This window comes from Eumetopias jubatus, unplaced genomic scaffold (genome assembly GCF_037043125.1).
Source record: "Eumetopias jubatus isolate StellerSeaLion01/CBP00866 unplaced genomic scaffold, mEumJub1_p1.0 scaffold_2, whole genome shotgun sequence".
Taxonomy (NCBI): domain Eukaryota; kingdom Metazoa; phylum Chordata; class Mammalia; order Carnivora; family Otariidae; genus Eumetopias; species Eumetopias jubatus.
Genome location: NW_028274808.1, coordinates 96661322 through 96781079, shown reverse-complemented (window position 1 = coordinate 96781079; position 119758 = coordinate 96661322). Strand labels below are relative to the sequence as shown.

Below are 119758 nucleotides of genomic sequence, written 5' to 3'. Positions count from 1 at the left end.
ACTAATTAGTGCTGGGACCATGAGCAAGTTTTTGTACCTCTCTGAGTTCAGAATTTTCATTACAAATGAGATGACTGTATTGAGACTTCTAAAGTCCCTCTTAAGTAAAATGTGCAGCTTTTTTTCTTCTTGCCTACTGCTTACTACCTAAATTTGTAATGTCCAAGTACTGATTCCCTATTAGATCAAATTCTTTTCTTTAGTTTAACTGTTTTAATAGATACCTCACCATGGGGTAGAAGAACTGAGGAATGAAAATTAAACTTATTTTTCTATTTATTTGATTTTCTTTACTCTTTTAGGTCAGCTCGGTTTTGACTAGGATATAGTTTTTAAACTATTTGTACATAAACTTTTATTATTTTTCTTTTTATTGAAATATATTCAGGTACGCACACCATCTTATATAGTTCATGAATTTCAAGACAGCTGTATGTAAATCTTTTTTAAACCTAATCATGTTAAAAACACTGAAAAAGTTGGGTTAAAGAAATCCTGTGGTGACTTCTTCTGTTAAATACTAATTTTTGCCTTATAATTATGGTTTGTTATGTATTGGGTTTTCACAAAGGAAGGTATCTTAATGAACAATAGTTTACTTGACCTTTAGTAGAGAATGAGAACTAATGGGATAATAATTTTCTTTGGCTGTGAGAATTTGGTGGATTGAGAAAAAAGGAAAATATAACAAAATACTGAATTTTTAATTAACATTTACCCAATGGATCCTCCTGAATTCTCACATGCCCCCAAGACTACAATCCTGGGTTTTTTCTTCTTCAGGACTTAAGCTTTGGAAGGGAAATTTTGCCAACACATCTAAAGTCTGTCTCTATTGCCCTCTCCTCAAACACCTGGAACATGAGCCCTCCAGGTTAGACCTAACTGGAAAACACAGTTGGGGTGCACCATTTGAAACATTTGGTCTTAGAAGAAACACTGTTACCTCTTTATAAATCAGCTTAAGAGATTTTCACCCAGGTATTTAAAATGCAAACCACTGTATTTGTCCTGTTACTGATTTGTGGGCCTTAAATTTAGCATTTAAATCAGAGCAAGAAACTTCCATTCTTGAAATGTACAAAATGGCTTGACATATCCTCCCCTTAAGATCACAATACTGGTCAGAATGGTAGACTCTTAACCACTGCCTTAGCCCTGCTTGTAGACATATATGAGTAATAAGGCACTTTGTTTAAAAGTATTTATTCAATGTCTTAAATTTCTTACTATGTCCCCCAAAACACCATGAACTATTTTCAGTACTGAAATTTATTAAAAATTGTAGCTATTAGTCACCTCAGATTTTCAAACAGACTGAACTAAAACCTGGGGTTTTATTAAGCGACTTTTTTGTTTCATTTAATGAAATTTTGGTCTTTTGAACTACTTTCCTGGTATCAAAGCATCTTCAGACCACCATTTGATAACAAAAATAAAAAGACAAAATAGACTACTTATCTTAATAAGAGGAAAATCATTTGCTGTATTATAGATGTATACTATAATGTCCATGTTGCAGAGACATTGCATTTTTTTGAGACATTGCATTTTTAAGAAATAAAACCAGATATCGTGGTTGTCATCTCTAAATGGATACTGAAGCATTGTAACTAAACCTAGCTGCCCATTTTTTGAAATATGTTCAGATACACATCTGAAAGATCAAGTTAATTATTGGCCAATGAGTGCCTATCTGCCACTTGATTAAATAAAAGGGGACAAAGTGACAGTGCAGATACCCCAGAGGTATGCTTTGGCTGATACACAAACATTCTTAAGTTGAATTGTATGTTCCCTTTCAGACTATTAATGCAAAAGATTATAGAATATCATTTTTTGAAATATCGAGTACTGTTTTATCACCATCATATATCTTTTAGCCCCCCAAAATTACATTTTAGATTCTACACCTTCCTCCTTTCTCCCTCTCCTTTCTTTACTGTTCTTTTGTTTGTTCTTTTTGTCAGGTTAGAGAACTGTACTTAGCAAGGGAGTTTCTTATTTGTGCCAAGGAACTGTTGATGATGATACATACTGGCAAGGTAGTAAATTTGCAGTGCCTGCTTTTTTATATTTCTGACACAAATGGGGAAAGTCATGAAACCAATTTACTAGGTTTGCTTTAAACATTCTTGAAAATAATATTGTGAATAATTTTTTTTGTCTGTGTAAGTTCCCTCTAAATAGTGCCTGGCACATATCACGTGTGCTATAAAAGCGTTAGCTATTCCTACTACCACCATTTATTATTATGAAATATCCATTGGTTAAAAAACCAAGGTGTCAGCTAAATCATACCTGCTACTGTACAAAATGTTGGAAAGAAGCTGAGAAAAAAATATTCAGCACTAAACACTTCTGAGAACAAGGATGTATACTTTGGATATTTTAAAATATACTATTAGATGTTACTAAAACTTTATACACTAAACTGTGTGAAAATAATTTTGTAGAGTTATAGTTCTATATTCTATATAATTGAAGCTATTTTTATATTGATAGTCTTTAATAAAGATGGTTTGGAGGTTTATTTGCACTTTTGTTGTCTTTTCATGCATTCACCCAACAAATAATTGACTTTCTGCTCTGTGCCAAGCACTGTTCTGGATGCCGGGGATAAAGCAGTGAACAAAACAGCTAAAAATTCCTGCCTTCATGGACCTGATGTTCCCATGGGGGAGGCAGGCCACAAATAAGACAATAAGTAAAATATATTGATAAAAGCTAAGAGGAAAAAAAAAAACTGAAGGAAGAAAATGGGATATGAAGTGTGAGAAATGGGGCGACCAGGGAAAGGGTTGCTGAGATGATCCTAGACCTGAACTAAGAGAGAAAACTAACCATGCTGATTTCTAAGGAAAGCAGAGTGCACAACTCAAAGGCCCTGAGACACTATACTTTTAATATCAACATATCAATCACCAGAACTTTTTTTGTTCCCTAAATCAGTAAATAAAATGCAATGCAGCTAAACATTTTTAGCTCAGTGTATTGAAAAGAGCTGATTCATAGCTCTTAAGGTAAAAAAAGAAAAAAAGCTACATTTCTAAGTACTTTCACTTTTGCTGTCTTCTATGAATGAGTGTATGTCAGAAATACACTTGAGGATATCATAAAGCAATATGCTATAAACACTGTCAACTATAGAGTCAGAAGGGGTTGAGGGGCAGGAGGAGGGGGGCAAGGAAGGAAGAGAAACTCCCTGGAGAGCAACAGAACACTTGATTTTTCTGAGATGTGTATGATCCCTGTGACCAGAGAAGTGCCTTTGACCTCTCTTGTCACCTTAAAAAGAGTCTTGCCAGGAGTGTGACTCAAGTATTCCCCCTGCCCGCTTAAATTTCTCCCTGTATGCTTGTTAATACTCCAAATTCCCTTAAAGGAGACCGAAAACTTTCATTATTCACATTTTTGCAGATGAAACATTAATCACTTCTTGAATTTGCAATGGATCTCACAAAGGATTTTGAAGTTCGTGCAATGAGAAGACTAAATCTTTTAAGTCTAGGAATAATGATTAATGCAATTATTTCAGAAAGATTAATCTGGCAGCAGCATGTAAAATGGAGAGAGATTTGGCTGAAAAACCAGTTAAGAGTCAAGCTGCTATGGAAATGAAGATAGCACTAAACATGGTACCAGTAGGACTTGCCAACTGGTTTTATACGAGGTAATCAAAATATAAACAAAATTCCTGCTCTGGAATCCTGGCCTAAATGTGTGGTTTTGTACTAGTGACAAGTAGTATTAAAAGTAAAAACACACTTAGATAATAAAAAACTGGAATCTCAAGTTCAAAAAAGTAACTCATTCATGTTTTTGTAGATGTGTTTCAGACTGAGGTCCTACAGAGTAAGAGATGATAAAATAGAATCTCTACTTATTAGAAACCATCAAACAAGCTATAAAAAGAAATCAGGAATGTATTATATGCTATCACAGAAGGATCTCCAGGATGTATAAAGTGAAAAAAAGCAAGGTGAAAGAAAATAGAGCAAGAGACATTATGTGCAAGATAGATGTACATCTACTGTGTATTCTTGCCCAAAGTCAGACCTGAATCTGATAAGCTTCCAGATGAATTCTCAAAGTGTACTATGAGTATAGATGTCACCAAGCCCTCTTCTGAGACACCATGAGTTAAAAACTTTTCTTATTAACACTGAGACGCTATTTGCCTGTTGCACTCTCATTCTCTCAGTGCAGCGGAATTTTCCAGCAACTACAGGATGTGTGGTATTGCAGTAGAGTGGGGACAAAAGTCAAGCATTAAAGAGATTTTCAAAAATATAAAACAAGGCTATTCTCTTTTTGTTTCGAAAAATAGTTACTTTTTATTTAAAATGTTTATTTATATCATGGGTTATTTTAAGTTAATATTTTTAAATTTCCGTTTCAGTTTCTGAAACGGTATCAATATGTGTAACACAAAAACAAGCATCCTTGTGGTCCTAATTTTTTAAGTGTAAAGGGGTCGTAAAATAAAAAGGCTGTGAAACACTGTTCTAGAACAGGTCAGTGGTTCTGAGCCTTGCACATTAGAATCCCTAAGCCCAAGTATTAGTTAAAACAGCTCAGCCCGCTCTCCTTCGGTCAGTATGGATTGGGACCACAGCTCCAGATAAAATTACCAATTTAAATAAAATACAGAAGAAAGAGGAACATGTTAAATTAAGCCACTGGGGTGCTATCAACAAAGGCAGACTGAAAACGTGACTAGATAAACAATCCCTGCCAAATTAAAGGAGCAGAAATTGAAGCGATTTGTAAGAGAAAATGGAAGGATAACCCTGGTAACTAAAACTAAACTTGGCTTAACCCACACGGTTAGTTTACTACTCTGTTCTAGTTCTGGCTCCTAAATACCCTTATACTGGACTAGCTCTCCCGGCTCCCTTCCTGCACCTCTGCGATTCAGTACCCACGGCCTGCTGACCCTGCGGGCAGCAAGGAAAGCCCACAGGGAGAATTATCAGGGCCCCACTCGGCACAAAGGCGCCACGTGTCGGGAGTCACGTGGCCGGTGCCAGAAGGCGGGAGGCGGTTGGAGGCGCCTGCGCAGCTCCGGGGAACCCGGGCCCGGCACACTGATATCCCGACATCCTGAGCGCTGCATTCCCAGCAGGACGACGCCGAAGCGGTTTTCTGCATCGTTCTGTCGTCTTTCTCAGCCTTGTTTCCCACCGCTGCTGCTTGTTTTTACCTCCATTGTCCCACCATGCAGCGTGAACCGCCGAAGAAGAAGCAAGAGAAGTCGGAAAAGCGGCTCTTTGACCCCACATCCTTCGGGAAGGACCTGCTGGCAGGCGGGGTCGCAGCGGCTGTGTCCAAGACCGCGGTGGCCCCCATCGAGCGGGTGAAGCTGCTGCTGCAGGTGCAGGCATCGTCCAAGCAGATCAGTGCCGAGGCGCAGTACAAAGGCATGGTGGACTGCCTGGTGCGGATTCCCCACGAGCAAGGTGCGTACCAGAGGCCACCGTGCCAGCCTTTCCCATTCTAGGTCAGCTTCCCAGAAAAGGGGTGGAGCGAGAGGGGATGGACTGCACCACAGCCGCATCGGTCGGTGATGAGTTTATTTCTTCACTGTTGAGAATTCAGTTTCTTAACCACTCTTAAGAGACTAGGCTTCCTGGAGCCCAGAAGACCTATAACGTGACCAGTCCTGGGTAGGAGAGGCCACCACATTCTCTTTCTCTTAAGTTTCTCCTCAACATCAGGATTTATGCCTTGGTGCAGTTGTGCCTGACTCAGAAGGAAAGTGGTTCACCTCCCAGGATTGAGGGAGATGCCATTAGGTACTTGGCTGTATGTTAACAGGTGCTTTAAGGTGCTTAAATATTTGTTGAAATAGTACTTTTAAGAGAAGTACTCCAGATACGGAAGTGTCGGAGCCTCCCAGTACTCTGGTTCCTATTCAGTGAAAAGAAGTTCTGTTTATTCTTGAGAACTACTGAAGACCAAGGCGGAAACTGAAGAGGCATTCACCCCTACACAAATTTGTGGAGGGCTCCCAAAATTCAAAAAGACAAATGATATAAATCAAAATGCGAAAAATCCAAGATGAGCAAAATATCAAAATTTTAAATAAAGACAGTAATATTTTGCATCAGCCCTGCCTTAATTAAAATTTTGATCTTTTTTCATTGTGGAGGTTTTTTTCCCAGGATTATTGAAATGATTTCAAGGACTAAATAATGAAAGTGCTTTGTTAACCATTAAATATCCTCCAGTTGCAGAATTGCTTCTAAGTTAGCTAAGTGGATAAGAGGATAAATTTATCAACAATTTTCTATAATTCACCCACATAGTTGATTTCAACTGAAAACTCTATATGAACTTTAAAAAGGAAATGGGCTTATTTATTGTGTATTCTGAACAAGAAGTGAACTGGCTTCAACTCCAGTGCCATCCTTTCTTCCACTCCTAAGTCTATGGTTACTCTTCCATGAAAAAAGCCTTCTCTCCCTAGGGATGTAGTTACAACTCCTCTTGAGTTGTTGAGTGTAGTATTTATGGTGGAATGTAACTCATTTTTTTTTTTTAAGATTTTATTTGACAGAGAGAGAGAGAGCACAAGCAGGGGGAACGGCAGGCAGAGGGAGAAGCAGAATTCCTGCTGAGCAAGGAACCCAACTCGCCAGGCTCGATTCCAGGACCCTGAGATCATAACCTGAGCCGAAGGCAGATGCTTAACTGACTGAGCCACCCAGCTCAACCTACTGATGCCCCTGAGTGTAACTTTTAAGGCATCATCTAAGTTGTAAATTTAGAATGCCCGTCTAGGGAGCTGAGGTCAGATCTTTCATAGTGCTTCACATTTCTCCACTCCCATTTATCACCGTAAGCTTCCCATTTCCACCAGGGTTTTTAAAGGAAAAGTGGGAACCTATCTCTTCTTGGGTGATATTCTAAGACCTCTTCAGAGAAGTAAGGGACTCTTTAAAGCTAATCTGCTTTAAATATTTAGTCAGGTAAAGTTAAATATCCTGGTCAGATTGTGCTGATCAGTGCTAATTTATTTTATATTTTAAGTGTTTTAAATGATATTTAAACCTAAACATATTCAATATGGCTCTTGTAAATTGAGAGCATTCTGAATAGTATTCCAGTCCCTGTTTTCTTTACCTTCCAATGAGATGATCATAAGCAGAACTTTAAGATGTTTTCTATTCTTATATACAAGGCTTTGTTATGAATACACACACCATGGTATACTGTGCTAAGAGATTAGAATTCACAACAGAGATAATATTGCCACCTAGGGGCATTTTTTTTTTTACAAACTTCTAGGGAATTTTTTGTTTAGCACAAAGATAGAAGGGTATAATCCTTAATTGCAATGATGTCAAAGGCAAAAGCCAGGGATGAGAAACATCCTGCTGCTGTACACGGCCAGTCCTACACAACAAACACTTATTCTGCAACCTGAATGACTCAGTTCTCCCACTGGGCATTCTTGTAGCAGTAAAACCTGTTTATGATTTTCTAAGCCTAGAACCTAACTCTGATTTACTTATAAACACAAACTATCTGGGACAGTTTCCATATACACTGATTCCAGAAATGCAACTACCATGTGAGTAGAGGGAATGTTGTACTGTTTTGTTAAGAATTGTACTAAGAGGCGCCTGGGTGTCTCAGTAGGTTAAGTGTCCGAATCTTGATTTTGACTCAGGTCATGAATTCAGGGTTGTGAGTTGCATCCCCGCCTCAGGCTCTGTGTGGGGCTCTGCACCAGATGGGCGCGGAGCCTGCTTAAGATTCTCTCTGTCTCTCCCTCTTCCTCTGTCCTTGCCCCGCTAAAAAAATTGTACTGAGAACTGTTCACCATTGGGAAAACTCACCAATTCTTCTTGTGATATTTGGTCACCACTTAACTATTGAATTCATGATGATTGCACATTTATATACACAAATATATTTATTAAGCCCTTTTAAAAGAAATGTTAATGGTATCTTAAGTATAACATTCATTATTAAGTAGAGGCAGGTATCTATTTTGTCTGTGGTGTATTCATGCCTCACCAATTTACTAATTACAGTACCTATTTTATTCAAAATGTCTTTATTTTATCTTCCTGTAGAGAGGGCATTATATGGATTTGTAAAAAATTGTTGAAGAGGTCACAGTCTTTGAATCCTATTTCTAGATAGTAAAGGAAGTATTGTAAAATATTTGTTCTGTATAGAGGACTTGAGTCTGGTAAGTTTGAGAATCACTGTGGTAGATCATTCTGGAATTTACCGAGGCAATCAAGTTCTGAAATTGTTATTTTCTGGAATTTACCTTCTGTCGTTTTTTTGAAAATCAAGACACATCCCCATCTCAAATGTTCTGAAGTTTCATTTGTGTTTCATGTTTGCTCTAATTTTACTGATAACTTTTCTTTAGGCAACATGAAATGAGCCTGAGAAAATGAACTCCTTAGGCACAAGTAGATGCTCTCACACTATCTTACCTTATCTCTGCTTTCTTTCTACCCCAAAGATAGATCTCTTCATTTTAAAGCTCTGAACTTAGCTTTAAACATCTCTTTAGGTACCTTTCATACTTCTTATAAACTTTCCTTGGCTTATGAAAGCTTCTGGATTTATCTTGGCTGATGCTATTCTTAAAGATTTATTCTATTCTTGGGGCGCCTGGGTGGCTCAGTCATTAAGTGTCTGCCTTCAGCTCAGGTCCTGGGATCAAGCCCCGCATCAGGCTCCCTCTTCAGCAGGAAGCCTGCTTCTCCCTCTCCCACTCCCCCTGCTTGTGTTCCCTCTCTCGCTGTGTCTCTCTCTGTCAAATAAATAAATAAAAATCTTTAAAAAAAAAAAGATTTATTCTATTCTTTAGTTGGTTGTAGGACCTTCCAACTTTGTGTGCATTAATTTAATGCTGTTTAAACCTTTATTATACAAATAATCCATGTTTATTATAGAAAGTTAGAAAATATAAAGAAACAGAAAGTAAAATCACTACTAAAATCACCACAGTTAACATTTTGGTGTCTATGCAATAATTTTTCACTGGGCACAATATACATATATGTAAGAATATTTTAAATTAAAATAATTGTTTTATTTAATACATTGTAAACCTAATCTTTTAAAGATCTGATCTATGCAGCTCATTTTTAAGCACCTACCAGAACTCTTTTTTATTTTTTAGGAGTTTCTGACCATGAGGTTTTTTATATCTTCAAAACAGTGTTTTGGGGTATGGAAAGAAAATATTAGGCATTCACTTTAAATAAAATGGGAAAATAAACTTTATGATATTTGGTATATGAGTTGGCACTGGCACCTACGCTTGGGTCAAATGTGAATTATATATCACAGGACACTAAGGCATTCTGAAAAAAAGTATGAATTTACACACTAAAGAGGGGATGACATGCACCCTTCCTCAATTATTATATAATAAACATAGTTTATGTTTGCTCAATTGGATTTATAGAGACAAGAAGGCTATTTGAATATTTGAAATGATCAAGAAGACTATTTGAAACATAGATTCATGTATACTGTTCTTAAGAATGAACGTTACCCTAAGAGTGCCTTGAGATATATAGCAAATGATGGTATGAAAACATCATGATTAGTAAGATATCTAAAAATACTGTTTAATTGTTCAAATGAATACTAAATTATGCTCTAATATCTCCTAGCTGTAAGTTTTTCCCAGCCACCCTATCTAAATAGCCCTTTCTCATTCCTCCATCTCCATATACTATTTTTGTTCTTATAGCCACTTGACATATTTATTTGTTCATTGTCTGTCTCCCTGGTCCCTCTCTCTCAGAATACAAGCTCTATAAGACCAAGAAATTTATTCTTAATGCTATCCCCAGCAAGTCTGCTATGTACTAGGTACCAAATAAGAGGTTTTTAAATGAAAAAATCTTTATTTCATCCTTTTAATTTCTATTTTGGGTATATTTTACAAATGTGCATAATAGAGTAGTATAGTGGAAAGGTATATAATTTTTTTGGTATATATACATTTGAAAGTCATGCTTACATATTTTTTACTGATAGGCATATTGTCAAAACATGTGGTAGCCCACCAGTCTAGAATATTTATACCCAAACATGCCTAGCATTCTCATTCTTGGCAAATAAGTTCATCAGTAAATGGCCCTGTAACTTTTTTCATTTTCCCATCAGCTCTATTTTAATTATTATTTTTTTTTAGTTTCAGGTTTTTATTTAAATGCCAGTTAGTTAACATACAGTGTAATGTTAGTTTCAGGTGTAGAATTACATACAACACCCAGTGCTCATCACTACAAGTACCCTCCTATCACCCATTTAACCTGTGTCCCCACCTGCCTCCCCTTCAGGAACCCTCAGTTTGTTCTCTGTAGTTAAGAGTCTGTTTTATGGTTTGCCTCATTCTCTCTTTTTTCCCCCCCATATTCATTTGTTTGTTCTATTTTAATTCTTAATTATTTTCTCAGAATTAAGTTTATAATAGTTTTTCTCAGCCTTAGATTTTGAAGAGATTATTTTTTTCTTAGCAATTAAGTAAAAAACTTAGATATTTTGTTATTAACAGAGAAAGATACCACAATTACTATGTTTTTCTCTACCAATTTTGACAGTTTCTTAAGAAACTGTCCTTTTATTCTATATGACTTGAGAGAGTCAAAGTATTCCTACATTTGCATCACTCTTTTCCCTTGTTTTATTCTGACCAAAAATACTACTGTTTTTATCCAGAATGGATTATTCTTTTTTTTTAAATGGGCTTCCAGGCACCCCCAGGATGGATTATACTGACTAAAAAATACTACTGTTTTTACCCAGAGTGGATTTTTATAGAGAGGCAGTAGAGATTCAATAGCTCTAGGTCTGGAGTCAGATTCTGGAATCAGGTCCCAGCCTTTTCCTCACCTTGTGACCTTCAGCAATTTTTATTTAACTTCTGTCAGCCTCAAACACCTCAGTTGTATACTGGGTATAGTAATAGTACCTCCCCAATATGCTGGTTGTGAAGGTTAAACAAAGTGTTAAACCATGTGTCTGTTGCAATTAGTACTTAATAAATTTTATTTTATTTTTTTTAAGATTTTATTTATTTATTTGACAGAGAGACACAGCAAGAGAGGGAACACAAGCAGGGGGAGTGGGAGAGGGAGAAGCAGGCTTCCCGCCGAGCAGGGAGCCCAATGCGGGGCTCGATCCCAGGACCCTGGGATCATGACCTGAGCCAAAGGCAGATGCTTAACTGACTGAGCCACCCAGGTGTCCCAGTACTTAATAAATTTTAACTCTTTAATCAGTATGTATTATTTCTTAAATTTACAGACATATATTCCTGATACTCATTTGTAAATGAATGTATTTGCATTATACAAAAAGTAGGTTTTTGTAGTCTGTCTGAGGCAACCTACTTAGATACATAGTGTACCTAAAGTATAGTTGAATAAAACCCTGAAACCTGGCCCCCAGAAATAATATTCCTACAGAAAATACATTCACAATTTCACTTTGAGGTTCCTTTTCCTTTGCACTCTTAGCAGGGACCTTGAAGCTCCTAAAAGCATGGTATAGCAGTGAGATGCAAGGAAAGGAATAAGAATAAATTTGTTAAGGGTGATCTATGAAAAAAAGATTAAAATGGGTTTTTTTTAAGATTTTATTTATCTGAGAGAGAGGGCACAAGTGGCGGGGGGCAGGGGAAAGGGCAAAGAGAGAGGGAGAAGCGGGCTACCTACTGAGCAGGAAGCCCATCATGGGGCTTGATACCAGGACCCCAGCATCACAACCTGAGCAGAAGGCAGAGGCTTAACCAACTGAGCCACCCAGGCGCCCCCAGAGAGGAGTTCTTGACCTGGCACTGTAGCTTCAGGGAATCCGTGAATTCTGTGAAATATATGCAAAAGTATTTTATGTATGTGAGATTATATTTTTTTAGATATAAGCCATTAAGAGCTGCCAGTTTTCCTGTTATACTTCTAGGGATTTATTTGTTTCTAGATTTTTTTGTTTGTTTAAGATTTTCATTGAGACATTGACATTTGTTTTGATGAATTTTTTAGGTTTCTTTCATGCAAAATGCATTTTTGCTAAAAAGAATAGGTTCTTCGGCCAACTCTACCAAACCCCTTGACTCATAAATCCAGTACTCTTTCATGGTCTTGTGTTAATTTTCAGATGACTTTGTCTTCAAGATCTTCCCTTATGTTTAATTCATTAGCCAAAGTTACAAACCTTTTTACTGCTCTTATATATGACACTCTTTTTTTTAAAGATTTATTTATTTATTTGAGAGAAAGAGAGAGAAAGCTAGCATGCTTGGTGGGGAGGGGCAGAGTGAGAGAGAAAATCTCAAGCAGACTCCCTGTGGACTTGGAGCCTGAGGTGGGGCTGGATCTCACAACCCTAAGATTATGACCTGAGCTGAAATCAAAAAGAGTCAGATGCTTAACTGACCGAGCCACCCCCACACCCGTCTATGACATTCTTTTGTGAAATAAATATCAATTCAGACTATAATCATAATTACAGAATTATTACTAATAACTTATAATCTAAAGCCCATAGTAACTCAGTACCATTCAGCTGAGTGAGCCATTTCCAAAATGACTATTAATGTTTAAAAGCCATGTATAAAATGGAAATTCTAATATCTTTTGATATATGGCACTTTTTCTAAACTTTACTTTTTTAAAACAAATTATTTTTTTTCAACTTAAATCCCATTTGATCATATTGACAATTTTCCAGCCAATATGTTCTTTTTCATCCTTTTAAAATCGACTTTGTCTTCTGCCAATAAACTGTCATTGTGTTACTATAAACCATGGTCTAGAAAATCAAATCATATTCTTCAGTATCATTTACACAGTCATATTTCATTCTCTGTATTTCTCTTCTGGAGATCTAACCTCTAAGAAAATACAAATGCTTTCTTAAATGTTTTCATTAACAACGAAGAACTTAAAAATCACTAAAAATACCTCCAAAAATTAGATTCACCAATCTCCCTCAATAATTCAATGTGGCCATAACTAGCAAGAAATATTCCTGTATAATTTGCTTAACATTTCTTATGTTTTAAGATTTTTACTTTGCTTCCATTAAAGAAAAACAGTTGACCTTTCTTAGTATAGAAAATATTCACTTGATTAAAGTATATATGGAAAAGTATTGTAGATAAGGGACTAAATTATTGAGCCAGATTTCTTGGGTTTGAATCCCAGAGCTACAGTTTTTTAAGTGACCTTGGGCGACTTACTTAACTTCCCTCTGCCTTAGAAGTTCTTTTTTAATTTGTTCCCTCATCTTTAAAATGCAGAGACTAATAGCATCCTCATGGGTGATTATGAGGATTGAATAAAAAGAAGTTCCTAGAATTTAGTACTGTTGTTTTTGTTAAACTGCCTCAAAAGTTTTTTATAATAATCAGTTTCTTTTTTTTAAAAAGAGGTTTATTTACCACACTTTAATAATCTTAGGACTTTTTAAGATTTATTTCTCCAGAAACCCAAACCTGGAATAGAGTTTTGTTGTCAGACACAAGACCTGACTAAATCCTGGTTGGCTATTTATTAACCGTGTCTGTAGACAGTTTTTTAAACTTCTAAAGTTTCAGTTTGTGCATGTATAATATGGGTACTATAGGAGAACCTACATCATAAGCATAATGGGGTGATTAAATGAAATATACCGCCTTTGGCCAGTGCCTGGCACATATTAAATACTCAGGAAATGGTAGCATTTAGCACTACATGGTCCATGTCCTAGTAAAAACAGAATCAGTTGTGAGTACTGAGATTATTTCTTGGCTATTAAATATGCTTCTTAATTATCTTTGTGCAATTGCTTTACTTGCAGTTTGGGATTCACCAAAATTCTGTGTTGTTTTTTTTCCCCCCACAAATCAGACTTTCTTATTTAACAAGTAAATATAACTTTCAGTTTTTGAGCATCAGCCCAGTCAACTGAGATTATTTTCATTTGAATTTTTATCTGTAGAAGATTGATTCTGGGTATTCTCCAAGCTGAGACTAGAGGTATCCTATTCAGAGTAGCCAGATCAAACCATTGGACAATTTGCAATCCATTAGAAACAACTATGGCTGCTGAAGAGATAGCCTATTGTATTCTAGGGCAGCTCAATTATAAAGATTATAAAGGTAGCTCTGAATTGTAGGGGTAACATAATGACTGCATTTTAAGAATTGGTCAGTCCATGGAGATTTGAAGTGGGAAGATTATGGGCATGGAAAGTTTTCTCCAGTCTCTCCATCAGGCCTCTGGAGAATGCCTTGAATTGTAAATTGATCCCTTTTCTGGCTAGGTTCCAGAAGGTAAAAATAAGTTTACTTTAGACTCTTTTTTTTTTTTTGAGAGGGAGTCGTGGTAAGGGGCAGAGGGAGAGAGAGAGAGTTTTAAGCAGGCTCTACACCCAGCACAGAGCCCCATGCGCAGCTCAATCTCACAACCCTAAGTTCGTGACCTGAGCCAAAATCAAGAGTCAGACGCTGAACAGACTGAGCCACCCAGGGGCCCCCACTTTAGACTCTTAATGCTTTCTCATTTTCGTATGTATATATACAAACCAATTTGTTCTAACCATAGGAATTGCATATCCTGATTTGGAAATGAGGTTAAGGATTACTAGCTTCTCTGACAAATATTAGAGAGCTCTGTTTTTCTACTAGTAAAAAGCATTATATTCAAATGATGATACTTTCCATAGATTTTAAGGTATTTAAGGCTTTTTATTGGAAATTAACAAAATTGGAATGGGGTACATGGAGTTAACACTGCCTTTTTTCTCCAGTGGATTCACATGTAGACTTAATTTTTTTCATGAGAAAGGGTGTAAGTTTTAGATAGTTCAAATAACTAAGTTTGTTAAAACTATGGGAATTTTTTAATAATACAAGTTTATATTTAATATGTTTTCTTTTGTAGGTTTCTTCAGTTATTGGCGTGGTAATTTGGCAAATGTTATCCGATATTTTCCAACACAGGCTCTAAATTTTGCTTTTAAAGACAAATACAAACAACTTTTCATGTCTGGAGTAAATAAAGAAAAACAGGTAAGTACATTTTAATATCTATTATTTTCTAAGAAATAGTTGGATTTGCCTTAACCTATGATGTTTTATTTGGGGAGGAGGTGCTGAATGGTAGAAGAAATATTAAAACATATACATGTTATAATCACTATTCTACTGCAGTAAGAAAGTTCAAAAAAAGCAATCAACAGATCTGTATTCCTACATATCTGAGGAATTAATTTCCTAAAGAAGTACATTGTTTCATTTTTATGACTAAGGCTCTACTTAGCTGATATTAAAGTGCATAGGAAGATCAAATCAAACAAAACAGAAAAGCAATAAATTGAAGTTGGAGGATTCTTTTTTTATCAAAAAAGTACTTTCTCTTTTCAAGGTAATCACTCCCTTGATTGCAGAATTTCAATTTCAGAATTTCCTATTTGTATGAACTATATGTCATTTGTTTTTGTTTCTATTTGTTTTGTTGCCTCCATATACACTATACCACCTATGTTACTCTTAAGGCCTTCCCTTTACCCTTACAAAGTCTCTCTTCCCCTTTATCCTTTCTCTTTTTCTCTTTCCCCCAACCAGCCAACCAATCAATTGAGCTGTCCTAGGAGGTTCTTTATAAAAACAGCTGTTTTTATAACATTTATTTGTTGCTGCCTTTTTAAATTTCTTTTCATATCCTTTATTCCCATTTTTTCACAATTTATATCTCTCCTTTTTTAAGATTTATTTATTTATTTGAGAGAGATAGATAGTGAGAGCAGGGGGAATGGGAGAGGGAGAAGCAGGCTCCCCGCTAAGCCGGGAACCCGATGTGGGACTTGATCCCAGGACCCTGGGATCATGACCTGAGCCAAAGGCAGACACTTAACTGACTGAGCCACCCAGGCACCCCTCACAATTTATATTTCATTAACAAATGTTTAATGAGTAATTTGCACTATTTTGTCATAGGAGATATAAAGGTAATGAAGAAAATTCTTTAGACTTAGAAGATCTGGATTTGGATCCTGGTGCTCTGTTATTTAGCTGTGTGAATTTTTAAAGTCACCTCTGTGATCCTTAGTTTTCTCATGTGAAGAAAGCTTATGACATTTAGATGAGATTACTTGTAAAGTGTTTATCATAGTACTTTGCTTTATGGTAGGCACTTGGAAAAATATTCCTGTCTTTTTTAGCTGACAGCTGTAATAATTGGAACTTTTCTTGACTCAGAACCTGCATCAGAGGTCCCCAAGATCACCTTCATGTTCAGTGATTCACTAGGACTCAAAGAACTCAGAAAAGCTACTACACTCATGGTTTTTTACAGCAAAAAACTATAGGTTAAAATCAGCAAAGGGAAAAAGCACAGAGGGACAGAGTCCAGGAGAAACTAGATGCAAGCTTCTAGTTATCTTCTCCTAGTAGAGTCACATGGGCAGTACTTAATTCTCCCAGCAATGATGTGTGAGAATACATATGGTGTGTTGCCAAACAGGGTTGCTCACTTGAACATTGGTGTCCAGGATTCTTTTAGGAGTTGTGTAGACATGGAATGTGACTGTCCTTAGCTACTCAGTCTCCAGCCACCGCCAGTAACCCAGGAGATCAAACTGATATAAGTTAGCCCAGTGTCCCAAGCATACAAAAACAGGTGTTTACCATAAATTCTCATGTTAGCATAAACTGTCTGGTGTGGCCCAAAGCCTCCAGCATACAAAGAGACTCTTACCAGGTAGGATATTCTGAGGGCTTAGACATTCTCATGAAGGAACTGGTCAGGGGCTGGTCCTGAAGATCTCAGTATATGAAGGGTTTGGGCAATGCAGGCTTGCTGATTTAACTCTACTGAACACTTCCCACCCCACCTTCCCAAAAAGATAATTTCTAGAAGACTAAGCCAAATGGAGAATTAACTCCTGAGTTAACCACAATATTTATATTACTGGCATCTATTCCTAACATATAAATAACATTGCTCTAAAAGTTTTAAAGTTAACTTTGATCCTTGGTAAGTATCTGTAATAAATTTCAAATTACTAGAGCCTGAGGTAAAAACATCTTTAGTATTCCTATGAAAACATGCTATGTTATTTAGAATATAAAGGTATTCAGTTACAATTAAGTAATGTAATATTTAAATATACTATTTACTAAATTTGGATATTGATGACCCTTTTATTTCTGACTTTGGGCATCAAAATTTTATCTCATCTTTACCTCCCTAAAGTGAAGAAAAAGAACTAAAAACAGAAAATTGTTATTTTTGGTTTCTTATCTGGTCTTGAAAGAAGCAAGGAAGAAAAAACAAATATAGTATGTGAGTTTAAAAGTGATTGATCTCCAGATAGCCAACAGACACATGAAAAAGTGCTCAACATCACTCAGCATCAGGGAAATCCAAATCAAAACCTCAATGAGATACCACCTCACACCAGTCAGAATGGCTAAAATTAGCAAGTCAGGAAATGATAGATGTTGGCGGGGATGCGGAGAAAGGGGAACTCTCCTACACTGTTGGTGGGAATACAAACTGGTGCAGCCACTCTGGAAAACAGTATGGAGGTTCCTCAAAAAGTTGAAAATAGAGCTACCCTATGACCCAGCAATTGCACTACTGGGTATTTACCCCAAAGATACAAATGTAGTGATCTGAAGGGGCATGTGCACCCCAATGTTTATAGCAGCAATGTCCACAATAGCCAAACTATGGAAAGAGCCAAGATGTCCATTGACAGATGAATGGATAAAGAAGATGTGGTATATATATACAATGGAATATCATGCATCCATCAAAAACCAAAAAACGAAATCTTGCCATTTGCAGTGACGTGGATAGAACTAGAGGGTATTATGCTAAGCGAAATAAGTCAATCAGAGAAAGACATGTATCATATGAACTCACTGATAGGAGGAATTCTTAATCTCAGGAAACAAACTGAGGGTTGCTAGAGTGGTGGGTGGGAGGGATGGGGTGGCTGGGTGATGGACATTGGGGAGGGTATGGGCTCCAGTGAGTGCTGTGAATTGTGTAAGACTGTTCAATCACAGACCTGTACCTCTGAAACAAATAATACATTATATGTAAAAAAAAAAAAAAAAAGATAGTAGGAAGGGAAAAATGAAGGGGGGGACCTGGAGGGGGAGACGAACCATGAGAGACTATGGACTCTGAGAAACAAACTGAGGGTTCTAGACGGGAGGGAGTAGGGGAATGGGTTAGCCTGGTGATGGGTATTAAAGAGGGCACGTACTGCATGGAGCACTGGGTGTTATACGCAAACAATGAATCATGGAACAGTACATCAAAAACTAATGATGTAATGTATGGTGATTAACATAGCATAATAAAATAAAATTAAAAAAAAAGAAAAAAAGTGATTGATCTACCACCATGAGATATCACTGCCCATCTGTCAGAAAGGCTAAAATAGTGACAACACCAAATGTTGGTGAGGATGTAGAGAAGCTAGATTATTCTTATATTGCTGGTGGGAATGTAAAATGTTAACTGCCACTCTAGAAAAGAGGACAACAGTTTCTTATAAACTAAACGTGAACTTACTATACAGCCCAATAGTTACACTTTTAGGCATTATCCCAGAGAATGAAAACTTAAATGCACACAAAAACCAGTGTGCACAATGTTCATAGAAGCTTGTTTCATAATAGACCAAAATCTGGAAATAACCCAGATGTCTTTCAACAGGTGAATGGTTAAACTATGGTGCATCACACCATAAATTACTATTCAGCAATAAAGAGGAACAAACTTTTGATAAAACAAATATTGTATGATCCCACTTAGGTATCTAGAACAGGCAAATTCCTAGAGACAAAAAAGAGAATAAGGGGCTAAGAAAGGAAGACTGAGAGTTTTATCTAATGGGTACAGAGTTTCTACTTGGGATGATGAAGTTTTGGAAGTAGAGAGTAGTGTTGTGTTGGGTGTTTTTAAGTGATTTTCTTTATTTGAGCGAGAGCACAAATGGGAGGAGAAGCAGAGGGACAAACAGACTTCCTGCTGAGTGGGTAGCCTGACTTGGGACTCCATCCCAGGACCCCAAGATCATAACCTGAGCCGAAGTCAGACGCTTAACTGACTGAGCCACCCAGGTGCCCCAAGAAGAGTGAGGTTTTTATGTTATTGTGAATGTACTTAGTGCCACTGAATTATAAACTTAAAAATGGCTAAAATGGGGGGCACCTGGGTGGCTCAGTTGGTTAAGCAGCTGCCTTCGGCTCAGGTCATGATCCTGGCATCCTGGGATCGAGCCCCACGTCCAGCTCCTTGCTCAGCGGAGAGCCTGCTTCTCCCTCTCCTTCTGCCTGCCACTCTGCCTACTTGTGCTCTCTCTCTATCTCTCTGTCAAATAAATAAATAAAATCTTTTTTTAAAAAATGGCTAAATGGGGGGCACCTGGGTGACGGGTGACTCAGTGGGTTAAGTGCCTGACTTCTGGTTTCAGATCAGGTCATGATCTCAGGGTCCTAAGATAGAGCCCCATGTTGGGCTTCATGCTCAGTGGGGAGTCTGCTTGAGATTCTCTCTCTCCCTCTCCCCTTGTCCCTCCCCCCACATGCTCTTTCTCTCAAATCTTTCTTTTAAAGACTAAAATGATAAATTTTATGTTTTGTATATTTTATAATTTTTTAAAGAAACTTGACATATGCAGCAACTTTGAATGCTAAGTGAAAAAAACTCAATCTCAAAAGTTACTTGCTTTCTGATTTCATTTATATAACAGCCTTGAAAAGTCAAAATCATTGAGATAGAAACATAGTGGTGGTTGCTAGAAGAGAGGGAGGTGGCTATGGCTGTAAAAGGGTAGCATCGAGGGATCTTTATCATGGAACTGTTGACTGTGGCGGTGGTCACGTGAATCTGCATATGTGATAAAACTGCATATATCTAAATACACACACAAATGCACGTAAAATTGGTGAAATCTGAATAAGATAATCTTTATCAATGTTGATTTCCTCTACTATAGTTATGCTAGATATTGAGGGAAATTAGTTGGGAGGGTTTATAGACTCTCTCTGTATCCTTTCTTAGGATGCATGTGATTCTGCAATTTTTTCAAAGTAAGAAGCTTTTTAAAAATAACCATGGTGGGGGGGGGAGCGCCTGGCTGGCTCAGTCAGTTAAGCATCAGACTCTTGATCTTGGCTCAGGTCTTGATCTCAGGGTCATGAGTTCAAGCCCCATGTTGGGCTCCACACTGGACTTAGAGCCTTCTTTAAAAAAAATTAATAATAATAACCATGATGGGGAGCTATATGCCTACTGTATATGTTGTTTCATTGAATTTTCACCTTACCCTTTGAGGTAGTTATTTTTAATCCTAAATGTAAAGGTAAGGAAAGCAAGACTTGGAGGTGAGAGCACTTGACCAAATCATTTGTTCAGGTCTTTCTAACTCCCAAACTCAGATCCTTCAACTGCACTCTTATTTCTCTGTCAACTGAGGTAACTAAACTGAGTGAACCTTAGCTGAGCCTAGGCACAAAATGTTTCTCTGCCACGTTTTAGTAGCTTCCAGTACAGCCCTGACAAGGAAGACTAGAACTTCTCCCAGCTCTTTCATGCCCAGACAAACTTTGTTAGAAACAACTTCAGTTCTAGGGCATTTGTTCTTCAGTGCATCATTGAGTCTGTTAATGCGATATCTATTTGTCTAAAGTTGAAAATAAACAAGATTATTTTCCTCCAAAACCCTCAGATTCTTTCATCCTCCTCTCCCTCCCTGATTTCTCTCCTTTTACAATATAGTAATATCTGAAATTACTGACTTAAAATAACTGAAACTCTGATTTATACTGATACACCACCTCCTCTCGGTCTGTTTTATTTTCATGTTTAATTGTGGAAGGATAGATTTTTTTGTTATATGAACACTTGCAAGATTATAATTCAACATAGATACTTCTTTTCTCCCTCTCCTTGCTCCTTTCATTCTTTCCTCCTTCCCCCTTCCTTTCTTCCATCAGAAGGTTGGCCATACTACTTACACATGTTCTGCCTGCCTGTGTCATTTTTTCCAAAGCCCCACTTCCACTGTCAGAAGTGTCATGGTTTGAATAATAAATTATGTGATAATCTACCCAGAAAGTCATTGATCTGCCTTCCTGGAATCCATGAATGTTTGAGGAATACCTTAAACCACTAAAAGTGTGTTTATACATATGTGATTTTTATTGGAAGAGGTTCTATTGCTTGCAACAATCTCAAAGAGATCTGAGACCTAAAATAGTTATTTAATATCTTTTCCATTTCTGTCCTTCCTGTTAATTGGCATAGGATTTTAGAGTCAAATTCCCAAGAAATAGACTCTGGTCCAGCTCATCTTTTTCTACCAGGTTACAGATTATCTACTAGATTATGGATTAGCTACCTTTGGGTCAGATGCCTCTGGGTGATTATGAAACATGGGTACCCATACAAAACCTAGGAGTTTCACTGAAAAGGAGCCATGAGAGTCTGAGGACAGTATGTGGGATTACTAGTACCTCATTAAACAGATATTTATTGAATGCATTACTGTTATTCTGGGCAAGGCCCATGACTTGTTTTGTGAAATAAACAGATGAATTAAGAATCTTGGCCTCAAAAAAGTGCAAACAACCAAAATGGCCATGAACTGATGAATGGGTAAATAACATGTGGTAAATCCATATAATGGAATATTATTTGGCAATAAAAAAGAATGAAACGTTAATCCTGCTACCACATGGATGAGCCTTGAAAACATTATGTTAAATGAAAGAAGCCAGTCACAAAAGATACATACTGTGTTATTCCATGTGTAGGAAATGTCCATAATAGGCAGATCTCTAGGGACAGAAAGTGGCTTAACGGTTACTTAGGACTCGGGGATGGGGAGGATGTTGTGTGACTTCTGGGCTTTTTTGGGGGGAGTGATGAAAATGTTCTGAAGCACAGTCTGAATATACTAACAATCCGTTGACTTGTATGGTGAATTTACATTGGTATATTGTATGGTGTATAAATATATCTCAGTAAAACCCTTAAATAAATAACAATAATCCTGACTTTAAGAAATTTATAGTCCTTATGAGGTAAGATAAAACATGTATACAAATACTTATAAATTGAAAGTAGAAAGTGATTGTAAATACTATTTAAATGAGAATCTGGAACATGTTGACATATTTTACATATTGGTCACAGGATTCACCTTTAATTCTCTGAGATCTGAAGTATTTATGGAGAGAAATGATTACACACAGTTTTGGATAGGTTTAGAAATCAGAGGTGTCATGGAAGAAGTTGAATTTGAATTAGAGTATAAATCAGTAACTTTTTGTTTAAAGAAGATAGGAAAGTCCTTCTAGGCCAACAGAAAATTGAGAGTTCCAAAGCTGTCTGAGACTTACAGAATAAAGTAAGAAACTGAACTTGACTAGAATATACAGTGGCCTTGTACCCTAGATTTTCTATAACCACTCCAATTCAAATATTCCTTTCTTCTCCAGTAAGCTCTAGATACTGAAAAGCAGTTTACTGGACCTAAGCAGGGCACACTTTAAATATTTATCAATAGTCCATGTGAACCAGTAGTAGATTAGTAAGGCCTAAGTTACATGCTGCTCAAATATATTATAATTGATTTCTGCCAATTTTCATGTCAGCAGTTGAAAGTAATGTATTTTTTGAGCTGTTAAATTTTGAGCTGTTTAAATATCTACTAAAATTGCAAAGTGAAAATATGACATTATGAAGTCTTATTGCCCCCCGTACCAAAAAAGGGTACAACTAAAGCCTCCATAGATGCCTAACGTTTTAGCCATAACTAACATGAGTATTAACAAAAAATTTATATAGTCTAAAGAGATGATTATCTTATGTGGCCTCATTTGCTAATTTGGGCTACTTTTGCTGGAGGCAATTAAAATATCTTAGAATTTCTGTGTATCAGCATTTAAACTGTATCTCCCAGACTGCCTGGAAAGAAACAAAGCTTCATGGACATGAAGGGAAATATTTTGGATAATATGATATACATTATTATAAATGTTTACTTTATAAAAGCAAGTTTGTAAATCTGGCTTCTTAACCTTTATAAAAATAAGAATTTTAAACAGATTCTATAGTAACCACTTTTTAATTAATATGTTTCAGTTCTGGAGGTGGTTTTTGGCAAACCTAGCTTCTGGTGGAGCTGCTGGAGCAACATCCTTATGTGTCGTTTATCCGCTAGACTTTGCCCGAACCCGATTAGGTGCTGATATTGGAAAAGGTATAGAATTTTCAAAAATACTAACTCTCCCTTCTTTGTGTTTTGAGTGAAGCATTATTTATTGTAGTTATGCTATAATGACAGCTTGAAATACATTCTAAAATCTTACCCTAAACCAAATGGTAGAGTCTTGGGCCTAAAGATTACTATGTTTTTCTTTTCCCTCAAAAGAAGGAAGGGGAAGGCCAGCACTGCAGTAACAAAAGAGCAAATACAAAGACTTCTTGTAACTTACTTCTAGTTTTTTCCTAGAGAGCCACCTCTTCTATCCCTCCATGAACTTATTCCTGTTATTCCTTATTCAACTATGGTACTCTCCAGGTTACATATACAGCTCTCATGCTAGAGATTCCCTTTTCCTCTCTCCTTCCTTATTTTATTTATCACATCTTCCTGTGTTTTTGTTATACTCTTGTTTTGGTAGATTATGTTCTTTAATAGCTTTCTGAGCTTCTTGAGAAGAGTGGATAGGAGACAGATTGAGATCTTACATGTCTAAAAATGTCTCTGTTTGACCCTTTTACTTACTATTTGGCCATATGTAAAATTCTACTTTAAAGTTACTTTGTTTCACAATTTTGAAAGCATTTCTCTGGATTCTTGTTTCTAATATTGCTCTTAAGAAACTGATCTCCTAACTGCTAATCCTTTTGTGTATGACTTTTTTTCTTTTTCATTACTTTATGTTCCTGATGGTCTTGACATTTCACAATGATATATCTTGTGAGACTTTTTTCAGCAATTGTGCAAGTAACTCAATTGGCCCCCTTCAGTCTGGAGGCTTGTGTTCAGTTCTGAGGATGGCAGAGGAGCAAGTCACTTTGCTGCTCAAGGATGAGGTTTTGAGCATCCAGATGCTACTTTGCTTTCACCATAAGAACAATACTTACTTCCTCTAATTTCTAAGTCTTTCTGAGGTTATTGGGGTAAAATGGCTTGCTTTTTCTTCTGTAAGAACGTAGGCTTCAGCTTTTTTCTGCTCTGACTTACCACTCCTCCATCTGCTTTCCATCTTGCTAAAATTTGTGGATTTCATTCTCTGCCATGTACTGTTCTTGCCTATATGGCTTTAAACCTGTTTTGTTCTTTTATTACCATTTTAGTGGAATTTCTTAAGAAAGCAGAGATTTATTCAACAAATACTTATTGAGTGCTTGCTGGGACCCAGGCCCTGCCTCAGATATAAGATGAGAGACATACAAATAGACACCCCATATAAAACATGGAGCTCATGGCTCATGTACTTTATGGTTTAGGGGAAGACACAAATAATAAAAGAAATGAATGACCAAAATATACTATCATTTCGCAATAAATGACATGCAAAGATATTTAGGAGCAGGGAGTGACATCAATTTTAGATGAGTGATTAGAGAAAATGCCTCAGAAAGGGTAGCAGTTTGAACAAAGATGAAAATAATGAGTTCCATCTAACATGTTTAACTGGCAGTTCAAATATTCTTGTTATTGTTAAGAAAGTGACAAAAATTCCTGTATCTTGTTTTTAGTTCAGTTCTATAATTTTCTATTCTCTCAGAATTGAGAGAATTTAGTTTATTTTGAAAACTATATTCTACATACAATATTTTTAAAATATTGTCAAAGAGTTCTAGGTGAAGGGAAAATAAAATCAAAACCAGTAAACACTAGAAAAATATGATAACTCATCTAAAATGTTAATGATCCTTAAAGTTGCTGGTTTTTAACTGTCTTTTTACTGTATCTGGCTTTCTGCCTTTCAACTGAAGCAAGTCATAGAATTTTTCATTCCCATTTTCTGAACTCCAATTAGTAGCTTCTGGTAATTTTATGTTTTAAGCCAGTCAAATTGCTTGAATTCGATTGTTTTTATAAGATTAATATTTTCAGTTAAAATCTTTTAAGATACTATTTGAAACCTTAATTCTCTTTAAAGAAATTGGAGGATTTTGATTTGTGCTCTTTTTTATTAGAAAAATTTCTAAATGGCAGTTTCAGAATTTTTAAATCTGTAAGATTAATTTACTTTGATTAAAGTGTTTGTCTGATATATAATGTTGCTAATACATTTTAAATGGCTTTATTTTAGGTCCTGAAGAGCGACAATTCAAGGGTTTAGGTGACTGTATTATAAAAATAGCAAAATCAGATGGAATTGTTGGTTTGTACCAAGGATTTGGTGTTTCAGTTCAGGGTATCATTGTGTACCGAGCCTCCTATTTTGGAGCATATGACACAGTTAAGGTAATTTGGGGCTTTAACTGATATATATTAAATACATAGTTTGTTTCTTTTTATTGTTTTAATTAGTAGTTTGTTCAGCAGATACAAACTTTTGCTTTTAATTATAGAAATCAAAATAAATGCTGAAATAAGAGACATTATAGAATCCTGTTTAATCGTGACTTTGCCATAACCTTATTGAATTATAACTCTATTATGGATCTGACTTTAGATATAAAGCATAAATCCAAACATTAAGTTTTTGTGCTGTTTGCAACTGAAAAACTCACTATACATCATGTTGCAAATAGAAAACATGCTAATTAGGCTTACATCATAATCAAATCAAATCTTTAGCATATAGAAAGGCATCTTCTAAGAGTTTTTCTGATTTTACATTCATTTTATTATCACTTTCTGACATGCAGATAATCAGCTTACTATCTCATCATTTTAGAAAGTAGGCAAGGCATAACTAGTTAAATGTAATAAATGCTACTAAAGCTCAGTTATCTATTGGGTACTGTTAGATTCTGTATTGTATTCTCCAGGTTATTCTGCAATTTGTCTTTTCATTTCAGATTTTAACAGCATTTCCATGAAGTAGGAAAGAGGAAGATTGTAATAATGGCTACCATATTTTGAGTTACTACTTAGTTCTAGGAACTTTGTTAAGTACTTCCCTGCGGTATCCTAGGATAGCTTTTAATATCTCCCTTTTTTAAAGATAAACAACCTAGGAATAGTTAAGTAATTTGTGTTAAGTAGCAAACAAAAATCCCATGCTCTCAGTCACTTCCAAAAGGAAGGAGTGAAGTTAATATTAGTGTTGTTTATAAATAAGATTAAAACTTGAGGGAAATTTTTTTATATGTTTTACATACTGTCTTGGCCTTCCCTCATTAGTATAAATGTAATTGAAGGTCATTTTTATTGTGGTCTAGACATGTTACTTTCAGTTTCTTGTGTATTTTTTAGACAGATTAAGTTAATGGAAATTAACAAGTTCTTATGTATGTTTATTTAGTCATGGAAAATTTTATGTATGCTCTCCCTCTGTTTTTCTCTATTATCACCTGTAGTAGTTACAAAATTTAGGAGTGTTTCTTCACTAGCTTAGAGCTTTAAAGATGCTTATCAAATACCTATTGATGATAATGTCAGGCATTATTTAATTTTTTTTCAACTCTGTGAAGAAAGCTAAGAACTTTTTTGGTCACTGGCAGCTATCTCCCCTAGTGTTTGCCATTAATAACAAATCTCTGGTAATAGCAAGTATGCTTTCTTTTTTCAGGTATGCTTTTAAAGTAAAGCCATGTGTGGCATATTTCTTTCTTATTCATCTCCTGATACTGTTTTAATCTTTTCACATTAAATCCAACTGTGTTTTATTGCATTTTAAGTATAATTGAACCCTCTTTCATTATAGGAAGTTATACTTTGACTTAAGAATTTAAGATATTTGGGAAATTTAGATGGTTACTTGACATGTTTTTCTTTTCTAGGGCTTATTACCAAAACCAAAGGAAACCCCATTTCTTGTCTCCTTTTTCATTGCTCAAGTTGTGACCACATGCTCTGGAATTCTCTCTTATCCCTTTGACACAGTTAGAAGACGCATGATGATGCAGGTATTTTATATTATTATTTGTGAGTTTAATTGAATTTTCCAATATCTTTGATATTCAAATATAATTTATTCAAATTTTAGAGAAATTTTGGCTGAAAGGCAGGTCATCTGTTTTACTTACTAAAATAAATGCATGATGTGCTCTGTCTTATATCCTTTCCTATTCCAAAACAGCCATCGTCCAGCAAAAGTTTCTTCCTTTTCTGTTATTAGAATAGAAATGCCTTCCACTCCTGTAACATATTGTTTGAAAGGTGGAGAGGGGTGGCAGTGATTGGATGAGTATGTCTATCCTAAATGAATATTAGGTTAAGTAGAATAAACCCTGTCACAAGCTACTGACATATGTCATTATTTGTTGTAATACATTTTAGTAAAAATAAATAATTTTTAACTCCAAGGATGAAAACTTGTTTATTTTTTTTATTTTTTTTTAAGATTTTATTTTTATTTACTTGACAGAGAGAGACACAGCAAGAGAGGGAACACAGGCAGGTGGAGTGGGAGAGGGAGAAGGAAGAGGCAGGCTCCCCGCCGAGCAGAGAGCCCGACGCGGGGCCTGATCCCAGGACCCTGGGATCGTGACCCAAGCCGAAGGCAGACGCCCAACGACCAAGCCACCCAGGCGCCCCGGATGAAAACTTGTTTAAAATGATGTGTGCTCTAAGTATAAATCTCTGGGGCCCCTGGGTGGCACAGTCGGTTAAGCGTCTGACTCTTCATTTCTGCTCAGGTCATGGTCTCAGGGTTGTGAGCTTGAGCTCTGTGTTGGGCTTAAAACTCTCTCTCCCTCCTCCTCTGCCCCTCCTCCATGCTTTTTCTCTCTCTCTCAAATAAATAAAATCCCTAAAAATAAATACATGAATAAATATAAATCTCCAAATCAAAATTTTGGTACAGTCTTCATTGATGTTACTTGTTACATTCATTTATTCAGCAAATATTTGAGTGCCTAATCTATGCTAAGTTGCAGCAACACAAATAAAATAAGGTAGAACCTGCTTCCAAATTCATAGCATAGCACTGAATGCATACAGTTAATGGTTTAAATAGAAATGTGCGTAGATTCCGGGAATGCAATAGAAGAAGGATACCTAAATGCTTAAAGTGATCAGATGTAGCCCCTTGGAGAGCTAAATCTCTGTAAATAGATTTTTTTCCTCCAGATAGAGAACATTCTAAGCAGAGGGGAAAAAACATACATGGAGGTACGGCTTGAGTAGTAGTAGTAAGTAGTTCAGTATACGTAGATGATAAGGTTCATGAGGGCAATTGAAAATAAAATAATGAGGCCAGAAAGCTAGGATAGTTATATAATGCTTATTGTGTTCCAGATATTGTCGTAAGCATTTTGCAATTTAACTCATTTAATTCTCAAAACAATGCTATGATGTGTAGTTACTATCATTATCCTCATCCTCATTTTATGTCTATAATTGGTCCTGGGAGAACCCTGTAGGCCACCTGAAAAGGTAAAACGTAACTATTATTATTCACTAATAGACTATTTTTAAAGTTACTCCTTTTACATGTGTGTTTCCTCTTGATCTATATGTAGCTCTAGTTTAATACATTGAAAAACCTTTTTAAATGGAAAATCAATTTGTATACAGGCTGTGGATTAGGTAAATGATACTGTTTTGATGTACTTTGGGTTTGCAAGAAAATATTCTTATTTTTAGAAAATTCACACGGAAGTGTTTAAAGGTAAGGAACATGATAATCTGCAACTTATTATCAAAATAATTAAAAAAAAATTGTGAGTGTATGGGGTTTTAGGTATATGTGTGTGTTACTAGGACTGCCATAACAAAGCACCAGAGACTGGGTGGCATCAGTAACAGAAATTTTTTCTCACAGTTCTGGAGGCTAGAAGTCTGAGTCAAGGTGTCCAGCAGGGTTGGTTTCTTCTGGTGGCTTCTCTCCTTGGCTTGTAGAGAGCTTTCTCCTTGTGTCTTCCCATGGTCTTTTTTCTGTTTCTCTTCTTATAAAGATAGCCAAATTGGGTTAGGGCCTACCCTAGCCAGCTCATTTAATCTTAATTACCTTTATAAAGACCCTGTCTGATGAATGGATAAAGAAGATGTGGTATATATATATACAATGGAATATTACGCAGCCATCAAAAAAATGGAATCTTGCCATTTACAATGACGTGGATGGAACTAGAGGGTATTATGCTAAGTAAAATAAGTCAATCAGAGAAAGACAATTATCAGATGGTCTCACTGATATTTATGAAAATTTAAGAAACAAGGCAGAGGATCATAGGGGAAGAGAGGAAAAAACAAAACAAGACAAAACCAGAAAGGGAGACAAACCATAAGAGACTCTTTTTTTTTTTAAGATTTTATTTATTTATTTGAGAGAGAGAGAGAATGAGAGATAGAGAGCACGAGAGGGAAGAGGGTCAGAGGGAGAAGCAGACTCCCCGCTGAGCAGGGAGCCCGATGTGGGACTCGATCCTGGGACTCCAGGATCATGACCTGAGCCGAAGGCAGTTGCTTAACCAACTGAGCCACCCAGGCGCCCACCATAAGAGACTCTTAATCATAGGAAACAAACTGGAGGGTTGGAGGAGAATGGGGTGGTAACTGGGTGATGGACATCGGGGAGGGTATGTGTTGTAATGAGCCCTAGGTATTATGTAAGACTGATGAATCACAGACCTGTACCCCTGAAACAAATAATACATTATAAATACATACATACATACATACATACCCTGTCTCCAAATATAGTAATATTCTGAGGTACTGGGGATTGGGACTTCAATATATGAATTCTGGGGGGACACAATGCAAACCCATAATAGTACTTTAATTTTTGTATTTTCATTTTATATCCAACAACTTTGTTAAACCCTATTACAAATGCTAATCTATATATACACTCTTAGGTTGTGTGGGGTTTTTTTGTTGTTTTACACACACAGATATATAATCTGTGATTAATGCGAGGTTTCTTCCCCTTTCTTATCAATTCTTGTACCTTTTATTTCCTTTTCTTGCCTTTCTGCACTGACTGAGACCTCTGATTCAGTGTTATTAAAGAAGTAATAATTAGGGGCTCCTGGGTAGGTCAGTCGGTTAAGCGTCTGCCTTCAGCTCAGGTCATGATCCCAGGGTCCTGGGATCAAGCCCCGCATCAGGCTCCCTGCTCAGCAGAGAGCCTGCTTCTCCCTTTCCCTCTGCCTGCTGCTCTGCCTACTTGTGCTCTCTCTCTATCAAATAAATAAATTAAAAAAAAAAGAAGTAATAATTACCAACATGTCTTTTTTGCTAATCTTATAGGAATGCCTTCAAAGTTACATAAATTAATGTTAGCTGTGGGGTTTTTGTAGTTATCCTTCATCATATTATGGCTGTTCCTTTCTGTTTTGGGTTACAACAGTTTTTAAACATGAATGGTGATTCTATATCTGTTGAGATGATTTTCTATATCTGTTGAGATAATTTCATTTTTCTATATCTGTTGAGATGATTTCATTTTTCTTTTTTCATATGTTAATATATTACATTAACCTGTTTTCCAGAGCTAAACCAACTGTATATGTCTAGTAAACCCAGCTTGTTCATTATATATTGTATTTTATATTTTTAGCTGGGTTTGATTTGCTAGTTTTTGTTCAGAAGTTTTACATTATTTCAGTGACTTTGGTTTGTAATTTTTCCTTCCTGTATTGTCCTAGTCTAATTTTGGTATCAAGGTTATGCAAACCTTATAAAATATATGGGGGAGTCTTCCACTTTTTCTCTTCTCTAGAATAACTTCTGTAAGATTGAAATTAAATATTCATTGAATATTTAGTAAGGCTCAGATATAAAGCCATCTGGACCTGTAGTTTTCTATAAGAGGATTTTCAACAACTGATTAGATTACTTTAGTGAATTTCATATATTATTCTAATGTTTTATTTTTTATTCTGTTGGTAAATTATACTTTTTGAGGAATTTGTCCATTTCTTCTGAGTTTTCAAAATAGGTTTCATGAAGTTGTTTGTAATATCATCTTGCTTTTTCTTAATCTCTGGATCATCTGCAGTGATGATACCTTTGATGTTTCTAATAACTTTGGAGACTTTTCTCGTTTTTCCTCAAACAGTGTTTCTAGAAATTTGTCAGTAAACTGTATTTCAAATAACTAACTTTGACTTTGTATGCTTTCTGTTGTATTTATTTCCTATTTCCTTAATTCCATAATTTCTGCTGGCTACTTTCTTATTTCTACTTTCTTTAGGTTTTTAAAAATGTTTGGGTAGCTCATTAATTTTCAGCTTTTCCTTTCTAATATTTCAACGTCATTAATTTCCTTATAAGTTACCACTCAAGCTTCATCTTACAAATTTAGTTAAGGAGTTTCATGGTTATTATTAGGTTTTATATATCTTCTAAGATGTGTTTTTCTTAGTATCCAAACAGTTGATAGTTTTCTAGTTGTCTTTTTTGCTGTCAGTTTCTCACTTAATTGCAATGTAGTGAGAAGGTAAATCATAGTATGTGATGACCATCTTTTGAAATTTGTTAAGCCTCATATATGGTCAGTTTTCAAGTGGGCCAGAGAAGTATGAGTATTCTCCAACCACTGGGTGCAATATTCAATATATGCCTATTAATGCAACATACTTATTCAACAGAGTGTTAATTTTATCTGTCCTTAGTGCTGAAAAAAATCTCTTAGGATGAAAGATATTAAAACAATGGCAAACTATTTGTCTTCCTTTGTATAGAGTGGTGAGGCTGAACGGCAATATAAAGGAACATTAGACTGCTTTGTGAAGATACACCAACATGAGGGAATCAACGCATTTTTTCGTGGTGCCTTCTCCAATATCCTTCGTGGTACAGGGGGTGCTTTGGTGTTGGTACTATATGATAAAATTAAAGAATTCCTTAATATTGATATTGGAGGTAGTTCATCAGGAGATTAAGAAATACATGTATTTAACTTGTTAAACATACAAATTATATAGCTGCCATTTGTATACAATTTAATAGAGTGTTATTACTGTCAATATTTTTTAGAATCCTAATTCTGCAATAAAGCATATGCTTTTTCAAGGATTTTAAATACTAAAAATCAGATAAATGTGGGTTTCCTTCCTACTTAGACTCAAACTTTAATGAGACATATGACTTATAAGTAGTATGTGTTATATCTATTAGTTTAAAATCATTTTCTTTTCTGATGAAAAATTAAAATGTATAACACTAAAATCTAAGAAATGAAAGCATATTCTTTTTAAATGCTCTTCTCTTAATATAACTGTCTTCTCATCTTTTAAAATCATATGATATGACAAATATTTCTTAAAAGCTTATCAGGAGATGGCATCATATTTATGGGCAGAAGTAAACTTTCTTCTACAACATCTCTATTAAGACAGCTCAGGTATTACTATGTATAGTTTATTTTATCATATACCTGTTATAAGCACAGATTCTAGATCTGATCATAAAAAATTGATGACTTTATGATAGTATAAACATGTGGATGGAAAAGATATAAAATGGTGTGCCTACTTTTATCTTTAAAATAAAATTTGGCTAATGTGAATATATCTTGGAACAAAAAATATACCTTTGAGAATGTTTGTGTCTCTGTATTGATAATAAAGTTTAAAACTGTTATATATGAGCTTTTTTCCTTGATTCTAACTTCATTAATAAGCAGAGAGTAACAAATTTTTTGTCAGAATTTGGAACTGACTTAAAGACAGAAAACAGGGTTTCCAAGGTTTTATACAAGAGTCTCTTGTTTTTCAGAAATGTTGTAGAAGATAGTACATTTGAAATCCCCAAGATTTTAACATTTTAGTGGGTAAAGGAATGTTAAGCTAGAGGGGATAAACTCGTGGAGGCTGTGAATGTGCAGAAATAGAGTAGGTGAACTTCCTGGTGCACAGCGGCAAAAGTATAACTATACATCTGTTTTGGTGAATTTTACATGATTTTCTCACAGCAAGGTTTGCTAGGGAAAAAAACAAAAAAACAAAGACAAAAAAGCAACAACAAAATAATATATATCCAATAATTATAATGTGGTATGAAAATATCTGATTTCTGTTAGTGGGAAAAAATCACATACTATTAATACTACTGTGATTTGTGGGGTGCCTGGGTGGCTCAGTCAGTTAAGTGTCCAACTCTTGATTTTGGCTCAGGTCATGATCTCAACGGTTGTGGGAGGGAGCCCAGTGTCGGGCTTCACACTCAGAGTTTGCTTGAGCTTCTCTCTCTCTCCCTATGCCCCTCCCTCCACTCACACTGTGTATGTTTGTGTGTGTGTCTCTCAGAATAAATAAATAAAATCATTTAAAAAATATTACTGTGATTTGTGTCTATATTCATAATTGAAAGAAATGTTAAATTTTAGTTAAAGGTTAGTTCAAGACAACTCCCCTTAATTCTCTCTATGGATCCTTAGGGACATGGGGACCCCCTGGGTAAAGAACCCTTGTCCTAGAACATTGTACTCATTTGCATAGTCAAAGTTGGGTCTCTGGCTAATCTGTGTTCCCACTGACAGGAAAAGGGAAAAATAAATCACAGCAGGTGGAAGGGATTTTAACCAGGCAAGGTAGAAGTTGCACATGTTGAATATACACGTTGGTGAGACTTTAGTCACATGGACATACTTAGTTATAAAGAGGATGGGAAATACAGTCTGCCTTTGAGCAGCCATGTATACAAGACAAAATAATAGATTTTGAAAGACAGCTAGTAGTCTGCCACAGTCTCCTAAGTGACCCTTTTGTATCCATTCTCACCTTGCTCTAATCCATTCTTAACACTGCCACCAAAGTATTTTTTAAACTCTCAATCTGATCGTGTGAGTCTCCATCTATTTCAGTGTTTCTAAATATAGTAGTACTTCCTGACTTGTAGGTCATCAGGATTGGGCGAGGTTGAGAGGCAGTTTTTGCAAGTAATTTAGGAGTCCATATGCCAATTAAAAATGAAAATTGAATTTTAAAGTAAGATTTTTATGTATATGTAGCAATTTTGTTCATATATGTACAAGCTTAGGGGATTAGCAAAATACAGGATTGTATTGAAATGTTCTTGAACTCATGGTAGTACATGGACATCCTATTTCAATAAAAGCTTAGAAGAAGTTACTTGGGGGGCACCTGGGTGGCTCAGTTGGTTAAGCGTCTGCCTTCAGCTCAGGTCATGGTCCCAGGGTCCTGGGATTGAGCCCCACACCCGGCTCCCTGCTCTGTGGGAAGCCTGCTTCTCCCTCTCCCACTCCCCCTGCTTGTGTTCCCTCTCTCACTGTGTCTCTCTCTGTCAAATAAATACAATCTTAAAAAAAAGAAAAAAGTTACTTTGGGAGGCATAGTTTTTTGTACATTAAAAATGTGTCTTCATTCTTGAAAAGGTAAATGGCTGGCCTGCAGGTTAAATGAAAGACTTCTTATTCTTACTGTGGCATACAGTATCCTTTGTGCTCTAGCTCTAGACTTCAGCTGTACATCATATCTGTCCTTCTAGGCATTGTAGGCTTACCAGTAACTTCTGATCCCCCAAATACAATATGCTTTTTGATGCCATTGGACCTTCTTTTTCAATGTCATTTATCTTTTCATTACTTTTTTTCTTTCTGCCCATTAGCTCCTTCCTTTTCATTATCTACCTTGAAAGTTATTCATTTTTTAAAGCATAATTCTAAAGTTGCCTCCTCTGAGCTCTTCCTGCCTCATAGGATCCCTCCCTTCAGACAGGTGTCCCATTTCTAGCCCTTCAAACACAGAAGCTTCTAGACTTCAATGCAAATCTCTACCATAGCATTTATTATTAGGGTGAATTTCCTACTTATTTCACAACTATTTATTATATACTCTTTAGTTCAACGCCTTGACTAATTTTGAAGTATACAAAAACATACATTCCATATGTATTTGGAGGATTACGAGGGTAATCTTGCAAAGGTCATAATCTAGAGCTTATAATCTAGTAAAATGGACAAAACAAATAATGGGTGGAGAACAGAAAGTGAAAAATATCATAAGAAAGAAAGGTACAAAGTGTTAGCAAAGGAAAGAAACAAAGTCAACTTGAGGCAGTCTTGGGAGGCCTCATGATATCTTCAAACAATATTGAAGATTTTAATAAGCATGTAAAATTTGAGTTATATCCCAGAGAAAGACAGTGGCACAAGAACTTGGTGGAGAAACCTGTCATATTTGAACAACAGTAAGTGGTCAAGCTGGCTAGGATAAAACAGTTGATGTAGAAAAGTGATAGGAAATAGAGTTGGAAAAGTAAATTGTGGGTCAAAACTGTGAAAGGCTTTGAATGCCAGAGTGAAGAATTTACACAGTAAAGAACCATCACTAATTTTTTGAACAGGTGAATAACAAAGTCATAGCAAAGCTTTAAGAAGACAGCTTGGCACTGTTAATAGGGAAAGAATGTGAGACCAGGAAGCAAATTACAGCAATATTCCAGTGGAAGTAGAGATTCTGGATCAAATATTTATTGCAAGTATATGAGCTAAATATCTGGCAATATGGCAGATAGAATTTACACAGATACCCTTTCCCACAAACATAATGAACATATTGGATAAAATATATCCAAAAGTGTTTGTTGGTTTTTTTTTTTTTTTTTTTTTTTTAATAAAAAGGGAAATACCAGATGTCTGCAACAAAGATACTCAAGGCTAGGAACGTTGCTGGGAGCTAATAATGTAGAGCATCTCAGAAGATTCAGAAACATATACAGACCTTAAGGGTGCTTTCAACACCCTCATGTAGATAGGAATTATGAGCTTGGGCCCTAGTAAGGTAAGGGGACTGAAACTGAACACGTCATGTGTACTGAAAGCTTGGAAGGAGTGTTTTTCTTTTCTTTTCTTTTCTTTTTTTTGAAGAGTTAAGCATATGGCTATTCCCATATGCTTTCTTTTTTGTTTCAATTTTTAAATTCTAGTTAGTTAAAATATCATGTAATATTAGTTTCAAGAGTAGAATTTAGAGATTCATCACTTATATATAACACCCACTTCTTATCACAAGTGCCCTCCTTAATACCCATCACCCATTTAACCCATCCACCTGCCCACCTCCCCTCCAGCAATCCTGTTTGTTCTCTATATTTAAAGAGTCTTTTTTATGGTTTGCCTCTCTGTTTTTCCCCCCTATGTTCATCTGTTTTGTTTCTTAAATTCCACATATGAGTGAGAGAGTCCTATTTTTAAGAAGAGAGACTAGGAAAAGAGTCACCAAACCATATAGACAAGAGGATTGACAACCATCTCAAAGCAGTGAGTAGGAAAAAAGTCATCTCTGAGAAATCAAACACCTAGGCTTGTGCCAGAACAAAGTACAGTTGACCCCTGAACAAACATGGGAGCTAGTGGTGGCAACCCCCTGCATAGTTGAAAATCCATGTATAATTTTTGATTTCCCAAAAAACTTAATAGCCTACTGTTGACTAGAATCCTTACCAATAACATAAACAACACATATTTTTCATGTTATATGCTGTATTCTTACAATAAAGCTAGAGAAAAAAAATCTTACTGAGAAAATCATAAGGAAGAGTACATTTATAGTACTGTACTGTAGTTAACAAAAAAAAAAATCCAGATATAAATGGACCTGTGCAGTTCAAATCCATATTGTTCAAGGGTCAACTGTATATATATGTAAACACTATATGAATGGTATGTGAACTCCAAACTGAAAAATTAAAACTGTTCTAGGACCAGTGAGACTCCTCAGGGTTCTGACAAATATAAAACATCTCTGGGACACTTCTATGACCCAGGGTACACAAAGATCCCACAGTAAAAGTAGCCTTAGTGAAGATGAATTTATGGTCAAAATATTTAAATTTTATGAGGAAGTAAGAAAGTACGTTGTGGCAGAGTTGGTAGATAAAACAATTAGAATTAGCCCTCAAGAACTAAAAATATGATAAAATACTCTAAAAGATCGACTACAAAATTAGAACGTTTAAAATGATTAATAGATTTTTTAAAGGAGAAATAATGAAAATAGTACAGTATGAAAGAACAAACAAGTTTGAAAATGAACATCTAAAATTGGTAGAATGCTGGGGCGCCTGGGTGGCTCAGTCGTTAAGCGTCTACCTTCGGCTCAGGTCATGATCCCAGGGTCCTGGAATCGAGCCCTGCATTGGGCTCCCTGCTCTGTGGGAGGCCTGCTTCTCCCTCCTCTACTCCCCCTGCTTGTGTTCCCTCTCTCACTGTGTCTCTCTCTGTCAAATGAATAAATAAAATCTTTAAAAAATAAAATAAAATTGGTAGAGTGCTTGAGATTAAAAACATGACAAAAAGAGGCTAAGAGTCATAGAGGTTAGAATAAAGAGATCTACACATTCTAATAGGAGATCCAAAAGAAACTGGAAAGAAGGGGTGAGAAGCAATAATCAAGGGAATGTCTGAGACTTCTCCAGAACCAAAAGAACACACACAAAAAAAAACAAACCAAAAAAAACCCAAAACCATTCATCCTCAGGTTAACAAAAGTCTCTGAATAAATTTTTAGAAATCCACACCTAGACACATCATAATTAAGCTACCAATATCAAAAGAAAAAAAAAGACAAACATGATTTTTAAAGGAACAGTATATAGTAATGGATGCCCAAAGATAAGGGAAGGTTACTATCAAGAATTCTACACACAGCTAAATTATTCAAAAATTAAGGTAAGAAAAAATTTTTCAAAGAACAAAAAACCAGTTCACCATTCAGAGACCTTTATTTAAAGAATTACTGAGGGGCGCCTGGGTGGATCAACTGGTTGAGGGTCTGCCTTCAGCTTGGGTCATGATCCCAGAGTCCCGGGATCAAACCCCGCATCGGGCACCCTGCTCAGCGGGGAGCCTGCTTCTCCCTCTCCCTGTGCTCTCTCTCACTCTCTCTCTCAAATAAGTAAAATCTTTTTTTTTAAAAGATTTTATTTATTTATTTGAGAGAGGGAGAGAAACAGCATGAGAGGGGAAAGGGTCAGAGGGAGAAGCAGGCTCCCCGCTGAGCCAGGAGCCCAATGTGGGACTCGATCTCGGGACTCCGGGATCATGACCCGAGCTGAAGGCAGTCGCTTAACCAACTGAGCCACCCAGGCGCCCTCAAATAAGTAAAATCTTAAAAAAAAAAAATTACTGAAAGAAAACTGAACCCAGAAGGAAGGAGTGGGATGCAATAAGCAACAAATTGGTAAACCTAAATAAGCACTGGCTAAAAGACTTTTTGGTGGGGAAAGTGACTTAACTTGGTGAATTTGGGGATAATTTAGCCTTGTTCTCACTTATCTTGGGAGCCTACACACATTCTGATCCATTCTTTCTTGGATTTTTACAGGGACAGGCCTCAATGTGGAACTAGGTGTTTTATTATGACTAGATAAGTCTGCTTAATTCTGTGTTGCAATAATTACAAGCCTATAAGACACATGCATTTCTATAATACCAGTTTTATCAGTAATAATGCTGATATTTTTATCTTCATTGCCTACTCTTCTCAGTTGTTCAAAAATTGAGCTAGAGATTCAGCTAAAATGGTTTCTAGAAGGAAATTTGTAGCTAAAATATACATATTAGAAAACAAGAAAGACTGAAAACTAATGATCTAAGTGTTAAACTCAGGAGATTAGGAAAATAAAGTAAACATAAAAATATAGAAGGAAATATTAAAGAGCAGATGAAATAGAAAACAAAGACATAATAAAGAAGGCAAGAAAACCAAAAGCTGGTTCTTCTAACAAAGCAGTAATAATAACCAAGAAAAAAAAGATTGAAATAAACAATATTAAGAATGAAAAAGTGGATATGTAACTACGGAAGAGAGTTTCAAAACTCACAAGTGAATAATCAACTTGATGCCGACACATGTGAAAACTTAGATGAAATGGTAAATTGTCAATAAAAATATACATCAATATTGATTCAAGAAATAATAGAAAACATAGAATATAACCACTAACGAAACTTAACCAGTGGTCATCAATCTCCTAAATTCCAGGTCAAGATGTTTACAGGCTTATTTTACCAAAACTTTGTCAGAGAAAAGAAAAAAGAGAGGAAACCTCTCACCTTCTATGAGGCTAGTATAATCCTGATATCAACAAGATGAGTAAAGAAAGGAAAATTTAATCTTACATATAAATGCAAACATTCTAAATAAAATAATCACAAGCCAAATCCAATATAACTAAAAATAATTAGAATGTCATGGCCTCACTGGCTTATCCCAGGGACACAAGGATATTAGAAAAATCTATTATATTCACCTCATTAATAGATTAAGGGAGAAGAAAAAGGTCATACCAATAGATAACATTTGTTAAGTTTCAATGTCCACTTACGAGAAAAATTTAGCAAGCTAGGAAAGGAGGATAATTTTAGTTTCTTACATTATAAACACAGAAGTATTTAACGATAGGCACAAGACAAAGATGCTCATCCTTACTGCTCATATTCAACATCAGAGAGTTTAGGCAACAAAAAGCAAGAAGTAGAAGGATTAAAAATGAAGAAAAAATTAGCTATTTCTCAGACCATATTGTTCTATACACAGAAAATTCAAGAAACTCTACAAATACTAGAATTTATGAGAGTACAGCACAGTTGCTGTATACATGGATCAATGCGAATAAATCAATATAATTCCTATATTCTAGCAACAGGCATTTTCCGGCCTTTTCAGTGCCTGCAAGACACTGTTGTTACACTTAGATTATTTATTCATAAAAAGAGCATAGTAGGTATATCTGTCATTTTAACAGATTTTGAACCTGGGACTTGGTGAATTAAGTAATTTGGCGAAGGTCCTACTGCTGTTAAGTGAGCCCGGGACTACAACCCAAGTCTATGTGACCCCAAAGCTTTTAGCCACTAGATTCTATGATTTCCTCCCCGTAATTATGCAAAGAATGTGGTGGTAACCCCTTGCTCCTGACCTCAACTGTTTCTTTTTACTCTAATATTTTAAGTGTTCTTCAATGGAAGAATCATTCTCACACCTTCAAATTCTAGACAGAAAGCATGGATAAATAAATGGTCCTAGGAGAGTTTCAGGATAATTCTGGAAAAAATCTAGATGCTGCCACCATCTCAAAAGGATGATGGCTAAAGAGGCACCTGAGGAGGAAAGCTGGAGGCCATGAGACGCCCAGTAGGATTGGGGGCCCAGGGTTCTGCTGGGGGCGGCAGTACCCAATCCCTGCCTGCTGGGAGGCCCCTCCACCCAGGCTAGCCACATCCAAGAGAACCACAGCGTCAGCCAGGAGCTACCCGGCTTCCTGTGTGCTCGTGACATGGGAGAGAGATGGGATTCTTTAATATAGAAATGCTGGAGTCAAAACAACACCATACCTTCCAGTTTCCTTAGCATTACCCTTGAAAATGGATTTCATGTTACTCCTAGCAACAGCAGCAGGGGCTGTAGTCACACTTGCTGCTGCAGCTGTTGCAGCATTGATAGTAGTAAAAAGTCTAAGTTCTCTTAAGAAGAGAACAAGTAGGGACAACGAGAGGAGTAAAAAAATCTATTTCAAGACGGAAACAAATAGGAAACAGGAAACACACAAACAATTGGGTGAGAAGGAACAGGAAACACAAGAAGAATTGGGAGAGAAGGAACAGGAAACCCACGAAGAAGTGAACGAGGAGAAACAAGACAGCCAAATTTTGTAAGTGTAAATTATAATTTGCTTCCATTTCAGCTAGACAACAGATGCCGATCAAACGAAGGCAGACATCTGGACCACACTAGGCTCCTTTTCTGCGGATCAAAGGGCCGAGTCTGGAAGCAATGCACTGACTTGCCTGGTGTCATAGTGACAGAAAGACTTAAGATCAGTTTTCTGTAAAACTGGCTTTCAGAGGTAAGGGTTAGTGGAGGAGACTGCATCTTTATAACGGTGTAAAGGAAGTTACGTGAAGGGAAAGTTATCAGTGTGCTCTTGTTTCCTTGTTTGTTTTTTGGCATTTCAGGCCCTGGTAAGGAAAAACAAAACCCTAAAATTTGTTCCGTTGGCTTTCACACAAGACATTGCCGCGAGTGAAATGACAAGGACTCCTTTCCCCGGGAGCGGCGGCGCCCCTGCTGGCAGGCGAGGCTGCCGCCATGCGGCACAATGGGCGCCACCTCACAGAGCCCGGCGCGGCGGGCGGGCGGCAGGACCGCGCGGTCAGACTGCGAGCGCGCCCGCTGGCGGCACATGGGCCCCTCGGGGCGGCGAGGCCGGCGGGTGGGTACTCTGGCTGCGGGTGGCGCTAAGTCGGGAAAGAATGAGGAGGCGGTGCAGGCCAACGCTTGCCGGCCTGCGCGTCCCACTTCGGGCAAGCCTCGGCGGTATCCAGCCGCTGTGATAGGCGTGCCTCTGGTTGCCACAAACAACCCAAAAGGGATGCTTCAAAACACGTTGGCCAAGCCCGGGGCCGGCCGGCTGCCTCTCACCTAAGCCAGTCGCTGTTCTCCCAGCTGCCGCGCGATGGCGGGCAAACTACCTTCGCTTTGCGTCCTCTCCTCCCTGATCCTCCCCGCTCCGCCTTCTCCCTCCCACCCTCAGCTGGCTCAGCCGCCTCCATTTTCCAGATCTTTCTCGAACCCTCAGCTTCTCGGGCAGCCGTTGCCCGAGTACTGACGGAAGCAGCCGAAGTCGAGGCGTGGAGCAGCCTCGGGCGCAGAGCGGCAGCTCGCGCACCTCCCCGGCGGCCGAGCGCGCAGGCGCAGACCTCTGTAACTGCCGGTTGGAGGCGGTCGAACCGCAGTGGCGAGAGACCGAGGCGGCGGAGCCAGCGGTGCGGGAGGCCTCCATCTCCTTCTCTGGTCCCGGACGCGCTGCCCTAGATTTAATGCGTAGCGACTTCGGGTCATCTTTCCTTTGCTTCTCGTAGGAGCCCCAATTACTCGAGCAACAGCTCAAAAAAGGACGCGGTTCCCGCACAGAAGGCTTCAGCACCAGCACCCCGACCATTGGGCGGCGGGATGTCTGTGGTTGGCATTGACCTCGGCTTCCTCAACTGCTACATCGCTGTAGCAAGGAGTGGCGGCATCGAGACCATCGCCAATGAGTACAGCGACAGGTGTACCCCGTAAGTGCCTTGGCTTGATCATAACCCCGACCCTAACAAACGTCTTCTCCCGACCCTGCGTTGGTCCTGCCGGCTGGTGTCTTCTGCGCGCCGAACCTTGTGATGACAGGTGCAGTCCATCAACTGCAATCTCTGGAGACCGCTGGTTGGCGGGCCCAGGTGGGAGTCGGACTTCGTCGCGCTGCAAAGCTGCTTTTCCTTAAGGGACGAGGGACTTAACTCTAATAGTTGGCTCATCTCCTTTCTGTACCCACTCACGCCCACATCACCACCCCGGCCTCTGTTCCCCAGCGGGCCTGCTTTAGTTTTCGGGGGGTGGTGCAGAACCACCTCGATATCCCGAACAAATCTCTGAAAAGATGTCTGGTTACCTCTAGCAGGGCTTGCGTGGGATTATCGGCCGCGGGCTGGTATCTCCCATAAGCTGAGTAAAGAATTCTTCATTCTGCCCTTCCTTCTTTCCCCCATCTGTCTCTGAATGACGGCTTTTCAGAAAAGTAAGAGATGAAAGCTTAGACTGCACACATGAGAAGATGAGTTGCAGGTTCATCTGGCCCAGAAAGCCTTTTTTTTTTTTTTGGTAAGTTGTTGAGGTATTCGAGGATTTACCCCAGTGCCCTTGAAAATTCGAGGTAATCGGACTGGTTTCTAGTGGCGTATATTAATGATGCATTAATGGGGAGGGAATCGGGGATGGGAGTTGTTGGCCTCCTGTATTGTATTGGTAATGTATGTCCATTAATGGAAAGCGGTGCAGCCAGAACCTATCAAAAGCGAATGTCTACAGAATGAATAGAAGAATCAGAGGCAGCTGTCCTGTATAAACAGGATTGTGGAATGATTCCTTTATGAACACTTAATGAAAGACTTAGGAGTGGCATTATGTCACGGAAACATGTTTCCACACGTTCCATTGTTTCTCTGGTCTGCGAAGTTTGTTGGCAAAGAATAATTAGACAATAATTAAGACAGGTCTATGAAAAACTAGGCTTTTATTGTCAGCTCCTGTTACTGGTAATTTTGTGAACAAACCAACTGTTCCTGTCTTACTTTCTGTGGAAAAGTAACTAAACATCTTGATTTGACGCTTTAAGATGACCCAAAATATAATTATATAAATATGAGACTAATTTTAAGATCAGTGTTAAGCTAAGCCTTTAAATGATAAAATTACTATGATTTTATGAATAATTTAAAAATATGTCGAGGAGATGTTGAAGAGTAGCTTACTTGAAGCAGTCTGTGCTTTGGTTTCTTTCAAAGAATATTCTGGAAGGTTTTATACCACATTTTTCTAGATATATACATTATATTCTATTGAAGTTCTGCATGTTTAAATTCTCAAATATGACCATAAATCAGTTAATCTTCATAGTACTGTTACAAGTTTTGCTTCCTTTTACGGCTTTTTCCAGCCTTTATGCACAATGAGAGGCTGAAGCAGTAATTGTGAACTGTTTTATGACTTTATGTCTGCAAGATCTTGTTTTAAGCCACAACAGATATGGGCTGCCAGAAAAGAACCAGTAATTCCATTGTCCTCTTTCAGCAGAGTAGAGGTTAATGGGGGCAGTCTCTGGCTTCAGGGACTTAGCCCATGGAGAAAAAGTGAGGGATATAGGATGGACCTTCCTCTAATCCTTAAAGCCTTATCCTAAAAGATCAGAAACCAGAACTCTAAGACAGATACTGCATTTCCGGCTCAGAAGTCTTAGTAGTGCCATGACTCTTTAAAGAACCTGGCCGGACTTACAGAGAGTTCTTTAAAAATTAGGCTGCTTATTTTCATGTTCTATAAGTCTCTTTGCTACTGTTCTTAGGCACATTGGCTAATTCTACATGGCTGAGATTTAATATGATATTTCTGATCAGTGGGTAAGAGTCACTAATACCTAGATTTAATGAACCTAATCCAAACTAGAAAATTGCTAAGGTGGAAGTATTCTTAGCTTGCATCAGCAACTCTGCCCTTCTTTTCATGGCTGTGTACTGTTACCTCAGGATCTTTTATTGTTACTGAACTAATACTTGACTGTAGTCTGTTCTTAACACTATATTTACTCTGTGGAGCTTAAATTATTGAGTGAAAACCTAGCTTTTCTAGATCCCTGGACCTTTGTTTATTAAATACGTATCTTGCAAAAAGCATAACTATTAGAGAACCTGTAAATTTTCAAATACACCACAGTATTTAATGATATAGATAAACTAGTTTTCAAAAACTTTTTCCCTGTTCCAAGTCACTGACACTAAGGTAGTAAGACATAGGTGTTTACAAATACATTGCAAAAGGACCTTGTGGAAAGAGGAAGGAAATGTTCCATTTAGTTGGTTTTGGCATTTATGCTTTTTAACATTTGTTTCATTCTTTAACATACTTGATTATGTATACATGGGAAGGTCCGGTGTATAAACCAAAGACAGTTTAATGGAAAAGATAATTGCTTAAGTTTTGGCCCCACGGTTAAGGGACCAAGAACAAGTAATTTAACTTAATCTTCAGATTTCCCTTCTGTAAAGTTGGAGGGCTTGTACTAGCTGCTCTTCTCTCATGGATAAATTGAAGAGGGAGAAGGAAATTAACATGCATAAGCTGAAGAGGAAAAAATTAATTTCAGAACATTTTCTTATTTAAAACAATTGTCACACAAATAGTACATGTTCACTGTAGAGATGTAGGCACATTAAAAAGTGAAAGTAAAAATTTAATTCCTCCACCCAGAAATAAAACTTCCAGATGGTTTTCTCTGTGTTTCAAGGATAGATTACACTTTATAGTCTGTTTGGTAACCTCTATGTAATACATACTTCTCTATACCATTAGTTTCAGTGTTGGTATAATCTTTTCTTTAATCCATCCCTTTTTGGACAGTGAGATGGTTTATATTTTTTTATAAGCCATACTGCAATAACTGTCTTTGTAACTAAATGTTTAACCCTTATAATTTTTTTGACCCTTATAATTTTTTCAAATAAATTCTTAGAATAACTGAGTATGCACATTTTTGGATAAGTTTGTATTGTTCAATTAAGCATAGATGTGGGGATTGGAATTTCCATCCCAGGCATAATTATATCAAAGTGATTAGTTTCATACATGGGAAAAGAAAACTGTAGCCAAGGACCTTCATTCAATATTAGACTAAAGCATGTGATCGGCTAAAACATGCTGCTTTTGTTGATAATAGTGATTGCTATGTGACAGGCATTGTGCTTCTATTGTCATACATATTACATCAATTCTGTGAGTTTGGTAGTACTAGCTTTTTTCATAAGCCTAAAGCAAACTTACCTGTTTTGGCCAAGAACTTAAAGCAATGAAACTGATTCAGTTTCAGGCCTCTTTTACCCCCAGAACCTCAGTGTCCTTCCATTATCCATTAGCATAAGGATGGTATATACATATTAGGTTAATGAGGATATAACAAAGGAACAAATTATCTGGCTTAGAAGCATCTTTGCTCTAATATCAATAAATTCATCTATTTTTGACTAGTTTCTAAGAACTGTTTTAAAATGTTTTAATATGGTTTTAAGTTATTTTAAGAACATGTAAAAAATCTTACTTTGTTTGAAAAATTCATTAAAATGCATACCAACACAAAATAGATTAGTATATGGAGGAAAGCAATGTGGAAGACTGTAAACTACAAACTGCATATTTCTTGTGGGTAGAATTATGGAGGGTATGCTTTTAATACGTAGTCTGTAATGGTTTGAATTTTTCTGAACATATTTTACAATAAGGAAAACTGATTTTTTTTTTAAGCGAAAGTATTTCAAGAGATTTTTGTTAGGTGTATTTTATCAAAATTCTGTATGATCAGACTTAGTATTCAGTTCTCTGGTGTTCTGTCTTCCTTTTTCCCTATTTCTTTACCAGTGTATGAATAATCTGGAAATATGGGAATACATTATTTATACATTTGAGAAGTCCTCTTCCGTGCACACAGGTAGAAATCACCTACTTTGGGTTATTAAAAATAAACATTTTTATACATAGGAAATGCCAAACTCCAGAGATTAATAGTAGCTATAGTTGGGTAGGAGGAGGACTTTTCATGGTGATAGCAGTTGGGGAGGTGAGGGGAGTCTTTTACATTTTATTTAAATATTCTTTGTACCATATGAAGTGGTTTTGTATATCTTACTCTGAGCTTATGTTAACTTTGATTTAAAATATTTTAAATACAAACGAGAAAGTAAATCTCCAACCCTTCCCAACCACCCAGTAAACTTTAATATGTATGTTTTTAGTTTTATGCAAGTGTATGTGTACATAACTGGGATGTTTTTCTGTTTGCTTTTTAACGAAAGTAGAATTACATGGTATGTATTTTGCAACTTTGTCTCAACATATATTGTGAACATCTCAAACTTGTGTGTATAGTTCTAATTTACCTCATTTTTAAATTTATTTTTTTTTTAAGATTTTATTTATTTATTTGATAGAGGGAGACACAGCGAGAGAGGAAACACAAGCAGAGGGAGTGAGAGAGGGAGAAGCAAGCTTCCTGCAGAGCAGGGAGTCCTATGCAAGGGCTCGATCCCAGGACCCTGGGATCATGACCCGAGCTGAAGGCAGACAGTTAATGACTGAGCCACCCAGGCACCCCACATTTTTTATTTTTTTTAAGTTTTTAATTTCAGTTAACACACAGTGTAATAGTTTCAGGTGTACAATTTAGTGATTCGACCTTCCATACAACACCCAGTGCTCATCACAACTTCATTCCTTAGTCCCCATCACCTATTTCATCCATCCCCCACCCACCTCCCCTCTGGTAACCATTAGTTCTCTGTAGTTCAGAATCTGTTTCTTGGTTTGCCTCTCTCTTTTTTACCCTATGCTCGCTTGTTTTGTTTCTTAAATTCCACGAGTGAAATCATACAGTACTTGTCTTTCTCTGACTCATTTTGCTTAGCATAATACTGTCTAGATCCTTTGGGTAAATACCTTGTAGTGCAATTGCTGGATCACAGGGTAGTTCTATTTTTGGTTTTTTGAGGAGCCTCCATACTGTTTTTCAGAGTGGCTGCACCAGTTTGCATTCCCACCAACAGTGCAAGAGGGTTCCCCTTTCCACATCCTTGCCAACACCTGTTTCTTGTGTTGTTGATTTTAGCCATTCTGACCTAATTTACCTTGTTTATTTAAATGGGCTGTACAGTATTCCATTGATAGATGCTCTACTATTAGTGGATGTTTCAAATTATTATTTTGCTATTGACAAAAACAAAAATTCAATGAGTACTTTTTTTTTTTTTTTTTTTTACTAATTGTGCTAAGTGGAATGGAAAGGCACATGGCTCACACATTAGCATGGCCAAAGCAAGACTATAAAATCTTTTACTATGAATATTTTCTATGATAAAACAAAATGAATCTTTAGTTATTGCCTTGAATTTGTTGGTGAGAAATTCTGAAAAGTTTCTAGAAGGCAAGGAAGGATAAGTACAAATTACATACTATCCTATTTTGAGTTTAAGGTGTTTAACATGCTATGGTAGTCTTTCGTATGTGGTTACTACAATACAAATTAATCAGCATAGCTGTGTTCTGATGAAGTTTTATTTACAAAAATAGATGGCAGGGGCGCCTGGGTGGCTCATTCCGTTAAGTGGCTGCCTTCGGCTCAGGTCATGATCCTGGGGTCTTGGGATCGAGCCGCACATCTGACTCCCTGCTCAGCAGAGAGCCTGTTTCTCCCTCTCCATCTGCCGGCCACTCTGCCTACTTGTGCTCTCTCTCTCTCTCTCTCTCTCAAATAAATAAATAAAATCTTTAAAAAAAAAAAATAGGTGGCAAATGGTAATTTGCAAACCCCTTGTCTAATCAGTCATAATCAAAAGAACTTTAAGGGGTGCCTGGGTGGCTCAGTTGGTTGGGCGACTGCCTTCGGCTCAGGTCATGATCCTGGAGTCCCAGGATCGAGTCCCACATCGGGCTCCCTGCTCAGCAGGGAGTCTGCCTCTCCCTCTGACCTCCTTCCCTCTCATGCTCTCTCTACCATTCTCTCTCTCTCAAATAAATAAAAAATCTTAAAAAAAAAAAATAAAAGAACTTTAAGATTATGGTGCATTGCTATTGGAATTTGACCTGTCGATTTTTAAGGTAAACAGCTTTTCAAATAATGTATCTAACAGTTAAATACATCTAATTTAATATAACTAATCAGCTCTTTAAATATATCTACCTAAGTACAGTTGACCCTTGAACAACATGGGTTTGAACTGTGCAGGTCCACTGATATGTGGACTTTTTTTTTTTTTGATAAATACAATACACTACTGTGAATGTATTTTCTCTTATAATTTTCTTAACATTTCTTCTCTAGCTTAATACAAGAACACAGTGTATAATATATATAACAAAATATGTGTTAACTGTTATCAGTAAGGCTTCTGGTCAGCAGTACGCCATTAGTAGTTATGTGGGAAGTTAAAAATTATACATGGAGGGCACCTGGGTGGCTCAGTCGTTAAGCGTCTGCCTTCCGCTCAGGTCATGATCCTGGAGTTCCAGGATTGAGTCCCACATCGGGCTTCCTTCTCAGCCAGGAGCCTGCTTCTCCCTCTCCCACTCCCCCTGCTTGGGTTCCCTCTCTTGCTGTGTCTCTCTCTGTCAAATATATAAATAAAATCTTTAAAAAAAAGCATTTAGAAACTCTTAAATTTTTATTTTTTATATGTTAAAAAGTTTTATCCATTGTCCATACTGAAAGACTGGAAAGTTTTTGTTATTACTAAATCATATACGCCTAAAAGAAATCTTATTTTTGGGGACACCTGGGTGGCTCAGTTGGTTAAGCGGCCGACTCGATTTCGGCTCAGGTCATGATCTCAGGGTCCTGGGATGGAGCCCCCTGTCGGACTCCACTCTCAGCTGGGAGTCCGCTTGAGGATTCTATCTCTGCTCCCCCCACCTCCATGCATGTACGCATGCTCTCACTCTCTCTCTGATCTTTAAAAAAAAAAAAGTCATCTTATTTTTCTAAGTAGCAAGCTAGAAAGCAAATGGTGGCCATAGGTCTTTTTTTTTTTTTAAGATTTTTTTTTATTTATTCATTTGCAACAGAGAGATACAGAGAGAGAGCATGAGCAGGGGGAGGTGCAGAGGGAGAGGGAGAAGCAGGCTCTCTGCTGAGCCGGGAGCCCAATGTGGGACTGGATCCCAGGACCCTGGTATCATGACCTGAGCCAAAGGCAGAGGCTTAACCATCTGAGCCACCCAGGCACCCCAACCATAAGTCTTTTTGAGAACATTCCTCCCCCACTTCCTTCTAGGGCAATTTTTTTCCAGATAGTTAACCTTGAGAAATAATAACCATATTATTTTCTTTACTGCAGAACTTTCATATCTGTTAATTTGTTTATAGGCATTGAAACTCCCAGGAAAGAATGTTTTCCCCAACTTATTTGAACCTCCAAGGGAATTATATTCCACAGAACAGTATTTGGAAAATGGTGCTATAAGGCGGTGGTTCTCAGTTGGAAATTTTGCCCATTAGGGCACATCTGACAATTATCTGAAGATACATTTTTGGTTGACACTCTTGGTGTGAGGTGTTGGGGGGGAGTGCTTCTGGCATCTCAGGAGTTGACCCCCTGATTTAAACCAATTGATGGCCCTTTTATATCATCATTCATTCAGTTATTGTTTTCTTAATATGTAGTTGATAACAGAAGAGGCTATAAGTAGTAATTGTGATCTTATGGAAACTGGCAAGGGAAAGCTGACAATTTTTAAAATAGGGTTATTTTTAAAATGAAAGTGGTAAAATCAAGAGTCTTTGGATCCTTAGTGGAGACTGACAAAGTGAGCAAATTAAAGAGTACTGACCTCTTAGGTGAGGAATCTCATAGTCTTTTGGCAGTATGTGTTTTCTCCAGCCTGGTCGTGCTTGGCCTTAATAGGCATTATAAGAGAGAAAGAAAATTAATCTTAAGTTTTAAGGGAAAATACAAATACAGCTTTTTTTTTTTAAGATTTATCTATCTGAGATAGAGTGCATGTGGGGGTGGGGGTCAGAGGGAGAGGGAGAGAGAGAATCTCAAGCAGACTCTCCACTGAGGGTGGAGCCCAACATGGTGCTTGATTTCACAACCCTGAGATTACGACCTGAGTTGGATGCTTAACAGACTGAGCCACCCAGATGCCCCAAAATACAGCTTTCTTAAATTAACACCTGACATTTGATTTTCATACCCCTCCTCTACCAAAAGTGACATAGGACATTTAGAAGTTTTGTTTAGAATTTAGTGGCATTCTCTGAGAATCTGGGATTACCACTGTGGTGGCAATATCAGATTGGAAATTATAGATTTAAGCTGCATTGTAAACCCTTTGTTTGTTTTTAGGTATAAGATGGAATTTCTAAATAGCAGCTGAAATAAAGTGTAGAAAGCATAATATCAATGGATTATGCAATATACATTTGGGTAAACTACTGAATATCCTTTCTATAAAAACTTTTGTGTCAGCCTCTAAAGTATGGTATAATGTGTTTATTTCCCTTGGTGTTAGTAAAGTCAGGTAAAAGTTTTGAGAGATGCTGGGTATTTTGATTTTTCTGAAAATACTTAGCAAGTATTCATTTAATGGTTGCATTCCAGAATCTTTTTGAAAGAAAATTAAAGGAAGGAGTTTGAAGCACTTTTTTAGCCATGTGAGGAAGGTTTTCTGTGTATTGAAACTGGGTATTTCCAAGCTCTAACACTAAATTGTTTAAACGTTAAAAGTTGCCTACTTTTAACTTTAGAGAATTATCTAATAATGCTAACTGTTTAGCTTTCTCTGTGAAGTGATATATGTGTGCAGCATGTTTCAAAGAATCTAGTACTTAATAATTGATACTTGAATCAATATTATTTGGCCCCAGTGTTCTAAGAGAAGTGAACTTCTTGAGAATCAACCTAAGAATAAGATTATCTATGTACTGAAGTGATGGTAGCCTAGTATGAAAAAATTAAAAGTATTCTTATGTGTGTCCAAATAATGGAGTTGAGAAAAGGACAGATTATAATAAAGTAGGCTAAGAGATGGCAAATCTATATTTTCTCTGATGAACTTTAGGATGGAATGCCAACCATCCACATAGATAACCATATTAGGTATGCAAATACTCTACTCTGGCAGGGACTATGTTGCATCAAGGAGTTATTTGGAAGAGATCATCTGCTTGGATGTCTCAAACATACCTCAGTCTCAGCATGTCCAGATTAGCACTGCGATGGTCCATCCTCAAACCTGTCCCTCTTACAGTGTTTTCTGTCTCATTAAATGACACCACTCTACCCTCTTATGTAAATGGAAAACCTAGACATTAGTCGTGATACTTGCCTCTTCCTTTTATCTATTCCAGCCCTATTCAGTAAAAATATGTTAGCAACATGCATAAACGTTCTAGTAGTTACACCAAAAAGATAAGAAACAGGTGAAATTAATTTTATATATTTGATTTAACTCAACATATCCAAAATCTTATTTCCATATTTTAAAATCAATGAGATATTTTATATTCCTTTTTAAATATTAAATTTTCAAAGTCCAGAGTATGTTTCACACTTAAAATGAATACATCTCAATTCATACTAGCCACATTTCATGTGCTTGATCATCACATATGGCTGGTGGCTACCATATTAGACAGTGAAGATCCAGTCTGTCACTAAGTGCTTTGAGTCATACCTCCTAAATATCTCTTAATTCCTTCTTCCCTTCTCAGCTGCCATCATCCTGATATAGATTACTGATAAGTTCTAGCCTTCCTCCCATCAGTTCACACTGGTCAAAATGATCTCTGCCAAATCTCCTTTAATTCCACCCCCATCATCGTTTACTCTTCCTTAAAATCTCATCACTTCCTCAGGTGAGCCTTTCCTGATCCTCCTCTAGGTCAGTTCTGTTATTTACTCATCTAGCATCAGGTATACTCTCTATTGTAGCACCTAGTTTACTTTCATTTGTGTGAGCACTGTAAGTTCCAAGAGAGCCAAAACCATGTCTTTTTCCCCTCACTGTATCTCTAGTAACTAACAGAGTGCCAGACATAAATTACTCAACCAAAATCTGTTAACTAAATGAATTTAACTGCTTGCCCTTCCTGAAAATGCTGTGGCCCCCAGTATAAAAGTGTCTTGTTCAACCCTTAAAAAGCACTGTTCTGGGGACAGCAGGGGGTGGGGGGGGAGGCACCTGGATTGGTTCAGTCAGCTAAGCGTCAGACTCTTGATCTCAGCTCAGGTCTTGATCTTCAGGTTTTGAGTTCAGACCCCATGTTGGGCTCCATGCTGGGTATGGAGCCTACTAAAAAAAGCGGGGGTGGGGGCATTGTTCTGGGATCTTTCCTCTTCAGTTCATCTATATAAGCATCGAATGTTCTCTTCTTTATCCAAAAGCCTTTAATGAGTTCCCTTTACCTACTGAAATAAATGTTAAATTTATAACCTGTCATTTGAGGCTCTGTATAATCTGACCCCAGTACTATCAAAATGTCAAATGAAACTAGCCAAGTTGTATTCTTCCTACTCTCCAAATAAGCATTACCCTTAGGAGCCATCTTTCTATGCATTCAATAAGTACTTTTACTATATTACCAGATAATGATCTAGGCCAGTACTGTCCAGTAGAACTTTCTATTCTGTATATCTCTTCTGTGTATATATTTTTTTAAGATTTTATTTATTTATTTGACACAGAGAGAGACAGCGAGAGAGGGAACACAAGCAAGGGGAGTGGGAGAGGGAGAAGCAGGCTTCCTGCTGAGCAGGGAGCCCGATGCGGGGCTCAATCCCAGGACCTTGGGATCATGACCTGAGCCAAAGGCAGACACTTAACAGAGACTGAGCCACCCAGGTGCCCCTGTTCTGTGTATATTCTGTCCTCTGTATACTCACTGGCCACATACAGCTGTTAAGCCCTTGAAAGTTGGCTCTTGAGCACTTAAAATGTCAATAATTCTGAGGAACTGAATTTCTTAATTTGGCTAAATTTTATTAGCCACGTGTGGCTAGTGGCTACCATATTGGATAGTGCAGATCAAGGGAATGGAGCACACGTTATCTGCCCTCATGGAGTACATGCCCTGGTGTGGAGATACAGTCAGTAAATAAATTGTATCAGATGGTGATACATTATGTAGGAGAATGAAATTAGGTAAACAGTAGGAGATGTATATGTTGGGAAGGAGCAGAAAATGTTTATGTAAGATAGAAAAGGTGTTGATGATAAACTGACATTTGAGCAGAGACATGAAAAAAAATGAGAGAGGTGTGTAAGCCATGTGGATGGATATATTTAGTAGTGTTCCAGAGATAGAGAATAGCATGTACAAAGGCCCTAAGAAGTGTGCTTGCATTATTCTAGAAATAGCAAGGAGACCAGTGTGCCTAGATTGAAGTTACAGGGTAGAGCAGCCAAGCACCAGACCACGAAGGGTTTTATTGGCTGTTGGGGAGACTTAAGCTTTTGCTTTGTGAGACAAGACACCATTGGAGGGGGAATTTCATGACCTTAGTCTTGAAGAGGTTCACTCTGGTTATCATATTGTGAATAGATATATCCCTACATACTGGGAATGTCCTTTTGAACAAAACAGACGTGTGTTAAAATTTTTTCTCTTCTTTCAGATCTTAATTCAGAAATCACCTCTTCCACTTGCTTTTCCTAAGTGATTATTCTTTTTCACTAGTATTATAGTCCATATGGTCATAGTCCTATATGTTGATTTTTTTCTGTAGACTATAAATTCCCCAACAACAGTGATTGTAGCTAGTATACACACATTGTTCATAGTTAGGGGTTGATATGAATGGTACCTGTAGTTACAACTAAAATCATGGAAACACTTTCTTAAATTATAACATGAAATGATATTTTGATGAAAATGTTGCTCCACACTTGCTTTTATAAGCAGAATTACATCTAAATGCACTAATAAAAAAGAGCAATCATAGTGTTCAAAAGCATTTACCCATATTCACTCATTTAATCCTCACACAAACCTGTGAGTAGGTATTATTATCAGCACTATCTTCTGGATGGGAAACTGAGACAAATAATGGTTAGGTAATTTCTACAAGATTACAGAGCCTGGATTTAGATCCATGCAACCTGGCCTTACTGAACACAGTCAATTTTTTTAGTAGGTCATAGACCAATAGAATTTGAAAAACAATTTTGGGGGCCAGCAGAACATTGTCAGCTATTAGCAACATTTATTCTAAAAATTCTAACATTCTCACCACTATTCCATTACTTATGAAACCAAAATATGCAAAGTTCTGATGTCCATTAACCTATTTTTAGAATATACCTGATTATGTTAATCCATTTAATTCATTTTTTTCATAAGGAGAGGCAGAATGATGGCATATCAATTTAAACATACCATGGGAACAAACTTTGTGTTTTTCGCTTGTTTAGGGCCTGTATATCTTTGGGATCAAGAACTCGAGCCATTGGAAATGCAGCTAAGAGCCAGGTAAATTGTTAATGTAGATGTTTTGACTTACAGGAAGAATTTAATGGAATCTTGGTAACTAAGCTCCCACTTTACATAGTTAAGAGTGAGAAAAGAGAAGGAGGGAGATTTGATAGACCCATATATCTTTGTATTTTAATAGATATATTTTGCTTTGGGGGTTGCAAAATATTTCTTATGTTTTAGTTTTTAAAAAGTCCTTTTAGTTGTGAAGTTAGGGTGTTGCTACCATATGACACCACTTTTTCCCCTGTATGGTCACTTTTCTAAGAGGTATCCTATCTAGAGTATACACTTCAACAAGTAAGCAATGTCTTTGTAAAAGAAGGTGGGAAAGATGGAAGAACTAATTTCCAGAGTAACCCAATGTAGCTACTTTACATGGAATCTGTTTAAGTATTCATATTTCTAGGCTTCTGAAGTGCTTATAAGTAGGACGTTTACTTTTAACATTGTTAGAGGTTCATTTTCCTCAGACTTTATTTCCCTGAACCAAAAGCCCTTAACAATTACTTCTTACATTTTAATGTGTACTTGGGTCTTCTTTTCCTCATAAAATAACTTTGTTTAATGGGGCTTTTTTCCCCTCCTGACTTTATAAGGATAATTGACTCATTTATCTAGGAATTTTTGCCTAAGACCTTATCAAGGTTGTCTTTTAATTGGCCTGTATATGAAAATGTTTATCTTCTCCTACACTTTCATATTGTACATAAACAAATGTGTTTGTGCCAAAATGACTTCTTCACTAAAGTTTACATCTCATATTCTGTGTGATCTTCTAACCGTATCATAGATAACAGAGTCTCTGAAGAAAGCAAACTAAAATTACTCCTCCTAAAGAGACCACTGTGGTAATTCAGCATCCCAGTAGCTTTCATCTCATAATTGAAGAGCAAGATCTATTTGGCTTTAACTAAGAGGGCAGCAGCTGGATCTCAGTATTATTCTGTCGTGTGAACTACATGTTCTAGTTAAAGAAAAAATTACTTTGCTAAAATACAAGCCATTTGCAAATTAAGACACTTTAACTTTTGCATCATGCTACACAGAAGGAGTTTAAATTTACTAGCCTAGGAGCACTTCTCAACCGTGAGGAATTGCATTCTTGCTTCATGAGAAGTTTCACAAAGAACTAGATAGTAAGAGGAAAGAAGAGGGGGCAATATGGAAAAGTGTTTCAATAAAAACACAGTAATGAATGTGGAAGGAAGAGAACTCAAACCTAATTCACTAAAGCAAAAGGTTGAGGAAAAACAAAGAGGTAAGTTATAGATAGATTTTCACTGTATTGAAAAGTTTTACATTTTTGTTCTTTTTTTGAAAACATTAATTTTGAGTCTACATTCCTAGGATAGGAAGAGAATTTGGGGGGCAATAGATAAGATGTATACATTCTTATTGTATAATTTTACTGTCAGCTGGAAGCCAGACAAATGATTGTGTGTAATTCTAAACTTAAATGTGTAGAATAAAGAGACTTGGTGGTCTTAAGTATTAGCATAGTGTTTATTTTGCATTCATTAAATATTGATAAATAAGTGTTTACTGCCAACAGATAGTCACGAATGTAAGAAATACAATTCATGGCTTCAAAAAGCTTCACGGGCGATCATTTGATGATCCCATTGTGCAAACCGAAAGGATCAGGCTTCCTTATGAACTGCAGAAGATGCCTAATGGAAGTGCAGGAGTTAAGGTAAGCTTCTCAGAGTACAAACTTATTTAAATTCAAGAAACCAAATATAATATTGCCTGTTTGTAATTTAACCTTTTTCCTCTGGATGCAGTACATATGTACCAAGATTCAGTTTTTGTAGTAAGCTTTAGTGAGTGTAAAAAAATTCTAATTAGATAATTTTTAAAATCCAAGCAATACCTTTATTGTCAAGGAAAAATTATTTTTTTTAAGATTTTATTTATTTATTTGAGAGAGAGAGAATGAGAGATAGAGAGCTCGAGAGGGAAGAGGGTCAGAGGGAGAAGCAGACTCCCTGCCAAGCAGGGAGACTGATGTGGGACTTGATCCCGGGACGCCAGGATCATGACCTGAGCCAAAGACAGTCGCTTAACCAACTGAGCCACCCAGGCACCCAAGGAAAAATTATTTGAAGAACTTTTAGAGGTGAACAATTTTCAAGCAATAAAGGCAGAAGACCCCATAAGTATATTAATTGCTATATTAAAGCAAACTCTGCTTCCAAGTAAGAGATGAACTCTACTTCCAAGTAAGAGATGGATTCTTGATTTTTAATTCTACATCCTAAGACAGTAAGTTGTAGATTATTTAACAAAAACATGTTTGTTGATTTTTCAGAAACTAACAGAATACCTGAAAACATTGTTACCTTTTGACCCAGCAGATTCACTCTTATTTATATACACCAGAGAATTGAATGATCTGTGTACACAAAAACTTGTACATGATTGTTCATAGTAACATTGTTCATAATAGCCAAAAAGTAGGAACAGTCCAAGTGTTCATTAGCTGATGAGTGGATAAATGCAATGTGGTACCTATACAATGGAATACTATTTAGCCATAAACTGGAATGAAGTACTGATATGTACTTCATCCAGATGAACATGGCCACATAAATATACATATATACACTTACATGCACGTATGTTGTGCTACTTGAGAGAAGCTCTTCCAAGGTTTAGTGTTAGAGAATAAAATTATGTTCACTGAGGACACAGAAGTAAGAATTTTTTCTTCAGTAAATTAAATGTAGTTATTATATGGGTTCCAAGGTAACTTTGTATTGCTCATAAATTTATTGGTTATTATAAAAGGGTTTGATTACTTAAAGCACACATCTTCCAGTATTCCTTTGTCAAGAAGTATTGTAAAGTTTCCTTTTGTGTGCTTAAATGCAACCTACTCTTTTTTTTTTTTTTTAAAGATTTTATTTATTTATTTGACAGAGAGAGACAGCGAGAGAGGGAACACAAGCGGGTGGAGTGGGAAAGGGAGAGGCAGGGAGCCCGATGCGGGGCTCGATCCCAGGAGTCTGGGATCATGACCTGAGCCGAAGGCAGATGCTTAACAACTGAGCCACCCAGGCACCCCTAAATGCAACCTACTCTTAAACCTGTGTGTAAGATGAGGTGGTTATTTGGTCTAAAAAACATTTTGAAATTTCATATATACATCTCTAATATTTAATTTATGATTATTCCCAGAAACCTTGGAATAATACATACTATACCTCTTTTTTTTTAATAAGAAATTTTCTTTCCTTATGTTCTCATTTCCTTTTCCTAAAACTGTTTGACTAAAGTTTTCATTTTAAACCCAGAAGAGTTCTAACTTTCAAAAGAAAGATTATTTGATCTTTTTCTCCTTCATTATGTGCCTGGAAACTGAATGATAAAAATTGCTTTTGTGAGAGGCACCTGGGTGGCTCAGTCAGTTAAGCATCTGCCTTCAATTCGGGTCATGATCTCAGGGTCCTGGGTTTGAGCCCCCATCAGCCTTCCTGTTCAGTGGGGAGCCTGCTTCTGCCCCTCTCCACCCCCCTGCCCCCCACTCATGTGCACGGGTGCTCTCTCTCTCTCTCTCTCTCTCTCTCTCTCTCTCTCTCTCTCTCTCTCTCTCTCTCTCAAATAAAAATCTTTTTAAAAAATTATTGTGGGGGTGCCTGGGTGGCTCAGTCGTTAAGCGTCTGCCTTCGGCTCAGGTCATGATCCCAGGGTCCTGGGATCGAGCCCCGCATCAGGCTCCTTGCTCCGCTGGAGGCCTGCTTCTCCCTCTCCCACTTCCCCTGCTTGTGTTCCCTCTCTTGCTGTCTCTCTCTCTGTCAAATAAATAAAATCTTTAAAAAACATTACTATTGTGAAAGGCAGAGAGCTAATGCAGGAAGACATTTTTGAGAACTATTTGGATATATTACTATGTGTAAGGCACTTGAACTTTAGAGATGAGAGGTTGTAATACTAGAATAATCTTTTCAGAATATAACTTGAGCAAAAACTTGTCTTTTTCACTGTTGTCTATCTATCATGTATAGAGTAGATCCTCACAAAATACATATTGGATGAATAAATGACTCTTAATAAATATCTCAACTTTTGGTTGTAGGTGCGGTACCTAGAAGAAGAGAGACCTTTTGCAATTGAGCAAGTAACTGGAATGCTGTTGGCTAAACTTAAAGAGACTTCAGAAAATGCTTTGAAGAAACCAGTGGCCGACTGTGTGATTTCAGTAAGTTTTACTTCAGTACTTTTAAATCACACCTTCCAGTATATTAATATTCTATTGAAATATTTTTCTTCCCTTTATTCTTTCCGATCTAATTTAGTAAATCTAAATCCACTTTTATTTTTTTGTTTTAAAAAAAAAAAACCTTATTTGGTAAAGTTTAGGATTAAGTTAGTTTCCCATAAAGTCAGTTGTGATAATCCGTGAATCTTAAAAAACCAATGTATAGGATTAGTGACTGCTATACCTGCCAGTTATCCCTAAGAATCTTTCCTGGTCGCCCTTAACTTCCCACTTATAGGGACCTTAACATTTTATGGCAAAGTTGAAAATTCCCATTTGGGAATTTGAGATTATGTATATTCATATATTCTGTATCAGAAAGAAAAAAAATATTTTAAAATGAAAAATTGGATATATTTAACATGTTATACTTTCAGAAATTTTGACATGCTTACACACAACCATCAATCATTATCAATATTATAAACATATTTATCACCCTTCCAGAATCCCATTGTGCCTATTTTTTTTTTTTTAAGATTTTATTTATTTGAGAGAGAGAGTAAGAAACAGCATGAGAGGGGAGAGGGTCAGAGGGAGAAGCAGGCTCCCCGCTGAGCCGGGAGCCCGATGTGGGACTCAGTCCCAGGACTCCAGGATCATGACCTGAGCCGAAGGCAGTCACTTAACCAACTGAGCCACCCAGGCACTGCTCCCCCATTGTGCCTCCTTTAAAGTAAAAATTATTTACATATAAGGTGTGCATCATGACACTTTGATATACATATACATAGTGAAATGATAATGATTACTGCAGTTGAGCTAATTAATATGTGCATCTCCTCGTGTACCTTTTTTTTTTTTTTTGGTGGCAAGAACACCTGAGATCTACTTTCTTAGCAAATTTCCAGTATCGAATACAGTATTACTAACTTTAGATACCATATGCTATAATTAGATTTCTAGAATTTATTCATCTTACATAAATGAAACTTTGTAATCTTTGGCCCGTATCTCCCCATTTCCCCCATCTCCTTGCCCCTGTAACCACTACTCTACTCTCTGCTTCTATGAATTCAACTTTTGTAGATTCCACATATAAGTGAGATCGTGCAGTATTTTTCAGAAAGAAAAAGTCTTTCTTTAAGGATTCTTAGAACATTCCATCATTTCCTCTATCTCTTGAGATCCCATTATATACTGATAACTTTTTGAAGTTACATGTTGTCCACTTAAATGTGAGTATATTTCTAATACTATTAAACTTCCCTACCTAAGTTCGAGAGTCTCATGTCCTCAGAAAAATAGAATCATATTATGAACTCCAGTGGAATTTAGTAATTAGATTTTTATAGGTATTTAGAATTTTTTAAATGAGAGAAGTAATAGAGCTTTAATATTTTGTATTCTGACCATTTAATAATAGCAAATAATAGGGGCGCCTGGGTGGCTCAGTTGTTAAGCATCTGCCTTCGGCTCAGGTCACGATCCCGGGGTCCTGGGATCAAGCCCCGCATCGGGCTCCCTGCTCTGCGGGGAGACTGCTTCTCCCTCTCCTACTCCCACCATTTGTGTTCCCTCCCTCGCTGTGTCTCTCTCTGTCAAATGGATAAAATCTTAAAAAAAAAAAAAAAACTGTTAAATGAAATTTCTAGCTTCAGGGCGCCTGGGTGGCTCAGTTGGTTGAGCAACTGCCTTCGGCTCAGGTCATGATCTTGGAGTCCCAGGATCGAGTCCCGCATCAGGCTCCCTGCTGAGCAGGGAGTCTGCTTCTCCCTCTGACCCTCCCCCCTCTTATGCTCTCTCTCTCTCTCTCTCTCTCTCTATCTATCTATCTCATTCTCTCTCTCAAATAAAATCTTTAAAAAAAAAATTCTACCTTCGAAAAGCAATAAAATTGGAGATAACTTAAATTGGAAGAGCCCCAAGTCATTTTGTACATGAATATACTTAGCTTTTTTTTATTTGAGAGAACACACACGTATGCAGCACACAAGGCACACATGCAGGGGGAGGGGCATGAGTAGGGTGAGAGGGGAAGAAGCTGACTCCCTGCTGAGCAGAGAACCCTCAGCAGGGCTGTATCCCAGGACCCCAAGATCCTGACCTGAGCCTAAGTCAGATGCTTAACCTACTGAGCCACCCAGGCGCTCCTACTTAATTAGCTTCTCAGAAATCTGTCTGTAGACACAAATCAAAGTGCTTCTTAGTTTGACAGAACTAAGTGTATGTAAATCTTAACTATAAGTTTAAGTCTCAGTTTATCTTTTGATAAAGGCTTTAATTAACATTAATTAAACATTTAATGTTTTTTTGGTGATTTTAAAAGAAGCACATGCTCCTCATAAGTCCCCTGCAATATAGTTCCTGCCTTGCTTTGAGATAATAGCCACTGTAAACCTTTGGGTATTATATTCTCCTGGGTAACATATACCTGCACAAAATCATGCTACACATGTCCTTTTTTCTAATGCAATATAGGTACTGTTCCATGACCATTCAGATCTGCCTGATTCTAACAGCTACATAGGATTCCATTATACAGATACACCAAGATGTATTTAATCTCATTTTAACAGTCTTGGGCTTTCAATTTTTCATTATTAAAGGGCATCTGGGTGGCTCAGTTGGTTAAGCGACTGCCTTCGGCTCAGGTCATCATCCTGGAGTCCCGGGATCGAGCTCCACATCGGGCTCCCTGCTCAGCAGGGAGTCTGCTTCTCTCTCTGACCCTCTTCCCTCTCGTGCTCTCTCTCTCTCATTCTCTCTCTCTCAATTTTTCATTATTAAAGATGAACAAACATTTTTTCCATAGAGCAGACCCAACAGAAGAAGGATTTAGATGAACATATTTTGGAAATCCTGAAGTATTATTCCATCTTATTAATTGCTTTAAATTTGTGTTCATACTTAGGTCAACACTTTATGGTATAGAAGTTGCCAAAAAATAAAATACTAGTATTTTTTTCTTGTTTATTTTATTAGAACACAATTCTTTGCCTTAAGCCCTACATAAGTTTTAGAGCAGTTATTTTACATTTTTAATTGATGAAATGTTTAAAATCTAGTACATCAAACCAATATATTTAATTACTGTTTTAAAATACCAGATTCCTAGCTTTTTCACTGATGCTGAGAGAAGATCTGTGATGGCTGCAGCCCAGGTTGCAGGTTTAAATTGTTTGAGGTTGATGAATGAAACTACTGCAGGTAAGCAGTAGTCAGGTAAGCTTGAAAATCACTGTCAGAAAAATACTGTTCTAGTTTTTGTTTTTTTCCCAATTAATGTAAAGCATTTATCTTTTTTTAAACTCATTATGTATTAGCTCTTGTAACCTTTGGTTTTTGTAGTACAGTATTTTGCTAGAAGTTAAACATGTCTTACATTTGCTGTAAGAATCATTTATGTTATAGATGGGTAGAGAAAAAATAAAATTAAAAACAACCAAATTATAAAAAGTTAATTTACTTTGAAACTAACAATTTATATTACTCTCTATTAAAAGTGCAGTATCAAAATGACTTATCTTTTGTTTTCCAAGTGATTGCTATCTTGATAGTAACATAATTTCTTTGTTCTTACACAGTTGCACTAGCATATGGAATTTATAAACAGGATCTTCCCCCATTAGATGAGAAACCAAGAAATGTAATATTTATTGATATGGGACATTCTGCTTACCAGGTCTCAGTTTGTGCTTTTAACAAAGGAAAACTTAAAGTAAGTAAATAAATCATTTGCTATATGTAAGTTTTATGGTTAAGAGCATGTAAGACGATATAGAGAACCTAAGTGCTCTGCCACTTAAAAACTGTGACCTTGAGCAAGTTACATAACCTTCTTAAATCTCAGGCTCCCCACTTGAAGATAATATCAGTAATTAACTCAGCATTTTTGAGGACACATGAGTTAATGTATATAAAATGCTTGGAATGCCTTATACTGTAATATGTATTAGCTTTTTATTATTGTCAAGATGTTAAGTCACCTATCAGGGAACATTAAGTACATTACTATCCATAAATATACTTAGGAAACATTTTCTAAAATGATTCCCTTTGTTTTATAAACTTTCCTTATCCAGGAGTTCTAATCAGAATTTTCTATAATGTGGCATCATTTAGTTCTTGTGCTCATCTTATAGTTTGTATTGGATTTTATATTCATTTTTATATTGGTCATCTTATCCATACTTATGTGTTCTCTCTTTCTCTCTCTCCATTAGTCACATGTGTAGAAGTTATTTAGAAGATGAAATACTTTCGGTTATCCAGTGGGCCTTTTAGAGCCTTTTGTCTCACAGTTTATAGTAACATCCTTGTAATCAGAAAACTCAAAGGAAATGACTCATAGTGAATATAGGGTAGTTTTTTGTAAATTGTTTTAATCTTTGCTATTTAGTCTTGAATTTTAACTTAACATTTTCCTTCCTTCCTTTTTAGTAGATACTTTAGAGTAACCATATCTGTGGCCCTTCTGTCCAGAAGGATGCACATTTGCACTAGTCACATACCAACACAATTTTGCATTTAATTTTGAGTAGTACTGGTCCTAGCAAGAAGTCAATCCATGAATTCTCCATGCTAGTCTTGGGATGACATCCCATCACATTACGTTTACAACTTTCTGTAGGGCTTGCTCTATTGTTCCATCACATATCCTTGTGAAAAAAACCTGATGAGCCACACCAGCGGTGGGGTTCTATTTTTTAAGTGACTAGTGTCAGTAGTCATTTGTGCCCTCCTTGGAGAGAGACTAGATATCTTGTTCCTGCATTTTCAAGAGCTTTAGTGTTGAAGTTCTATGACTTGTCTACTCCTCTTCCATCCATCCACCGGCTGGGGTTCATTGCTCAACAAGTTTATTATATTCTTGTCTCTCCTCTTCACTTCCTACTGTTTTTTTTTGTTTGTTTGTTTGTTTTTGGTTTTTTCTGTATTCTTTTGTTCTGTATTTTTATAAAAATAGCCTGCTTTTTTTTTTTTAATAGTAGAAGGCCTAATTTCTGATCTGTAAATTGACCAATTGCAGTATTTTAAATTTAATCTTTGATTTGGCTTTTCTTGGTTGTTTTTTTTTGGTTACATAGTTAGGACTTACTCTCTCGAACTTGGTTTTTGGCCTACCTGTTCAGTGCTGTTGTAGAACTAATGGATATGAGATAGTGAAGTTTTAATTGTTGTAACTCAGTTATTTCAGAAATAGAATTAATTTTAATTATATATGGATCTGCAACCCAAAACAGATATTCAGAATGGGTAAGTATGTTGGCTAAATATAAGTGATAATTAATATCAGTGATAGCAAGTTTTGACACCCCTGTGATTTTTGATAAGTTCTTTGGCTTTGACTTTAAATTTAAAAGGTTTTATATATATATATAGGTTTTTTTTTGGTTTTTGTCTTTTTGAAAGCATTTATATTTCTGAAAATTCAGTTCTGATTTTTTGGTTAAACAGGTCTTGGCTACCACCTTTGATCCATATTTGGGTGGCAGGAACTTTGATGAGGCTTTAGTAGACTACTTCTGTGAGGAGTTCAAGACCAAATACAAGATAAATGTGAAAGAAAATTCTCGGGCCTTGTTGCGTTTATATCAGGAATGTGAAAAACTGAAGAAGCTAATGAGTGCAAATGCATCAGATCTTCCACTGAACATTGAGTGTTTCATGAATGACCTTGATGTTTCTAGTAAAATGAACAGGTACGGTGTACGTTTTCAGGTTAAGTAGTGTTGGCTTATTTGATGTTTAGATCGTGTCTGATTTTTTTTCATTCTGTTTAGAAGATATACTTGAGTTTTATATCCCAAAATGATGAATTTTATTTCATTTTCCCACAGGGCCCAATTTGAACAATTATGTGCTTCCCTCTTCACCAGGGTTGAGCCACCATTAAAAGCAGTAATGGAACAAGCTAGTAAGTGTAAATTACTAGACTAACCATCAGAATTGTATCATGGCGTTAACTCACTTGAATGGGGTAGGAAATGGTAAAAGCAATAAAAACTTCCATTTGTTTTTTGAAGATTTGTATTTCTCATTTTAGAGAGGGAGATTATAATTTCATTCATAAGAGTAAGGGCAGTATTAATCTGGGTTTATGAGAACAACTCCTGGCTCATGTTATTGTTTACATCATAAAACTGACACTAGTTATATTTGGAGGTGTTTATATGTAAGTATACCATAAAGTCTAAGATGAAAAGAAAGTAGAAATGGGACATGATTGCTTTTTGTTAAGGTTTTTGGTAATCAGTACTTTCTATGGGTTTTTGTGAGGTGAAAGTTAGAAAATTGAAGGACTCTGAAGAGCCCATGAGGTACTTGTCTGTTCTTATTGTCACTCTATCATCTGAACCAAGTGCGGTGCCTGACACATAGTTAATATTTATTAAGTTTTGCCTTTCTCCAAAATTTGTTTTTATCTTCTTTCTATTTAGTCTTGTTTTGAGCAAAAACAAAATCCATTTTTTTTTAAAAAGTACTTTCCAGGGTCTTTTCACATTTTTATAAAGACTATCTTATTTTTCTCAATTAAAAATATTTTGTTTTACAGACTTGCAACGTGAAGACATAAGTAGTATAGAAATTGTAGGGGGAGCAACTCGAATTCCTGCAGTGAAAGAACAAATCACTAAATTTTTTCTTAAAGACATAAGTACCACATTAAATGCTGATGAAGCTGTTGCAAGAGGATGTGCATTACAGGTATGATTATTAATCCTTTTTTTTTTTACATTGTATATTTTGCCAGAAATATGGTGATAGGCCTAAAAGGGACCTTTTAATATTATCTGTTCCCACTTGTCAATAGGCTAAAATAAATTAAAATTATTCCTGAAAGATAAGTCTTGTGTTTTTCCAATTTGTTTTTAAACTGTCATGGGACAATATGTCTGTACTGTAGTGAAAGAACATTTACTTTATGAATTCTTGTAATTATTCCCATTTAAAATTCTTTTCAGATTTAAAAATATATTTTTGTAAGGTCATAAAAATACTCTTGACACTTTAGCTGTTACCAAAAACAGCAATTTTTAGGATGTAACGATTTTATTGCAAGGACTTTATTAAGCAGTTCAATCAGGGTAACCTACAGTATGTTTTGTGTTTGTTGATTTAAATATGGTATACATCTTATTTTCAGTGTGCGATTCTCTCACCAGCATTTAAAGTGCGTGAATTTTCTATAACAGACCTTGTTCCCTATTCAATCACATTAAGATGGAAGACCTCTTTTGAAGATGGAACTGGGTAAGTTACTTTTAAAGCCTTGGTTAGAGCTTGTTGTAAATAACAACAATTGAACCTACTTTCCAAACTAGAGGAATTTACGCTTCTAAAACTCTCAAATACTTTTAAATAAGATGTTAGAGAAAAGGAACTATATTATATAATCTGTAAACCATGATGGCATATTTTTAATTAGTATTTATAAAATCATATTTTCAAATAAAATCGCAATATGGCAATATAAAAACTTAAAAAACCTGCATCTGCCATACCCCAACTCCTACTTAGCCCATTTTACAAAGTTCACCATTGTTAACAGCTATGCTTATATCTATCCATTTTTTTGAATATCCAGAAATAAAAGCTGCACTTTTTAAATTACCTGAATGTCTCCCAGTGCAACTTGCTTTTTAAAATGTTATATATTACCTTTCCATGTCAACAGACAGTGACTATTTTCTCAGCAATTGTGTGTGCCATAATTAATTTAACCAGTACACCCTAAAATCCTATTTTTTCTCATTCAAGCAGTGCTATTAGGAACATCCTTGTACACATCTTGTTTAGTTGTGTTTACTCTATCTGTAAGATAACTATATAGGACTGAAATTGACCCAAAGGATATGAGCATTATTATAATCAGTATTGCCACATTATTCACCAAAAGGATTATACTAATTTATATTCCTTTTAACATTGCTGAATTATCTGTTGTAGCTCATTTTCTTCTATGCTTTTAAAGATAACATTCTGAAAGTGAAAATAAGTACTTTGTTATTAGATTTGCATTTCTATTATGAGCCACAATCTTTTCATGCTTTTATTGACATTTACATTTCCTTTTCCATGAGCTACTTAAGATTTAAATAGCTTCGCTTCCCTACAAAATAAAAACTTGTGTTTCAAATAATATATTTGACTACTTTTCAGAGGTTATAATTTGTACAGTAAGGTGAACCTGTATTTAGGTTTTGACGTTGCTTTTGAAATTTTGTTCTGTGCTCTATACATCAACACCCTAAAGAAACTAAAATTTTTGCACGAATTCTGAAAATATGGATTATCAGTCTGATCTGAATGTTTTGCAGAGCATTTAAATGGCTTGTCCTAATGTCAATTTTGAGGCAAGAAATGGTGTTCTTTAAAGTTAACTTCAGGGGTTAACTGGCTGGCTCAGTTGGAAGAGCATGCAACTCTTGATCTTGGGGTTGTGAGTTTGAGCGCCATGTTGGGCATAAGAAATTAATTTAAACTTTATTTTTTTTAAAGATTTTATTTATTTGAGAGAGAAAGAGAGAGAGAGTGAGCATGAGCAGGGTGAGGGGCAGAGGGAGAAGCAGACTCCCCACTGAGCAAGGAGTCCAACACAGGACTTGATCCCAGGACTCTGGGATCATGACCTGAGCCGAAGGCAGATGCTTAACCGACTGAGCCACCCAGGTGCCCCTAAATAAATTTAAAAAGATAACTAAAGTTAATTTCAGTTAAAGATACAGTGATCCAGAAAAAAATTATAAGAAACATGGGGAGTTACATTGAAAAGTAAACCTATCCTAGTGATTACAGTAAGAAAGTAAAAGATAATGTAGGTTCTTGAAAACTAGGATAGAGGGAAAGATCCATGGATATGAGATTTGCAAACCTTGCATAATGAATAGGGTGATGGTATAGTATTATAGAGTGAGTTTCTGGGCCACTATAAACAATAGTTATAAGCCATTTCTGTTAAACTGTTTAAGAGTGGGAATTGTTACGTAGGTTTTAAAACTTCCTGTACTGGAGAGGAGGAAATACTAGGACATTATTACATCAGATGAAAAAATTGGAATATGGATTATATGTTAAAGTATCAGTGTAAATTTATAGTTGACAGCTGTACTGTGGTTATAGTAGAGAATATCACTGTTAGGAAGTACACATTGAAGTACTTAGGCGGAAAGAGCTATAATGTATGTATCAACCTCCACTGGTTTGGAAAAAAATACACATGTACACAGAGTGTGCACTTAAGTGATGAAACAAATAGAATAAAATGCTGACAGTAGTAAATCTAGGTAAAAGATACACAGGTGTTCCTTGTTCCTTGAGCTGTTTTTATTTTTGCTTCTTTCTGTAAATTTGAAATTAGTTTCAAATAAAAGTTTTTTTTAAGGGAACTAGAATTAAAAGGGTTACATATGACAAGTATTTATTTTGGAAACTAATGGGTAGGATTTGGTCCACATATGTGAGCAAAAAACTGATTCCTGTATATTGGCCTCAAAATATACCTAATCGCAGTTAATTTTTCTTTTTTTTTTTTTTTAGTAGGATAGAATTGTCTGTTACTATGACAGACATTTTAAAACCTTTGAGCCATAAACCTATCAAATTGCATGTTCATAGCAAAACCAGTAATTCTTTTTCTTTACATTTGTGGATAGAGGTCTTTACAGTTGCCGCTTTTGAATTAGGAATGACATGGATTCTGTAATTAGATTCATAGAAAACTTTCTATTTCTTTTGAACTGTTTTCCCACTCCATTTTAGGGAATGTGAAGTATTCTGTAAGAACCATCCTGCCCCATTTTCAAAAGTCATTACTTTCCACAAGAAGGAACCATTTGAACTAGAAGCATTTTATACTAATTTACATGAAGTGCCTTATCCTGATCCAAGAATTGGTAAGAGAACTCAAGAAAAAAATTTCACAAACTTTTGCCTTTTGTAAATATATTAATATTTGAATCAAGGAAATAAATAAATTGATATTCGAGCTAAGCTAGCACTGAAAGATACTCATATATTTTTCTAAACATGCATTTTTAGTGCTCACAGTTTATCCTGGGTAACAGGTTTGATTATTTTTAATTCATTTTGACTTCTCTATTTAAAATGCTCTGTAATTTGCCTGAAAGGTTTGGGTGAGGGTCATTTTTCATGGAAAAACTCCTTAATCAGTAAGTTGAAATTGTGCTGCCAGACTGACCGTATATCCTGACTTGAAACTTAGGTTCCCTGGCAACAACTAGAATGCATATCATTGTATTAATACAAAAGTGAGAATTGGGGACTGTAATAACTGTTTTAGCTGAGTAATCTATTTTAGAGATATAAAACAAAGTACGATTTTTATAACACTTAAGAGAAAGAATATAATTCTTTAAATTTCTATTTGTATTGCTTTTATTGATAGACTAAAAAGGGGAAATGTTAATATCTCAAATATGTTATTCAAAGCAGTAAAAATAAGTAATGGAAGGTGGAATTAGTTTGCCAGGGCTTCTGTAACAAAGTACCACCAACTGAGTGGCTTAAACAATTTGTTGTCTCCAGTTCTAGAAGCTAGAAGTACGAATCACAGTGTTGACAGGATTCCTTCTGAGGGCTTTGAGGAAAGGATCTCTTCCAGGCTTCTGTCCTTGGTTGGTAGATGGCCATCTTCATGTTCACATGACATTCTCCCTGTATGTGTATCTGTCTCCAAATAAGGACACCAGTCATTGGATTAGAGCGCACCCTGATAACCTCATCTTAACCTGATTACCTCTGCTAAGACCCTGTCTTCAAAAAAGGTCACCTTCTGAGGTACTTGAGAGTAGGACTTCATATTAATTTGAGGGTGAGGTCTCAATTCAACCTATAACAAAGGTCAACCAAATTTTTTACTTACCGGTTTTTCTGCCTAGTATCCTCTCTCTACTGTGGATATCATTATGTATTATGGGTTTTTAAAAATAAAACAGCAGAGGGGCACCTGGCTGGCTCAGTCGGAAGAGTGTGTGAATCTTAATCTTGGGGTTGAGTTCAAACCCCCGTTAGGTGTAGAGATTACCTAAAAATACTTTTCTTTAAAAAAATATATCTTTATCTAAAGATATCTTTATTTAGATCTAAAGATCTAAAATAGATCTTTTAAAAAAATAATTAAAATAGTTTCTTAAAGTGAGAAGTTAATATCTCTGTAGGTACTAGTAACTGAATAACTTAGCAGTTTTGCTATAGGGTGAAATTTTTTAAAATTGCTTTATTCGTGAATTACCAAGATGGTTATGGTTTGCAAAACTTACAGCAAAAGGATAATGTCCATTTTGTTTCCAAACTCAGAAATTGAATTTTGTTATTTTGGTTTTAGAATAGCAGTATTATAAAATACTTAAAAGCTATATTGCCTTGGGTCAGATTGTCCTTTGTTGAAATTCCAGTTTACCTTTGTCCTAGCATTGATTTTGGGCAGGCTGCTTAACCCTTCTAAATCTTAATATTAGGTTTATTAAGATATAAAAAAAGATGATCTAGGGTTAGTGCATTTTCCACAGTAATTATTCTGGATATAATTTATGATTATTTGCCATCATCTGAAAGATAACAGTCAAAATTATTGAATGAATAGGTTAATTGGAGGCCCATGTACTGATGGAAGCTCTTTTTTCCTTAAGGGAGCTTCACTATTCAGAATGTTTTTCCTCAGTCTGATGGTGATAGTTCCAAAGTGAAGGTTAAAGTTCGTGTTAACATCCATGGAATCTTCAGTGTGGCCAGTGCATCGGTAATTGAGAAGCAAAATGTGGAAGGGGATCACAGTGATGCTCCTATGGAGACAGAAACTTCACTTAAGAATGAAAGCAAAGATGATGTGGTATGTAGAAAACCTATTGCAAGATTCCTTTAATAAATGTTTAATTTCTTAATCATAACTGATACCTTAATAGTTGAAAATATTAATCTCTGAGATTTTATTGTAGGAATCAATATAAACTTTTTTATGAAAGCAAAGAATGATTTTTTTTTAAGTATAATTTTAAGTGCTGTACATCTTTCACATTTTAAACTCTTCAGAGGTTTTGCATCTTTAATAGCCTTATATGAAACGTGTGTGTTTGGAGTCATCTTTCCTAAATTCTTATTTCCATTAAAAACATGTATTTTGGCTAACTTTTTAGCTTACAGATAAAACCATTCAGACTGATACATTTTGAACTATACATGTACCCTTTTTTAGATAAAGTACATGCTTAATAAAGAATTTTTCTGGGCTTAGGGGATATCTATGGCATTTGAACATAAGAGTGTGCTGTACATTCAGTAACGTTAATACAGATTCTAGACAGTTTATTTCCTTAGGAAAGAGTTACATGACTCTAACACTATATTTACCCTTGGTATACTATAGATGCAGGAATTGTAGGAGAACATGATATATTCCATTCCACAAAGGTTTCATCTTTTTATATGTATACCTTTTATAAGTTATTTTTAATGGCATATTAGATTTTTTTTGTTCCAATCATAATTGGAGATCTGGCCTAGATTTTTTTGTGTATTTGTGTATATTAAGAATGGATTTTGGGGGTGCCTGGGTGACACGGTTTGTCGGGCATCCAACTCTTTTTTTTTTTTTTTTTAAAGATTTTATTTATTTATTCATGAGAGACAGAGAGAGAGAGAGGCAGAGGGAGAAGCAGGCTCCCAAGGAGCGGAGAGCCCGATGCGGGACTCGATCCCAGGATCCTGGGATCATGACCTGAGCCGAAGGCAGACGCTTAACCATCTGAGCCTCCCAGGCGCCTCTGGGCATCCAACTCTTGATTTCAGCTCAGGTTGTGATCTCAGGGTTGTGAGATCAAGCCCTGTGTCGGGGAGTCTGCTTGAGATTCTCTCTCTCTCTGCCCCTCCTGCTCATGTGCTCTCTCTCTCTCTCTCAAATAGAAGACTAAAGCTTTAAAAACAAAATGGATTTTGTTCTGTTAAATTTCAGGACTATTTCTCCCTTTGGGGAGGTTTATCTTTTTGTCTTTTTATTAATAATTACTCTAAAATGTTCCACATTGATCAGAATTCTACTACTCTTTACCAATTTAATGATCATGGCATTTTCTTTCATTCTTCTTCCCATGTATTATTTTGCTATCTCCTCAGTTCTCCTTGAATTGAGGAGAAAAGAAATGTCCTAATCTGTTAGTAAAGAGTAAGAATAATAGGTGAAAAGTTTTCCTCTTTTTTTTTTTTTTGAAAAGTTAGTTTTCTTAGTTGGAGTTCACAGTAATTTAAGTCAGACATGTAAATTTAATCCATTAAGATTTATTTTTACTAAAATTGAGAGCACTCTGTATGCCTTTAGGATGAATTTTTCATAACCATTTCAGTTTTCTTCACCTCTTTTTCTTAAAAGTCTCTGCTGAGACCTTTAGTTTTCTCTGTATAGTGAATCCTAGGATATGGCACCCATTTTTCTCCCACCTCTAGTATTTCTTATTTGCTGCTTTTATTTTGTCTGTGGGCTTGAAAGAATGATCTGGATGTGGACTTAAAGGATTCACCTGTGAATAAAGGGTATGACATAAATAAAAGTTGTGACATCTGCTTTGGCCATTCAAAAGACTTACTTGCCTACTGTAAGAGTGTTTTGGCAAGTAGTTGATGTTCCCATATAAGGGATTTCTTCTAGATAAGTAAGATGTTCCTAAATATTCTTTCTACAACATATATAATCAAGAGAAAAAGAAAGGTTAACATTATGGATCATATCCTTGTCATTTTTGGCAAGCACATTCCACATATATTACCTCCTTTTAAATCCCTACCATAGCTGGATATAATAGGTGTTGAATAAATTGTAGTTTATTTCCAAATCATTGCTAACAAAGGATGATGGTTGAGTATACTGTGTAGAAAATATCCTGTATGCTGTACTTCTTAATGGTTTTCTCTAAGATTTTTTTCTTTAATTCTGTATCCAGAAGTTTAAAAGCTAAGGCTTACATACCATTATAAAGTCGTTTCTTCCTTCCTCCCAAAAAATGTGAACCAAATCAGAGTAGACTTTGGAATAATTGTTTCAATTTTAGAGGAGAAAATAAGATAGTGATAAATTCATGTGTGTTTGGATATAGCAGGGAACAGAAAAATGATCTCAACCCTCATGCAATTTAAAATCTATTAGAGGGCGCCTGGGTGGCTCAGTCATTAAAGCGTCTGCCTTCGGCTCAGGTCATGATCCCAGGGTCTTGGGATTGAGTCCCCACATCGGGCTCCCTGCTCAGCGGGAAGCCTGCTTCTCCCTCTCCCTCTCCCACTCCCCCGGCTTGTGTTCCCTCTTGCTGTGTCTCTGTCAAATAAAATCTTTTAAAAAAATAAAATCTGTTAGAGAAGCCAGAGTCTAGAAGCACTTCTTTTAATTTCCCCACTATGGATGATATTTGTATGAACTTTCTCAAATCATTTCAAAAGGTTAACATATTACTCTCAAATCAATTGTAATCTATACAGTTTTCCACTTTTTTAATATATCTGAAATTGGGGTAGGTCTTGCAAATGATCATACTTATTTTTGCCAATGGCAATAATCCTGATACAGTTCTCATCACCTGTACGTGTGTGAATTTGGTTGCTATTCCCAGTGGCATGACTAGGCAATTGCATCCTCTAGACATTTCCATCAACAAATTGTTTTAAAGACTATTCATAGAAGGAATTCGAGTCCTGGTTGTTGTCTGAAAACAATCTACTGACTCCTTTTGGTATGGTAAAGAAAACACCATCATAACTTTATCAGTGGCTTATAAGAAAATATTGAGACCTATATACTGGAACAGTTTTTAAACAAATGCTGGGTTACTGATGCTTTTGATGGCACAGAGGACAATATTGTGTAGAAAACTACTTAGCTGAATTAACTGATTCAGAAGAGTTGGATTCTGAATGTAAAGTTTTAGAACTACCTTAACCAGTTTACATGATTTATCTTTTAGAGATATAAATATATACATGTTTGAAGAGCTCTTTCAGTAAGTATCAAGTAAAAATGCTAACTGATCAAGCATTTTGGCCACTTAATTGGCAACATTCTGTTCTTAGTTTTATATGAAATAGAGTTAAGTGTATTTGTGTCTTCCTCCATTACACCAACTCACCACTATATCACTTTTTTCACCTTTTTTCAATCGGTGGGGGAAATTGTACAGTTTGAAGTTGGCTAGGGGGGTGCAGGGTGGAAATACCAGAAATAATTGGCTTTTTAAAAATTTTTTTTAAAGATTTATTTATTTATTAGAGTGCAGTGGGAGGGGCAGAGGGAGAGATAGAGCCAGAATCCACAAGCAGACTTCCCAAATGGGGCTTGATCACCAGGACCCTGAGCCAAAACCAAGAATCAGCCTCTTACTCCACGGAACCACCCAGGCGCCCCAGAGATACCTGACCTTTTAACTCCAAAGACGCTGGTGTAAAGGATCTTCTTCTTTTTCTCTTTGGCACAAATAAGCATTTATTCATGATAGCCTTCTGGGTATTTTACATTTGCTTAACTCCAGGTGTATAAGAAGACTTAAATTATACTGATTCCTGAATTCCAAGCTTTCTTCTTTTTAGGAGGATGGTCATAAATAAGGTTAAGACCACGAAAATCTATTACTTGTGATTGTTTACCAAGTAGAGTCTATTTTTACAGTCTTCTTGGTTAAAAGTTTGTCCTTTAGACATTAAAAAATCTTTGAAGTTTACATTGTAATAATTTGGAGACATCTACTTTGACAGTTTTGATGTATTGAGTATTTTACTACATTTAAAAAATATAAGGAACTTATGTAATACATGTATTTTTTTATCTTTCTCATTTTCCCACAAGTTCTTTATAAACATTTTTCAAGTCAAGTTTAATGTTCTCTTTTTTGTAAGCTTACGTTTGTGAATTTTGATTTGTGAATTTAACTTGAGAACAGTTTTCTATTTCTTTTGCAGTTATTTGACCACAGCGGAATGAAACCGTTATTCACTTAGCATCAAATAGAGCTTTTTCTTTTACGTGTTAATCTATTTATTTGTAGTTACTCTCATTTGAAAAACAACCTTCTGCTTTACAATGTTCACATATTACAAAGCAGTTTTGAACACTAAGATGCTGTTTATTAAAAAAATAGAATAAGGAAGACACTCATGTTGCCAATTATATATTTTCTATCCAGGATAAAATGCAAGTTGACCAAGAAGAAGGAGGACATCAAAAATGTCATGCTGAACACACCCCAGAAGAGGAAATCGATCATACAGGAACCAAAACAAAGGTGTGTTTTACTATTTTTGTAGTTGTGTCTCTTTAAGATTGATATTTTGACTAATGTATTTACTTTTTATTGCATGCTTTTAATACACTTGATATTTTAAATCTTAGTAGTCTGGGAAAGTATGGAAGCATATAACCAGAATAAATACAGTTAGATTAGTTATAATAGAGGATTTTTAAAAGAATGAACCCCTAACAATATAAGTAAAATTACTTCTTTGGTAGGAAAAAGAAGATGCATTTTTCAGTAATCTTTTGTCTCATTAAAAACCATAAAATCCCAGAAAAATAGGAAATGCAATAAGCTAAATGTAGAAAACTTAAATTGGCAGTAACGTCACATCTCTGCATATCATAAAATATTTTCCTTTGTGCAAAAGTAAATATTTTTGTGGGTAAAACTTTAAAGGATAACTCTTTTATTGAAAGTCATTATTTTACTGAGACAGTCATTGCCAATAAAAGGGAGAGACCCCAACCCAGTCACCCAGATGAATGTGGCTGAGTTTTAAATACCATCTTCAACAGGTTTTTCTAACCTGAACAGAATTTAATCTATATCGGTTAGTTGTATAGGTTTTTTTTCAGAGGTTATAAAGATTCTGTTTGAAATCCTAGGCTCTCCAGTAGTTTAAAAACTGAAACCTTTTGGGGCGCCTGGATGGCTCATTCGTTAAGCGTCTGCCTTCAGTTCAGGTCATGATCCCAGGGTCCTGGGATCGAGCCCCGCGTCAGGCTCCCTGCTCTGCAGGAGGCCTGCTTCTCCCTCTCCCACTCCCCCTGCTTGTGTTCCCTCTCTTGCTGTGTCTGTCTCTGTCAAATAAATAAATTTAAAAAAAAACCTGAAACCTATTTTTCTAGATTTTTTAATTTTACTTGATATTTTTTGCTTTAATTGTTCAACAGTTTGAGATTACATACCGTATAGTTTACATACCGTATAGTCCACCCATTTAACTGTACAATTCAGTTGTTTTTAATACACTCACAGAGTTTTGCAACTATTACTACAATCATTTTTACAGCGTTTTCATCACCCAGGAACTGCCCAACTGTTTTTCCAGAATGGTTTCAATATTTTATAATCTTGTTAGCAATGTATGAGGGTTCCAATTTCTCCACATCCTTACCAATTCTTGTTATTTTCCTTTTTTTCATTATAGATGTCCCTAGTGGGTGTGAAGTGGCATCTCATTGTGGCTTTAATTTGCATTTCCATCCTGGTATTTTTTATGTAGAAAGATTTAATGTACACAGAATATAAAATATTTTCCATATTAAAGTAGTATTAAGTATAGTAGATGGTAAAAGTTTTTATATAACTTTTTTGTTTCATCTGAAATCACTTTTAAATCTATTTTTAAGCTGGTTTAAGAAATTTATACTTCTCTTGCATTTCTCTTTGCAGTCAGCTCCCTCAGACAAACAAGATCGATTAAACCAGACTATTAAAAAAGGAAAAGTCAAGAGTATTGATCTGCCTATTCAGAGTAGCCTGTGTAGACAATTGGGCCAAGATCTTCTCAACAGCTACATTGAAAATGAGGTATATAAATCTGAGTTGGTGTTGAAATAAGTGGTAGTATATTCTGAAATTTTTGTAGAAGTCAGTGATTATTACCTCCCCCCCAATTTGGGGACCTAGTCCATAACTCCTAAGTTTGGACTTAGTTTTATATGAAATAGAGTTAATTGTACAGTTCGAAGTTGGCTAGGGGGGTGCAGGGTGGAAATATCAGAAATAATTGGGTTTTTAAAAAATTAGTAAATCTTAGGAATTAGTAAATTATTGAACTACTTTTAGACAAAATACTGAGCTATATTAATGTCATGTACAGTGTAGCTTTCATCAGAGTTATGTAAAAAACATGCATTGTCTCCACTATAAAGAAAGACCACTCTAATACTAAGGATTCTTATTCCACTACTCTGTCTTTAACATTAACACACAGCAGACATCATATGGGGAAGTATTAGCAGCTCCGCTTTTCTAATGTGTTGTTCTTAAAGATAAGGCTCTTTTCAAAATGTTTTCTGACTTCCCTTTACTACTTCTTAAGATCTGTTGTCATTTATGAAATTTTCTTTACACGTCTATGTGTCTAATTTTACAGTCTCTTGAGGAAAAGAGTTTTGTTTCTTGACTAGCAGTTGTGTAAGAAGTAATTTTATTTTTAAAACTTATTTAGTGGTAATTTCTACAGGCTTGGCTAGTGTTAGAGAAGGTCAGTTTTCTTTGAAGCGCCCCATACTGCCATGGGTGCACATTATTTTTGGAATTTCTTCAAGAGATTTTGACTTTATAATGCTTGCTCTTTTTAGTTCCTACCTATATTGTCTATTCACTAACTATTAAAGGCTGCATTTTAGGTGAAGCAAGCATTCCTGGAGACCATGAGTAATTCAGAATTTGTTTTGAGACAGATTAATTTTTGCAAAGGAATAAATTGTAGGCAAGTGCTGCTGTGGCAAATTTTGTGTATACAGTTTTTCTTAAAGTTTTAAATGTCTCACTATTTTAAATTCCACATGTCAGTGCACTGTAGTCTTCTGTTTAAAATACTATATTTCTGGGGCGCCTGGGTGGCTCATATGGTTAAGCGTCTGCCTTCGGCTCAGGTCATCATCCCGGAGTCCTGGGATCGAGTGCCACATTGGGCTCCCTGCTCCTTGGGAGCCTGCTTCTCTCTCTGCCTCTCTCTCTCTCGTGAATAAATAAATAAAATCTTTAAAAAATAAATAAAATAAAATACTATATTTCTATTAAAGTGAAAATTTGGTTCAGGTATTACAATCCTCAGATTCTTTCTTTGCTTTAATTATAACAATAATCATATTTGCCTTTAATTATAACAATAATCATATTTGCTAACCTCTTAAAACACATTGATATCTTATTTAATCCTCAAAACAAACCTGTGAAGTATAAGTACTGTTAGAGATTTATGTTTTACAGATGAAGAAACAGGAACAGGTAGACTAAATCATACAAGGCCAGAGAGTTACCTTTGAATTGGATCTGGGTAATCTGTCTCCAAAGCTCAAGATCACAACCACTATACTATATCCCTTCCAGAGCTAACATTTGAGTTATGTGCTAGGCACTATACTAAAATTTTATGTGAATCATGTCAGTCTTACTAACAGCCCTAACAGATAGTTGTAGTCTCTGTTTTAGGATAAGAAAACTGAGGCTTAGAGAGGTTCAGTGACCTTCCTGTGATCTCAAAGCTAGTAAATGGGGAGCCAAGGAATTGAACCCGAGTATGTACAATGACATAGTCTTTGTGGGGTTTTCTAAATAGCTTTATTGAGATATAATTCACATACCATACAGTTCTTGTTATGAACTGTATACACCCATTTAAAGTGTACAATTTGGTAGCTTTTGGAATATTATACATTACTAATCTTTTAAACTATTGTAAAATGTATATAACATAAAATTTGTCATTTTGACTAAATTACAACTATTCAATGGCATTGTTACATTCACAGTTTTGTGAATTGTCACCACTGCCTATTTCCAAAACTTTTTCATAACCCCAGAAAGTCTGTAATCATTATTAACTCACTGTTCCTTTCTTCCCCTAACCCCCAATAAACTCTAGCCACTTTCTGTCTCTGGATTTGTCTATTCTAGATAAATCATATGAATATAGAGACACCTGGGTGGCTCAGTCGGTTAAGCATCTGCCTTTGGCTCAGGTCATGATCCCAGTGTCCTGGGATTGAGTCCCGCATCGGGCTCCCTGCTCAGTGGGGAGCCTGCTTCTCCTTCTGCCTCCTGTGCCAGCTCTGCCTGCCACTACCCCTGCTTATGCTCTCTCTCTCTGACAAAAATAAATAAAATATTTTTTAAAAAAAATCATATGAATATAATGATACAATATTTGTCCTTTTGTGTCTGGTTTAATACACTTAGCATGTTTTCAGAGTTCATCTGTGTTGTAACATGTATCAGAACTTTATACCTTTTTATAATAGAATAATATTTCATTGGAGATATATGTACATTTTATTTATCCATTCATCTGTTAATGGACAGCTGAGTTTCCACCTTTTGGCTATTGTGAATAATGCTGTAGTGGGCATACAAATACCTGTTTTGAGTTCCTGTTTTCATTCCTTTGGTTCTATACTTAGGAGTGAAATTGCTGTCATATTGTAATTCTTTGTTTAGCCTTTTGAGGAACCAACAAACTGTTTTACATAACAGCTGCAGCATTTTACATTCCCAGTAGCAATATGCAAGGGTTAAAAATTCTCCACATCCTCACCAACACTGTCCATTTCTTATAATCCATTTCTTTGATTATAGTCATTCTAGTAGGTATGAAAGGGTTTTGATTTGCATTTCCCTGATACACATTCTTTTTTTTTTTCTTTTAATTGGAGTCTAGTTGATACACAGTGTTACTTTAGTTTCAGGTATATAGCATAGTGATAAACCAGTCTGTACATCATCTTTTACTATACACTATTATTATACTATTGACTATATTCCCTATGTTGTACCTTTTAGCCCCATGATGTACTCATTCCATAACTGGAAGCCTGTATCTCCGCTCCCTTTAACCCCATTTTGCCCATCCCCCCCCATCTCCCCTCTGGCAACCATCAGTTCTATTTATGGGGCTGTTTCTACTTTGTTATTCATTTGTTTTGTTTTTTAGATTCCACATATAAGTGAAATAATATGGTCTTTGTTTTTGTTTGACTTGTTTCACTTAGTATAGGTCCATTTATGTTGCAAATAGCAAGATTTCGTCCTTTTTTAATGGCTAAGTAGTACTCTATTGCACACACTTACACACACACAGAGCCCACACCTTCTTTATCCATTCATCTATCAATGGACATGGGCTGCTTCTGTATCTTGGTATTGTAAATAATGCTGCAATAAACAGAGGGGTGCATACATCTAATTATTTTTGTTTTCTTTGGGTAAATACCCAATAGTGGAATTATTGGATCATATGGTACTTCTATTTTTAATTTTTTGAGGAACCTCCATACTGTTTTCCACAGTTGCTGCACCAGTTTACGTTCCCACCAACACTGCATGAGGGTTCCTTTTTCTCCATACCTTCAGCGACACTTGTTATTTCTTGTCTTTTTGATTCTAGCCATTCTGACAGGTATTAGGTGATAGATCATTGTGGTTTTGATATGCATTTCCCTGATGACTCTCCTGCATATTCTTAATAGCTAATCTAAACATTTTGAATAGGGGAAGATGATAATGCAAGATAAATTAGAGAAAGAAAGAAATGATGCTAAGAATGCCGTTGAAGAATATGTATATGATTTTAGAGACAAGCTGGGCACGGTCTATGAAAAATTCATCACTCAAGAAGTAAGTCTATATTTTAAAATTTTTTATTAGAACTATTTGTTTGAGGGGCACCTGGGTGGGTGGCTCAGTTGATGAAGCATCTGACTCTTGATTTCAGCTCAGGTCATGATCCTCAGGGTCGTGAGATTGAGCCTCGTGTTGGGCTCCACGCTCAGTGTGGAGTCTGCTCTCTCTCTCCCCCCCAACCCTTCCTCCACTTGCACTCGCATGCGCTCTTACTCATTCACACTTTCTCCCTAAAATAAATCTTTAAAAAAAATGATTTGTTTGACAATGTTAATACGAATTTTGTAAATAAACATACCAAATGTGTTACTGTCGTCAATCTCCTTGAGCCATGTTTAGGAATGGTTCTTAGTTATTTCTCTCAATTGCAAAAGTATAGTGAAAAACACGTTTATGAATAAAAAGCCCGAGAAATCTGCAATTTAATCTTTGATACTTGAAAAACATTCTGTCCTTCTTTGATAACTTTTATTTCTAAGGCATGCATTTTCAGTCACTGTCTTTTAAATGTATAGGACTTGAATAAACTGTCTGCAATATTGGAAGACACAGAAAATTGGCTTTATGAAGAAGGAGAAGACCAACCTAAACAAATTTATGTGGATAAGCTTCAAGAACTAAAGGTAAATTTTTTAAAGTCCATGTTAGTTTTGAATAGAACATTAAGTCTTCCTAAAAATCATGCTGTAAAAGTCTATTTTTAATAAATATATTAGAAAATACTAAAGGTACATGTAGGAAGAAATGTCTAATCTTAAAAGCATTTTTAGAGGGCAGTAATGCTACATGATAATTGAAATCAAGTAATGTATAATTATATTTGTTAGGATTTTCAGGTAGAAATATGTAGCAGATGATTGCAGTGTTACCACTTTTATATTAGCCATCTATTTCTGAGATGTCATTAAGAAGGGATTTGTGAACCTGCTCCCTTCTTAGCCATTGGAGGATACACCCTTTCTCTGCTTCTCTCCCCCTTCACTGCCATGATTTAGAGGAGTAATATACTGCCCTTTTGTATTTTCACATTGCAACTGATGTGGACACCTGACCAGTGAAGAAATTCGAAAATAGTGCTCCTGCTCTTGAATATCATTCCACAAAGAAATAAGGAGATGTGGCCCCCAGGTCTCCCTTTTCTAGGTCCAATGGTATGATTTTAAGAAAAGACCACTATTACTCCTTTCTGCTTGTCTACCCTACCCTGGGAAAAAAAAGTTTTAAGTTCAGATTACAAGGATGGTAGGAAATTTGTCTTTTCTTCCTAGTGTGGATCATAGCAATACTTTAATGTTCACATAATTACCAGGGGCTCTTACTAAATGCAGACTGTGATTCAGTATATATCTGAGGTGGTGGGCCCACGATTCTCTGTTTTTTAACAAACTTCTAAGAAATTATGGTGGTGCTGGTCACTGAGCCACTCTGAGTAGCAAGGGAAAAACATAGATGATGACATTGATAACAATTCCTAGACTATGGGAAAAGGCAGCCCTTTAGGACTGGGGAGGTGGGGGGTGTAAGAGAAGTTACTTAAAAGCAAAAGTAATATCTTGAAATATCTTTAATATCTTGAAAAAGTTGGAATTGTCTTCATGCCAGTAAATTACTTCCAGATGGAATAATTAGAAAGCAACTAGAAAACCTAAGCTTAAGGTAGCAAAACTAGGCTTTATCACATTTTTATCTTGATGGTGGTGTTACTCCCCATCTTCCTAAGAGAATGTATATATCTTGGGTAGTAGGAGCAGCCAGGCATCTGAGGCTAGTAGAAATAACTGAAAGGCCAAGCAGCTCTCAGAAAGAATTATTTTACCCCAAATATATAAGTAACCATAGAAATGAACATTATAGAAGTTTTCACAGGCCTTAGTATTCTTTCTTTTTTTTTTTTTTTTTTTTTGAGTTGGCTGTTGAAAATACAGTACTTGGTCCTCTTTTCAAAAACATTTACAATAAGGGGCACCTGGGTGGCTCACTTGGTTAAGCATCTGTCTGGCTCAGGTCATGATCCCAGAGGCTCCCTGCTCAGTGGGGTGTCTGCTTCTCCCTCTGCTCCTCCCCTCCCTCCCCCATGTGCTCACTCTCTCTCTCTGCTCTTCCCCTGCTCATGCACTCTCTCTCACACGTGCATGTCCTCTCTCTCTCTCAAATAAATAAAATCTTTTTCTTTAATATTTTACTTATTTGATAGAGACACAGCGAGAGAGGGAACACAAGCAGGGGGAGTGGGAGAGGGAGAAGCAGGCCTCCCGCTGAGCAGGGAGCCTGATGAGGGGCTGGATCCCAGGACCCTGGGACCATGACCTGAGCCGAAGGCAGACGCTTAACAACTGAGCCATCCAGGTGCCCTGCAAATAAATAAAATCTTAAAAAAAATTTTTTTGAATAAAAAATGTGATGTAAATAGATGCAATATGGTATCCTGGAACAGAAAATTATGAAATCCACATGAGGTCTGGAGTTCAGTTAATAGTAATGCACTAGTGTTGGTTTCTTAGTTTTAACAAGTTGTATGTTCTGTGGTGGTATAAGATGTTAACATTAGAGGACAGCAATGAGAGGTACTTGATGCTCTGTTATTTCCTTTATAATTTCTCTGAAAATCTAAAATTATTCTAAAATACGTTGATTATTTTTAAGTGTATAAAGAATATAAAAGAAAATGGGTATTCATTCTTCTAATGCATCCCCCTCCTCAAAGTTAGAGTGGCTGTTTTAACATTTAGAAAGTCCCCATTCCAGGCACTTAGGGTAAGGGGCCAAAGGTTTGGTTTTTTTGGTGTTTTTTTTTTTTTTTTAAGTGCTATACTCATAGATCCAGAATTTCCATCAAATTAATAAACACAAATAATACTCAATAGATAATATCCAGAAATTCCAGGAATCATGTTGTTTACAGAGTTATACACAGAAATATTTGAAACCAAGTTTCAAATACATGAATTCTGCATGGAGTATTGTCCTTACGGTCTTCTCATTTAATAGTTCTGTAAACTTTTAACACCTAACTTTGAAGGAATTAAAAGTGTTGCCTTTGGATTTGAGAGGAATCAAGAGGTAATCTTAATAAATGAGAGAAAGACCTCAAGCATTAGTCAGGCATGTCTGTAGGATTGCGTAAAGACGTAGACGCCGGAATTTATCCTCACGTAGGGAAACAGAGGAGGCATATTTTGATCTGGCCAGCTTTCTTTCCTATTCATCACATGTAAAGGCCCATAAAAGTTGTCTTCTGTTAAAAATTGTTTTCTGTTAATAACTTTTTTCTTTTAAAAAAATTTCTTAATAGAAATATGGCCAGCCTATTCAAATGAGGTACATGGAACATGAAGAGAGACCAAAAGCTTTAAACGACTTGGGAAAAAAGATTCAACTTGTTATGAAAGTGATAGAAGCATACAGAAACAAGGTATGAAAGCCACAAAGCCAGCAGATGATGATGCCATGTGGGGGTAGTACCTGGTGGCGGTGGGGTAAATCTGTAAGTTCTCAGCTACAAAACGATAGCAGTTGTTGCCACCAAATTCCGGAGAGCTTGTGCACCAAACTTAAAACTTTTTTTTTTTTATTGGAGGGGTGCCTGGGTGGCTCGGTCATTTGAGCATCCAACTCTTGATTTTGGCTCAGGTCATGATCTCAGGGTCGTAGGATCGAGCCCTGTGTTGGGCTTCACGCTGAACAGGGAGACTGCTTGGGATTCTCTCTCTTTCCCTTTCCCTCTGTCCCCAACCCCACCCCATGCATACACTCTCTCTCAAAAAAAAAAAAATTTTTTTTTTTGTCGGAAAATTATTGGTAAAGGGTACTTACACACTTAAAATACAGGGCAGGTATGTGGCTTTAATCTCTTCAAATTCCCTAGGTGTGTATGGTTTTAAAACACAGCATCACCATTCTCCCAGTTCTACTCTTTCATTCCATTTCCTTTTATTTTCTATGTCCAATCTATAATCCATTAGGAAATCCTCTTGATGTTGCATTGCCGTTTCTTTCTGGTCTTGTGACTACCATCCTAAACCATGATTTCTTAGATTGTTTCCTATGTGTGGTGCCTGCAGTTGTATTTTTCAGACAGCATGTGACGTAATCCCCTCAGCAACTTACCGCGCTGTTCTGTAGATGGAGAACTTTCTGTCCAGCTGGCAGCATGCCTTCTCCTCTTACTTCTCTTTATTCCCTGACGAACTAATTCCCGGCGGCTGCGCTCTCGGCTAAGTACTGTTCCCCTGAATATTCCCCACTAGGCATTTTGTGGCCAAGCTGACTTCTTCAGAGAGCCTTTCCTTTTAAAAAAAAAAACAGTGATTTTTTTTCTTTCTCCCAGTTTCTTCAATTCTATATAATTTGTATGTGGCTTCTTCAGATGGATATGTGTGAGGTATACATTCAATAAGAATCTAAGTCTTTTAAACAGAAATTATTAATTGATGCATTACTGACAATTTTACATTAAAATTTTTTCAATAGGATGAAAGATACGATCATTTGGATCCTGCTGATGTGGAAAAAGTTGAAAAATATATCAGTGAAGCCATGAGTTGGCTGAACAGTAAGATGAATGCACAGAACAAACTAAGTCTCACTCAAGATCCTGTGGTGAAAGTTTCAGAAATAGTTGCGAAGTCAAAGGTAAGTAACTATTAAATTCTCTTTTTAATGGGTTCAAGCATTAAACATTTTTTTTTAAGACTCTATTTGGGGCGCCTGGGTCGCTCAGTCGTTAAGCCTCTGCCTTCGGCTCAGGTCATGATCCCAGGGTCCTAGAATCAAGTCCCGCATCGGGCTCCCTGCTCGGCGGGAAGCCTGCTTCTCCCTCTGCCACTCCCCCTGCTGGTGTTCCCTCTCTCGCTTGCTCTCTCTCTGTGTCAATTAAATAAATAAAATCTTTAAAAAAAAAAAAATTTCTTCATTTGACAGAGAGGGATAGAGCAGGAACACAAGCAGGGGCAGTGGGAGAGGGAGAAGCAGACTCCCCGCCGAGCAGGGAGCCCAATGCGGGACTTGATCTCAGGACCCTGGGATCATGACCTGAGCCGAAGGCAGACGCTTAACGACTGAGCCACCCAGGGCACCCAAGCATTAAACATTTTTAATGGGAGCCATACTTTGAGAAATAATCAACTTGCAAAAGAACTTAGAGAAACAAATTTAAGGCTCACTTGTAATTTTGCAAAAAAAAAGATTCTAGGTGGGACATCCCTGTTTCTTGATTTAGTCACATACACAAGGCTGTTTTTTTTTTTTTTTTACATTTTAAGTGTAGTGCAGAAAGAAAGAAAGCAATGTGACAACTTACTGTTAAATACTTTGGACTTTTCAGGATTAGATAAGACTTCAAAATCTCCATTGTAAAACTTGGCAGTGTTGGTCTTTGACATCATTTGAAACCTGTAAAATTCTGTGGTAAAAATCTTACTTCAATTTCCCAGTCTAAAAAACATTACCCATGAAAATGTCAAAGATTATCATAGAAAAAAACACCATGAAAAACATGGAGACAAATTTTATAATAAAGATCAGCATCAGGGCGCCTGGATGGCTCAGTCTGCCTTCGGCTCAGGTCATGATCCCAGGGTCCTGGGATCGAGCCCTGCATCAGGCTCCCTGCTCGGCGGGAAGCCTGCTTCTCCCTCTCCCACTCCCCCTGCTTGTGTTCCCTCTCTCACTGTGTCTCTCTCTGTCAAATAAATAAATAAAATCTTTTAAAAAAAATCAGCATCTAAGCAGAAAAATTAGTAAAGACATAGGATAAGCAATTGACCAAAAAAGGCATATATGTCTGATAAATATAAGAAAAGGTGTTCATCCTCATCACGTTCTTCTCCCCCATCTCTTTTCATGTGATTCATGGTTGTGTGTTTACATTCATAATCTTTGTCATAAGTTGTCAAGGGTGCAAAGAAACAGATGCTCTCCCTGAGCAACTTGGTTGAATTCATTAAAACATTTCTCATCAGTATATGTATAGAAATTTAAAGGAAGTATACATACCCTTTAACCCAGAAATCACAATTCTAGGAATTCATCCTAAATTGATCATTGCACAGGTATAGGCACATAAATACCCTTGCTTATTAATTAGCAAAAAATTGAAAGAAACAAATACCTAGCAGTAAGAAACTAGATAAATTGAAGCATCCATACAACACTTTGCAATCATTACATAATTTTAGATATAGAGAGAGATTTAGATAGATGTATACAACATATTGAATGAAAAAGGAAAGATTATAGAATCTAAATGAAGTTCTTTCACTGTATTTAGCAAGCATCTTCATACATCTGTAGCTTTGCATGTATTTATATGCATGGACGTACATCTAGAAGGATATTCACCAAAATGTTCATGTTAATCTGTAGAAGATGGAATTTCAGGTGCTTTTTTTTTTCTTATCTAGTTCAGTATGTTTTCAAGGCTGTTTTTTTTTTTTTTAAACAAAAACAGGTATTTTTTTTAATCAAAGTATTTTCCTTTTGAGAAAGTTTTGTGAAGAAGCCATAATAATTTACGCCTCATCAATTGAGACATAGTGTCATGAGAGCAGTTTCCCCAGAGTGTTAACGCTCTCCTATCTTTCCATCCCTATCCCAATCTCTGTGACACTGGTCTTGAAAGATTTTAATGGTCTTTTATTTTTGTGTTCTGGCTCAGTTGTTAAGCGTCTGCCTTCAGCTCAGGTCATGATCCCAGGGTCCTGGGATCGAGCCCTGCATCGGGCTCCCTGCTAGGTGGGGAGCCTGCTTCTCCCTCTGTCTCTGCCTCTCTCTCTCTCTCTCTCTCTCTCTCTGACTCTCATGAATAAATAAATAAAACGTTTTAAAAAAAAAAAGAAATAAGCAAAGATAGAGAAAATACATTGTACTTAAAGTTATTAAGTTGCATTTACATTCATGACTTATTTTTCCTTCAGCATAGTTCTACAATTCCACTTATTAAAGCTGTTTTCATGTAAATACCAATTTATGAAATAGGTGTTATTTGACATAATTCTCAGAGCATTAGGCATAATTTAAAGAAATGAATTAAAAATTATTTCTGCCGGGCGCCTGGGTGGCTCAGTTGGTTAAGCGACTGCCTTCGGATCAGGTCATGATCCTGGAGTCCCAGGATCGAGTCCCACATCGGGCTCCCTGCTCAGCAGGGAGTCTGCTTCTCCCTCTGACCCTCTTCCCTCTCATGCTCTCTATCTCTCATTCTCTCTCTCTCAAATAAATAAAATCTTAAAAATAAAAAAATAAAAATTATTTCTGCCAAGAAAATTAGATTATGAGGAACCAGTTTTTAGGAAGGTTAGATACAAAGAATTTTATTAAAGATTGAAGAGTTCCTTATCAACACTAACATGCACTAACGCCGAAGTAAATGCTTCATTGAAGTATTTGAAGAAACTTGGTTTTCTAACTGAACTAACATAAATTCAGGAATGTCCTATTAATGTGGAAATTAGAAAGTTAATGGTAACTTTTTCTGTAGTATTTTTAAATAATCACTTTTCTTCATGCCTTTAGGAACTGGATAATTTCTGTAACCCCATCATTTACAAGCCCAAACCGAAAGTAGAGGTTGCTGAAGACAAAGCAAAAGCTAATAGTGAACACAATGGACCGATGGATGGACAGAGTGGGACTGAAACTAAACCAGATACAACAAAAGACAGCTCCCAGCATACTAAATCTTCTGGAGAGATGGAAGTGGACTAAGTCTTAAATTTATCTTCACATAATTCAAACAGTGCAAGCAACCACAAGGTCCATTCTTCCTTTTACATGTGGTACCCACAACATATGTTCAGTTGTTCTTAACCACTTTTTGTCATTTGTTTTTTGGAGTAGTTTTGAAAAGTGTTTTATATTGAGTGCACCTCTGTTCATTTCCATTGCTGCTTATGTGAAGCTTTAGCTGAGTATAGATTACAAGTCAGTTTTAGCTTTCCTAATACATGTTATATCAAACATGGAGACTGATGCGTATTTGGCAACAATCTACCTTATTTAAAGCTTCTACTTGGATAAACCTCAGCTCCTGTATTCAGGAGAGGATACTGTATTGCACTATTGTTGCAGAAGCATAGATTTAATTGCATCATCATTTTGAAAAACATTGCAATTGATGTGGTTTAAAGCCACCGAGGCACTGACTTTTTTTCTAGTTATTGTAGTTAGAATTTAAATATGAAAACAGATAATCTCATTGGTGTGCCATGAGAACTCCAAAGTATTGTCATCACATAAATGAAATAAATCACATGTTGAAAGGGAAAACACAATTTTTATGTTACGGTGACACCAGCAGTTTGCATCTTTTATTAGTAATGTGGATTGATGTTTTCTCAGAGTAATTCAGTGTCATTTTCACTTGAAACTTCTGATCTACTTGTCCTGAAGACCAGCTGCTGCTAAAGTAAATACTAGCCTAAAGATAAGCATTTTTGATGAAAATACCTTCATGTTAAGGGGGAAATGCTGTTGACCTACTCAGACATGCATCTGTGATGTTGATAGCCTTGTTTCAGTTTTAATAGTTGTTTTGGTTTTCTTAATTGATTTTGTTAATAACACAGGGTAGGGAGAAATGGCACAATGTGTATTGCATAATATACATTTATCACTGATTTACTTAATGTTAAGAAATAGATAAACACTATTAAATAAGCGGTAATACTTGAAAAGAAGTACTTCTACCGTAAGTCTTAGGAAATAATGCTTGTAATAAACTTAACTATGTTACATATCAACAGGCAAAATATAGAATGTTACATAAGTGTAATATGATATGATGTGATTAAATTATAGTTCCTGCTGTTACATTACCTGTTCAGATCTTGGCTCCAATTTTGGTGCTTCTTACATCTATTACATGGGACAAAGGACTGTGAAATTAAGATATTTGAAGGACTTAATCTGTGCTTCATCACCAGACTTGTTCACATTGTTCATTTCCTTCCAGAGGCTTGAAACTAAGTATGGGAGCAGACTGAAATGACTTTCCAAACCTACTAGAAGCATAGACAATGCCATGGGCATTTGTGTTTCATGCCAATCAACTAGGTTAACCTAAGTTAAAACTTTGAAAGGCTCACTTTTCCCCAAAGCTAAACCTTTATATTAAGAACAATTAATACTGACTTTTCTTAAGTAGTAAAAATTGAGAGTTGAATATCTTTAGGGATAGTCATTATTTCTCACAAATAGTTCTCTTAAGAGAGATTTTGTTTCTACAATGTAGTCTGCACTGAAGGGGAGAGTATGGAGCAGTGCATTTTGCAGGGATTTTTATTCATCCTTTTTGAGGGAGATGTCCCTTTTTTGCATTAAAAAAATCATACAGACCCAATATATTTTTAATGTCTTCTAGTCTTTAAACTTATCCTTGTCTTAATACTAAAAAGTGAACTAATTATATCCATTAGTAATGAAGTACTTTTTTTTTCTTTAAAGCATCAGTTACTTTTCCTTTATAGGTTGAATATATAGGTTCATTTCAGGAAGCGCATCAAAGTTAGGAATATTTCAACAGTACACATTAGGGAGTTTATAGCTTTTTCTTGAGTTAACAAGAAAATCTCCACCAACTTCGTTAAGGGCTATGTAGCTCCATAACTTCTTGCAAACAGATGAGGAAATAGCCCTTTCTGCATCTGAATTGTCTAATTATACCTGACATTTCCTGTTCTTCTCTTCAGTTTATGTAGCTCTGTTTTAGTCAGATATATAACATTCCATTTCTTGCAGTTATATAACACCTGACTTAATAAGTTAAATACATCCAAAGATGATATGTATACTTTTCCTACTCATTCAACTTAAATGATATTTTTAAAAGCCCTTTAACCTTATGATGTGGTTATTTATTGAATATGTTAATAAAGGAAAAGATGTTCTCCTTAATACAGTTTTGGGTGGAAGGCATGGTTCAGTTTAATTTTAATCTGCACTGAAATATATGCAGTACTAGACAAAAATTTTTTCAAAAAGGCCACTATTTTAGAAGTTATTTTAAAAGACCTAGAAAATGAGAATGTTTTCCTATAATCAAATATGAACTAAGTATGTAGAAAATATCTAGGATGATTAATCTAGATTAGTACACTTTGGGAAAAGTATAAATTACTTGATTTCAGAATCCAACTCCTGATAGCCAATAATACTGTGATTTTAAAAACAAAGATTGCTTAAATAATATAAGTTTGAGAAGTTTCAATTCCTTAGCAGTATACAGAATTCTTAATAACTAGAAACAGCACACCAAAGAATTGGGCTTTTGGAATAAACAGATCATCTCTGTTTAAATATAATTAATTAGACTTTTATTAAGAAGAAATAAAGATTTCTTAGAGTTTCTTGGCCAATTTTTAGTATATTTATGATTATTTCCTAGATAGAAGTCTATATTAAAGTGAATTTGGGGGCTCAATATTCAATATAATAAGTGTTAAAGCATTTTATCCAAATTAGCACATCTTGAACTGTTGTGAGAAATTATCAATATTTGACAAGAGGCAAATACAGTAAACCAAATTAGCTGACTTTAGTTTGACCCAAAATAGTTAGAACCATTCCTCCATTTTCATAAATTTGAGTTGTAATAATAAACCTATAAACCTTCCCATTAGGAATTTTTTTTAATAGCTGATATTTGGTAGTTCACAACAACTGAAACCCTGGCATTGGTCTTACATACCATAGAAGTGATTCTTCAATGACAAGAAAAATACAACTTCACCCTTCTCACCTTTTAGAATTTTACAACCAAAAACCTCAATTCTAAGGCAAATGTTATTTTGTGGTTAAACTTTGGAAGTTTTAAGTGGAATTTGGCTTTGTCATATTTGATCCTACAAAATTAATGATAGGCATAACTTAATTTTATCAGTATTTAAAATCTGATGGCACTGCTTAAAGGAGCCACTTGATAACTTTTCAAATGACATAGGTAGTAGGGATGCTTAGCGAGTGTGGTTCTAATATTTTATTATCCTCTTACTCTACAGTGGTTTGTAACTACCATTCCATTTAGCAAACTAAGCTTTTTAAAGCAATTTCAGAAAACAGACTTTTCTGAGCAAAAAAGAAAAAGGTGTATAATTACCTTTTGTTTTTGTCAAGGTCTTATTTAATCCAAGGTCTTATCATTTTAAAAGTTCCCAGGAAGCATATAATTTTTTCTTTTGATAAAATAACAAAAATTAATGCAGATCAAAAAGACCAAAACAAACAAAAAACTTCATCTGTTTTGCTTCCACATCTCTAATTTAAAAATGTACTAAAATTAATGTTCTCCCATATATTCCTGTGTTTCCTAAGAAAACAGCTTTGGGTTTATAAAACAGATGTCTAAATTTTTTCTTGCTAAATTCAGGGGTACTTGTTTCACACAAAAAAGGGCACCTGGAATTCTTAGAATATTAAACTGACACTGCTTAAAAGAAGAAAAATGTCTATGACAGTGGTCAAGTACCTATTAGGTGGGAACCATTCTCTCATCTTGCAGATCCCTAAGGATACCTCTAGCATATTATTAGAGTAGGTACTAAAAGAAAAAGCACATCTATTAAAATATGTTATTAAATGACTTGGAACATTCAAATCAAAGAAAAAAACTAGAATCATGAATATTTGACTCTGTCAAGCAGGTCAAAATCCATAACCATAATAAAAATGAACAGTATAATCTTTGCTTTGGAATCTATTACTGTCATGTTCTGAGTCACAGGGTGATTTATTAAGGAAGTAAAATGATACCTAAAAATGACCCACCCTGTACAGAGATAAGTAAAATTCAGTACATTTTACTTTTATAGTGTATAAACTTGTAGATGGAAGTGATCTTATTATTTCTGGTTAATCTTATTTATCCTGTCATCCGGTTCTAAGCTCTTAAATAATCCTATTTTTCTCAAGCATATTTTGTGGGGTTTTTTTAGATTATTCTTTAGGTCTTTTATTTCATGGATTCTTAAAAATAGTTTCACTGCTATCCTATCACTTTGATAGCTAATTTTATTACCTTTGTCCCCTTTAAATACCAAATCTTACTGTGAAGAATGTTTTGACTCTTAAATTCATACTTGAAAGCCGTGTTGTAAGTTTCCATACATAGTATCTCTAAAGTTTAATAATGGCTTCTAGATTTTTCATGTTTTGGCCTTTAGAATACTTTCAAGTAGAATACTTTTAAGTAGTTCTGGACCAAAAGAGGTCAATTTTGTGAATTATTGTGTATTAGGAAACCCAGCATTCCTTATTTTTAATACAAATATCAATGTGACAAAATAACAAGGCTCAGAAATTCAAAATAGTTGTTTAAGGGTTAGCCACCTTCCATTGTTTGTTGCTTTCTGATTTACATACATGTGCTGTGCATCTTGTTTTTTACAATTTCCTAAACTTTTTGCTTCCAAGACCTTGAGTAAAATCCTCTTGAAATCATACGGACCCATCCAGAATAAGATGATAAAATGTAATTAGAGAGAGGGAAATCAAGGTAATGTTTTAAGTGTTGTATTTTTGTCCCTGAAATAAAATTTTATGGCTTAGTGTTTTACAAGGAGACTCACATTAAAAGTGGTTACCTTTTATACTTGGTAGGATGAAGCCATTGTTCAATACTACAGTATACAGAAGCAGTTTTTTAATGAAATTATCAAATTGTTTTAGTTCTAACAATATGGCATCCAAGTCATTTTTTCTTCAACCATTATTAAAATAATTTCTGTACCTGGTGACTCTGACTCTAGTCATTAGTGTAAAATAATTTCTGGCAGTTTAGTTCCTACTAGCTATTTTTTTTTTAAGAAAACTACATTTGATTTCTTAATTTCCCAGTTTGTTTTCTGTACAAAGAGCAACCAGTGCAATGCATAAAATCATAACCAAGTATGACGTGCCTATAAAAATAATAACTGATTTTTGCATGTAATAGACCCTCAGCTTCAATGAGCCAACATGAGAATGGTTTGAGATGTTATGTTGGTAACATTCTAGGAATACACAACTGGAATACAATTTTGGCTCACAAACATCCTTAAAAATGTTTACATATGGCAGGATCAAAGTATATAAAACATTTTATGTATGTAAATTGACATCTTCATACTAGTGAACAAATAGCAATTGATAAATGCAATTAATGTTTGGATGACAGTGCACATTGTCAAGTCATGTAATTAGAATAAATATATATCCACTTATTGAACCATGTGTTTTGCACACCTTAGGTTTAATTTTCACATATTGAACTTCACTGACTTGATGGTAGTTTGTGGACAAGTCATCAGAAACATTTACAAAAGTTTGCTTGTTGATGAGGGTCTTTAATTGGCAAATTTTTCAAACCTTCAGATGCTATTGATTCTGAAAACTAAAATAGTTTGCTAATGTTGGATGTGTTGTCAGAATAATTGAGCTTTATATACTGGAAGAGAAAACGTAGAAATCAATGAATTTGAAGACTTTAGACATTTTCAGTAGGCATAGAGGAGCTCCATGCCCCATTAAGTCTCATAATAGCTCTTGCTTGAGAATTGCAATTCTTTATTTATTTTTAAAGATTTTATTTATTTACTTGACACAGATCACAAGGGGGTGGGGGGTGGGGGAGAGGGAGAAGCAGGCTCCCAGCCAAGCAGGGAGCCCGATGCGGGGCTCCATCCCAGGACCCTGGGATCATGACCTGAGCCGAAGGCAGATGCTTAACCAACTGAGACATCTAGGCGCCCCAGAAAATTGTTATTCTTAACAAAAATGTATCAAGTAGTTTAGGATGTTGGGATAAGAAAATGATTAGGGCCCCTCGTCTAGATTAGAGCATTTGGTGCTTAATCTTATAGGGACAGAAAAACAAAAGAATCAAAGGCTAATGGATCCTCCGTCTAGAAAAATATACCCCCATGTACTTTAGACTGCCCAATGAAATGCAAATAAATACTTAAGTCTAGAAGGCTTAACAACTGACATTTCATTCCTATTCGACTTATGCTGAATTGGGGAGAATTGGATAGGATTTAGGTTTGTTTTGCTTGTTGAAAAACCTAAGTCACTAGTAATTAAACAGGAAAGACATAGCCTTCCAGAGATGAGGAAGGAATGTCTGTTGATTGTAAGTACCTCCCAATTCTTTATCCCTAAAAATTCTCCCTTTTTAAGTGTAAAGGAAAAAAGGTGCAAGAGGTTCACATAGCCTGCAAATGCCAGAAGGCAGTGTGAACTAGTGTCCAGCAGCAGCATTGCCAAATGACTACATTTGGTTTCCTATTTAAGTTCACTGTGATGGTAAAAAGCAGTGTAAACCTGAAAGGATTTGTGTACTGTTTTAGAGCTCGCAAGAGTTAGGTTAAATTAAAAGTTAAGTAGGAAGGAAATAATTTGTAGTTAAGAAAACCCTGTTGAAGGCAAAGAGAAGCAAAGAACAAATCACACAAAATAATAGAAATCCAAATGTCAGTAGTTACAGTAAATGTAAACACCATGAACTTGCCAGTTTAAAAACTATGTGGTTTTTACAAAGATAACTATTAAACACAATGATGTAATAGTTTAAATTGATGGAATAAGATGCCAATCAAATGAAATTGTGAAAATATTAATCAGATAAAATTGATTTTAAGGTGAAAGAAAGTGTTGGAATAAAAAGTGAGCTTTCATAATAATAAATGGAGCAATTCTCACCAGGAATTAAAAAAAAAGCTCAAGCTTTGAAATCTATAAAGCAATTGACAGTTACAAAGAAATTTAGGCCTAAGGTATCTGTGATAACTGATAGTAGGTGATAAGTAATTAAAAGAATAGAATTTTAAAAGCTAGATCCAATAGACTCACATAAGCTATGAATTGTTAGGTAAAACTTTACACATGGAATATTTATAAAAATATCAGTAAATCACAAAGCAAATCTCAATAAACACCAAAGACCATTATACAGATTTTCAGACAACAACAGCACAATAAGACTAGAAGTAACCTATGAAGACAGTCCAAAAGAAATTCTTATGCCCATATGCTTGAATTGAAAAAATTAACTTCATGAAACATCAAAGCATGTTAAAAATTAGAAAATACTTCTAATGGAATGACGATATAAACATATTTTTAGGATTTTTTTATCTTAAATTGCAAACGCACCTCTTTGAGATTTAAAATCTGTTTTTCTCATTGCAGTACACAAGAATGCACATAAGTGTTCAGCAGTATTTAAATAAAGCTGCATATAAGATTTGGTAACGGGACATCTGGGTGGCTCAGTCAGTTAAGCGTCTGCCTTCAGCTTGGGTCATGATCTGAGGGTCCTGGGATCAAGCCCCGCATCAGGCTCCCTGCTCAGCGGGGAGCCTGCTTCTCTCTCTGGTTACTGCTCCTTACTGCTCCCCGCTGCTTGTGCTCGCTTGCTCGCTCTTTCTCTGACAAAATCTTAAAAAAAAAAAAATGGTAACGTACAGCTAGAGAAGTTCATATGCTTCGGGGCATCTGGGTGGCTCAGTTGAGCATTTGCATCTCAGTTTCAGCTCAGGTGATGATATCAGGGTTGTGAGGTGGAGCCCCAGGTCAGGCTCCACGGGGGGCATGGAGCCTACTTGGGATGGTCTCCCTACCCCTCAGCCCACCCCAAATATAAATAAATACAATTATTTTTTTTAAAAGTTTCTTTGCTTCAATGCATATACTGGAAATGAAGATTAAAAATGTAATGACCCTAATCATCCTAGTAAAGGAGAAAGACAATAGCAAAATGAACCTAAAGAAATTAAAATGAATAGAGGAAAAATTAATAGCAAGTAGAATAAAGGATCAACAAAATCAAAACCTCTATCTGAAAATAATTTTTTTAAAAAGCCTCTAGCAAAATTGATGAAGGAAAAAACATAATCATTAAATCAATTCTGAGTTAAAAATACACCCATAAAAGATAAACCAAGACCAGAATGTCTTACAAATATCCTAGAAATGAGACTAAAAGGTTAGGGTTTAAGAAAACATCCCAATTCCCTTTATAAAGCCAGTCTCACAGTGTACACTTGATATACCACACCAGAAAAGGATGGTCTGAGGAACAAAATTACTTTCCTAAACCCAATCATGCACATAAATGCAACAAATTACAAATTTTCTAAATACTAGCAAACAATTTATAAACATATTAAAAATATGTTATCAGATTAGTTTTATCCCAAGGATGCAAGAGTGGTTTAATGTTAGGAAATCTATCATTCTGCACATTGACTAAGAAAAAAATATTTTAACAGTTGCTTGAGAGTACATTTCATTGTTCGTTTATGATTTAGAAAAATAATCATCCATTTTCATTGCAGTAGTGTACTGATGGGTCTTCCTGACATTCCCAACGCAATTCAAATTTATCTTTTTAAAACTTGTATATCAGATCATAGGTCACTCTTCTGATTAAAACACTCCATAGATCTCCACATCATTCAGTGAAACCCAAAGTCCTTACCATATCCTTCAAAGCTCGTTTTGATTGTGCTGAATGATTCTTTTAATGTACTGTTGGATTCTATTTGCTAGTATCTTGTTGAGAATTTTTGTATCCATGTTCATGAGAGAGATTGGCCTGTAATTCCCTCCTTTAGTGGGGTCTTTGGTTTTGGAATCAAAGTAATACTGGCTTCATAAAAGCAATTTGGAAGTTTTCTTTCCATTTCTGTTCTTTGGAACAGTTTGAGAATAGGTATTATCTCTTCTTTAAATGTTTGGTAGAATTCCCCTGGGAAGCCATCTGGCCCTGGACTTTTGTTTGTTGGGGGATTTTTTATTACTAATTCAGTTTCTTTGCTGGTTATGGTCTTTTTAAATTTTCTATTTCTTCCTGGTTGAGTTTTGATAGCTTACATGTTTTTAAGAATTTATCCATTTCTTCCAGATTGCCTAATTTTTTGGCATATAATTGTTCATAATATTCTCTTATAATTGTATTTCTGTGGTGTTGGTTGTGATCTCTCCTCTTTCATTTGTGATTTGATTTATTTGGGTCCTTGTTTTTGGTAAGTCTGGCTAGAGGTTTAACAGTTTCATTAATTCTTTCAAAGAACCAGCTCCTAGTTTCATTGATCTGTTCTGTTTTTTTCTGTTTCTGTATCACTTATTTTGGCTCTAATCTTTATTATTTCTTCTTCTGCTGGCTTTAGGCTTTATTTGCTCTTCCTTCTCTAGCTCCTTTAGGTGTAAAGTTAGGTTGTATATTTGAGACTTTCTTGCTTCTTGAGGTAGGCCTGTATTGCTGTATACTTCCCTCTTATGACTGCTTTTGCTGCATCCCCAAGGTTTTGGACTGTCGTATTTTCACTTTCATATGCTTCTGTGTATTTTTTTAATTTTTCTTTAATTTCTTGGTTAACCCACTCGTTCTTTTTTTTTTTAAGATGTTATTTATTTGAAAGAGAGAGAGAGAAAGCACGAGCAGGGGGAGGGTCAGAGAGAGAGGGAGAAGCAGACTCCCCCGTTGAGCAAGGAGCCTGACACAAAGCTAGATCCCAGGACCCTGGGATCGTGACCTAAGCTGAAGGCAGAGGCTTAATCGACTGAGTCACCCAGGCTCCCCAAACCATTCAGTTTTTAGTAGGATGTTCTCTAACCTACATGTATTTGTGGTCTTTCCAATTTTTTTCTTGCTATCAACTCCAAGTTTTATAGTGTTGTCAGAAAATATGCATGGTATAATCTCAATCTTTTTGTATTTGTTGAGGTCTGATTTGTGACCTAGTATGTGATTTATTCTGGAGAATGTTCCATGTGCACTCAAAAAGAATGTATTCTGCTGCTTTAGGATGAAACGTTCTTAATATATCTGTTAAGTCCTTCTGGTCCAGTGTGTCATTCCAAGCCATTGTTTCCTTGGTGATTTTCTGCTTAGATGATCTTTCCATTGCTGTAAAGTCCCCTACTATTATTGTGTTATCAGTGAACTCCTTTATGTTTGTTATTGTTTTATAGATTTGGGTGCTCCCAAGTCGGAACCATAAATATTTACAATTGTTAGATCTTCATGTTGGATAGACCCCTTTATTAGCTAGTTTGTCTAAGTATAGGTATGCCACCTTTTTTTGATGTCCATTAGCATGATAAATTGTTCTCCATTCCCCCACTTTCAGTCTGTAGGTGTCCTTTGGTCTAAAGTGAGTCTCTTGTAGGCAGCACATAGATGGGTCTTGTTTTTTTATTATCCACTCTGATACCTGTGTCTTTTAATTGGAGAATATAGTCCATTTACATTCAGAGTGATTATTGATAGATATGAGTTTACCTGTTAAGTTGTTTCTGGAGATTTTTTTTCTTTTCCTTTCTAGTTTTTGTCACTTTTTGTCTTTCTTTCCCAGAGTCCCCTTTAATATTTCTTGCAGGGATGGCTTAGTGGTCATGAACTCCTTTAGTTTTTGTTTGTCTGGGAAACTCTTTATCTCTCCTTCTATTCTGAATGATAGCCTTGCTGGATATAGTATTCTTGGCTGCATGTTTTTCCCATTCAGCACATTGAAAATATATATTATGCTACTTTCTTCTGGCCTGCCAGGTTTCCGTGGACAGGTCTACTGCCAGCCTTATTTGTCTTCCCTTGTAAGTTAGGGATTTCTTTTCCCTTGCTGCTGTCAGGATTTTTTCCTTATCCCTGTATTTGCAAATTTTACTACAATATGTCTCGGTGTTGGCCTGCTTTTGTTGATTCTGGTGGGAGTTCTCTGTGCCTCCTGGATTTGGATATCTGTTTTCTTCCCCAGATTAGGGAAATTGGGCTATAATTTGCTCACATAAACCTTCTGCCCCTTTCCCACTCTTTTCTTCTTCTGGGACTCCTATGATATGAATGTTATTACGCTTTATGGAATCACTGAGTTCCCTTAGTCTACATTCATGATCCAATATTTTTCTTTCCCTCTTCTTTTCAGCCTCATTATTTTTCCATAATTTTATCTTCTATGTCACATATTCATTCCTCTGTTTCTTCCTCCTTGTGTTTTATTACCTCCAGATGGTTCCACATTTCAGTTATAGCATCTTTTATTTCAGCCTGACTAGTTTTAGGTATTTTATCTCTGTGGTAAGAGACTCCCTGGTGTATTCCATGCCTTTCTCAAGTCCAGCTCATATACCTATGTTTGTTGTTTTAAATTCTAGTTCAGGCATGTTACTTACATCCATTTTGATTAGATCCTTGGCTGTGATATTTTCTTGTTCTTTCTTTTGGGATGATTTCCTCCGTCTTGGCATTTTGTCTAGATCTCTGTCTTCTCTGTGTTAGGAAAGCCTGCTATGTTTCTTTTTCCTTCTTAATGACTATATTAAGAATAGGTCATATACTGTCCAGGGCCTGACGCTTCAGGAAGTGTCTCTGTTGGATGCTGCATGCACTCTGCTGCTATGTTTTGGCTACTCTTTCCCTCAAGTCAGTCCTCTGCAGAGTTTCTCCTTTCCTGCAGTGGGGAGCATTTGGACCTTGGCCAGTGTGTGGTGAGTTTTAACTAGGTGTGTTTTGGTCTGTTTGTTAAAAGAGGCTAGATCCTGGGACACCTGGGTGGCTCAGTCAGTTAAGCATCTGTATCTTGATTTTGGCTCAGGTCATGATCTCACGGTTGTGGGATTGAGCTCCATGATGGGGCTCAGCTCCCTGCTGAGATTCTCTCCCTCCCTCTCCCCCACCCCTCCCCTTAAAAAAAGAGAGCTTAGATCCTGTTTCCACTAGAACTGCAGCTTTGCAGCTTTCTATGGTCGGTAGAATTGGTGCATCCAGTGGGTTTTGTGCTGGTCTGCTGGGGGAAGAGTCCATTGCGGCTCTGGCTCGCAGACACGCTTGCCCTAGTAAAAAAGCACCTGAAGGACGCAGCAGGGGCAGGGCTTGGTGTAAGCAGCTTGAGCCTCCACTGTGGGTGCTGTGATGCTCACTGAAGTCTGCGCATGCTGATGGGCAGGGGTAAAAATGGCATTAACCAGTTCTCTCATCCCCAGAGAGGGAAGTTTACACCTGCTGCTGTTCAGGAAACCCTCACATAAGAGTGACCAATCTCCTCTTGTGAGTGCCAGGCATTCCTCAAATCCCTGTCTTCACCTTTGTCTCTGTCTGAGTCATCTGCCCACTCAAAAGCACAGCTCCTGTGTTTTATCTCAGGTGCACCTGCTGCGTTTCAAAACTCCAAATTTTAGGGACCCAGCACAGGATGGACCCACGCTGTGGGTCTCGCCACACCATGGCCAGTTCTGGTTTGTCCCAGAAGGGCAGTTGCACGAACACACAGGGGCCTGGAATTTATGGGAAAGCACATCAAAAAGCCAGCATCTAGCTTAGCTGCCCCTCAGCAGATGTCTCTGCTCCTCTGCTAATGAACGGAGCAGCTTAATGGCACTTACCAGCTCTTTCGTACCCTAAGAAGCAGTGGGCTTCTGCCAAATGCACTCCAAGAAGGGAAACTGTCTCTCCCAATGTGACCCAGGGGACCCTCAAACCACACTGTCCACTCCAGGGCCTCTGCCCTCCTTCTCCACAGGAGCAGCTCTATGCCTGCCAGACTCTACTCCAGCGATGGCATGGACTTCTAAACCTTCAGTCTTTGAGCTCCACTGCTTGTTAAAACTTGTGATCATCAGCCCCTCTCATTTACCCCATCAATGGTTTTAGGGAAGTGTTTTTCTTTTTCTTTTTTTTTTTTAAAGATTTTATTTATTTGACAGAGAGAGATAGCGAGAGAGGGAAGACAAGCAGGGGGAGTGGGAGAGGGAGAAGCAGGCTTCCCACTGAGCAGGGAGCCCAATGCGGGGCTCGATCCCAGGACCCTGAGCTGAAGGCAGACACCTAACGACTGAGCCACCCAGGCGCCCCCAGGGAAGTGTTTTTCTTGTGCAATGCCCTGCAAGCTCTTCTTACCCTCTCCTCTCTCTGTGATCACCTCCACAGCATTTGTGATTCTTTTCTCCCCAAATCATGTCTCTGCACCAACTACCTTCCACAATGCGGCCTCTTTTCTCCCTCTAGTTGTGCAGTTTGTTCTCTCAGTCCTCAGATTGATGTCTTGGGTATTCAGAATGATTTGAAATAATCAACAAAAGTCACAGAACTGAAGAATACAATAACCTCACTGAAAAATACACTAGTTCAACAGCAGGTTGCATGAAACAGAGAAAAGGATCAGTCCACTGTAAGGCAAGGCAGTGGAACTCATCCAATCAGAGCAGAAAAAAAAGAATGGGAAAAGGTAAAAATATCTTGAGGGGTTTATGGGTAACATCAAGTGAACTAACACTCATAAGGGTCCCAGAAAAAGAACAAAGGGCCAAAATCTTGTCTTGAGTAATAAAGGCTGAAAACGTCCCTAACCTAAGGAAGGAAACAGACATCCAGATCTAAGATGCCCAGAGCATTTCAAAAAAGATGAATACCAAGAGACCCACACTAAGATATAATTAAAATGTCAAAATTTAAAGGACAAAAAAATATTAAAAGCAGCAAGAGAAAAACAATTTGTTACATAAACAGGAACCCTTAACTTCTCAGTTATGTAATGAATAACTCATGGGGATGAAAGCAACAGAATATGGCATGTAGTCAATGGCATTTTAATAATGTAAGGTGAGATGGTGGCTACAATTGTGAGCATAGCATTATGTACAGAGTTGTCGCATCACTTTGGTGTACACCTGAAACTAATGTAACATTCTATGTCAACTCTAGTTCAATAAAAAAAAAAAAAAATTGAACACCAAAAGACTAACGGTATATTTTTTAGCAGATATTTTGTAGACTAGGAAGGAATGGCACAGTATGTTTAAAGTGCTGAAGGAAAAAACCTTGCAATCCTTGGAAGATGCTGGATTAGGAGGATTCTAAATTCATTATGTTCCACAGACAAACCTGCATAACAGCCACATAGGTGCACTGAACACAGAAAACGACCCAAAGACCGGCAGAACAGACTTTCAATGGTTAACCGTAGAGAGGAGGACACATGGGAAAGAAGAGGCGGGTAGAGATGCAGTCTGGAACCAAAGTCTCAGTGAGACTAACCACAAATGGGAGGGACACCACAAGCACAGAGAAGGGAAAGGAGCACACCCCATACCAGACACCACAGACACGGGAACTGCATTGGGAAAACAAGTCCCCATAACATTTGACTTTGAAAACCAGTAGGGCTTAGCATGATGAATTTTTACAATCAGTGGAGCTTAACTCTGGGTAAAATTTAGTAGATTTAGTCCTGGGAGAGCCAAAGGATGACAGGAAAAAACTGAGGCCCCACCAAGATACAGCACAGAAGCAGCACTTTGTAAAGCACCTGGGGTATAAGTGAAAATTACTAATCCCTCAATGTGTGCTGAAGAAGCAGGGATCTTTAGGAGACTTCAAGAAAAAAAAAAAAACTGATGGGCACCATTTCTCCCCCACCTCCAGCCTAAATAGTGGAATGTCTGCATGAAAAAGCATGAACACCCTCTACCTACCTTTCAAATACCACATGCCCCCTCTCCCATTCTTCTGCAGGTCCTCTGGATCTAAACTGCCCCACCAAGCCGGAGTCCCATCAAAGCAACTCCTTCCACTTTCTGTCCTGAATGCAGCCCTGGCAAGGACCAGCACCACGGCAAAGTGATTCCTGCCCTGTGGAGAAGGGAAAATGACCACACACACCAGTACATTTGCAGTCCGAGCAGCCAAACTGGTAGTGTGGAGAGAGTGATCTCCTGATCAGTGCATCTGCAGCCCTAGCACAGGGTCTGCGGCAAACATATGGACTAACTACAGGCCACATCTACCAACAAAAGCCTCTCAATGGACAAGACAAGGATTGCTGGCTGTAGTTGGTGGGACCACAGCCCAGACAAATGGGCTGAGGACGGTGTCTGGTCTGACTGCTGACCCTGCCCAATTACATGCCCACAACATCCCTGGACTAGCTTGTTAACAGCACAGAACCAACCGAGCCCACAAGAGGCAAAATGGGCCACTGAAGCTGACTGGAATGAAAGCAAATGAGGCTTAGCTATAAGAGTGGAGCACACCAAACCCATATAGGAGACACCTCTGATGTGCCTGGTTCTTGTGAACAGGGAACATTGCACTATAGGGCACCACAGGAAATCTTACAAGGCCACATTTTTCAAGATCAGGATACATAGCTAAGTTTCCTACCACATAGAAACAAACACAGAGAAATAAAATGAGGAGATGGGAATATGTCACAAATGGAAGAACAAGAACCTCAGCAAAAGGACTAAATGAAATGGAGATAAGGAATATGCCTAATAAAAAATTCAAAGTGATGGTCATAAAGATGCCTACCGGACTTGAGAGTGGAGAATCTGAGACCTTTGACAAAGAAATAGAAAATATAAGAAAGAACCAGAGAAGAAGAACTAAAATTAAAAACACACTACAGGAAGTCAATAGTAGATTAAAGGATAAAGAAAAATGGATTAGTGAACTGGGAGACAAAGTATTGGGGGAAAAAACCGAAGCTACATAGCAAAAAGAAAAAAGAATAATAAAAAATGAGAATAGGTTAAGGGAACTCAGTTACATCATCCAGTGTAATAATATTCACACTATAGGGATCCCAGAAGTAGAAGAGAGAGAACATTTATTTAAGAATATAATAGCTGAAACTTCTATAACATGGAGGAAGGAAACAGACATCCAGTTCCAGGAAACCCAGAAAGTATCAAACAAAAACACCCAAGGAGATTCACATCAAGGCACACAGTAATTAAATGGCATAAAAATAGTGATAAACAGATTTTAAAAGCAGCAAGAGAAGTAACTGAATGGATAAAAAAGCAAGATCCTTCTATATGCTACCTATGAGAGATTCATGTCAGACCTGAAGACATGTAGATTGAAAAGACTGAAAGTGAAGGGGTGGAAAAATGTTTACTATCCAAATGAAAGAAAAAAAAAAACTAACCTGGGGTAGCAATACGTATATCAGACAAAATAGACTTCAAAACAAAGATTGTAACAAGGGACAAAGAAGGACATATGATAAAGTGATAAAGGGAACTAATCAATAAGAGGATATACAAATGATAAATATATAAGTACCCAACATGGGAACACCTAAGTACATAAAACAAATATTAACAGAAATAAAGGAAGAAATTGGCAGTACAATAATAGTAGGGGACTTTAAAACGCCACTTAAATCAATGGATAAATCATCCATACAGAAAATCAACAAGAAAACCATGGCTTTGAATGACACACTGGACCAGATGGAATTAACAGATATATTGAGACCATTCCATTCAAAAACAGTAGAAAACACAATCTTTTCAAATATACATGGATCATTCTCCAGAATAGATCACATGTAAGGCCACAAAACAAGTCTCAATAAGTTAAAAAAGATTGAAATCACATTAAGCATCTTTTCCAACCACAATGGTATAAAACTGGAAATCAATCACAAGAAAAAAATGACAAAAATATATGGAGGCTAAATGACATGCTACTAAACAATGGATGAAACAACCAAGAAATCAAAGAGGAAATCAAAAAATACATGGAGACAAATGAAATGAAAAAACAACAAACCAAAATCTTTGGGAAATATCAAAAACTGTTCTTAGAGGAAAGTTTATAGCAACACAGTCTTAACTCGAGAAGAAAAATCTCAAAAAAATAACCAAACCTTACACCTAAAGGAGGTTGAAAAAGAAGAAAAAACAAAGCCCCAAACCAGTAGAAGGAAGGAAATAAGTGAAATAGAGTAAAAAACAATGGAACAGGTCAGTGAAACCAGGACTTGGTTCTTTGAAAAGGTTAACAAAATTGATAAACCTTTAGCCAGAATCATCAAGAAAGAGAAGAGGATTCAATAAACAAAATCAGAAAAGAAGGAGGAGAAATAACTGATGTCATAGAAATACAAAAGATTATAAGAGTATGAAAAATTGTATACAACACATTGGACAACCTAGAAGAAATAGAAAATTCTTAGAAACGTGTAACATCTGAAAACTGAATTCAAAAGAAATAGAAAATTTGAACAAACCCATTACTAGCAATGAAATTGAATCAGTAATTAACAAACTCAAAACAACCCAAAAGTCCAGGACCACATGGCCTCACAGGTGAATTCTACCAAACCATCAACCTACTGAATAGGAGAAGATATTTGTAAATGATATATCCAATAAGGGGTTAATACACAAAATATATAAAAAATTTATATAACTCAACACCAAAAAAATAATCCAATTAAAATTGGGCAGAGGAGGAAAAAAATGGGCAGAGGACCGGAATAGACATATTTCCAAGGAAAACATAGCCAACAGATATGTGAAAAGATGCTTAATATCTCTAATCACCAGAGGAATGCAAATTAAAACCACAGTGAAGTATTACGTTACACCTATCAGAATGACTAGAATCAAAAAGAGAAGAACAACAAGTGTTGGTGAGGATGCGGAGAAAAAGGAACCCTCATGCACTGTTGTTGAGAATGCAAGCTTGTGCAGCCACTAGAGAAAAGAGTATGGAGGTTCCTCAAAAAATTAAAAATAGTGGTGCCTGGGTGGCTCAGTCTGTTAAGGATCTGCCTTCAGCTCAGGTCTTGATCCCAAGGTCCTGGGACTGAGCCCAATAGCAGGCTGCCCACTCAGCAGGAAGCCTGTTTCTCCCTCTCCCTCTGCCCCTCCCCCTACTTGTGCTCTCTCACAAATAAATAAATAATCTTTAAAAGAAAGAAATCTGGAATTATGAAACTTCCAGCTTCTTTAAAAAAAATTAAAAATAGAATTACCTTATGATCCAGTAATTCCACTACTGGGCATTTAACCAAAGAAAACAAAAACACTAATTTAAAAAGATATATATACCCCTATGTTGACTGCAGCATTAGTATCTACAACAGCCAAGATATGCAAGCAATCAAAATGTCCATCTATAGATGAATGGATAAAGAAGATGTGGAATATATATATATACAATGGAACATTACTCAGCCATAAGAAAGAATGAAATGCCATTTCAACAACATGGGTGGACCTAGAGGGTGTATTCTTAAGTGAAATTTTCAAAATCAGAGAAAGACAAATACCATATGATTTTACTTATATGTGGAATTTAAGAAAAAAAAAACAAATGAAGAAAGAAAAAAATAAGACAAATAAAAAAAGAAACTCTTAAATCCAGAAAAACACCTGAGGGTTCCCAGAGGGAGCTGGGGGAGGGATGATAAAGGTTGTAATAAATAAAGGGGATTAAGAGCATGAAGAAAGTAGAGGATTGTTGAGTCATTATGCTAAATTACCTGAAAATAATATAGCACTGTAAATTATACTGGAATAAAAAATAAAATTAAAAAAAATTTTTACCCTACCCAGTTAACAGTCAGAATTGAAGAAGAGATAGTTTTTCCCTATAATCAAAAGCTGAAGGAGTTCATCACCACTAAAATAGTTTTATGAAATGTTAAAGGGACTTCTTTAAGCTGAAAAGAAAGGGCATTAATTAGTAACAAGAAAATGGATGACAGAATAAATCTCACTGGGAAGGTAAATACATGTCAAAATAGTGGATTAGGGGTGTCTGGGTGGCTCAGTCGTTAAGCGTCTGCCTTCGGCTCAGGTCATGATCCCAGGGTCCTGGTATCAAGCCCCGCCTGGGGCTCCCTGCTCAGGGGGAAGCCCGCTTCTCCCTCTCCCACTCCCCCTGCTTGTGTTCCGTCTCTCGCTATGTCTCTGTCAAATAAATAAAATCTTTAAAAAAATAGTGGATTAATCAGTTATAAAGTGAGCACAAAGTTTAAGAGACAAAACTAGTAAAAAAAAAAAATACTACGATTGCAATTAATTGGTTAAGGGTTACACAAGATAAAAGGATGTAAAATGTGGGGCACCAGGCTGGCTCAGTCAGTATAGCATGTGACCCTTGATCTTTGGGTTGTAAGTTAAAGCTCCACATTGGGTGTAGAGCTTACTTTAAAAAAAAAAAAATGTAAAATGTGTTATCAAAAATATAAACTATCAGTGGTAAGAGTAAAGATGTTGAGCTTCAGATGGAATCAAATTTAAATTGTTATCAACTTAAAATATACTCTAAGTTTTCATATATAAGCCTCATGGTAATAACAAAGCAAAAACCTGTAACAAATACACAAAAGACAAAGAGAAAGGAATATAACTAAACTACTAAAGGAAGTCATTAAGCCACAAGGGAAGAGAGCAAAAGAAGAAAGGAAACAGAGAGGAAGTACAAAACCAGCCAGTAAACAAAAACGAAATGGCAATAAGCACATGCTTATCAATAATTACTTTAAATACAAATGGACTAAATTCTTCAATCAAGACATAGACTGGCTGAGTGGATTAAAAAATAAAAACAAGGGGCGCCTGGGTGGCTCTGTTGGTTAAGCGACTGCCTTCGGCTCAGGTCATGATCCCAGGGTCCTGAGATCGAGCCCCGCATCGGGCTCCCTGCTCGGCGGGAAGCCTGCTTCTCCCTCTCCCACTCCCCCTGCTTGTGTTCCCTCTCTCTCTGTCTCTCTCTCTCTCTGTCAATTAAATAAATAAAATCTTTAAAAAAAACCAAAAACATAAACAAAAAACAAGACCCATCTATACGCTCCCCACAAGAATCACTTTAGATGTAAGGACTCAAACAGACTTAAAGTGAAAGGATGGAAAAAGATATTCCATGCTAATGGAAACAAACAAACAGCTAGAGTAGCTATACTTATAACAGACAAAAAGACTTTAAAACAAAGTTGTAATAAGAGACAAAAATGGGACTTACATCATGATAAAGAGGTCAATCCATCAAGAGGATATAACACTTATAAATATTTATGTACCCAATAAGAAACCTAAGTATAGAAAGCAAAAATTAATAGGCCTAAAAGGAGAAATAGACTGCAATATAATAATAGTAGGAGGGTTTTTTTATTTTTTATTGTTATGTTAATCACCATATATTACATCATTAGTTTTTGATGTAGTGTTCCATGATTCATTGTTTGTGCATAACACCCAGTGCTCCATGCAGATGTGCCCTCTTTAATACCCATCACCAGGCTAACCCATCCCCCTATCGTCCTCCCCTCTAGAACCCTCAGTTTCTTTTAAGAGTCCATCGTCTCTCATGGTTCGTCTCCCCGTCCGAATTACTCCCCTTCATTCTTCCCCTCCTGCTATCTTCTTCTTTTTCTTTTTTCTTAACATATCTTGCATTATTTGTTTCAGAAGTACAGATCTGTGATTCAACAGTCTTGCACAATTCACAGGGCTCACCATAGCACATACCCTCCCCAATGTCTATCACCCAGCCACCCCATCCCTCCCACCCCCAACCACTCCAGCAACACTCAGTTTGTTTCCTGAGATTAAGAATTCCTCATATCAGTGAAGTCATATGATACATGTCTTTCTCTGATTGACTTATTTCCCTCAGCATAACACCCTTCAGTTCCAGCCACGTCGTTGCAAATGGCAAGATCTCATTCCTTTTGATGGCTGCATAATATCCCATTGTGTATATATACCACATCTTCTTTATCCATTCATCTGTCAATGGACATCTTGGCTCTTTCCACAGTTTGGCTATTGTGGACATTGCTGCTATAAACATTGGGGTGCACGTACCCCTTTGGATCCCTACATTTGTATCTTTGGGGTAAATACCCAGTAGTGCAAATCCTGGATCCTATGGTAGCTCTATTTTCAACTTTTTGAGGAACCTCCATACTCTTTTCCAGAGTGGCTGCACCAGCTTGCATTCCCACCAACAGTGTAGGAGGGTTCCCCTTTCTCCACATCCCCGCCAACATCTGTCATTTCCTGACTTCTTAATTTTAGCCATTCTGACTGGTGTGAGGTGGTATCTCATGGAGGTTTTGATTTGGATTTCCCTGATGCCGAGCGATGTTGAGCACTTTTTCATGGGTCTGTTGGCCATTTGGATGTCTTCTTTGGAAAAATGTCTGTTCATGTCTTCTGCCCATTTCTTGATTGGATCATTTGTTCTTTGGGTGTTGAGTTTGATAAGTTCTTTATAGATTTTGGATACTAGCCCTTTATCTGATATGTCATTTGCAAATATTTTCTCCCATTCTGTCGGTTGTCTTTTGGTTTTGTGGACTGTTTCTTTTGCTGTGCAAAAGCTTTTTATCTTGATGAAGTCCCAGTAGTTCATTTTTCCCCTTTCTTCCCTTGCTTTTGGCGATGTCTCTAGGAAGAAGTTGCTGCGGCTAAGGTCAAAGAGGTCGCTGCCTGTGTTCTCCTTTAGGATTTTGATGGACTCCTGTCTCACGCTTAGGTCTTTCAACCATTTGGAGTCTATTTTTGTGTGTGGTATAAGGAAATGGTCCAGTTTCATTCTTCTGCATGTGGCTGTCCAATTTTCCCAACACCATTTGTTGAAGAGACTGTCTTTTTGCCATTGGACATTCTTTCCTGCTTTGTCCAAGATGAGTTGACCATAGAGTTGAGGGTCCATTTCCGGGCTCTCGATTCTGTTCCATTGATCTATGTGTCTGTTTTTGTGCCAGTACCATACTGTCTTGATGATGACAGCTTTGTAATAGAGCTGGAAGTCTGGAATTGTGATGCCGCCAGCTTTGCTCTTCTTTTTCAATAATACTCTGGCTATTCGGGGTCTCTTCTGGTTCCATACAAATTTTAGGATTATTTGTTCCATTTCTTTGAAAAAAGTGGATGGTATTTTGATGGGGATTGCATTGAATGTGTAGATTGCTCTAGGTAGCATTGACATCTTCACAATGTTTGTTCTTCCAATCCATGAGCATGGAACGTTTTCCCATTTCTTTGTGTCTCCCTCAATTTCTTTCATGAGTATTTTATAGTTTTCTGAGTACAGATCCTTTGCCTCTGTGGTTAATTTTATTCCTAGATATCTTATGGTTTTGGGTGCAGTTGTAAATGGGATCGACTCCTTGATTTGTCTCTCTTCTGTCTTGTTGTTGGTGTATAGGAATGCTACTGATTTCTGTGCATTGATTTTATGTCCTGCTACTTTACTGAATTCCTGTATGAGTTCTAGCAGTTTTCGGGTGGAGTCTTTTGGGTTTTCCACATACAGTATCATATCATCTGCAAAGAGTGAGAGTTTGACTTCCTCTTTGCCGATTTGGATGCCTTTGATTTCTTTTTGTTGCCTGATTGCTCTGGCTAGGACTTCTAATACTACGTTGAATAGCAGTGGTGAGAGTGGACATCCCTGCCGCGTTCCTGACCTTAGGGGGAAAGCTCTCAGCTTTTCCCCATTGAGAATGATATTCGCTGTAGGTTTTTCATAGATGGCTTTTATGATATTGAGGTATGTACCCTCTATCCCTATACTCTGAAGACTTTTGATCAAGAAAGGATGCTGTACTTTGTCAAATGCTTTTTCTGCATCTATTGAGAGGATCATATGATTCTTGTTCTTTCTTTTGTTAATGTATTGTATCACGTTGATTGATTTGCAGATTTTGAACCAGCCTTGCAGCCCAGGGATAAATCCCACTTGGTCATGGTGAATAATCCTTTTAATGTACTGTTGGATCCTACTGGCTAGTATTTTGGTGAGAATTTTTGCATCCATGTTCATCAAGGATATTGGTCTGTAATTCTCCTTTTTGATGGGGTCTTTGTCTTGTTTGGGGATCAAGGTAATGGTGGCTTCATAAAATGAGTTTGGAAGTTTTCCTTCCATTTCTATTTTTTTGAACAGTTTCAGAAGAATAGGTATTAATTCTTCTTTGAATGTCTGATAGAATTCCCCTGGGAAGCCATCTGGCCCTGGGCTTTTGTTTGTTGGGAGATTTTTGATGACTGCTTCAATTTCCTTAATGGTTATAGGTCTGTTCAGGTTTTCTATTTCTTCCTGGTTCAATTTTGGTAGTTGATACATCTCTAGGAATGCACCCATTTCTTCCAGGTTATCTAATTTGCTGGCATAGAGTTGCTCATAATATGTTCTTATAATTGTTTGTATTTCTTTGGTGTTGGTTGTGATCTCTCCTCTTTCATTCATGATTTTGTTGATTTGGGTCATTTTTCTTTTTGATAAGTCTGGCCAGGGGTTTATCAATAAGAGATGAAGAAGGACACTATATCCCACCTAAAGGGTCTATCCAACAAGAAGATCTAACAATTGTAAATATCTATGCCCCGAACATGGGAGCAGCCAATTGTATAAGGCAATTAATAACAAAAGCGAAGAAACATATTGACAACAATACAATAATAGCGGGGGACTTTAACACCCCCCTGGCTGAAATGGACAGATCATATAAGCAAAAGATCAACAAGGAAATAAGGACTTTAAATGACACACTGGACCAAATGGACTTCACAGACATATTCAGAACATTCCATCCCAAAGCAACGGAATACACATTCTTCTTAGTGCCCAATGGAACATTCTCCAGAATTGATCACATCCTAGGTCACAAATCAGGTCTCAACCGGTACCAAAAGATTGGGATTATTCCCTGCATATTTTCAGACCACAATGCTTTGAAACTAGAACTCAATCACAAGAGGAAAGTCGGAAAGAACTCAAATACATGGAGACTAAAGAGCATCCTACTAAAGAATGAATGGGTCAGCCAGGAAATTAAAGAAGAATTAAAAAAATTCATGGAAACCAATGAAAATGAAAACACGACTGTTCAAAATCTTTGGGATACAGCAAAGGCAGTCCTGAGAGGAAAGTATATAGCAATACCAGCCTTTCTCAAGAAACAAGAAAGGTCTCAAATACACAACCTAACCCTACACCTAAAGGAGCTGGAGAAAGAACAGCAAATAAAGCTTAAACCCAGCAGGAGAAGAGAAATAATAAAGATCAGAGCAGAAATCAATGAACTAGAAACCAAAAGAACAGTAGAACAGATCAACGAAACTAGGAGCTGGTTCTTTGAAAGAATAGTAGGAGGTTTTAACACCTCACTTATAGCAATGGATAGATCATGCAGATAAAAAATCAATACAGGATCATTGGCCTAAATGATAAATTAGATCAGATGAATTTAACAGATATACATAGAACATTACATCCAAAAGCAACAGAGTACATATCCTTCCAAAGCACAGATGAAACATTTTGCAGGATAGATCATATGTTAGAACAGAAAACAAATCATAATAAATTTAGGAGAAGTGAAGTCATATCAAGCATTTTTTTCCAAGCACAATAGTATAAAATTAGAAATTAATTACAGGAAGACTCAAAAATTCACAAATATGCAGAGACTAAACAACGTGCTACCAAACAACCAATGAGGCAAAGAAAATATCAAAAGAGAAAGAAAAATACCTTGAGACAAATAAAAATGGAAATCTAACATACCAAAATTTGTGTGATGCACCCAAAGCACTTCTCAGAGCAAAGTTCACAGTGATAAATGCCTACCTCAAGAAACAAGAGATGTTTCAAATAAACAACCTAACTTTACACCTCAAAGGACAAAAAAAAAAAAAAAAGTTAATAGGAGTAAGGAAATAAAAAAGATTATAGCAGAGATAAATGAAATAGAGACTAAAAAGACAATAGGATCAATGAAACTAAGAGGTTGTTCTTTGCAAAGATAAACAAAAGTAACAAGACTTTTGCAAGAGTCATCAAGAAAATAAAGGATTCTAAGTCAGAAATGAAAGAGATATTACAACTGGATACCACAGAAATTCAAAGGATCATAAGAGACTCCTATGAACAAGTATATGCCAAGCACTTGGACAACCTAAAAGAAATGGATAAATTCCTATAAACATACATTCTACCAAGACTGAATCATGCTGATATAGAAAATCTGAACAAACTGATTACTAGTAAGGAGACTGAATCAGTAACCAAAAACTTCCCAATAAACAAAAGTCCAAGAACAGACAGCTTCAGTGATAAATTCTACCAAGCATTCAAAGAATTAACACCAACCCTTCTCAAGCTCTTGTTAAAAACTGAAGTGGAGGGAATTCATCCAAACTCATTTTATGGGACTGTCAGTACTCTGGTATCAAAACCTGACAAAGATGCCACAAGAAGACAATGTTACAGGCCAATATCCCTGATAAACATTAAAAACCTCAACAAAATATAAGCAAGCCAAAGTCAACAATACATAAAAAGGATCATACACCATGATCAAGAGGCATTTATTCTAGGGATGCAAGGATGGTTCAACATCCACAAACCAGTAAATGTGATACACTACATTAGCAAAATAAAATACAAAAATCATCTCATCTCAATAGATGCAGAAAAGGCATTTGCAAAAAACTAATATTCATTTATGATAAAAATTCTCAATAAAGTGGGTATAGAGGGAATATGCCTCAACATAAGAAAGGCCCTATATGACAAGGCCACAGCTAACAACATACTTAATGGTGAAAGACTGAAAGCTTTTCCTCTAAGACCAGGAAGAAGATGAGGGTGTCCACTTTCACCACTTCTATTCAACACAATACTTGAAATTCTAACTAGAGCAATTAAGCAAGAAAAAAAAAATCTATCAGAATTAGAAAAAAAAGAAGTAAAATTGTCTCTATTTGCAGAAGACATGATTTAATATGTAGAAAAGCCTAAAGGCTCCAGCAAAAAAAAACCTGTTATCACTAATAAACAAATTTAGTAAAGTTGCAAGATACAAAATCAATACTCAAAAATCGATTACTTTTTGGGGTGCCTGCCTCAGTCTGTTAAGTGTCTGACTCTTGATTTCGGCTTTAGGTCATAATCTCAGGATCGTGATATCGAGCTCTGTGTGGAGCCTCTTGATTTCAGCTTTAGGTCATAATCTCAGGGTCGTGAGACTGAGCTCGTGTAGAGCCTGCTTAAATTCTCACTTTCCATCTCCCTCTGCCCCGTCCTCCACTGCTCATGCTCTAAATAAATAAATAAATAAATAAATAAATAAATAAATAAATATTAAAAATAATAAAAATCTGTTATGCTTCTACACATTAATAATAAACTATCAGAAAGAGAAATAAAACAACCCTGTTTACAACTGCTTCAAAAAAATATACCTGAGGGTCCCTGGGTGGCTCAGTTGTTAAGCAGGAAGCCTGCTTCTCCCTCTCCCACTCCCCCTGCTTGTATCGCTGTGTGTCTCTCTGTCAAATAAATAAATAAAATCTTAAAAAAAAATACACCTAAGAGTAAATTTAACCAAGGAGGTGAAAGACCTGTATACTAAAAACTGTAAGACATTAATAAAAGACAGTGAAGTCACAAACAAATGGAAAGATATTCTGTGCCCATGGGTTGGAAGACTGATTATTGCTAAAATGTCCTCGCTTCCCAAATTAATCTAGAGATTCAGTGCAATTCCTATCAAAGTTCCAGTGGAATTTTTCAAAGAAACAGAAAAACAATCCTAAAATTTTTATGGAACCACAAAAAACCTTGAACAGCCAAAGCAGTCTTGAGATAGAAGACCAAAGCTGGAGGCATCACACTCCCTGATTTCAAACTCCATTACAAAGTTATACTAATTAAAACAGTGTGGTAGTGGCATAAAAGCAGATCTAGATCAGGGGCACAGAATAGAGAGCCCAGAAATAAACCCACATTTACATGGCCAATTAATTTACAACAAAAGAGGCAAGAATATACCATGGGGAAAGGAGACTCTGTTCACTAAATGGTGTTCAGAAATCCTAACATGCAAAAGAATAAAACTAGACCAGTAAATTACACTATACACAAAGATAAATTTAAAATGGATTAAAGATGTTAATGTAAGACCTGAAACCATAAAACTAGAAGAAAACATATGTGGTAAGCTCTTTGGCATAGGTCTTGTTGAGAATTTTAGAATCTGACACCAAAGCAAAAGCAACAAAAGCAAAAATAAGTAAGTGGGACTACGTAATACTAAAAAGCTTCTGCGCAACAAAATAAACCATTCACAAAATGGAAAGGCAACTTACTGAATGGGAGAAAATACTTGAAAGTCTTATATGTAATAAAGGATTAATATCCAAAATATATGAAAAACACATATAACTCAATAGCAAAAACCAAACAAACAATCCAATTAAAAAATGGGCAGGAGATCTCAACAGACACTTTTCCAAAGAAGACACAGAGATAGTCAAAAGACACAATAAAAATGCTCAACTTCATTAATCATCAGGGAAATGAAATCAAAACCACAATGAGATATCATATCACACTGTAAGAATAGCTATTATCAAAAAGGCAAGAGAGTGCTCGCTTTGGCAGCACATATACTAAAATTGGAACAATACAGAGAAGATTAGCATGGCCCCTGCACAAGGATGACACGCAAATTCATGAAGCGTTCCATACTAAAAAAAAAAAAAAAAAAAGGCAAGAGATAAGTGATGGCAAGGATATGGAGAAAAGTAAATCCTTATACGCTGTGGGTTGAAATGTAAATTGGTGAGCCACTATAGAAAACAGTATGGAGGTTCATCAAAAACGTAAAAATAGAACTACTATATGATCCAGTAATTCCACTATTGGATATCTACACAAAAAAAACAAAAACTAATTCTAAAAGATATATACACCCTTATGTTTATTACAACATTATATACAGTAGGCAAGACATAAAACCAAACCAAGTGTCCACTGATAGGTGAAAGAATAAAGAAATTATGGTATGTATATACAATGGAAAATTATTCACCCATAATAAAGAAGAAATCTTGCCACTTATAACAACATGGGTAGGCCTACAGGGCATTATGCTAAGTGAAATTAGTCAGAGAAAGACAAGTACCATATGATCTTTATTATATGTGGAATCCCAAAATACAGAATGAACAAACAAAAACAAAACAAACAAGCTCATAGATACAGAGAACAGATTGGTGGTTGCCAGAGGCAGAGTGTGAGGGGTGGGAGAAATGGATAAAAAAGTAAAAAGAAAAAAGAGCTTGACTTCAATGATGACAAATAAATGCCTTTTACATTTTGATTACTAAATGAACATTGTGAGTTCAAGAGGGTCAACATGTGACTATTTCCTAATAGAAGTTTTAAGTGTGCAAAATTAGGTTACCCTAATATGAGGCAAGGCCTATAAAATACATTTCTTATTTCCCAGAAGCTGGATGGGTACATTTAAAAGTAAATGAAATTCTATTTACAATGTTCCTTTTCTCCTATCATAAAACTAACTTCTATTTTTCAAAAATAAAACATAAAAACATTATAGATCAATATCTCTCATGAACATAAATGTAAAAATTCTCAACAAATATTAGCAAATTGAATCAAACAAGATTTATATACCACTACTAAGTGAGATTTATCTCAGGTATGCAAGGCAGGTTCAACATTAAAAAATCAATTACTGTAATCCATCACACTGATAGGCTAAAAAGAGAAAAACCACATGAATATTTCAAAATATGCAGAGAAAGTATTTGACAAAATCCAACACCCATGATGATTAAAATTCTCAATAATCTAGGAATAGAAGGGATCTTCCTCAAATGAATAAAAAACATCTACAAAAAACCCTATACCTAATAATACTTAATGGTGAGAGACTAGTATAAATTTTCCCACTAAGATCAGTAACAAGGCACTAGTTTTCAACACCACAGTCCAAGTATTAGCTAATGAAATAAGGCAAGGAAGGGAAATAAGAGGTATACAAATTGGAAAGAAAGATAGTAAACTGTCTTTTTTCCCAGATGACATGATCAGCTATGTAGAAAAACCAAAAGAATTGACAAAAAATCTCCTGTACCTCCATGATTATAATAGCAAGACTGCAGGATACAAGGTTAAAATATAAAAGTCAATTGCTTTACTATGTACCAGCAGTGAAGAACTGAAAATAAAATTTAAAATACAGGAGATTCCCATTCAAGATGGCAACATAGGAAGACTCTGAATTCACCTCCTTCACAGAACACACCAACTTACACCTATTAACATAACAATTCCACGTGAGAAAGAACTGAAGTCTGACTGAACAACCAAAGACAAAGAGAATGGCCAGAGAACAAGAGCGACAGAGCTACAGTAACAAAGGGAATCCCCACCCCCAACACTGCAAACAGTAGTGGGGAAGGATAGTATTGAGGGACCAGGAACAGATCCCTCTGTCCTTGGGCATAGGAAAAAACCCAAAGTTTAAAAAAGTAACTAGCATATAAAAGACACACTAGAAATCTGCCAAACATCGGAGGAGCTGTGGGAAAGCTCTCCAAGTCAGAGGGACTGGAGAACGACATAGTTTGGGGTTCCCACCCCACCTTAAGAGCCTAGACTGGAGCAGGGTCCAGACTATGTAACATGTGGGTCTGGTCATCTTTATGAGCTTGCAACTTCAGCGAGCGCAGGGTCTACAAGACCACACCAACCCAGGACACACTGGGACACAGGAAAAAAACGCCATGGTTAAAAAGTGCTGAGGAATTGCGGGAATACTCTCTCCCCTTCCACCTTAAAAGTACAGAGCCACTAGAGTTGGCTTACAGTGAGCCTTTGACCCCAGCAAGCCCAGGGACCACAAGCCCACACCAGCTGCCTTGAGGTGCTGAGGCACAGAAAACAAGCTGCTGTTTGGTGGGTTGTGTGGGGTTTTTTTTTTTTTTTTAATTTTAATTTAATTTTATTTTACTTTGCAAAATTTGTCTTGTTTTGTCATTTTTTTCTTTTTGGTTTTGTTCTTTTATTTCTTGTTCTCTTTTTAAAATTCTCTTCTTTTTGTTCTTTCTCTTTACTTTTTTCTTTTTGTTTTCTTTTCTTCTTTTATTATTTTCTTTTATTATTCTTTTTATTGGTATTCTTTCTATAAAAAGCCATGGTATAAAAGACTAGTATATACAGCCACAACTCCAGCCAGCCAGAAAAAGTCATTAAGCACACACAGTCTGCATAGGGGATTCCATACACAACTCCTTAAACATTAGAAGAAGTAGTTCTAATCCATGGAAACAAACACAGAAAGTCACATAAATGGAAATACAGAGGAATATGCTCCAAAAGAAAGAACAAGAAAAAAACCTCAGAAAAAGACCTAAATGAAATAGAGATAAGCAATATGCTCGATAAAGATTTTAAAGTAATGATCATAAGACATTCACTGGGCTGAAGAAAAGATTCGACAAAGTCAATGACACTTTCAATAAAGAGATGGAAGACATTAAAAGAGGCAGTCAGAGTTGAAGAAAACAATAACTGAAATAAAAAACAAACTAGAGGAAATCAACAGATTAGAGGATGTGGAAGAATGTAACAGTGATCTGGAAGACAAGGGAATAGAAAGCACACAAGCTGAATAGCAAAAAGAGAAAAGAACTGAAAATAATGAGGATAGATTAAGAGATTCCTTAGACAACATCAAGTGAACAAACATTTGCATTATAGATGTCCCAGAAGAGAGAGAAAGGTGTAGGAAATTTATCTGAAGATATAATAACTGAAAACTTTCTTAACCTAGGGAGGGAAATAAATATTCAAGTCAAAGAGGCACAGAGAGTTCCAGAGAAGTTGAACCCAAGGAGGTCCACATCGCAACAGATAATAATTAAAACGCCAAAGGTTAAAGACAAAGAAAGCATCTTAAAAGAAGCAAAAGAGAAATAAAAAGTTACCTACAAAGGAAAACCTATAAGGCTCTCAGCTGATTTTTCAGCAAAAACTTTGCAAGCCAGATGGAGTGGCATGTTATATTCAAAGTACTGAAAGGAAAAAACCTACAAGGACTGCCATACCTGGCAATGTTATCATCCAGATTTGAAGGAGAGACAAAGAGTTTCCCAGAAAAACAAGATAAAGGATAGATAAAGATAAAGGAGTTTATCACCACTATGCCAAGCTTCCAAAAAATGTTATAGGAACTTCTTTAAATGGAAAACAAACGGCCATAACTGGACATAAGAAATATAGGGGAAAAAAGATGTAAAATATGACAACATATACATAAAATATGGAGAAAGGAGTAGAAAAGGAAGACAAGGGGAAAACAAAAAAAGAAAAAAATCTTTTTCTTTTTCTGTTTTATTGTTGTTGTTGTTGTTGCTAAAGAATGTGTTTGAACTTAAATCTCCATCAAATTAATATGGACTGCTATTTACTTATAATGTTAAATATGAACCTCATGGTGACCACAAATCGAATAACTATGATAGATAAACAAAAAATAAAGAGAAAGAAAGCCAAACAAAATACTATACTCATCAACCACAAAAAAAGAGAGCAAGAGAAAAGAAAGAACTACAAGAAGAACCAGAAAATAAATTTTTAAATTCCAGTTAGTTGGGGCACCTGGGTGGTTCAGTAGCTTAAGCGTTTGCCTTCAGCTCAGGTCATGATCTGGGGGTCCT

General features: G+C 36.4%; 2 protein-coding genes and 1 non-coding gene across 3 annotated transcripts; all 3 read left to right on the top strand.

The window, feature by feature from the left end:
• Positions 1–5221: 5221 nt before the first annotated feature.
• On the top strand, positions 5222–32025 carry SLC25A31 (solute carrier family 25 member 31). Its single transcript, XM_028102348.2, has 6 exons — positions 5222–5462; positions 14917–15044; positions 23146–23263; positions 25332–25486; positions 26971–27096; positions 31825–32025. The coding sequence occupies exons 1-6, from the start codon at positions 5222–5224 to the stop codon at positions 32023–32025; spliced, it is 969 nt and encodes a 322-aa protein (XP_027958149.1).
• Positions 32026–40472: 8447 nt separating this feature from the next.
• HSPA4L (heat shock protein family A (Hsp70) member 4 like) lies at positions 40473–94068 on the top strand. Its single transcript, XM_028102294.2, has 20 exons — positions 40473–40759; positions 41970–42167; positions 54595–54652; positions 56211–56351; positions 58737–58859; positions 61970–62069; positions 62447–62580; positions 64320–64564; positions 64703–64779; positions 65419–65570; positions 66010–66116; positions 68625–68758; positions 70514–70713; positions 75038–75136; positions 76544–76681; positions 80369–80494; positions 81016–81123; positions 83793–83912; positions 84971–85132; positions 88013–94068. Exons 1-20 carry the CDS (start codon positions 40473–40475, stop codon positions 88202–88204), a joined length of 2901 nt encoding a protein of 966 aa, XP_027958095.2. The 3' UTR covers positions 88205–94068.
• Positions 94069–115654: 21586 nt separating this feature from the next.
• On the top strand, positions 115655–115761 carry LOC114208300 (U6 spliceosomal RNA). Its single transcript, XR_003609000.1, has one exon. It is a non-coding gene; the product is annotated as a U6 spliceosomal RNA (small nuclear RNA).
• Positions 115762–119758: the final 3997 nt, after the last annotated feature.

Coding starts and splice junctions, on each gene's coding strand:
- SLC25A31 (XM_028102348.2), top strand. CDS start 5,222: ATGCAGCGTGAACCGCCGAAGAAGAAGCAAGAGAAGTCGGAAAAGCGG. Junction 5,463..14,916: donor GCGGATTCCCCACGAGCAAG/GTGCGTACCAGA, acceptor TTTCTTTTGTAG/GTTTCTTCAGTTATTGGCGT. Junction 25,487..26,970: donor GAGCATATGACACAGTTAAG/GTAATTTGGGGC, acceptor TTTCTTTTCTAG/GGCTTATTACCAAAACCAAA.
- HSPA4L (XM_028102294.2), top strand. CDS start 40,473: ATGGATTTCATGTTACTCCTAGCAACAGCAGCAGGGGCTGTAGTCACA. Junction 66,117..68,624: donor TCTTTTGAAGATGGAACTGG/GTAAGTTACTTT, acceptor ACTCCATTTTAG/GGAATGTGAAGTATTCTGTA. Junction 81,124..83,792: donor ATAAGCTTCAAGAACTAAAG/GTAAATTTTTTA, acceptor ATTTCTTAATAG/AAATATGGCCAGCCTATTCA.